Here is a 123391-nt window from a genome sequence, read left to right as displayed (position 1 = left end):
TGCATGACAAGTTGCACATATGGCTCATGTCAGCCTGTCTGAATATGGACGTTTGCATGGGTATATGGGCATGTTAGCATCCATATCATTATTGACGCAAACATGCACTGGAACATTTGAAATATAGATAAATCCCCTAACCTTCTGTGCAATCTTTTGATTTCAGCTGCAAAGCCCATTTGATCATATTGGGTTTCTTTAGATGTATAAAAAGAGCGCTTTACGATCACACTGCATTCTCCCAAACAGGTAAATATATAGATGGCTCCTGTCCTTTGACCCCCAGTTCGGATAAGGAAAAACTCCAGAGAAAAACCCTTCCAGGAAAAATGGGCGAAACCCCAGGTAGAGAATCGGAGGACACGTCTCTTTTTCCAGGATGGTGTGCAGTAGGTGCTGAGTGGGCAGTTTAGACAATGTGCAAAAACAGACTTATGCTATTATGTAGTGATGGCCAAAAAAAACAAAAAATAAAAGAAGCAAAATGCATGTATTGAGACGTCAAGCATACTGTCAAGTTTACTTCAGCTAAAAGCTATTTGACAAATACAGTAACTAAAAAATTCCTTCATGAACAAATGGTATTTCACGTACTATATAATACTGCATAAGACAGATAATCCAAGCATGGGATGTAAACAAGACAACACTGAACACGGACATATTTGTTTTTAAATGACTTTATTCAAAGCACTGAGTCGTGATCTTACTTTTGAACAGAAAAAAAGTTCCCACAAAAACATGAGACAGAGTCAGTATAATTTATTTTAATATAACATTGTCTTAAAAATGTATATGAAATGATTTAAGCCCTGAGGTCATGACATGGCCAAAATTAAAAACATTTACAATTACGCGCCTCTCTTTCTCTTTTTTTCCCCATCGTTTGGCTACAGGATAGATAAATGATAAACCAATGGAAGTAAATGTACATTTGCAATGTTGGGAGTATGCAGGAGAGGGATGAAGGAGTCCTTTGGCTGCTGCTGTGCAGTGCTGAGTAGGAATCACTGTCTCCCTCTTTGTGGTCTCCTAAATGAAGAAAGAGTAAAGAACAACATGCAAAATGACATATAATCAACGTCAAACAAAATGACACCCGTGTCTAAACTTACCACTTGATCATTATGTCTTAAATCATTTTTTTGAAAAAGTGGCTAAAAAGCATTATAAGAGCAAAAGTGTGAGACAAATAAAGAAAACCATCACCTGAGACAAAGCAGGGCCCGGCCAACAAGGGTCACGTGCTACTGCTTGTTGCCAGCAGCCGTATCAACATGTACCCTGGCTCTGCTGGATGACGGAAGCTAAGCAGGTGTGGGCTTGGCTAGTACTTGGATGGAAGACCTCCTGGGAAAAACTGAGTTGCTGCCGGAAGTGGCGTTGGTGGGCCAATAGGGGACAGTCTTTCCTCTGGTCCTAATATAAAGAACAAATATCAAATCCCAATGCCCCAGTGCAGTGATGGGGACACTGTGCTGTCGGGATGCCGTCCTTCGGATGAGATGTTAAACCGAGGTCCTGACTCACTGTGGTCATTAAAAATCCCATGGCACTTATCGCAAAGAGTACTGGCTGTCTCCATCTAGCCACCTAATCATCCCCCATGTATGCCGTGCATATCACAGGTGGGTGCTACACATTGGTGGTGGTTGAAGTGAGTTACCTCTTCAATATGAAGTGCATTGGGTGTCTAGAACAGCGCTATATCAATCTTATTATTATTATTATTATTATTAGTGGTCTTAGAAAACATGCAATTGGGCAAATACCACTTGCCCTTTCAAAAGGGAGTGAAAAGGGAATCTTAAACTTGCATTAAATGTTATGTCTGTGCGAAATTATTGTGTAACACTATATGCAGGTGGGCATTTAGATCAGATACATGCTATGTATGTCATTTGAAAGAAAGAAACTTTTTTAATGGGTGCCACCCTTCTGACTGTTATGAGTTTACCAATAAGCAACGTACCCAAAAACACTACAAATCAACATTTGAGTTATAATGTGTGGGGCCCATTTACTTTCTTAAATTAATCCATGTTGAAAGGTGCATTGTTCTACAGAAGCAGCTGCATTTGTGTGTTTTGATGAAAAAAATGTTTTTTTTGAAATCCGGTGCCCCTGCTGAACACAGCAGCTGTGGTTGGTTGTCAGACTCACAATCACAGATGTTAAAACAATACGGAATGTCGGCTTTATTACAGTAAAAATACTTTCGAGCCCAACTACTTAAACCTGTATGGACTCGACTTACTACAAAAAAAAAAGCTCCTATGAACTGAAGACCTCATAGAACCATTTTTAGCATCTTGACATTCCATCAATAAAAAGAGGAGTAAAATAATATAATTTATAGACCATGAAGAGTGACTAATAATATTCATGTGCTTGGCCAGGAAATGACTTTCTTCTTGTTGACCTTCTGAATAGCATGCAGCGATGACATCACTGCCATACCATCCAGCAGCTTATCGCCTTACTTGACCTTTCAACTCTTTGAAAAGTAAGTTTTCACAAAAACAAGGTTAAAATAACCAACAATTAAAACTACTTCTACTTTAGGTTGCCCCCGTTAGGGGTCGCCACAGCAGATCATCCATTTCCATTTCTTCCTGTCCTCTGTCACACCAGCCACCTGTATGTCCTCTCTCGCCACATCCATAAACCTCCACTTTGGCCTTCCTCTTTTCCTCTTTCCTGGCAGTTATGGAGCTGCCAGGAAAGCTGCCAGCTATTCAGCATCCTTCTCCCAATATACCCAGCATCTCTCCTCCACACATGTCCAAACCATCTCAATCTTGCTTTGTCTTGCTTTGCCTCTAATATGCTCGTTCCTAATCCTGTCCTTCTTCGTCACTCCCAATGAAAATCTCAGCATCTTCAACTCTGCCACCTCCAGCCCCACCTCCTGTCTTTTCGTCAGTGCCACTGTCTCAAAACCATATAACATCGAAAAATCTACAAGTGGCTATAATTCTAGGTGTATTTGTATTCTATAATAATTGTAATAATTATAAAAAAATAATAATAATTAAAATAATAATACATTTTATTTGTGGGTGTCTTTCAGAACACTCAAGGACACCTTACAGAACACAGTTAAAAACAAAAACAAGCAGCACTGTATCACACAGCATAAAATAAAACAAAGCAGGGTAGACAATAAAAAGTTAACACAACAATAAGTAGAAAATCATCATCAGCACAAAACTCAGAGAAGTGTGTATCAGACTGAATATGGCAGTTTGAAAAGGTATGTTTTGCAATGGGATTTGAAGTTTGAAAGAGAGTCAATGTTGTGAATTTCTTGTGGGAGAGAGGTCCATAGGCGGGGGGCAGAACGACTGAAGGCTCTAGACCCCATGGTAGTCAAGCAGGCCAATGGTGTAGTAAGTTGGAGAGTAGACAGGATCTGAGAGTGCGGGGGGGGGGAGGGCGTGTGGCTATGAAGGAGTTCAGAAAGATATGAAGGAGCTACAAGCTAGGTTATTAAGGGCCTTAAAGGTGAGAAACAGGATCTTGAAGTCAATATGGTATTTAACAGGGAGCCAGCCAATGGAGTTGCTGAAGAACAGGAGTTATATGATCTGGAAGGAGTTCTGGTAATGATATGGGCAGCTGAATTCTGAAATAATTAATTATGGGTGCAAAAATGTCTGACCTAAAGTTCTAATGCAATTACAACAAAACAACACTGTCACGGTTGTCACAGCTATATACCTGATCGCTCCAGAGTTGCCTACGTCAGTGGTTCTCAACCTTTTTGGGGTCCTGGACCCCCTGCGTATTTTTGATCTACCCTGAGGACCCCTCCACCTGATCTTGGGGGAGGGGGGTTGCAATTTGTAGAAACAGTAGAAACTGCATTTTAAATTGCATTATAGCATTTATTCACTCTTTGGGGCAAAAATAAGAGCTTTCAGTTGTAACTTAGATATGGTTAACAAAACAGAATTCTTATGCAGTAACTTTCAGATATATGTAACAAAACAGAATATGTATTCAGTAACTTTCAGATGTATGTAACAACAGAATTTTTATGCAGTAACTTTTAACAATGCAAACGGGAGCGAGATCTCTTACTAAAATACAATAAATTACACTTGTGAAACAGATGTAATTAGAGAAAAAAGTCCTGTTACCCTTTATAGTTTAGGTAGATAAAGGTCTCAGTCACATTTGAGTAAAATAATCCTATTTCTTTAAATGTCATAGTGTGGCAGGAATGAGGAAAAACACATGAGACCAAGGCGAGTTTGATGTTTATTCCTCAACTCCAAAAACCAACTGCAGCAGGAACAACCCTGCCCCGGCGAGCCCGGGAACGTAAACCACGGCCCCAGCTCACAGTCCTGCTGGGTGAGAGGCATAGCCTCTAGTGTCCGCCACACAGCCCCCGCCCCGAACACCCAGAAGGGACTCCTGGAAAGAAACTTAGCGTCTCACTGGAGGCTTAAGCAGCCTGCCATAACGGCTGTGCCGTCCCTCAGCCGAAACAGTAGGTGAAACACAGTCCAAATCCGGCTGAGAAGCAGAACGCTGAACCCGTGAAGACACTGCCGGGGTCCTGGAAGGAGGACGACCCCGACGGGGAACCTGGGCCGGAAACACAACTTCGCCTGCCACCCTGTGCGCCGGTTTAAGCCTATCAAGCGTGACACGCTCCCTACGCCCACCCATATCTAGCACAAAACCCTTAGGACCCGTCTCAAGAACCCGAAATGAGCCATCGTATGGGGGTTGGAGGGGCGAGCGGTGAGCATCATGCCGTACAAAAACAAAACGAACTGACATGAGCTCTGCAGGCACGAACGACCGCGGAAAACAGTGGTGAACGGGGCCTGGAACCCGAGTGCTGTCGGACAAAAAAGGATAAACGGCTGGACGGGGTCGAGGAAAGGAACTCCCAGGCAAAAATTCCCCAGGGACGCGGAGCGGCTGACCGAGCACCAGCTCAGCGGGTGACGCGTCGAGGTCCTCCTTAGGAGCCGAACGCAACCCGAGCATAACCCAAGGTAAACGATCCACCCAGTTACCATCCGAGCGACCGGTGAAAACGTTCACACAACCCGTTAGCCTGAGGGTGATACGCGGCAGTGCGGTGTACCTGCACACCCAAGGATCGCGCAAGTGCCGACCAGAGCTCTGACACCAACTGGGGGCCCCTGTCTGAGGTGATATCTGACGAGTGCCGAAACGGGCGACCCAGGAGGAAAGAAAAGCGCGTGCAACATCCGAGGATGTTGTGGAGGATAGAGGGACAGCCTCTGGCCACCTGGTGGTCCGATCTACCATTGTGAGCAGGTGCGTAAAACCCTGTGAAGAAGGTAGAGGGCCCACCAGGTCCACATGCACGTGGTCGAAACGTCTGGCCGGGATCGGAAACGGTTCGAGGGGCGATTTAGTGTGCTGGTGGACCTTAGCGCGCTTGCACGCTAAACATGCAGCTGCCCACCCCTTGACGTCCTTGCGGAGGCCAGGCCAGACGAACTTGGAACCGACCAACTTCACCGACGCTCGAACTCCAGGGTGCGAGAGGGAGTGAATCGAATCGAAAACTCGACGGCGCCAGGCCACTGGAACAACGGGGCAGGACTGCCTCCCTGCATCACAGCGTCCTCTAGCTTGAGACCGGTACGCGTTGACCTAAGGGCAAGGACGTCCGGGTCGCTGAGCTGGTCGGCAGCCATAGCGGAGAAATCCACACCGAGGTGCACAGGACACACAAGCACACGCGACAGACAATCAGCAACAGGGTTGGACTTCCCGGCCACATGCTGAATGTCCGTTGTGAACTCGGAGATCGCCGCTAGGTGGCGCTGTTGACGAGCAGACCACGGCTCAGTCACCTTGGACATGGCAAAAGTCAGCGGCTTATGATCCACATAAGCCGTGAATGGGCGACCCTCCAGCAGGAAGCGGAAATGCCGGGTTGCAAGGTGCAGTGCCAGCAACTCCCGGTCAAAAACGCTGTACTTGCGCTCGCTATCTCGCAGTTTGCGGCTAAAAAATGCGAGTGGCTGCCACGCATTCGCCACACGCTGTTCAACCACAGCCCCCACGGCTATGTCAGACGCATCGGTTGTTAAAGCTATGGACGCCGTGGGTGTGGGATGGGGGAGGAGGGCAGCGTTAGCCAGGGCGCACTTAGCTCCGTCAAAGGCCTGGACCTGTTCGGGAGTCCAGTCGACAGGGTCGTTAGCCTTCTTAAGCCGCAGGGCTTCGTAAAGTGGCTGAAGGAGGTGGGCAGCGCGAGGGAGGAAACGATTATAGAAATTCACCATTCCCAAGAATTCCTGCAATGCCTTAACAGAGACTGGGCGGGGAAATTCCGCCACCGCTTGCACCTTAGAAGGCAACGGGACCGCGCCTTGCGGCGAAATGCGGTGACCCAAGAAGTCAATCACCGGCAGTCCAAACTGGCACTTGGCCGGGTTGACTATCAGGCCGTGTTCGTCCAGACGACGGAAAACCTGTTTCGGGTGCGCCAGGTGACGGACTGGCCACTAATATGTCGTCGAGATAAACGAACACGAAATCAAGGGCACGCAACACCGAGTCCATCAGCCTCTGAAAGGTTTGCGCTGCCCCCTTCAAGCCAAAAGGCATGCGCATGAACTCAAAAAGCCCAAACGGGGTGATCACTGCGGTCTTGGGCACGTCCTCTGCGCGCACGGGAACCTGATGATAGCCGCGCACCAGGTCCACCTTAGAGAAAATAGTGGTACCTGCCAGGCGTATGGAAAAGTCCTGTATGTGTGGGATGGGATAGCGGTCATTGGCGGTGACGTTGTTCAGGCGGCGAAAGTCGCCGCAAGGCCGCCACGACCCATCCGCCTTGGGCACTATGTGAAGCGGCGAGGCCCACGGGCTATTGGAACGCCTCACTATACCCAGAGGCTCCATGATGGCGAACTCCTCCTTAGCTATAGCCAACTTTACCGCGTCGAGGCGCCGCGCACGCGCAAAAACTGGCTGTCCCAGAGTGGGAATTGTTGATTGATATTTAAGCACGACGCACGACGCGACGTCATGTGTGGGCGGAGTTATACTTCCGGTGCCTTGGGGAATCTCACTGCATTATTTTCCACTCAAAACAATATGTCTGAACCCGTAAATATATTTACATTAACGTCTTTTTTTAAAGACGAACCTCTCAGGGTGAAAAAGGTTCTCAATGCTTTCAATTCAGATAGAGTTGTGAACGTAAATGTTTCAGGGGGCATTATAAAAGGCAAGGTACAGGCTTCCATGAAACAGAAAGTTTATCAGGTTGAGGTGAGTGAGCTAACAGGGTTAGCTAGCGTTAGCTTGGTAATGTTGGGTATTCTGGCTTCTGATGTTATATCCCACGTTTACTGGCGATTCATAAGCCTTGGATAAAGACTGCCTGTTATGCTCGCGCACCAGAACCTGACCCGTGTGGCGAAACCCAAGACAGACAGACACGAGATGACTTCTAAGTCTACAAAGGGGGGTTTTATTGTGGGAGGGAAATGTATGGTGAAAAAAGGCGTTCTGTTAGTGGGATGTGTGAATAAACCATGTGTGGTGTCCCGTGGTTTGCGTGTATAACTATGTGTGAGTGTTTTTAGCCAATGTGTGGTGCGGTATGTAAATGACCAGGAGGTGTTGAAGAAATGTGCGTGCACCTGGCGAGAAAGTCCAGTCCGTGATCCAAGAGGGGTTGTCCGAGAAAGTCCAGGTCCGAGATCCGGGAAGTCGAGTCCGAAAGGAGGGGTCCAGGTAGAGGGACAAGGGGGGAGATCGCAGGAGAGGTCCGGGGAGAAACGTGAAGGTCGCTGGGGACGAGGGAGACGCGGGGAGCCGTGGAAATCGCGGAGGGAGAGTCTTGGGAGGAAACAGAGACACGAAGATAAGACACTGGGGAATAAACAGAAAGCAAGGAACGCTGGAGGGCTTATCAGAACTTCACCGCAGGGTTCAGTACGTCGAAGCACTGAGAGACGTTCTGGGAGGCTTTTTGTAGAAGGCTGCCTGATTGCCGCAGGTGTGCCTGATGGATGATGGCAAACACCTGGTGCAGTGCAGCGCTCGTCTCAGAGCGCGAGCCGAGCGCTCGGATGTTTCCGGCACGTCCGAGCTGGGGGAGTGGCTTGAACGTGCCGGGGAGGCAGCTCGGGGCGGTGTAACCACAACAGGACCCCCCCTCCTACGGGAGACACCGGGCGACCGTCCGATGGCGTTGGGGTGGGCCCGATAGAACTCCTCCAGGAGTGCGGGGTCGGCCAGGTAGGACCGGGGAACCCAGCTGCGGTCCTCGGGCCCATAGCCAACCCAGTCCACCAGGTATTGGTACCCACGCCCCCGGCGGCGTACGGTGAGCAGCTGGTCGACATCCCAGACCATGTCACCACCGTCGAGGACCCTGGGGGGTGGAGGAGCTTGGACAGGGGGAGACAGGGGGCTGGTGGCTACCGGTTTGAGGCGCGAGACATGGAAGACGGGATGGATCTTGAGTGAGGTAGGGAGATGGAGACGCACCGCCGAAGGGTTGACGATGCGGTCGATGGTGTAGGGACCGACGTAGCGGGGAGCCAGCTTCCGGTTGAGGGTAGGGAGGGGCAGGTCCCGGGCCAGGAGCCATACCCTCTGGCCAGGTCGATAAGCTGGGGCCGGCACTCTCCGCCGGTTGGCGCTGCGCCGGGCCCGCTCTGTAGCTCGCAACATAGCGGCCCGGGCGGTCTTCCAAACGCGCCGGCATCGGCGGAGATGGGCCCTCGTGGACGGGACCGCTACCTCCAACTCCTGATGGGGGAACAGAGGGGGTTGATAGCCCAGGGAACACTCGAAGGGGGACAAACCGGTAGCCGAACTCTCCATGGAGTTGAGCGAGTACTCCACCCAGGGCAGGTACTTGCTCCAGGAGGCGGGGTTGCTGGTGGTAACGCAACGCAAAGCCGCCTCCAGGGCTTGATTGGCCCGCTCTGCCTGCCCATTGGTCTGGGGGTGATACCCGGAGGAGAGGCTGACCGTGGCCCCAATCCCCTTACAGAAGGCCTGCCATACCTTCGAAGTGAACTGGGGACCACGGTCAGAGACAATGTCCAGGGGAATCCCATGAGGTCGGACGACGTGGGAGACGAGAAGGTCCGCCGTCTCAGCTGCAGAGGGGAGTTTGGTGAGGGCAACAAAATGGACGGCCTTGGAAAACCGGTCGACAATGGTCAGGATGGTGTCATTGCCTTGGGACACGGGGAGGCCAGTTACAAAGTCCAAGGCAATGTGGGACCAAGGTCGGCCGGGGACAGGAAGGGGGCGCAGGAGACCTGCTGGAGGGCGATGGAGAGCCTTGCTGCGGGCGCAGGTGGTGCAGGCTGCCACGAACTCTCTGGTGTCTGCCTCCATGGTGGGCCACCAGAAACCCCTGCAGATGAAGGCCGCCGTTCGGTAGACACCGGGGTGGCAGGCAAGATGGCTGGAGTGGCCCCACTCCAGCACCTGGGGCCGGACAGAGGGAGGCACAAATAGCCGGTTCCGGGGTCCATTGCCTGGGTCGGGATGGGCGCGCTGGGCCCTTCTCACCACTGATTCGATGGCCCAGGTGACGGCGCCCACCACCCGGGCCGGGGGAAGGATGGTGTCTGGGGCGTCAGGGGACCCCTCGGGAAACAGACGGGAGAGGGCGTCTGCCCTGACGTTCTTGGTGCCCGGGCGGAAGGTGAGGGTGAAGTCGAACCGGCTGAAGAAGAGAGCCCAGCGCGCCTGCCTGGGGTTGAGCCTCTTAGCCGTCCGTACGTAGGTCAGGTTTTTGTGATCGGACCATACGATGAACGGCTGCCCTGCTCCCTCCAGCCAGTGTCTCCACTCCTCTAGGGCGGCGTGGACGGCCAGCAACTCCCTGTTGCCGATGTCATAATTCTTCTCCGCAGGACTGAAACGCCGGGAGAAGAAGGCGCACGGGTGGATCTTCTGGTCCTCCTCCGACCGCTGGGAGAGGACGGCTCCGATGCCCGTGTCCGATGCATCCACCTCCACGATGAACTGTCTGCACGGGTCCGGGTGGGCGAGCACCGGAGCCGTTGTGAACAGCCTCTTCAGGGCCAAGAAGGCGGCTTCCGCCTCCGAGGTCCAGGAGAAGGGGCGGAGGTTGGAGGTGAGTGCAGTGAGGGGGGCGGCCACACGGCTGAACCCCCTGATGAAGCGCCGGTAGAAGTTTGCAAACCCCAGGAAGCGCTGGAGTTGCGTCCTGTTGGTGGGCCGTGCCCACTCCTCCACCGCTCGGGTCTTCCTGGGGTCAGTGCGGACGAGCCCCTTCTCCACGATGTGGCCAAGGAACTCCACGGAGGCGGCGTGGAACACGCACTTCTCGGCTTTCACGAAGAGCCTGTTCTCCAGCAGCCGTTGGAGGACCAGGCGGACATGCTGGTGGTGTTCCTCCTCAGTCCTGGAGAACACGAGTATGTCATCCAGGTACACCACCGCGAACGTGTTCAGCATGTCCCGGAGCACGTCGTTGACCAATGCCTGGAAGACGGCCAGGGCGTTGGTGAGGCCGAAGGGCATAACGAGGTACTCGAAATGCCCTAGGTGGGTGTTGAAGGCCGTCTTCCATTCATCCCCTTCCCGGATGCGCACCAGGTGGTACGCGCTGCGCAGGTCCAGCTTCGTGAACACCGTGGCGTGAGTGAGTGGCTCGAACGTGGAACTCATAAGGGGGAGTGGGTATTTATTTTTCACCGTGATATTATTTAACATTCGATAATCTATGCAAGGCCTCATGCTGCCCTCCTTCTTTGCCACAAAAAAGAAGCCCGCCGCCACCGGGGAAGACGAGGGCCTTATGATTCCTGAGGCCAGGGACTCTGTGATATAATTGCGCATAGCCTCCTTCTCTGCGACGGAGAGGTTGTACAACCGACCGGTGGGTAGGGCGGCCCCGGGAAAGAGATCTATGGCACAATCATAGGGACGGTGAGGGGGGAGGGAAAGTGCACTCTCTTTACTAAATACAGGGGCTAAATCGTGATAAATGGAAGGAACACCAGTGAGATCCGTGGGAGGAGGCACGGGTCTGAGGCCGCTGGAGTGGGCGGAGCGAAGGCAGTTGGCATGACACGCAACGCTCCAACCCAAAATCCGCCCAGTAGACCAAGAGATGTAGGGATCGTGCCGTTCCAACCACGGTCTTCCTAACACCAGGGGCGCTGTGGGGGCGTGCAAAACCAAGAAACGGATAGCTTCCACGTGATTACCCGAAAGAGTGAGGGTGAGGGAAGCAGTGCTGTGTGTGATTTTACCAAGTGAACGTCCATCTAGGGCTTGGGCTGTGAGGGGTGTGTCTAGGGGGACGAGTGGAATGCCGGCCTGCCGGGCCAGCGAGGTGTCCATCAAACACTCGTCCGCCCCCGAATCCAGGAGTGCACCAACAGACAGTGAGCGGTTACCCCAGGTGAGAGTGACCGGAAAAAGGTGGTTGTGCTCCTTCTTGGGCTGGGGCTGAGGAAGGGTCGTCAGACTCACTAGGACACCCCTCACTAGTGACCCGGGTCTTTTTGGGCGAGTCGGGCAGGCCTTGATATAGTGGCCCGACCTCCCGCAGTAGAGGCAGAGGTGGCCATGCATCCTCTGCTCCCTAACTTCCAGCGGGAGCCGTGACCGACCCAACTGCATGGGCTCCTCCTCCGGCCTGGATCCAGAAGCCACCCAGGGTTGCGAGGGGGAGTGTGAGGGTGGAGAGAGCCCATGGGACGCTGACCCAGGGAAGGCACCGGTAGGACGGACGGGGGTTGGTCTATGGGAGGGGCCAGCGCGCGGGGCGCGTTCCTGGCGCCGCTCCCGCAGCCATTCGTCCATCTGGAGGGCGAGGGTGACGAGCTCGTTGAAGGAGGCAGGGCGGTCCCGAACGATAAGATCTTTGATGGGCTCGCTCAGCCCCCTCCTGTACGCGCTCTTGAGCACAGTGTCATCCCACCCACTGTCTGCCGCGAGTATCCTTACCTCCAGGGAATACTCGGCCACCGACCTGGCTCCCTGTTGGATGGAATGGAGGCGGCCGGCAGCGTCCTGCCCGTCAGCTGGGTGGTCGAACACCAGATTGAACTCGCGGCGGAAGGCACCATAGTCCGAGGCGAGCTGCTCGGTATGGCCTACCGCCGCTATGGCCCAGCTGAGGGCTTTGCCGGTGAGGAGGGACATGACAAGGGCTACCTTGGTCTCTCCTGTCCTATACCTAGCTGGCTGGTGTTTGAACAGGAGCTCACACTGACCAAAGAAAACCCCTGCACAGCTCGAACTCCCCACCGAAGGCCTTGGGGCAGGGGAGGTTAGGCTCGCACCGGGGGTCCAGTGGGGGTTGACTCGGAGGGGGAACGTCGGGACCAGGAACGGGGAAACCGGAGGCCGAGCTGGGGGCAGAGACCGAGGCCAGGGCAGGGTGGTCGCTCATCTTGGAGACCGCTGTGGAGAGTGCAGCGATCTGCGCGGTGAGGGCATCTAACGTGCTCGTCGCGGCCTGGGAGCCAGACTGAAGATCGCTGATCTCTCCGGTGACACGGGTGAAGGCAGTAGTAAGCTCTGAGCAGAGAGAGGCAAGTTGGCAACTGTGACTTCTTCCTACTGCCTCTAGGGGGACGGGGCTCAGGGGCGTCACAGGGACCGTCTGCTCCTTGGGTTTGCCTGGGTCCATAATGGCTTCGACGTTCTGTTATGCTCGCGCACCAGAACCTGACCCGTGTGGCGAAACCCAAGACAGACAGACACGAGATGACTTCTAAGTCTACAAAGGGGGGTTTTATTGTGGGAGGGAAATGTATGGTGAAAAAAGGCGTTCTGTTAGTGGGATGTGTGAATAAACCATGTGTGGTGTCCCGTGGTTTGCGTGTATAACTATGTGTGAGTGTTTTTAGCCAATGTGTGGTGCGGTATGTAAATGACCAGGAGGTGTTGAAGAAATGTGCGTGCACCTGGCGAGAAAGTCCAGTCCGTGATCCAAGAGGGGTTGTCCGAGAAAGTCCAGGTCCGAGATCCGGGAAGTCGAGTCCGAAAGGAGGGGTCCAGGTAGAGGGACAAGGGGGGAGATCGCAGGAGAGGTCCGGGGAGAAACGTGAAGGTCGCTGGGGACGAGGGAGACGCGGGGAGCCGTGGAAATCGCGGAGGGAGAGTCTTGGGAGGAAACAGAGACACGAAGATAAGACACTGGGGAATAAACAGAAAGCAAGGAACGCTGGAGGGCTTATCAGAACTTCACCGCAGGGTTCAGTACGTCGAAGCACTGAGAGACGTTCTGGGAGGCTTTTTGTAGAAGGCTGCCTGATTGCCGCAGGTGTGCCTGATGGATGATGGCAAACACCTGGTGCAGTGCAGCGCTCGTCTCAGAGCGCGAGCCGAGCGCTCGGATGTTTCCGGCACGTCCGAGCTGGGGGAGTGGCTTGAACGTGCCGGGGAGGCAGCTCGGGGCGGTGTAACCACAACACTGCCAGTGCTTTATTTTGTCGGTAGATAATTGTTTTCCGACGTTTGACTTGTTAAAATAACTCTGACGTTCTTGGATCCAAGGCTAGCTTTTCATGTGTCTAGCTCCAGAATGGCTATGATCGTACATACTGTAACGCTGTAAAGGTTTAATGAATTTAAAATACATATTAGGAATTAATGAAATATAGACTTACATGTAAGATCACAGCCATTTTAGGGCTACCATGTGTGCTACGATCTGTTTCTTATTAACGTTATAGGCCACGTTGGATACAGGTCAGCTGGGCACCAGGAAATCTCTGGGCACCTTGATGTAAAATGTTCTATTTTGTCCAAAATGTTTGGAAACATGTAATATTAGAAGAATGGTCTTAACCACATGAACCCCAGCATTCATTTAGTCATCCTCAGACGAGTTTTCCAAGGGTTTTAATTAAATTTAATTAATCAAATTAATCAAATTTAAACCTTTGTGCGTATTTAAGGACTGTGGGGCACAACTCCTCACAGCTCTTGAACCATTCTTAGTCTGTTCCCTCCTAGACCAGTTTGCCATGTGTGACCCTACAGTAGCGCAAGGCTACAGACAACATAGCTCTCGGGATTCATGGGGTCACTCAAACCTCTCCACCACGTTAAGGTGATGGTTCGAGGAGAGCATAACATAATAACATAAAATACAAGACACTTAGTTAGAGCCCTGAAGGACTCTGTCCAACCATATGGGTTGGATAAGTGGTTAAGTAATGTAAAGTATACATGATGTGAACATGCACGGTACATCATTATCATTTAAATATGCAAATTTGCATATTTAAATGTTGTATTAATCATATGGTGATCCTCTTCTTTACGTTGACAGTAGTTTTTGCACTATGCATTTTGTTACCAATGTCGATGTTTTGCACTTTATACATTTTACGTTGACAGTAGTTTTTGCACTATGCATTTTGTTACCAATGTTGATGTTTTGCACTTTATACTTTTTACAGTGACATTAGTTTTTGCACTATGGATTTTGTTACAAATCTGTTTTGATTAAAAAAATCAAGCAGTGTTCTTGATTCAGTATTACTTTATTAAAAGTATAAATACATGAATCTGATTCTGCTTACATTTATTCAAGTCATTTCATGCTATTTCCCGAAGAATTGGTGTTTGTAGGTTGGTAAGACACACGCACACTTTCAGTATTTTGTTTATGTTTTTAGTGAACTGATATGGGATATTGTCCAAAATGTTGAACAATTTCAACCTCTGAATGGAGCGCTCCACATGGATCCTAGCACTGGATATGAGTTTGTTTTTCTTAACTTCTTCTTGTGTGAACTGTCCATTAACAAGGAAAGACGGGATGTTGAGTGAAACCCCTTCTGGCAAGATGTCCCGGATTGTGAAGCCTTTATCTGCCATCACCATGTCTCCTGGGCGTAGATGATTGAGAACTCCAGAATCTAATGTAATAGCCTTGTCTGAGGCACTTCCACCATAATAGTCACTGACAAATGTTATCACTCCATTAGGAGCCACACCTATTAAGGCTTTGTGTGTGGTCCGTTTTTTGTACTGGCTCCATAAATGATTCTGTTTGTCAAGCCTCTCTGCCCTGGAGACTGCTAACTCTGTGCAATCGAGCACAATCCTACAGTTAGGAAACGGACGGAAACACTCTGGCAACGATGCCTGGTTCTTCTCTATGGAGGGGATGTTGTTCTCAAGCATACCAACATATAAAATGTCATACAGGGCACTGACAATGGTGATAAAAATGTTGGTAACTGTGGCTGTACTGCAATTAAACCTGGTTGCAAGGTCTTCATGACCAGAATTAAGTTTGAGCTTCATCAAAGTCAGTAGCAACTGATCGACTAGTGGCATAGACTGGACTGTCCAATTCGAATGATATTGTAGCTCAAACTTAGATAAGAGTGCTTCCAAAACCAGGACGGTAGCAACATCTGGTAAGCCAGTGAAATATTTTACTTTGACACGATTGGAAGATATTTGGCTAAAGGAAAAGGTCTGTTTTTGTTTCTCCAATTCTCTTTTCAATTTTTCATTCTCTCTTCTCAACATGTCAACCTCTATCTCTAGCAGCGCAACACTGTTAAAAGGGTTGTCTGAAGTACGAGGGGTGTCTGCGGTTGGGTTGTCTGAAGTACTAGGGGTGTCTGCGGTTGGGTTGTCTGAAGTACCAGGGGTGTCTGCGGTTGGGTTGTCTGAAGTATTAGGGGTGTCTGCGGTTGGGTTGTCTGAAGTACTAGGGGTGTCTGCGGTTGGGTTGTCTGAAGTACCAGGGGTGTCTGCGGTTGGGTTGTCTGAAGTATTAGGGGTGTCTGCGGTTGGGTTGTCTGAAGTACTAGGGGTGTCTGCGGTTGGGTTGTCTGAAGTACTAGGGGTGTCTGCGGTTGGGTTGTCTGAAGTACTAGGGGTGTCTGCGGTTGGGTTGTCTGAAGTACTAGGGGGCTCTGCGGTTGCAATGTCAGAATTTTGTAATTCAAGTTCATTTGTCCCTTCTTCACCACTGGGAGGGAGTGGTACTGTTTTTCTCTTCTTGTGTGGAAGGCTGAGGTGGCCTGGGAAAGTCTTCCCCTCGTTCCAAGCAAAACGTGATGGGCCAGCAGCTTTGCCATTTGGAAAATGCCAACTGCACACCCTTGAGCAGGGGCTTGGTGTAAAGCCATCACGCCTGTAAAAAAAAAAAAGAATGAGAGATTTAGAAATGATTGGCAATGAAAACTTGAAGCTGCATTGTAACTTATCGTCTGCCCTGGATTTGAACAATTAAAGTGCCATTCTTTAACTTTTTTCGATAAAAAATAAAGTTGATTTTGGTCAAGATTTACCACTATCTTTCACTGAAGGAGGTAACACTGTACTAATTCAGCCTATTTCCCATTCATGAAATCTTCAGCATCTGCTAGAATGCCCATTTTTGTGTCTGTGTCTGGTTAGACACAGTCAGAAACATGGGCATTGTAACAGATGGTGAAGGATTTGTGAATGGGAAATAGGCTAAATCAGTCCTCTGTTACCTCCTTCAGTGAAAGTGGTAAATTGTGACCAAAATCAACTTTATTTTTTATCAAAAAAAGTTAAAGAATGCCACTTTAACCATCAATTATTTAAAACACAATTTCTATTGTGTTAACATACTCTACTGTAAAGATTGTATAATGATATTATACAAACAGTCTACCATACAGATTGGGCAAGTTATATTGTATTCACATACTATACAATACAGATTTTTTTTTGGGGGGGGGCAAATATTATAGCCTTTTCATAGCCTTTTCATAAAGGAAAGGTTACATAGTAAGGCTTTAGAATTAGATGTCAGTCTCCCTACAGAAACATTATTTTTTGTAGATATGAAGTTTCATTGTTTGATTTATATGGGAAAAGTCAGAAGTGAAACTACTGTAACAAAACAGGCAGAAACAGCACATTCACCTGGACTATCTAACGTTATGTACCCCTGCTTATTCATGCATTTACTCCAAGTCTCTTTAATGATAATCCCCTTGAGATGCATCATCTCGTTTTAGATAATCATGGGCTAACAATGCATAGAATAATGCAATTTTCCGAGTGTGTAGCTGACATAATGCTTGCTTACAGTAACTGTATGTCTTCACAGACAGGGTTGTAGTAGTAACAACATAAGTGGCTAACCGATGCTTGTTTACCCTCCACTACACTCTGATTAAAGCCTTATTGAGCAGAAAAACATATGGAAAAGCACATATATTGATCCTCGCTTGTTGAATTAGCTAAAAATCTAAATACCTGTCTAGTATGTAACGTGGATTTCGGTAACAAGAGGGTAGCTACCGGTAGTAGCTAGTCTGCAGTGCAGAGTAGCTAGTCTGCACTTAGCACAAAAGTTGGCGCCAAACTTCGATTTTCAATGCATTTCTTCAATAGCAACTTACCGTATTAACTGCAGCCACCTCTTCTTATCTTTGTCTTTCGGAGGAAAGCGATAGAAAGACAGTTTGGTCTCAGTTTTACTCTCTGATCGATTTAAACAAAGGGGGACACAGCAGTGAGGCATATTGTCAACAAGTCGATGGAGCCGGAAGCAAATTCGCGCGCGCGCCTACGCAACAGGGACATGCCTACGTCATAGCTTAAGACGCGAATTAAATAAAATCCGAGTGTATTTTGTATTACTCAGTATGTAACCAATGTATGTAACCAGAACAGAGGGTGAAGAAGACACATTCATGTAGACCAAGATATTACAGGTCTCCCACAAGAATGTGGGTAGGGGAGGGGGTTGCCCTCCCCTGGGGCCTTGGGAGAGACACCGTGTCTGGTACGAGGAGGACCCCCTGCTATGGTCAGTAGGTTACCAGAGGTGTCGTAAAGGAGAAGCAGGGGGGGTCTATATAACCCACCAGGACACACAAAGAAGTTAGACACACACGACGGATTGGCAGTGTGTCTCCAGATCTGTACTCAATAAAATTATTTTAATCTCCTAAAACGTGGTGGCTGTTTTCTTCACATCAACGGACCCGGGGACGAGGACCACGAAGGTGATTCTCAATAAATTGGGGGCTCGTCCGGGATGTGAAGAAGCGGTCCTAATTGGACAGTGTGGCTGCTCGCCGACACCTCCCGAGCTTGGGGTCGACCCACAATACGAATAAGGTAAGCAGAACCTGTTTTAACGAAATCTGCATGTTGGACTGAATTACTAAATTGTACTAGGCTCGGGAAGGAGAAGGCGGCCAGTTTAACAAAAGAGGAGGGGTTGGAGTCCCCTACGGTAAGAGTAAAAAGGAGATAATCGGTAGAAGAGGTTGGAGTCCTCTGTCTAAGATCCTAGGTAGTGGCGCACCCACTCACTCTCTGACGAGGGGGTGAGGTTAAGGCTGGGAAAACTCTCCCGGGGAATTGAGGACCCCCAAAGGAGGTACACGTCAAATAGAGTAAAGGGTTGGAGTCCCTAAACAATAGGTAAAGGGTTGGAGTCCCTAAACAATAGGTAAAGGGTTGGAGTCCCTAAACAATAGGTTAAATAGACTAAAGGGTTGGAGTCCCTAAACAATAGGTAAAGGGTTGGAGTCCCTAACAGATAGACAGGAGATGTAAAAGGTAGAATGGAAAAAGAAGAAGGAGAAAAAAGCGGGAGTGGACCGCAGTGGAAGTCCCTGCAGAAGCAGAGCGACATACTGATACAAATGATGACGAACCAAAAAAATGAGGGTCCCAAGGCAAAGGCGAGACGAAGGGAGGAAGAACAAAGGAGGTTAGAAGAAGCTATTATAAGGGGAGAGAGAAAGGCGGAGGATGCCGTTCCGTTGGGAAGGTATTTGTGGCGGGTGAAAAGGGTGAAGAGAAGCCCCGGTGGAAGTCCTTACGGGAACAAATAGATGTACTGGTCAGAATAATGTTGAATACTCGGAAAAGAAAGAGTGTGAAAGTAGGGAAAGAAAAAGCTACAGAGGACTATGACACGAAACCATTGGTACCAAACCGCGCCTTGACTGACCCTGACTGACTTTTGTGTTTGACATGACTTGTCTGTGTGTGTGTTCATAGTTTGTTCCGTGGTGTTTGTCCATCTGGCCATTTCGTGTTGTTTAGAAGTTGCAAGTCCTTGAGAGTGGCTTAAATGGGGATATAAAAGCTGGGGGAGGTTTTGTTTTGGCTTTTCCAAACCTTTTGTTTTCCTGACAATTGAGGTGTGAGAGGAGTCTTCAGAGACCACCTCGTTTAGCATCCTTATCAGACCCAACCCTGTTTTTGTTCCTGTTTGATTGGCAACTGGCTTTAGAAAGTCACCAACCTGAAGCATTAATTATTCAAATCCTTTCAAGAAATCTATTTCTTTTCTTTTTGAGGTACCTCATATAAAATGTGATAAATCCATTTGGTTTTGTTTTTTGTTTTTGTTGTATTGAAAGGTTTTTGTGGTGTATTTTTCACGTTAACTTGATCCTGTCCTCACTTCTTTTAGAATTCCCCGAAACCGAAGGATTTCCTGTCCCTGTTTTCATTTCCTGAACTGTTAAGCAGAACTCTGTTATGTCCAACGCCACAGTTGCAATATTTTTAATTTTACTTGTTCTGTTTTTCTTTCTGTTACTGGGATTTTTTTTTAAAGAATAACTGGCGGGAACCAACTGCCTACCCACTTCACACCTTGGGGGAATGGGGGGTTGCCTTGAGAGTAACAGGGACAGTGTAAACCACAGTTATGTTGTTTTAAGCTGTTGTTGTTTTTCTTTCCAGTAGAAGACACCCATTGGTTCAATTGTTTTTATGTTGACTTTCCTCTGTGTTAAATTGAACTTGTTTTGTTTTTCAACACTAAGGTGTGAATTTTATGATGTTCTTTTTTTTTAAAGAGGGTATTCATTTCTTTGACAATTTCTTGTGTGGAGGACGATTACATGTTATTTGAATATGAATGAAACCTACTGAGTCCTGCGTTTTAAAGGTCTATGCTATGGCTATGTTTATGTTATTTTTTAACATGAGTTTAAACCTCCTCATAAGACTCATTTTTGGGTTGATTTATTTGGTTTTAACTGATTACATCAATTTCTTTGTATTGTTAATTGAGCATTTATTTTCTTTGAAACCCCACCCCCCTCTTTTGGGGGCCTTGAAAGGGGCTTCTTGTTGTTTCATTTGGTTAAGGTGGGGGGCATTTGTTTTTTGTCTTCAAACAGCTCATTGTTTCAATGATTTACAAGATACCTTATGGTTTTATTCATTTAGGTTTATTTGAACGTTCAGGATCTGAGACAACAACTATCTTTATTATTCCTCGTCTGTTTTAGTTTTAAAGACAATTTATTTCAGATAAGTACAACATTACAGACTTCAGAACATTTGTAAACAGCTTGGATGAAATGAAAGTCCGACTCATTCGACTGCATGAAATTGTTTTTGGTTTACTAACAACTAACATACAAACTGATCATATCATACTTTCATTTTTTTTCTCTTCTCCTTCATGGTTAAATGGGTTGACACAATGTGTTCTGTTCTTGTGTAAAAAGAGGGGTAGTGGGAATGAGGAATTGAAATTTGGGAATGAGGAATTGAAATTTAGAATGGTTGTGAGCCTTCTTCTGTACAGTTTCTTTGATTTTTTTTACTTCATAAGAAACAAACGGATACAAACTTAGATCATAGCGGAAGTATCTGAAGAACACTGAATCAAGCTGACTACGAATCTTCAGAATCCTAGAATGACAGTGTTTTCAGTGTTGTGCAGTTTCTCTCTGAAAGTTTTCCCCTCCAGATATTGTCACCACCTGCTCCTCCCCCTCCTCCAGACGGGCTGAGTAACACCCCCACTCCCGTGGTACCGGGTCCAGGGGCCCGGGGTATGCTCCACGGGAAGACAACCTCCCGGCTGGACAGAACTAAGAGCAACCCGCCACATAACGTGGCTGTAGGAGCTGTGTCTGTGTAAGGGTGGTCTCCATGGTGTCCTGGTCAGCTGCCGGGTGAGAGAGGAGGTGAGGGTGGTCTGCTCCTGGCCCAGCCAATCCCCCACACATGAAGACCCCTCTGGTTGTCTAGATGAGACTAGCACCAACTCCCTAGCTCTGGAGACCATAGAATTGGGTTTGGCTTTGAGAGTCCGAAATCGCCTTGCTTCTGTGGAGTCTGTAACCAGTGACAACTTTGAACGTTTAACTGCAGCTGAGTCCACCATCAAAATGGTCCGAACCCAAAACCTGTCTCTGCAGGACCGAATCGACGACCTCGAGAACCGTTCTCGGAGGGCCAATCTCCATGTACTGAACATTTTTGAAGGCAGTGAGGCCAGTAGAGATCCGGTGCAGTTCATGTCGGAGATGCTGATGCAAATAATGGGTCCTGATGTCTTTTACTCGCCTAGCCGAAGCAGCATCACTTTTCCTGGGTGTCCAGCTACTCCTCACCTGCTGCATTGCGCCCATAGTTCGGCGTTTGATACACGGCCTCGTTGCTACTCAGTTCGTGTATTATCACCTCCTTGCCCAGCAGGACGGGGACCTTGTTTCGTCTTCCCCCTCTTCACCACTGATTTTCCTCGCCCCCCCACAAGGACTTCGGTTCTGAATCCTCCTCACACCCTCCGTTCCCGTGCCAAATCCATATACAGCCCTTGGAGCGCTAGACCCCACCCACAAATGGTTTTCCTGTATAGACTTGGCTAACGCCTTTTTCTGCCTTCCCCTGGCACACCATCTACGTGACGTCTTTTCCTTCACCTTTCGTGGCCGCCAACTTCGATACACCCGTCTGGCACAGGGCTTTGCGAACTCCCCCGATCTTTTCAATCAGGTCTTGCAGAAAATTTTGTATCACACCCTACCCTTTTATTTGGATGTTTCTGAAAGAGACGGCACAATAAATGGCATTCTGTTTCAGAAAAAAGGGGGGGGAAGAAGGATTTTGATGTATGTTAGCATACTGTTGGACGCCACCGAGAAGCGACACCCGCCGTGTACACAACATGCAGCAGGCATAGCAAAATTTTACAAAAAACAGCACACATTGTGATGGGTCACCCACTGACGGTATAGAATGGGAACGGGGGAACCACACGAATGTGAAAGACGGGTAGAACAAGAAGAAAAAATAAGACCAGATTTGGAAGCTCAGGCTATACCAGGGACTATAGTGTTGTACACGGATGGCTGTTGCTATCGGGACGAGCAAATGGGCCTCCAGGCAGGATATGCGGTGGTAAGACAGACAGAGACAGGACTCCAAACTGTAGTAGCAGAAAAACTGGAGGGACAAATGTCAGCACAGAGGGCTGAAATAAGAGGGCTGATTGCGGCCCTGGAGTGGGGAAAAGGAAAAAGGGTAACCATATACTAAGACTCGGCATACGCAGTAGGGGTGGTGCATTTAGAGATTCCCCAATGGCAGCGAGTGGGGTTTATCACCGCAGGAGGGAAGCCCATTAAACACGAGTCAGATATCAAGAGACTAATTGAGGTCATTCACCTACCAGAACAGGTAGCAGTGGTAAAATGTAAAGGGCACGATGTGGGAGATACTCTGGTAGCCAAGGAAAATCAGGAAGCAGATAGGGTGGCGAAGCAAGTGACAGGATACTCGACGCCTCGTCAAATGATGACAACAGAACAGGAGGAAGTTAGTGACATATGGGACCAGGCGACCATAAAATATTTTCAAGGGAAGACAGGGATACACGAGCAAGCAGTGTGGGTACAGCGCGGAGCAACGGAATGTGGGGGGTTGTGGAGAGGACCCGATGGCTGAATAGTCCTGCCACCAGGGATTAGAAGGAAGGCCCTTCAGGAGGCCCATGGAATAGGGCATGTAGGGGCTGTTCAGATGAATCGAAATCTTTGCCATTGGTGGCATCCTTTTTTGACCGACATGACTAAATACCACGTCAAGAGTTGCCCCATTTGCACTCAGTATAATCCTCGCCCCACCATAAAACCTGAGATGGGGGGATTTCCCCTGATCTCTTGTCCAGGACAAGAGGTGGTATTGGATTTTATGGATATGGGGGAAGCCAAGAGGGTGAAAAGACACCAGTATTTGTTGGTGTGTGTGGATCAATTGACAGGGTGGCCAGAGGCATGGCCGGCAAAAAAGGAAGATAGCGCCACTGTTATAAAATGCTTGATTAACCACTACATACCTCGACATGGATCCCCCTCCAAAATCCGCTTCGACAACGGATCTCATTTAAAGGGGGCCGACCTCAGAAAGGTCGAGAGCCTATTAGGACTGAAACATGCCTTTGGGACCGTATACCAGCCACAGTCCCAGGGCAAGGTAGAAAGAATGAATCACAACCTCAAACAAAAACTGGCTAAAATTTGTGCTCAAACTAAAATGAATTGGGTTGAGGCCCTTCCCTTGGCATTAATGACGATTAGGTCATTAGTCAATCAGGGGTTCACCCCATATGAATTAATGACGGGGCGACAGTTTCCGGGGCCAGGGGCGGCCTCAACGGAGGGACTAGAGTCAATGGGGGGAACTAAAAGCGCATGTTTTAAAGAATTACAGGCTTTGGTTTCAGATTTCTCCCGACAGGTTGACGAAAGACGCATGCCAGCACCGGAATCCACACTTCCCCAGGCGCGGTGGATCCTGTTGCAAGCCATTAAGCGGAAGTGGGCGGAGTCCGGCTGAAAGGGAAAGGAGAAGTCTGGTACCACTGGAGCGGAGGAGCCCGGACGGACCTTAGACGCTATACCAGAGGGCCTACAGGAGGCAACGTCCCCCCAGGAAGAGAGACCAGATTCCAGCGAAACACTAAAACACACTGTTAGCTTGGAACAGGGTGAAAGTGCTGGTAACCTCTCCCCTAGGTCATAGGGGAACCCGGCCGGACGATCACATACCCGGCTAGAAGAAGCTGATTCGGGAGGAACGGTCCAGCAGATCGGCGACCCAGCAGCCTGCGCCATGACGGTCAAAAGAATTCACCATCATGTAGAAACTAGATTTGCGGTTGGGGCTTTGGCCGTGGTGATGTGGCTGACCGTGTGCGTCTGGGCTTTTGATTTAACCCAGAGCCGGGCAAAGAGGGACGGGGTAAAAAGGGGGTGTTTGGGGACCAGTGTTGTACTTTCATTCCCAATAACACCGCCCCAGATGGATCTGTTACACGAGCCCTCGGGTGTCTGAGGGCATTATCACAAACCATGCATGAGCACTCTGGGATTGCCAACCCGTTTGAAAGATGGCTCTTTTCCCTATTTGGCAAGTGGAAGGGTGTTGTAATATCCTTCCTCATTTCCCTCGCCATATTCCTGGCTATACTAGTAACTTGCGGTTGCTGCTTCATACCCTGCCTGCGTTCCCTGGTAAATCGGCTCATCATCACGGCTGTCGAGCGTAAAGACGGGGAACTACCGCCCCCTATGATGCCCCTGTTTGTCCTGAACCCCTTAGATCAGGAGTTAGAAGCCTTTTAGTGATCTCCTTAGAGGAGATCAAAAGGGGGAATTGTTTATTGATATTAAATATAATCCGAGTGTATTTTGTATTACTCTGTATGTAACCAATGTATTACTCTGTATGTAACCAATGTATGTAACCAGAACAGAGGGTGAAGAAGACACATTCATGTAGACAAATATATTGCAGGTCTCCCACAAGAATGTGGGTAGGGGAGGGGGTTGCCCTCCCCTGGGGCCTTGGGAGAGACACCGTGTCTGGTACGAGGAGGACCCCCTGCTAAACTCAGTAGGGTAGAACAGGATGAGCACTTCTTAAAGCTCAACCACCAAAAGGTTCTATTGATAGGATAGTCAAGACCAGAGGTGTCGTAAAGGAGAAGCAGGGGGGTCTATATAACCCACCAGGACACAAAAAGGAGTCAGACACACACGACGGATTGGCAGTGTGTCTCCAGATCTGTACTCAATAACATTATTTTAATCTCCTAAGACGTGGTCGCTGTTTTCTTCACATCAACGGACCCGGGGACGAGGAACACGAAGGTGATTCTCAACACTCGCCTTGCCGCCGAACCGCTGGTGGAAGAAACAGAGGCCTCTCCCGTGCCGTCTCCGGGCAGTCACTCCAGCCACCACTGCCGGGTCCGCGTCCTCCGACGTCGGCTGCCACACTCTGCACAGAGAACCGTCTGGTAGCCAGCAGGACCCGATCGGCCTCCTCAGCCAAACCTCGGCAGTCACCAGCGGTCAGACACGGGGAGTTAGCCAAAGTCGCGCGCACAGGAGACGGGAGCTGGCGCAGGAAAACGTGCGGGAAAAGGAACCCACCTTCGTCTGAGCCTAGCAGCGACAGCATATTGTCCATGAGATCCACAGCCGTCCCGTCGCCCAAACCGGATAGGGAAAGGATTCTATCTGCCCTCTCTGCGGTAGATAGACTGTACCTCCGGAGCAGAAGATGTTTGAGGGCGACGTATTTATCGTGTTGCGGAGGGGAGCGCAACAGCTGCATGGCCCGGCGTGTGGACTGCTGGTCCAGCGCAGCGACGACCAGATAGTATCTGGAGTCGTCCGCGGAGATTCCACGCGGGTAGAACAGCGCCTCAACATGCTGGAACCACGAGGCCGGGTCGCTCTGCCAGAACTCTGGGAGTTTCACAGCCGCGGCGAGAACGGCCGGCTGTGAGAGTTGGGGCGGCGTGGGCGAAGTGGATTCACACACATCTTCCGCTCCAAACATGTTCAATTTGGGGTCACCAATGTGGCAGGAATGAGGAAAAACACATGAGACCAAGGAGAGTTTGATGTTTATTCCTCAACTCCAAAAACCAACTGCAGCAGGAACAACCCTGCCCCGGCGAGCCCGGGAACGTAAACCACGCCCCCAGCTCACAGTCCTGCTGGGTGAGAGGCATAGCCCCTAGTGTCCGCCACAATAGGATATTTTTTTAAAGATATTTTATTTTCACGGACCCCTTGCAATTACACCACGGACCACTAGGGGTCCGCGGCCCCCCGGTTGAGAAACACTGGCCTACGTCATCACTCTCCTGGATGGGACAGCGAGGGAGTGGGGGATGTCAGTTTGGGAAGCCACTTCACCTGTCTATGCCTCCCTGGATAGCTTCACTCAGGAAATGAGGAAGGTGTTTGACAGGTCCATCAGTGGCAGAGAGGCAGCACCAGTCTTGTTGCAGGCACGCCAAGGGAGGAGGTCAGTCTCTGATTATGCCATTGACTTTCGCACATTGGCTGCTACCCAGCAAGCGTAACCACATTGGCCCCATGTGAGCTTTTTGTGGACAACGAGGGCATGGGCTAGCCCACATGAAACCAGCCTTGGCTCCACTTAGACAAACCCATACTGGGCACTTGACATACGCCTCACATTGGAATGTAGAGGCTCAGTACGATGCCTTTCTGAATGGACTCTCTGAAGCTATAAAGGATGAGCTAGCCACCCGTGAAGTACCTGCTACGCTAGACTCACCCATTGATCTAGCCATTCACATTGATACCAGGCTAACACAGAGGCAGAAAGAGAGGCTAGCCGGGTCCCCTCAGTTTTCCCTCCGTAGATCACCAGCAGCAGAGCCAGCCCTGAGCCCTTCGGATCCTGAGCCTGTGCAGGTGGACGGCACATCACCACGGGCTCCTGCCTTTACTGTGGCCACCCGGGACACTACATCGCTTCCTGCTCATTAAAAGGCCATGCTCACCAGTAAAGCGAGAGTTACTGGTGAGCATCCTCCCCTTCTCCGAATCTTCCGTCAAAAGCTCTCTACTAACTGCCACCCTTCAATGGAGAGATCAATGACTGGAGGTTACCACGCTGCTGGACACTGGTGCAGATGAAAGCATGATTGACACAGCATTGGTCAGGCAACTGGGAATCCCCACCCAAGAACTACCCCAAATCATACAAGCCAATGCTCTCAACGGTCTGCCTCTCACTAAGGTAAAATATGTAACTGAACCTGTAACATTCCTACTTTCTGGTAATCACTGTGAAGAGATTCCCTTGCACATGATAGACACTCCTCTGGTCCCCCTAATATTGGGGTATCCCTAGCTGGTCAAGCACAATCCCCAAATTGATTGGGCTACTAACACCATTTTGAGTTGGAGCGCTTCCTGTTTGTCACAGTGTCTTTTGTCAGCCTTGCCACCAGGTGGTGTCATGGAGCCACTGGAGGAGTTTCCAGACCTGTCTGCAGGCCAGCTGAATAGTTGGACTTAAAACCTGTATTCAGCAAGTCACGTGCCACTACTCTTCCTCCGCACCAGCCATATGACTGCGCTATTAATCTGCTGCCCGGAACATCACCACCTAAGGGTAGGCTTTACTCTCTGACAACCCCTGAAATGGAGGCCATGAACAGATATATTAGTGACGCTTTGTCTGCAGGCATTATCCGGCCATCCTCTTCTCCACCAGGCGCAGGCTTCTTTGTTGTGCAGAAGAAAGACCATTCCCTCCGGCCTTGCATTGACTGCCGGGGCCTCAGTGACATCACAATTAAGAACCGGTATCCATTGCCACTTATCTCCTCTGCTTTTGAGAACTTGTAGGGAGCGACCATCTTCACCAAACTGGACCTCCGCAACGCTTATCACCTAGTGCACATTCGTGAGGGAGACGAGTGGAAGATGGGAATATCTGATAATGCCTTTTGGTTTGACGAACGCCCCCACTGTCTTCCAAGTCCTTGTTAATGACGTGTTGCGGGACATGGTTAATCAGTTTGTCTATGTGTACCTGGATAATATTCTATCTCCTCAGGAGCATGTGCAGCATGTGTGCAATGCTTACTGGAGAACCAGCTATACGTGAAGGCTGAGAAGTGAGAATTTTTTCAGGACACTGTCTTTCTTGGGGTTTGTAGTGTCTGCTGGGAGGTTGGAGATGAACCCGGCCAAAGTCAAGGTGGTGCTAGAATGGCCCCATCCCGCCACCTGGGAGGAGCTTCAAAGGTTTCTGAGATTCACAAATGTCTATAGGAGGTTTATACACAGTTACAGTTCCATTGCTGCCCCACTAACCGCTCTTACCACACCCGAGGTTCCCTTTCCCTGGTCACCTGCTGCAGAGAAGGCTTTTTCTAAGCTGAAGAAAGCCTTCACCTCTGCTCCTATCCTCATCACACCTGATATTCAGCTCCAGTTTGTAGTTGAAATGGACACCTCCAATGTGGGAGTGGGGGCTGTCCTGTCTCAGCAGTCCCCCAAGGATAATAAGCTGCACCCCTGTGCTCTCTTCCTTCACCGTTTGTCTTCCACAAAAATAAATTATGACATCATCAATTGGGAGCTCTTGACTGTCAAGATTGCATTTGAGGAGTGGAGACAGTGGTTGGAGGGGGCGGAGAAACCATTCCTGGTTTGGACGGACCACAAGAACCTGGAGTATATTAAGACAGTGAAGCGTCTCAACTCCAGGCAGGCAATGTGGGCACCTTTCTTCACATGTTTCAACTTCATCCTCTCCTACCGTCCAGGGTCCAGAAATGTGAAGCCGGATGCCCTGTCATGCTGGTTTATCAAGGAGGAGCAACCCTCCGAACCAGACACAATCCTGCCCAGCAAGTGTGTCTTCGCTACTGCCCGGTTCTCTGTTGAGCAAAAGGTACTGGAGGTCTTCCGTCAACATCCGTCCCCAGGTAATGAACCAAGAGGGAGGCTGTCTGTTCCTGTGTACGTCCACTCCCAGATTCTCCAGTGGGCTCATGCGTCCAGACTGGCCTGTCCCCCAGGGGTCTCATGCACTTTGGCTAGTCTCCACCAGATGTTTTGGTGGCCCCACATGCAGAAGGATGTGTTGGAGTATGTAGCTGCCTGTCTCAACTGTGCCCAGGGGAAGCCGTCCAATCGTCCTTCAGCAGAACTGCTAAACCATGACGACCCTGGTCACACATAGCCCAGCTTCGGTCCAGCTGTCATCAGGTTTCCATCCACAGACCAATGGGCAGACTGAGAGGGCCAATCGGCACCTAGAGAGCACTCTCCGCTGCATGGTCAGCCAGAACTCATCCTCCTGGAGTCAGCTCCTCCTATGGGTTGAGTATGCGCAGAAGTCACTGCCTGTCACCTCCAAGGGGCTCTCTCCATGTCTGTCCCTCTCACAAGAGGAGGAAAGACTTGTGTGCTCTGCCCAGGCTTTTGTCTGCAGATGTCACTGGACCTGGCAACGAGCCCGTGCCCGACTCCTGTGGTTCTCAGCCCGTCAAAAGGAACAGGCTGACCACCATCGCTCCGCCGCTCCTTGATGCTGGAAAGGACAAAGGGTTTGGTTGTCGTCCAGAGACCTGTCCCTGCGGACTGCCTCCAGAAAGTTGACTCCCAGGTTCATGGGCCCCTTTCCGGTGTCTAAAATTATTAATCCCTCTGCTGTCTGTTTACAGTTGCCCAGGACCCTTCGGAGAATCCATCCCACCGTTCATGTCTCCTGTATCAAGCCAGTAAGCACCTGTGTACTTGCCCCACCCGCCAACTCTCCTCCTCCTCGCTGGCACATCGAAGACGAAGAAGTCTACACTGTCAAGAAATTCCTCATGTCTTGACCTGAGAGGGCTACGGCCCTGAGGAAAGAGCTTGGGTTCCTGCCAGGGACATCTACGACCGCACCCCCATCAGGGATTTCCACCATCTGAACCCTGACCAGCCCAATAGGACGCCCGGGGACGTCCGTGGGGGGAGGGGGTACTGTCATGGACTCTGCTGGAGCTTCCTGCTCCTCTTAACCCCCTCCCTCCTGCTGCTTCTCCTGCTCACACCCCTCTGCTCATTCTCCAATCAGCACCTGCCAGCTGTTTCCACCAGTACACTGTCTCCACCCACTGGCACTTCCCCTGCATTATCTGTCAGCCTATCAGTTTGCTCATTCTGCCCCACGTGGTGCTTGTCTGTTCATCACCCTGTATATATTCTGGTCCGTTGGCCCTTGTTGTTTGCCAGATCATAGTTTGTGCCCACTGCCTGCTTCTTATCCCACCTGATTGAATTTATTGCCTTTTTATCAGCAAAGTCACTCTTTTGCCTAACTCTTGCCTCTGCTCGGTGATTCTGCGTGTGGGTCGTCTCTGATTTATGACAAACACATATCAGATTTCCAAAGACATGTAGGTCAGGTGAATCGGCCATACTAAATTGTCCCTAGGTATGAATGTGTGTGTGTGTGTGTGTGTGTGTGTGTGTGTGTGTGTGTGTGTGTGTGTGTGTGTGTGTGTGTGTGTGTGTGTGTGTGTGTGTGTGTGTGTGTGTGTGTGTGTGTGTGTGTGTGTGTGTTTGTGTGTGTGCATGTTGGCTCTGTGTGATGGCCTGGCGGCCTGTCCAGGGTGTCTCACCACCTGCCACCCAATGACTGCTGGGATAGGCTCCAGAATCCCTGCAACCCTGAGAGCAGGATAAACGGTTCAGACAATGGATGAATGGATGGATTTGTGTAATTCAATAATAACCAACATGTCATTTCATTTCCATAGTTTTATCACACAAAAAAGAAGATATTATAATGACTGGGGCTACCGTCCGGGTGGCATGGCGAGCTTTTCCATTGCCTACCAACACGGGGATCGAATCTCCGTGTTACCTCCTTCCCTACAGTCACAACTGGACTGGCCATGTCTGTGGGTGGGAAGCCGGATATGGGTGTGTCCTGGTCACTGCACTAGTGCCTTCTCTGGTCGGTCGGGCACCTGTTCCAGGAGGGGGGGGACTGGGGGAATAGTATGATCCTCCCACGTGCTACGTCTCCCTGGTGAAACTCCTCACTGTCAGGTGAAAAGAAGTGGCTGGCGACTCCACATGTATCGGAGGAGACATGTGGTAGTCTGCAGGCAGCCCTCCCTGGATTGGCAGAGGGGGTGGAGCTGTGACTGGGATGGCTCAGAAGAGTGGGGTAATTGGCCAAATTCATCTGGGGAAAAAAAAGGGAGCGGGGCGGGGCGGGGGGGGGTGAGAGAGAAGTAAAACAATGAAAACATTTAACGTGCGCTACTTAGTCCTGCAGCCTTTGAAGGTACGCAAATTAAATTGGAAAGAATCAAATTCACACTTTACTAGGCCTGAGTAGGGGCCAAAACCCATTCAGACATTTTGGGCACACCCTGTTTGAGCAGCTCTTAATGTAATCCATATGTTATTTGAATGCTACTATTGTCCCCGTCAACATGAACCTAGATACAAAGCTTCACAATGTTTGTGCCTTGATAATTTCCTACCTTAACCCTTTAATATGCAGGATGATTTTTTACTGTATCACTTTTTGTTGCACACTATATCACTTTGTAAGTATTTACAGCCTTAGCAAATGTTTCTCCTACGCATTTCAAAGCTGTCATGTTTATCCAAGAATTTAGAAAAAGAAATGCTTCTATCCGATATCCTTTTTGAATAGCAATAGCCTCTTTGAAAATTCTGGCTTGGTTTCTTTTCCTGTCACAGCACTGAAACAGATTAAGTCATTGCAACTTCATTGATTTATTGCAAGCAGCTATTTCTGGTTTTAATTCTACTTGATCTGAGCTCTGTGTGGAGTGAAATCAGTCCCAGCAGAAGTTGAATTTAAGAAGCTACTGAATTTATGATTCTTGATAAAAACTAAGCTATTCAGAATCAGAATCATGTTTATTGGCCATGTAGGTTGTACAAACATGGGATTTGACTCTGGTTTCGTGGCTCTCTCAGTGTACTTAGCATAGAATAACAACACTACAACACAACAATCTTCAGATATATATACACAACGATTGACTTTATACGGGCGAAATAAAAGTGATAAGGTGCAATGCTGCGGAGACTATATCAGAGATGCTGAAATAGATGTCAGCAGGTTACTTACATACATGCCTGGGGTAGATGGACATGGCTCTCTCCATCTGGCGACCTAATCACCCCCCCCCCATGTAATTGGCTCAATGATTCCCCCCTCTTCACCTCAAGCTGATGTGTTCTGATTGTTATGGTGCAAAATGGCTGCTGTGCATCACCTAGGTGGGTGCGACACATTGGTGGTGGTTGAGGTGAGTTTCCCCCTTCAATGTGAAGCGCTTTGCGTGTCTAGAGAAGCTCTATATAAATGTAATGATTACCATTATTATTATTATTATTGTTATGACAGAGAGTACGAGTATACGTAAAATGTACAGTACAATATATAAATTGTATTTATTGACAGTGTTAAGTGTTCATTTGAATGACAGCCCACAGAAAGAAACTTTTTATGCCTGATTGTTTTCGGGGTACAGTGCTCTGTAGCACCTACCGGAGGGGAGAAGTTGGAACAGGTTGTGACTGGGGTGTGATGGGTCTGCAGTGATGTTGCCTGCCTGTTTCCTGAGTCTGGAGGAATGGAGTGCAGGTTGGAACCAATGATTTGGTGCCAAAGCATATTGTTTTGATATCATTGATATAGATATTATATTTGTCAAAAGCGGTGCAGGAATTGAAGATCCAAAATGTAGAGGTGGTAACATGTGAAACAAAAAGTTTAGTGGTAGGAAACACGAGGGTATCAGGATCACACAAGGACACATATCAATACGTTCCGACAGGCAACAAACTAAACAGCCAAAAAATACACAGAAGAATAATTAAAAACTCAACAACGGCTTTGGGTAAAATGGGTAACCAAGGAAAACTGGATGGGACTAAGGACTGGGATGGTGTCAGAGCAGGACAGGAGATGCAGGAAGCAGGGCTGAATTGGTCGGACGCAGGAGCGACCATGACAATGGGAACGCATCTTCACATCTGTTCACTGGTGACCTTCGTGTTTTAGAAGTGATTTCAGGAATTTGCTGATAACATTCCAGGTTGCATTTAAGATTCTGGTCCTTTATGAACCACAGTGCAGCCTAAGATCCTCATGCAGCGGTTTCCTGGTCGTTCCTGCCTCTGCTCTAATTACTAGGTCTGAGATTTTTCAGTCACTGCAGGAAATTCTCAGGCAAGCAAAATCAGTGTCAGATTAAATCACTCATTAAAACTCATTTCTACATGACGGCCTTCTTTTAGATTTACTCTTGTTTCTCTTTTATTTGTATCTACACCCTTTGCCTGTTTTATCTTTGTTTTTATATTTTTTTCTGCTTTAACTATTTTTTCCTTTTTATACTTTATTGTGTGTTTTACTCCCTCGTTAGTCCTTACTGTAATCGTGTTCTTGTTTTAGAAGTGCTACATAAATAAGGCTTACTATAGTTGTTGTTATTACTATGACGACAGGTTTTTCACTGGGGATTGAATAAAATGGTCATCTGATTTAGAAGGCGGGCAAAAAGACCTAGTATGTAAGGACCAGGTTTGTGTCCCTTATTTTGGGTGGGCCTTGTAACAACAGGGTTAAAATCCAAATTGTCTAAAACATTTGAAAACTCACAGGCTAGTTCATCATTGGGGCAGCAGAAATTGATACTAAAGTCATCCAGTATTAAAATTATGTTGTACCTGGTGACATCAATGATAGTAGCTCTGAGAATACAGTATTGAATCCAGTGGTTGATAGCCAGGATTTGTTAACGCCACTGTCTCAACAAACAACAGGAAAGAACAGTTACTGATCACTAGCTGATATTAAAAAGTTCGTGGCGCACACTAAATAAGCTGAAATTCCCCAGAAAAGCATTTAAATCTGTTTTCCCAAAAAGAATCTGTGATATCAGAAATCTTATTTGTTGGTGATGCACATACCCAAATCCTTTCCATGTACATTAACAGGTGTCAGTGACTTCTTGCTTAGTTCAACGTCCACTATTGTACCACAAAACAAAGCTCTTCACCTGGTTGCTTTTCCTCTCATTTTTTATATCACTGATACATCCCACAGTTGGGTAGTCAAGTTTCAAGTCAAGTCAAATTTATTTGCATAGGCCAAAATCAAAAAGTAGTCCCTTCACTATCAGAGCAATCTATGACATACAGGTTGTCATATAAGGACTTCTTGATGTGTGTAATGGAACGGTTTCCTTTATTTTTAGAGCCTCCCTGCCACTAGGGGCATCGTTCCATTATCTTGAGTATTTTGCCTTCTAGTGGCATAGATAAGTACCGCGGTTTCAGCTACTTCCTTTTCCTCCTTTTCCTTTTCCTGCGACAACAAGAAAATTGTATGACAACACAGCGATATTCATGCTCCATCATTAGCCATCACCTAGTTTCTACCCCTTTGAGTGGCAATATCTGTAAGTAAAGCTATTATCCATCATTGCTAGAATCTTTATTTTGAAGTATTTTTTACGTATTTGCTACAGTTTGTATAATTTTGGTAACATGTATGACAGCACATTTTAATGATGGCATTCAGGCTATACGTTTGATGCTAGCGTAAATAGTGTTCAGTGCTATACCTGATTAGTTACAACTTACATTTTATTCCTGCAAAGAAAATGTTAGTTTTGTACTTACCTTTGTTTCCTGAAAAATAGAGGATTAGTTATCCTAACTGTAACTCTAGATTGAGTAAGCTATTTTGTATTGTATACTGATGTATGCTTTTCTGTATTTTTATTTTCAGTTTCACACTTCCTTGTTATTAAATCCCGTCCATATACAAAACTGATCTGTTCCTTGGAGGATATGATGCAAGGGAGAGTTTAGCTGGCTGTAAAACCTAATATAGGACAAGAGTTACATTAGGTGTAGCAGTACAATGTGATATGACCCAATTTCAACCCTGAAATTTGAGATGTCCAGAATAAAGACTACATGTGGTAAAAGTGTCTTCTATAGCAAACACCCAGCGCATGAGATGAGCAAAGGTGTGCACCAAGTAAATAAACTGGAGGGTGTTTATTCAACCCATCATCGAACTGATTTGCTGCAGGGTAAACCTCGCAATAGTCGAGTCAAAGCAAATTTTATTTGTATAGCCCATTATCACAAATTACAAATTTGCTTCAGGTGGCTTTACAGCAACACAACATCCTGTCCTTAGATCTTCGCATCAGATAAGGAACAATGCCCTAAAAAAACACAAAAAACAAACAACAACAAAAAAACCTTTAACAGGGAGAAAAAAAATAGGAAAAAAACGCAGGGAGCGCAACAGTGGAGGGATCTCTCCCAAGACAGACAACGTGCTATGGATGTTGTGTAGACACAATTTACAGAATACATGACAGACATCTCACTTCACTTGCTTTCAAACCCCAAAACACGCTGCGCCAGAAGTTGGTCCACCCCAAGGATCGGGTCCCCTGACACAAACAACAATATAGTGTACGCTGTTAAGTGCTGGGAGGATTGCAGTGACTTGTATATTGGGAAAACCAAACTGACGCTGGCCAAAAGAATGGTACAACACAGGAGAGCTAACATGCCAGGCCAGTACTCTGCAGTCTACACCCATCTACAGGCCAGTGGCCACTCTTTCAAGGATGAGGATGTTCACATCCTTGATAGGGAAGAACGCTGGTTTGAACGGGGTGTCAAAGAGACCATCTATGTGAAGAGGGAACAACCATCAATGACCATCCCTGAACCGAGGGGGAAACGTAAGAGTACATCTGTCACCATCTTACAATGCTATGATTGCAAACATTCCCAAATCCTCTGTGAATAGTACACATGGCCATTGAAACTCCAGTTTATGGTCGCACCCATAGTTGCATGTGAAACTGGTCGTTGGTTTCGGTCGCTATGCCACTGTATTGTTTATAAGGGTGGGGATACCGACAGTCAGATTAGACGGAAGTGGTCACTTAGATGAGTGATGAAACGTATATGTCAATAAACGCTGTACTGATTCAACCTTCTTTGAATCTCTTGAATATCTTAGAATCACTTTGGATGAAATGATAAGCGAATGAACAAATGTAAACCAATCCATATCAGAAACTAGTATGCTATGAACAGTATGGTATATAGTGTGATCAGCCCTTTGTTATTTTTCCATCATGATCAATGTTTTTTTTTCCAAAACAGATGTAGGCTTAGAGAGGTCACTACTCGCCAATGACAGGGCTCAATGAGGAAATAATGGAGGAAATAAAGGAGGAGGAACTAAAGGTTATGCTTTATGAAAAGTATAAAAAGAAAGTATAAAATAAGAGGGAGCAGTGGGTGTGTATATATATATATACACACACACACACACACACACACACACACACACACACACACACACACACACACACACACATACTATATAGTTATCCTTCAGTTCAAGAAAATGTATAAGGAAAGAATAATTAGACAATATGGAGTTGTCAGGTAATGGGTTTTCAGTTGATGGTGAATTATTGTGTATGACTTTTTGATTCTTTTTCATTTCTCATGTTGCTGTAAGTATTAGTTGTTGGGTAACTGACTGACAGACCATCTATTCTGTTGTTTATTTAGGTTTGAGAAAGGGGCAGGTAAAATAAGATTTTCTTCGCCCTGCTCCTTTTCAATCATGGAATGTGTAAATTTATTTGTGTTTGATTATGAATTGCTTGTTTCTGTCTGGAGCTGTGCATTACCATGAGTGGAATAAATAATAATGAAACGAAAATGAAATACATATATATGTTTTCTGGTAAATAATACACTTTTTTCTCAACATAGAATCTAAAAGCCCTATCACACACACACACACACTCACTCACACACACACACACACACACACACACACACACACACACACACACACACACACACACACACACACATACTATATAATAGGACTTATAGGTTCTGCGTTGAGAAAAGGCATTAATAAGATCTGTATTTGTTTAAGACAATGTGATATATGGCTCAGTTGCTAAGACTCATTGGGAGCTTGATGCACTTCAAGCACTGATATGCAATGGGGTTTTAAAACCTGTTTGCGATAGAGGAAGAGAAGACAGAGATGCCATTGCACATCAGATGGAAGCAGCTGCTTATTTCCTTTCATCGTTCCAGCAGGAAGAATGAAAGGTCTTGCAGTTTAAATTTCGGGTGGGTGTGCAATGTCTTTGCAGATGTGATGGGAACATATGGGTCAAAAACAAGCCTTACTCTAGTGATTCCTGGAGTGTTGTTTTGTGTTTCTCACATCTTCAGACACTGATCTGTATTTTCTTAAACTAAAAATATAAGCGAAGGATGAAGTGCACCTAATATGCTTTCAGTTGTAAAATGGGACCAAAATATGTAAAGATTTTACAAATATTTACAGATGGATTCAAGTATTCTGGATCATAAACGTCATAATTTAGTTCAGTAGTCCCACACAAGAAATTTTAGATTTGAAAATGCCTGTCCAACCTGCTGTGAGTTTTCATGGTGAAGATGTTGGTAAGAAAATTGCAGAAAGTTGAGTCAGTTCAACTGGAAACAACGTTTATTGAGAGAAACAATTCATCACTCATCCAAGTGACCCCTTCAGTCTCAACTGACTGCAGGTATCCTCACCCTTATAAACAATACAGTGGCATAACGACCTACAGTCAGTTTCATATGCAAATAGACGTGACCATTAACAAGTGTTTCTATGGCAATGTGTACTATTCACAGTGGATATGGGAACGTTTGCAACCACAACACTGTAAGATGGCAACAGAGATACTCTTAGTCAAGTCAAGTCAAGTTTATTTATATAGCACATTTAAAACAACCACAGTTGAACCAAAGTGCTGCACAAGCTTAAAATACAATATAAAATAAGTGACACATATGATTATAAAAATATATGCAAAAAAGACATAATAAAATAAAGAAATTAAAATGCAAACAATAAAACAAGAGTAAAAGTATATTTCCACAATAAAATCATGGTGTCAAGCTCAATGAATTGAATGCCAGCGAGAAGAGGTAGGTCTTTAACAAAGATTTGGAAGTCTCTAGGGTCTGAGCAGATCTTATGTGTACTGGTAAGTTCTTCCAGAGATCAGGGGCAGCCACTGCAAAGGCTCTGTCGCCCCTATTCTTTAGCCTGGATCTGGGAACATGTAAGAGCATCTGGTTTGCTGACCTGAGGGCTCTGACTGGTGTATGATGATGTATTAGCTCAGATAAATAAGATGGTGCCAGCCCATTTAAAGACTTAAAAACAAGTAATAAAATCTTAAACTGGATCCTAAAACAGACAGGAAGCCAGTGAAGGGAGGCCAGTCCAGGCATATCAAAAATCACAACAAGATTCCTAAGAGAAGAGGGACTGGAGGAAGCTGAAGGGCCAAGAGCGCTATCATAACCATCCAGAAGATCAGGTTGTCCATATACAATAATTTCAGTCTTATTTTGATTTAGTTTCAGGAAATTTAACTTCATCCATGTTTTGACATCCTTTAAACCAGTGTTTCTCAACCGGGGGTCCGCGGACCCCTAGTGGTCCGTGGTGTAATTGCAAGGGGTCCGTGAAAATAAAATATCTTTAAAAAAAAGATCCTATGACATTTATAGAAATAGGATTATTTTACTCAAATGTGACTGAGACCTTTATCTACCTAAACTATAAAGGGTAACAGGACTTTTTTCTCTAATTACATCTGTTTCACAAGTGTAATTGATTGTATTTTAATAAGAGATCTCGCTCCCGTTTGCATTGTTAAAAGTTACTGCATAAAAATTCTGTTGTTACATATATCTGAAAGTTACTGCATAAGAATTCTGTTTTGTTAACTATATCTAAGTTACAACTGAAAGCTCTTATTTTTGCCCCAAAGAGTGAATAAATGCTATAATGCAATTTAAAATGCAGTTTCTACTGTTTCTATCAAATTGCAACCCCCCTCCCCCAAGATCAGGTGGAGGGGTCCTCAGGGTAGATCAAAAAATACGCAGGGGGGTCCAGGACCCCAAAAAGGTTGCGAACCACTGCTTTAAACAACTCAGCAAAGCCTGTATGGAATCTCTGCTGCTATCTCTGCAGATAGATTTGCAAATCTTCAGCAAAACAATGAAAAGACATATTATGTTTTTTAAAAACGGACCCCAAGGGCAGCATATACAATGAGAAGAGAATGGGGCCCAAAATGGAGCCTTGGGGGACCCCACATTTAAGTGGAGCCACGGCTGAAGAGAATTGGTCTATATGGACACAATATCTTCTATTTGACAGGTAAGACTTGAACCATTCTAGGGCAGTGCCTTTAATGCCTACACATACTAACTCAAGACGTGAGAAAGCCCACCCCCCCCCTTCGGTTCAGGGATGGTTGTTCCCTCCTCACAGTAGTTTAGCCTGCCTCAGCAATGTGAAGGCGCCGCCATCCAACATCAGTAGAGACGAGAGGAATGCTCTCATGACTCTCAGTAAGGAAAATAACATCATCATCTTTCCAGCAGACAAAGGCAGATGCACTGTTGTATTAAACCAGACAGATCATGCGAAAATTAAGATGTTACTTAGCAACATAAATACTTATGAGCCCCTGAAACGAGATCCAGGCAGTAGTTACTGCCTGTCAGTTTATCCTCCTTTTCTTGTATATGAGAAAAAGGTGATTGATTCCCTGAAGCTGTTAGAACAAGACAATGCTCTTCGCAGAATTTTGTACTACAGATTATATCCAGAGGAAACTACACCTAGTCTGTATGGTTTACCTAAAATACATAAACAGGATGTGCCTGTCCTCTTACGGTAGTTAATGACATTTTCCGTGTCATTTCAATTGTTTTCTGTGACAAGTAGTGGTTCCTTTAAGAAACACAGGAAGTTAGCCTCCCATGTGACTTTAGTCAAGAAGTGAAGATGCATTAGAGAAAGAACAGCTATTTTTTTTTCAAATATTCTCGAAATCCAAATAAATCAAGAGCTTTGAACATAATCTGATGCTCTATAGAGTCACAGGCCTTGTGGAAATCTAGAAAGAGAATGAAACTATTGTCTAGTATTAAATCTGAATAGTCTAAGATATTATGGGTGAGCCTTATATTATCAATTATATATCTACCAGACATAAAGCCATATTGGAAATCATCAATATTGCAATTTATGACTTTCTTTAATTTATTGGCTACACATAATGCATCATTTTATAATCATTGTTTAGCAATGAAATGGGATGCCAGTTATCCATTATTAAGACATCTTTCTGGGGCTTTGGAATTAAAGTAATTAAACCTTGGCATAGTGAAGGAGGGGATTCTTCGTCGTTTATACTCTTGATAGAAACATTAAGTAGAAAGGGGGCAAGCTCTGCAGAAAACACTTTATAAAATTCACAAGTCAACCCATCTAATCCAGGGAATTTGTTCAATTTAAGTTTCTTAATAACGCCCTTAATTTCCTCAGTAGTGATTGGGGCATCACATATTGTTTTGTGAACGTCTCCAATTGACTTAACCTCACCTAAAGAATCATTTGCAGTGTTCACAATTGTGCTCTTTGAATCTCAGACATTTTTTCAGGCAACACACAAGATAAAGACATTATTTCAACAATCAATTATTTTCTTATTTTTTCTCACCTTTTTGATATTTGCACCCATTTCCATTTAAAAGTTTCCTTAATTAACAATTTAGAAGCTCCCAATATTTCCTGCAAGCCTTTTCATTTTCTGCCATTGTCAGGTACTCAGTTATCTTATTTTTAATAAGTAAATTTCGAGATTCAGTAAGTAATAGTGAATTATTAAGCTTCTAATAAGCAGGAGCCTTTTTATTTACGCAATTTGATGACATATTCAAATTCATTAGAATGGCTTTATGGTCTGTTAGATGTGTCGGAATAATTTTAGCTCTACAATGTGAGTTGGATTTTTTTTTGAGAGAGAGAGACGATTTTTTTTTAGGAGTAGTGGGTGAGCAACCTTCACTTTTGCGTTTACATTACTTCAAATAAGGACAATAAGTCTCTGATGCTACTTTTCTGTGTAAATTGGAGGACCGTTCCGTAAAAGCATCTACCCCTCGCCGCTATCTTGGCCGACCCCAGTTTGGATTTGGAGAACATTTTTAAAAAATCAATACGCACTTTAGCCTCTGTGCTTTTGGGAATAATTCGATTAAGTTACCTCATGGAACTACAAAAAGATTCAGAATAGAATGGGGGATCTGTCAGGGATGTCCCATCTCTGCATATTTATTTTTACTTCCCATGCAAATTTAGCCTATTACATTAAAAAGAGTAGTTTAAAAGGAACCTCGATCGCAGGAAGGATAATCTCTCTGAATCAGCAAGCGGATGATGCAGCTCTATTTCTACAGGATAAATCTCAAGTTGATATTGCAGTTAAACTCAGATAAATTTTCTGCAGCTTCTGGTCTCAAGCTTAACTTATCCAAATGTGAATTGTTCCCATCAAGGCCTGCAGTGATGCAGAAGTTTCAGGAATTACTGTAAATATAAAGTTAAATACCGTGGGGTTACCATTGTTAAAGACCAAACTGCAAGAATGAGTGAACATTTTAATCCACTTATTTCTTCACTACAGCTGAGATTTAATTTATGGCTTCAGAGAGACTTAAACATAACTGGGTGAGTCTTGCTCCCCAAAGCTGAGGGTCTGTCTATGCCAGCTCAGCTCTTGATGTCTCAAAATATATATGTGCGAAAATTGATAAGACCTTGTTTGATTTTGTATGGAAAAGGAAATCTCATTTCATTCGTAAAAATGTAATGATTAACAACCTCAGTAATGGTGGTTTCGATGTTTTAGACTTTCATACTCTACTACTTGACAAATCCAAATTCGTTATGGAACTTTATATCAACATATGTATTTGAAGCGTTATGAGGATTACATTTTATATTAAGCTGTAATATAGAAAAGTTTCTTGCAAAACTCTTCAATTTTCATAAACAGTTACTATCATGCTGGGCCTTGGTATACAAACATATTTTTTCCTCTCACAAATACTACATTTGGAATAACTGGGATATATGTTTCAAAACACAAATCAGTCATTGTTTTGTTTAGTTTTGTTTTGGGGGTTTTTGTGTTTTTTTTTTGAAGAAATTGGTTGATAATAGCATACTACTTGTCTGTCAATTGTTTAACAAGGAAGGTCATATGTTAACTTATTTGAATTCTTATTAGAATATAACATTCTTGTATTTCCTAGAGAATTCGCAATTGTCTTCGATGCTATTCCATCAGGTGTTCAATCTCTGTTGTCATCTTCAACCAGAGATATTATCATTCAAACTACTAACCAGAATTATACATAGGGAATCCACATCCTTTTTTTGAGTAGAAAAACTAATAATAAATATATAAGGGAAATAATCCAGAGGGGCACAATTAGTAAACCTGCTTTCTGTTTTTGTTTGGAATCATTTGTATATTGTTATAGACTAGGGGGGGGGCATGGTTATTGCCCAGGAACTATTTTGTTTCAAATAAGGTGCGAGAGGTGTCATTGAAAATATTGCATAGGTGTTATCCAGTTAATTCCGTTCTTGTAAAATGTTGGCTAAATGTTGATCCTCATTGTTCATTCTGTCACCACCCAGATGAAACGATATCACATCTTTTTTGAGACTGTACTTTTAGTCAAACTTTTTGGCATGACCTTAATCTGTTGTTAAACAAAAAATTAGATACTCAACTCAAACTCACAATTGAATTCATTTTATCTGGTCTCTTTGATAATGAAATGCCTGTCAGGAAAATCTTGTTTCTCTATTAGCAAAATTCCACATACATGCCTCAAATTTGCAAAACAGAAACCCAACCTTACTGTTTTCATGTCTTACTTAAAATCCTACCGGGACACACTAAAACGCTGCACATACTCTAAAGCTGTGAAAACTAGAGCCTAATGTAATGAATTTGATTTGTAATTTATTTTAATTTAATTTTGTTTATGTCTGCATTTATTTTATTTCTTTATCATTTTATGTATTATTTTTATATATTATGATTTATCAATACCTCGAGCATGCATTACCTTGTTGAAATTGTGAACATTTTATAAGTTCAACTGTGAAAATAAAGTTTATTAAAAAAAAAACAAGAATATCTTTTTTTAGGATATCTCTTTCCATCAGCAAACGTCTGCACACATCTTATGCCATTCGTAGCATCGTTGGTATGTAATTTGATCTTTTATCATTATCTACTATTGTAATTTCATAATTTGGTATTAAAAAACGTTTTGTGTAGTTTGATGTAAAAAAGCAACCAAGCTATTTTAGGTCGATTCCTCGTATAACCAATGCCATGTTTATAGTCACTAGGAGTTATAGTAAAACACAATGATTGACACCATCTTAAAATAAGATTTTTATGGGTCATTTGATTGATAATTTCTTAAATATGTAATATAAAAATGTAAGAGTTGAAAAGGGGTAATTTATCTCATAATAGAAGTGTGTTTGCAGTGTATTTACGTAGTATTTACAGTAAGCATAGTTTTGTTTTGTTTTTTATCTGTTCTCAGTTTCACCCGTTTGCTATTCAATAAACCTGCGGACAACTGATTCTGTCTCCAGAGTTTTGATGAGTGGAAGGTGTTTAACTTACTACCAAGTTGTAAGTACATAACAAGGGCGGCATGCTGACATTACGGCCCATTGTTAGTGTGATTAACTCAGTGACCTATAACATCTCTTCGTTTCTTGCATCTATTCTTAACCCGTTGGTAGGCAGTAATGAACATCACATTCAGAACACTATGGATTTTGTGGATAAGGTGAGGGAACTCATTATGGAGGGGGATGAAACAATGGTCTCTTATGATGTTAAGTCTCTCTTCACGTGCATTCCTAATGATGAAGCAGTGGAGGTAGTCTGTATAAAATTACAAAACAACCCCACCCTTAGCAATAGGACCACCCTTAACACTGACCAATTGTGTCTGCTCCTGAAGCTGTGTCTTCAGTTCACGTACTTCACATACAAGGGGCAGTACTATAGGCAGAAGCAGGGGTGTGCTATGGGTTCCCCAGTCTCACCTAGTGGCCAACTTGTATATGGAGGAAGTGGAAGAGATGGCTCTGATGTCCTATCCAGGACACCACCTAGCCACTGGTTCCGATTTGTGGGCGACACCTGGGTTAAAATTAAATCTCAGGATGTATCACATTTCACTGATCACATTAACTCTGTGAACAACCACATCAAATTCACCAGGGAGGAGGGGGAAAATGACAAGTTAGCCTTCTTGGACTGTGAAACTGTAATTGGTGATTGGGGACATTTGATTGTTGATGTTTACCGTAAACCTACACATACTGTTCAGTACAGTAAGGTTTGACTCTCATCATCCACTGGAGCACAAGCTAGGAGTCATCAGGACGCTGTGCCACCGAGCTGACAACGTCAGATTTCCCACATTAAACAGGCCTTTGTCAAGTGTGGTTATCCTAACTGTGCATTTGTCAAAGCCAGTGAGGTGCCCAAACAGTGCACCAGCCACTCCAAGAGAGGAGAAGGACCACAGCTAAGCGTAAACCAGTGGTGATTCTGTATGTGGCGGAAGTTTTGGAAAAGTTGAGATGCGTATTTTCCAAACACATTATCTCAGTTCCGTTCAAATCCCAAAACACGCTGTGCCAGAAGTTGGTCCACCCCAAGGCACAAACAGAGTCTACACCCATCTACAGGCCAGAGGCCAAGGATGGGGATGTGCACATCCTTGATAGGGAGGAACGCTGGTTTGAACGGGGAGTCAAAGAGGCCATCTATGTTAAGAGGGAACGACAAGAGTACATCTGTCGCCATCTTACAATCTTCTGTGAATAATACACATGGCCATTGAAACTCTGGTTATGGTCACGCCTATTTGCATATAGAACTGCTCGTTGGTTTCTGTCGTGATGCAACTGTATTGTTTATAAGGGTGGGGATACCTGCAGTCAGTTGAGACTGAAGAGGTCACTTAGATGAGTGATGAAACGTTTCTGTCAATAAACGTTGTATCCAGATGAACTGATTCAACTTTCTGTGATTTGTCACTGGTGAAATGCAGGAAATATGAGACACGGAGAACTGATGATGATGATGATGAGGGCAGAATTAAATGAAAATAATTTGTGGGAGTCGACATGGAGCAGATATGTCATGGGTTGCACATACCACCGTTTTGGTTTGTGCCACTTCATTTAGAAAAGATAGGTAGGGGGTTATTTGTTATTCAAAGCTCTGATTTATACACCGGGGCAGCAGGTGGCAGTATTGCATCTTAACGTTGGACGTCCGTCGCCGTGAGAGTACGGGAAGAAGACGATGTTGCGTTTGTGACAGTACCCTGCGTCCTGACCCGGTAAGTGGCGGTGTGGCGGAAAAAGCCTTCATTCGCTTGTTTGATGTGTGTATACAGGCGATGTATTTCCCGGAGGGTCGCTGTTGAAGCATGCATGTTTGCCGGCGGGGACTGGGGGTGTGTTTCTTGGGCTCGGATGTGTTCTGTTGGTGTCAATCAAAACTTGCTGGAACTCAGTAAATCCGTTCGATAGTCACATTCGCCTATGCCCACGAAGCCTACCTTTGGACTTGGTTTTTAAGTCCAAGGTCATGCATGCATTCACCTCTTGTGTAAAATACGCGTAATAGCCAAAAAAATAAAAATAAGAATAAAGACCCACAGAATTCAGATCTGTTTTTTTCACGCATTGCTTTACTGATTTGCAGTGGATGTTGTGTTTACACAGTTTACAGAATACAACATTGAAAGAGGATAATGGAATTATAATGGAATTGTGAAATATATGAAGAATATGATGAGGAGTATGCCAAGCAATGTCCAGATGCAGTGTCCTTATGCAGTGCACGAGGAAATCAAGACAGCAAATCCACATTTGACAAGCACTGAGGATTTACATAAACATTATTACTTGAATCACTGGATTATTTTGCTCCTAGTTTGTTGAGCATTAATGTGTGTGTGTGTGTGTGTGTGTGTGTGTGTGTGTGTGTGTGTGTGTGTGTGTGTGTGTGTGTGTGTGTGTGTGTGTGTGTGTGTGTGTGTTGTCCAACCATATCAGCCCTCTGTGCAGGAGAGTGGGGGTCACACCTTTTAAAAAATGGGAGTGTTTTGGTTCAGAAAAAGTCATTACGTCCATTGATATAGTGAAAAACCTTTACATAGCTGATTAGGTTATCAGTTGCAACCTTAATTTCACTGGCTGCGTCAAGTTGCTGGATATTGGCAGTAAAATACGCCTAACTGCCTAGCTCATGAAACTGGGAACCAAACCTCCACAGCAAATTTATGTTTCTGATAGCTGAAGTATACAAAGTTATCAGTATGTTCAGTTTTTAATGGACAAAATAACTAAAACTTTTGTGTCATCCCAATTTGTTTTCAGTTTGTGGCTTAATGGATAAAACATATCCAAGGCAACAAAGACGTTATGCTATTAAGACTTTATAGCATTGTTTTATTTTCTAAAGGTCTGTCCTGTCTCTCGGCTGTTCTACCTGTCCATCCTGCAATGGCACTTGCCGGAGTGAAAGTCATTGAGCTGGCTGGACTTGCACCTGCTCCGTTCTGCGGCATGATTCTGGCAGACTTTGGTGCCAAGGTGATCCGTGTGGACAGGACCCAGGTTGCAATGTCAGTTGATACACAAGCTCGGGGGAAGCGCTCAGTGGCCCTCAACCTGAAGACGGCCGAGGGCGTGGCTGTGCTGAAAAAGCTCTGTCTTGGATCAGATGTGGTCCTTGAGCCATATCGCAAAGGTCAGATGTCAGAATTGGTTTGTTCTCTTTGTGCATGACAAAACTTCGACCTAAACAGGAAATACATTTGGGACAATGTTCAAGCTAAGGTTTTAGGGCCATCACGTTTTATTAGCTCCTCTATTGAGACATTTAATGTAGTAAATTTAACCTACTACACATGCCAGGTATGCTTCCCGGTGGTTTTATTCCACTCCAAGGCATTTAGCCCAACAGTATTGAGCTTCTACACTGAGGCTCTAAACAATACACTCCTCAGATCCGATCGGCCTGTCAGCAAATTGCAGAAAATTGCAGCAAATTGTTCTTGTTAGGACAGTTTGAATCAAACTAGATCCGCGCCTGTGAGGGGGAGTGGGATTCTAAATCGGCGACTTCTGTTTGAGATGAGCTTGGTGCGGGTCTCATTGACCTTCGCCATGCATGTACATAAAATATACTTTAAAAACATATTATCTGATTTATAAATGGGGTGGCAACAGGGGTGGCAAGACTGTGTCCCAGAGGTGGCAGCTGCCACCCCTTGCCACCCTGTAGATCCGCGCCTGGGCATGCCAAAGAAAAGTGTTTTTTCAATAAAGAATCGGATAAAACTTTTGGATGGAATCAAGTTAGATGCACTTTGCAGTGACAGACAATCTTTGAAGCAACAAGTTTGAAGTAGACTACGGATACCATCACGGTCTAGGGGTGAATATGCCCAGGAACACTTGCAGAGGGGAGAGGAAACGCGTGTGATAACTTTGAAAAATATATGAAGTTAACAAGTTCACAGGGCTAATGTGCAAAACAAACCATGTACACATTGAGAAGTAATAACACAGTCCCTTTTAATTCTTTATGATAATAATAATAATAATAATAATAATACATTTTATTTTTTGGGCGCCTTTCAGTGCACTCAAGGACAACTTACAGAACACAGTTAAAAAACAAAACAAGCAGCACTGTATCAGATGGCATAAAATCAAAACAAAACAGGGTAGACAATAAAAAGTTAATACAACAGATAAGTATAAAATCATCATCTGCACAAAACTCAATGAAGTGTGGATCAGACTAGATCAGATTAGAACATTAATCAGTTGAAAAAATGAATTAGGAGCTTGTTTTTTTTTTTTTTTTTTTTGCTTTGGCCGCCATCGATACAGGAATGGGAGGTGTGAGGAGTGACTTTTTGGAATCTCTAGCACTACCGCGTCACATCTAGCTGTCAGAAAATCAATTAATGCAAGTTTAATCAAAGTAAATGCCCCATTGAGTAAATAAGCAGATAAACAATTGTATCTTAAAGATTGAATAGGTCAGTTTTTGCAAATGTTTAATTATGAATAATTTGACATGATGATTGCCTTTACATTTCACGTTATTTTTCAATTTTTGAAGACCCAAAACATTTTATTTACTCCTTTTCATTGTCAGTGTGTGTATACACTGAGTTTGTGTCTATGCATTTTACCCACATTCAGAAAAGTGGGTAAACCTGATGATCAAGATGTGGGGAAAAAAACTTTTTTTTCCCCCAGGGAAACCCGTTAAAAATCAATAAATGACTTGTTTAAAATCTCCTTGGAATTATAAACACCCTACTTTGCTGCTAATCAGTCAGTGTATGCTTTTTAAACGTATTTAGAGACCCCCTACAGTTATATTAAGCTCAACTGTTTAGATTGTTAATTTGAGTAATAAATACAAGCCATGGAAGTCATTTACAATGCCTAATGCAATTGAAGTTAGAGAGTGAAACCAATTGCTGTCATCTGCCACCCTGCTGTGTTCAGTTCCAATTAAACTCTCCTTTTCTATTAATGAGTCTAATTCTCTGCCTAGAAGCTTGAGCTGTAAACTTTCCTTAGGTCTCCTGGTATATTACTGCTGCCTAGAGTCAGATTCTATCAATTACAAAAGCGTTTGATCTGGCCTGTTGAGTGCACTTAATAACTTCCTTTCATTGTAGTGGGGGGGGGGGCACAGGAACATGTGAAGTATCCTGGAGATTGGGACACAGGCCTACGTTAATTAAATCTGGTGTCTGTGTTAGATGGTTGTTATGTATTCAAGTCTTAAGTGAAGAGAAAAAAGAACGTTATGTCCTATTTCACTGCCCCCAAAAATAAAAATGACAATGATGAGGCAGCGGCACGGTGGCGCAGTGGTTAGCGCGGTCACTTCACAGCAAGAAGGTCCCGGGTTTGAGCCCCGGGGTAGTCCAACCTTGGCGGTCATTCCGGTTGGAATTTGCATGTTCTCCCCGTGTCTGCATGGGTTTCCTCTGGGTGCTCCGGTTTCCTCCCACAGTCCAAAGACATGCAGGTCAGGTGAATCGGCCGCACTAAAAATTGTCCCTTGGTGTGAAAATGTGTGTGTGTGTGTGTCAGCCCTGTGATGGACTGGCTACCTGTCCAGGGTGTCTCCCGCCTGCTGCCCAATGATTGCTCGGATAGGCTCCAGCATCTCCGTGACCCTGAGAGCAGGATAAGCGATTTGGATAATGGATGGATGGATGGATAGTTTTATAAATATATATATATATACACTACCGTTCAAAAGTTTGGGATCACCCAAACAATTTTGTGTTTTCCATGAAAAGTCACACTTATTCACCACCATATGTTGTGAAATGAATAGAAAATAGAGTCAAGACATTGACAAGGTTAGAAATGATGATTTGTATTTGAAATAAGATTTTTTTTACATCAAACTTTGCTTTCGTCAAAGAATCCTCCATTTGCAGCAATTACAGCATTGCAGACCTTTGGCATTCTAGCTGTTAATTTGTTGAGGTAATCTGGAGAAATTGCACCCCACGCTTCCAGAAGCAGCTCCCACAAGTTGGATTGGTTGGATGGGCACTTCTTTGAGCAGATTGAGTTTCTGGAGCATCACATTTGTGGGGTCAATTAAACGCTCAAAATGGCCAGAAAAAGAGAACTTTCATCTGAAACTCGACAGTCTATTCTTGTTCTTAGAAATGAAGGCTATTCCATGCGAGAAATTGCTAAGAAATTGAAGATTTCCTACACCGGTGTGTACTACTCCCTTCAGAGGACAGCACAAACAGGCTCTAACCAGAGTAGAAAAAGAAGTGGGAGGCCGCGTTGCACAACTGAGCAAGAAGATAAGTACATTAGAGTCTCTAGTTTGAGAAACAGACGCCTCACAGGTCCCCAACTGGCATCTTCATTAAATAGTACCTGTTAGAGCCTGTTTGTGCTGTCCTCTGAAGGGAGTAGTACACACCGGTGTAGGAAATCTTCAATTTCTTAGCAATTTCTCGCATGGAATAGCCTTCATTTCTAAGAACAAGAATAGACTGTCGAGTTTCAGATGAAAGTTCTCTTTTTCTGGCCATTTTGAGCGTTTAATTGACCCCACAAATGTGATGCTCCAGAAACTCAATCTGCTCAAAGAAGTGCCCATCCAACCAATCCAACTTGTGGGAGCTGCTTCTGGAAGTGTGGGGTGCAATTTCTCCAGATTACCTCAACAAATTAACAGCTAGAATGCCAAAGGTCTGCAATGCTGTAATTGCTGCAAATGGAGGATTCTTTGACGAAAGCAAAGTTTGATGTAAAAAAAATCTTATTTCAAATACAAATCATTATTTCTAACCTTGTCAATGTCTTGACTCTATTTTCTATTCATTTCACAACATATGGTGGTGAATAAGTGTGACTTTTCATGGAAAACACGAAATTGTTTGGGTGATCCCAAACTTTTGAACGGTAGTGTATATATATATATATATATATATATATATATATATATATACAAACCCCAATTCTAGTGAAGTTGGGACGTTGTGTAAAACGTGAATAAAAACAGAATACAATGATTTGCAAATCCTTTTCGACCTATATTCAATTGAATACACTACAAATACAAGATATTTAATGTTCAAACTGTTAAACTTTATTGTTTTTTGCAAATATTCACTCATTTTGAATTTGATGCCTGCAGCACGTTCCAAAGAAGCTGGGACAGGGGCAACAACAGACTGGGAAAGTTGAGGAATGCTCAAAAAACACCTGTTTGGAACATTCAACAGGTGAACAGGTTAATTGGAAACAGGTGAGTGTCATGATTGGGTATAAAAGGAGCATCCCCGAAAGGCTCAGTCGTTCACAACCAAGGATGGGGCGAGGTTCACCACGTTGTGGACAACTGCGTGAGCAAATAGTCCAACAGTTTAAGAACAGTGTTTCTCAACGTACAATTGCAAGGAATTTAGGGATTTCATCATCTACAGTCCATAATATCATCAAAAGATTCAGAGAATCCGGAGAAATCTCTGCACGTGAGCGGCAAGGCCAAAAACCAACATTGAATGCCCGTGACCTTTGACCCCTCAGGCGGCACTGCATTAAAAACCGACATCATTCTGTAAAGGATATTACCACGTGGGCTCAGGAGCACTTCGGAAAACCATCATCAGTTAACACAGTTTGTCGCTACATCTACAAGTGCAAGTTAAAACTACCATGCAAAACGAAAGCCATATATCAACAACACCCAGAAACGCCGCCGGCTTCTCTGGGCCCGAGCTCATCTGAGATGGACTGACGCAAAATTACGTCTTTTTCAGGGACGTCCCTGCTTATTTCAGCAAGACAATGCCAAGCCACATTCTGCACATGTTACACCAGCGTGACTTCGTAGTAAAAGAGTGCGGGTACTAGACTGGCCTGCCTGCAGTCCAGACCTGTCTCCCATTGCAAATGTGTGGTGCATTATGAAGCGCAAAATACGACAACGGAGACCCCGGACTGTTGAGCAACTGAAGTCGTACATCAAGAAAGAATGGGAAAGAATTCCACCTACAAAGCTTCAGCAATTAGTGTCCTCAGTTCCGAAACGCTTATTGAGTGTTGTTAAAAGGAAAGGTGATGTAACACAGTGGTAAACATGCCCCTGTCCCAGCTTTTTTGAAACTTGTTGCAGGCATCAAATTCAAATTGAGTGAATATTTGCAAAAAAAACAATAAAGTTTATCAGTTTGAACATTAAATATCTTGTCTTTGTAGTGAATTCAATTGAATATAGGTCGAAAAGGATTTGCAAATCATTGTATTCTGTTTTTATTTACGTTTTACACAACGTCCAAACTTCATTGGAATTGGGGTTTGTATATATTTATACGTATATGTATGTGAGCTTCTGTTTAGACATATGCAGTAGGCAAACTGGTAACACATAGTCAGCTTTTCACTTCAGGTTTTGGGTAGGCCGTGTTTGAGCAGAGTGATGGAGCAGAAGGGAGAATTGACCTTTTGTTGGCTAGCTATCACTAAGTTAGGTATCTCTGGCTCAGGCTAAGCTGGTTATGTTCATAAGGTACCTTGATAATATTATTTTGTTAGTCAATAATATGTTGATTTATTGGTAATAGTAATAGGTAATCATTGTGTGGGTAAAAGTAACTGTAATAATAAATTGATACAATGATATTACACCCCCCCACAAAACTTTTCAAATACCTAGTATCCAATTTGCAGTTCCCATACATAGGCGCACCATTTCGGCATTTTGCTGTCTGTTGAAAGCTTGATGGACCTCCCTCACATAGAAACTGTTGCTAAGGTAGGATTGGATAAGAACCATTCTGGGGTGGGACTCTGCAGAAGGTCGGTTGATGGGCCTGAATATTCTATGTTGTGTGTGTGTGTTGTTTTTTAGGTGTGGTGAGAAAAAAGTAGAAATGGGAATTACAACTCAGTGTCCTTGCTTGGTGGACTTGCACAGGTAGACTCGCAGGTCTTCACCCAATTCGGTCTGAACACAATAAGGGCTGACATACAAGGGGTGATGCTTTCACTGACGCTACAGCGCAGCTGTGTATTTAAATGCCAGGGAGTACTACAGCTGAACCCAACCCCATCTTATTTTCACAAAAGAAACAATAGAGGGCGCGACCCGCATCAGCTGCCTCACCTATTGAGGCTCAGAGAGTAAAACTAGCAAGTGCTCAGCCCAACAAAGCCTGATAACGGCCTAAATCTGAATCAAAACTCAAAACAAGTAGATCGTCCAGGTAGCGTGGCAGTCTATTCCGTTGCCTACCAACACAGGAATCGCCAGTTCAAATCCCTGTTAGCTCCAGCCTGGTCGGGCGTCCCTACAGTCACAATTGGGCATGTCTGCGAGTGGGAAGCTGGATGTGGGTATGTGTCCTGATCACTGCACTAGCGCCTCCTCTGGTCAGTTGGGGCGCCTGTTCAGGGGGGAGGGGAACTGGGGGGAATAGCGTGATCCTCTCACATGCTATGTCCCCCTGGCGAAACTCCTCACTGTCAGGTGAATAGGAGCAGCTGGCAACTCCACATATATCGGAGGAGGCATGTGGTAGTCTGCAGCCCTTCCCGGATCAGCAGAGGGGGTGGAGAAGAAACTGGGACAGGTCAGAAGAGTGGGGTAATTGGCCAAGTACAATTTGGAAAAAAGGGGAACCCCCCCCCAAAAAAAATTAAAACAAGTTTTTAATCACTTACCAACTGACTAAAACAGGGGTCAGGAACCTTTTTGACTGGGAGAGCCATAAAAGCCAAATATTTCTAAATATATTTAATTGAGAGCCATATAGTATTTCTAACGTATAATAAATTAAATATGTCTTACTTTTAATGCGACTTCTGGTGCTGCATGGTTTTGCTGATGGCCTTGTAGTCTGGTTCATACGTGGTGAGGTTGAGCTTCATGCAGGCGTTGAGGCTTCCATCAGTTAAACGTGAGCGTAGGTTGGTCTTAATGTTCCTCACATGCGAGAATGACTGCTCACATGCATATGTAGAGCCAAACATGGTCAATACTCACACGCTGCATTGTGTGGTGTGTCACAGGAAGCTCGTTCCAAGTTTTAAGAATCAGCTGGTCTTCAGGTTGAAGATTTTTTCATTTCTGTCCATTTGTGTCCCCTCGCCAGCTCTGCTCGCAGTCGCGCAAGACTTTCCAACCCTCCATTAAGTGACTTGAATTTACTCATCCACATGTCTGATGCCTTCAGGTCAGCAACTTCCAGCTCAAAGTCTCCGATAGAGACCCCGGGGATGCATGTCAGGTCGATTTTGTCCACTGCACACTCATGTGGATGAGTGATGAACTTGAAAAGACCAGTGCGCGCACGAAATTCTCCAAAACGTGCTTTGAATGACTGCAGGAGATTGGACGTAAAGCCAGCTAGCTGCTGGAGATCCAGATGTTGAGTGGAGTCACTTGCTAAGCATGCATCTCTAAATTGTTGCAGTCTTTCAAAGTGCAGAAGACGACCTGTTTCAATGTCCCTGAGAAAGACTTCCAGCTTGCTTTCAAATGCAAACACTGCTTGTTGAAGGGATGAGATTGTATTTCCAATACCTTGCATTTTCACTTGAGCTGGTTCAGATGACCAGTTATGTCCACGAGATAGTGAAACTGCAGGAGCCAGTCAGTGTTGTCTAGCTCAGGATGCTTGACGCCTTTCATTTCAAGAAAAGTCCGGATTTCACTCAGGCAAGCTGCAAAACGGCTGAGCACCTTCCCCCTTGACAACCAACGCACGTTGCTGTGTAAAAGCAGACCGGGATAATGATTCCCAACTTCTTCTAACAGAGCTTTAAACTGGCGATCATTTAAAGCTCGGGCAACAATAAAGTTGACCACTCGAATGACCAGCGACATCACCTCACCAAGCTCCTGGCCACACGTCTGAGCGCAAAGCGCCTCCTGGTGCAGGATGCAATGAAAACTTAGGATGGCTCTCTTTTCATGTTCACGGAGAAGCGCTACAAATCCTTTGTTCTTCCCCAACATACAGGGTGCACCGTCAGTACAGACAGAAATAAGTTTATCCATCGGTAGTTTTTTTTTCTTTAGCAAACTCCATGAAAGACATGAATAAATCCTCTCCTCTTGTTGTCCCTTTCATTGGCAAAACAGCCAAGCTTTCCTCACGCAGTGTGTCACCTGCAGCATACCTGGCAATGATACTGCACTGAGATAGATGGCTAACGTCTGTTGACTCATCTAACGCGAGAGAAAAGTATGTCCCGGCGTTTATGTCCTTAATTTGTGTTTCCTCGACTTGATTTGCCATCATGATGCTACGATCGTGCACAGTTCTTGCTGACAGGGGCATGTCTTTTATTCGTTTGATTATCTTGTCTTTATTTGGGAAGTCATCAAACAGTTCATTGGCCACATCAAGCATGAATGTTTTGGCATACTCGCCATCTGTGAATGACTTTCCATTCCTTACTATTGCCAAAGCACCCGCAAAGCTAGCGGAATTCCCGTCACCTTGCTTGGTCCACACACGTAGTTGCTGCTGACTCGTCTGCACTCTCCGCTGTAGCTCCTCGCATGCCCTTTTCCTGCTGTCCCCCGCTGGATATTTCCATGCAAATGAAGCATGGTGCGTATCGAAGTGCCGCTTTATATTTGACCGTTTCATCGATGCAATTTTATCATTGCATATTAGACATACCGCAGATCCTGCTCTCTCCACAAATGCAAATTCCTCTGTCCACGCAGCCTGGAACGCACGGTAATCATCGTCTTTTTTTCTTTTCGCCATCTTTTCCGTTACAAGGGTTGAAGCGCATAAACTAGTTGGCTATCTGATAAAATTGATTTCTTCACCTTTACAATGACCCGGACATGCTCGCGAGCCATTGGTTCCCGACCCGACCCACGGGTAACCCGTGACCCGTGAAATTTATCTTCAAAACTAATTTCTGTTTACTTTAAAATGACACAGTATTATTAAGAAATATCACAAGTATTTTAAAATCAGTTCCAAACTGATTTAAAAAAAAAAATTTTTCAACTCAAAATTGTCTGGGAGCCATATGCCATCACCGGAAGAGCCATATATGGCTCGCGAGCCATAGGTTCCCGACCGCTGGACTAAAATCTCCTATATTTAAGGTTAGAACTTGTTCTGCTGGGTTTGGTTCGATCGCTCTTCTAAGCTTTTAGTGAAAATCCCGCCCTCATCTGATTTTCACAACAAAGGAAGCAATAGAGGATGCGACGCACGTCAGCTGACCCACCTATTGAAGGTCAGAGAGTGAAACTAGCAATTGCTCAGCCCAACAAAGCCTGATAATGGCCTAAATCCAAATCAAAACTCAAAACAAGTTTCAAATCACTTACCAACTGACTGCAATCTCCTATCTTCAAGATCAGAGCTAGTTCTGCTGGGTTCAGTTCAATCTCTCTTATAAGCTTTTAGTGAAAATCCTGCCCCTGTCTGATTTTCACAACAAATGAAACAATCGAGGGTGCGACCTGCATCGGCTGACCCACCTATTGAAGCTCAGAGAGTGAGTCTAGCAAGTGCTCAGCCCAACAAAGCCTGATAACGGTCTAAATCCAAATCAAAACTCAAACCAAATTTCAAATCACTTACCAACTGGCTGCAATCTCCTATGTTCAAGATAAGAGCTTGTTCTCTTAGTAATTCTAGATTTCTTGTTGATAGCATTGATTTGATTTTTGCGATGTTCTGGAGTTGGAAAAATTAAGTTTTGCACAAGCCTGTTTATGTGTGGGTCAAAAGTCTAATTTTGGTCAGAGTACACCCAGACTTCTTGAGGAGAGTTTAACATTGGTGGCCAGAGGGCCGATACAAGGTTTCACTTCTGAGACAAACTTAATAGGGTCAATAAGGGTAACCTCAATTTTGTCTAAATTGAGCTAAAGGAAATTAGGTAACATCAATTCCTTAATAGCAGTCAGGCAGTCATGAAGGGTATGAGTATTGCCCATATCATTTAGCTTAACTGATAAATACAGATGTATGTCATCAGCGGAGCAGTGGTGAGAGATACACTTGAACTGGCTAACCAGATTGCCTGGAGTTAACATGTAGATTGAGAAAAGGATGTGACCAAGGATTGAACTCTGTGGAGCTCCACAGAGTATAGGCAAGTCAAGTCAATTTTATTTGTATAGCCCATTATCACAAATTACAAATTTGTTTCAGTGGGCTTTACAGCAATACAACATCCTGTCCTTAGACACTCGCACTGGCTAAGGAAGAACTCTCTAAAAAAACTCTTTAACAGGGAGAAAACCTCAAGGAGAGCAACAGAGGAGGGATCTCTCTCCCAAGATGGACGGGTGTGCAATGAATGTTGTGTATACACAATTTACAGAATACAAAATTGAAAGAGGTTAACAGAATTATAATGGAATTGTAAGATAAATGAAGACCATAATGAGGAGTAGGGCTGAACAATGTGAGAAAATAATCTAATTGGGATTTTTTTTTGACCAATATTGTGATTGCGAGTTAGTGTGCGATTTTTTTCAAAGTTCATTATCTTCTGTGTTATTCACTAAACACAGCATTAAGTCATTCTATAGTATGACCAACACAACAGTCAGCATATAAACTGCTCTTTCCTGTAGGCCAGGCCTACGTGTTATGATGAAATGAGATGAATTGATGCATGAATTGATATGAATAACATCTCCATTTAGCTAATTGTAAAATGAAAAACCTTTAACCACAGTAGAATATTGAATGGTTGGTTTAACGTTAAGCCATGTAAACATGTAATATAATTATCATGACAATTTTTTAATAAAATCTGAAAAAGGAACAACAAATCACTGCAGAACAACAGGCCTGGTGTGAACATTAATATGAAAATAAATATAAATCTTACTGCTCTCCAGTCAGTAACAGTGACAGAACACACAAACTAAAGTGCAGAAATATAAAAAATGAAAAAATCCGTGGCTCTACCACTCTAAAAATATATTATTCAGAGTTAAGTTAACAAACAGCAAGCATTGCTATATCCTCAAACCAAAACTCTGGAAAAGTCATTGGTGATCCTGTTTTATCACCGGAAATATTGAAATGCCTGGTGATTATTGTTTGTCAAAACAAACTCCCTCCCCTCCCAAAGTCCTTCCTGTCTGTTTTGTTTCATTCTGATATGTCTGTTCACAGATGTTTGATCTAAAGCTGCCATTTCATGGGACCTTTGAGTCCCAGAACCGAGGGTTTGATTCCCACTAAAAAAGAACTGGGTTTGTGTTACATAGGTGGCAGGATCACTAACCTCAGATAAGTGAATCGTCTAACTGAGAACATCTGTTTGGCCTGATGTTTTTATTTTAATCCATCTGTTTTTTGCTATCTACTTTTATTCTGTGCACTTTCACTTAATGTAACGTGCATTGCATGTAGAAAATGTGATATATGAGTAAAATTTTATTGAATGTTTTGATAAAAGTATAAGTTATAAGGTACTTGTTTGTATACTATATACTTTGGATTTGGATATGGATTTCTCTTGGAATGGATCCTCAAACATGAGAGATGCCAAACGACGACTTTGGATTTATAATTTTCTGTACTTATTTAAGTTACTTTATCTCTCAATGTTTCCAAGGTGTGATGGAGAAGCTTGGCCTTGGTCCACAGGTGTTGTTTAAGGAGAATCCTCGTCTGATCTATGCTCGGTTGACTGGCTATGGACAGAGTGGATCATATGCTACCAGTGCCGGACATGATATCAACTATCTAGCCATGTCAGGTATAACACTGTGTTTGAAACATTTATTGTATATGTTTTTAAGTGTTCTTTTGCTCTTGGTGGTCAGCCAGAAAAGCATTAAAGGGTGGTGAAACCTCTCAGTTGTATCACCTCTCCACCCATTACACCATTTAAAAAATTGCTGTGAAATACAGGCACCCAGGTAGCGTAGCGGTCCATTCCGTTGTCTACCTAACCCTAACCCTAACCTAATTCTGTTCTCACTCCTTCCATCTAAAAAACACTACCAGAGCATCAAATCACACACCAACCATCTCAGTAATAGTTTCTGTCCACAGGCAGTCAGGTTGCTAAACAGCTGACGTACCCATATGCACCTTACATTATTGTGTTATTGTGTACTGTATATTTTTATGGTTGGTGTGTCCTTTGTGTCTTTTGTCCTTGTGTCTTTTGTGTTACAGCAGAGAGAGCCAGAGCACAATAATTTCATTGTACTCTGCATATGACAATGAAGTTGAACTTGGAACTTGATTTTTTGCATGACTGATGCACATTTCTTCCTTTATTTTAGTTTTCACTCTGTGTGTTGCTCGTCATGTGGAAAAAAGTTCATGAAGGAGAACTACTCTCGTGTGTCATCAATGGAAGTTATCTATCTTCATAGCTGCATTGGGGAAACAGTGAATGTAGAATAGTGAAAAAGACTACTCAGTGAGGACCATACAGAGATTCCAGACAGTATCATATCAGAGACCTTTGCAGCAGCACAATGCAGCAAGGGGGAGATGATAACCTTGACATCAGGTGGGTCTGCTCCAATTCATCATCAGGATTATGCAAGTCTAACAAGTCATCAGCCAGCATGGCAGCAGTCAAAGTGTGTGCCAGAGCAGAGGTGGCTTGTCCCAGGGCAGCATTTGCATGCAAAAAAATTGAGGTCAGAGTAAGGCAAGCACAACTGAAAGTTGAAGAAACACAGTTGATCGCCACACTAGATGCTCTTAGAGGAAAAAGAAGCAGAAGCTGTACTTGCTGAAGCTAATGCGTTTGAAGCTGCCGTAGCCAATGAATAGGTAAAAAATGAGAGACAGTTAATCTCTTCTTATCTAGAAACCTGTCAGATCATTCACCTTTAACCCTGTCTATCTTGATGCCAGAAAAACCAATTAATTCATATAGATGGCGTTTGAATCTTACCCTTCTTCAAAAACCAGATTTCTTCAAGGTTATTAGGGACCAGATAGAGCTATTCTGTCAGACAAACTGTGCCTCGTCTCCCAATAATTTTATATTATGGGACATGCTAAAAGCTTATTCGAGGGGGCAAATAATGTATACAAAAGGTATTGAAATTAAAAAAAAATAAAAATTTCAGTAAAAGAAGAACTGGAAGCAGAAATTTTGAAATTAGAAAAGGAGTTCCAACAGTCTGGGTCCAATGAATTATACCAATCACTGGTAAACAAAAAGCTCAAATACAATACATTACATACTTATAGAATCAGAAAAAAAGAACTAAACAATGATTATCACTTGGGAGAGAAGGCACACAATATTTTGTGCTGGCAGCTGAGAACAGAGGAAAGCTCAAGGATAAATAATGCAATTCAAACTGAAACAAGTTCAGTCTCACATAATCCAGTAGAAATTAATGACACATTTAAGCAGTTTTATACAAATTTATATACATCGGAAACTCCAGAAGACCTGACTAAAATTGATGAATTTCTGTCCACCATTGAATCGGCCAAACTTGTCCAAGAAGACCAAATGGATCTTGACATTCCCTTAACACAGAAAGAAATTGAAAGGCCGAAGGGCTCATTACAATCTAACATGTCTTTCACACTGGCCAAAAAACCCACTAACATCCGCCTTTGGTGGTCAATGTAAAAGGGTACAATCGGCAATCACTCCCAGGTCAAATGACTCTGCAGTAGACATGGGTATTTATCGGCTCCATCTCCGATCGACACCGATGTAAACGCAACATAATAGATCACCAGAAGAAGACCGTTTCCCTCCTGAATGTTACAGAGAATTTAAGGATCTACTCATCCCCCTCATCATGGATGCAATTAACTTAGCATCTAAAACTCAAACTCTACCCGAATCATTTCTACTGCCATAATCACTGTGATTCACAAAAAAATAAATAAAATAAAATAGAAAATAGAAACCTATTAAAGTGCCCTTTATTTTTGCCTATTTCATTATTAAATTCAGACTATAAATTGATCTCTAAGCCCCTAGTTAACAAGTTTGGCCAATATTTGCCACAATTAATAAATCCAGACTGAGTGGCTTTATTTTGAAACACTTGTCAGCTAACAATTTATGTAGGCTCTTGTTATTACAACCTTGTTATTGCCACCTTATTATTATTATTATCCACCATATAAAATCTAAAACTGAGCCTTGTATAGCTGTAACTCTAGATGCTGAAAAGGCCTTCGATAGGCTGGAGTGGTCATATTTATTTAAAGTCTTGGCCAAGTTTGGGTTTGGCCAATTGTTTATTAATTGGGTAAAAAACCTTTATCATGAACCCGGGCCAAAATTACCACTAACGGACAGATCTCGACAGCTTTTTCCTTGAGTAGATCGAGTCGCCAGGGTTGCCCTTTGTCTCCAGGACTCTTTGTCTTGGCTATTGAGCCCCTAGCCGAAGCAATTAGACAGGATCCTGATATATAAAAGTTTCAAAGTAGATGTTACATCCCTCAGTCTGGTGAGGGATGACAACTAGTGCACTGGGTAATAGTGAGGTGAGGGTGCAACACAGTGAGACAGGAAAACATATAAATAACAAAACATAAATATTTATTAACACCATGACAGTACAAGGGAACTGAATGTTTGCCAAAACAACAGACTACTAATAAAAGTAACACCCCCCCCCCTTGACAGTGCTCAAAAGCACCAAACCTAAATACATACAGAGGGTGGCAACCGCTCCTAACCTAGTGTGTATAACAGGAGGTAAGCTACGTGATGCGGTGTTTGCCCATGGGCATCTTACCTTGATCCCCTTGCCCAAAGAACTAAACAAACTAAAGGCTAAACATAACTCAAAATACTCCAGATTGAAACAATGCAAAACTTAACTGAAAACTGGCCAGACTTTACAAACACAAAGTAGCTACAGAGACAAAGACATCAACACAAAGTAGCTACAGAACACTAACTATAATCACACAAATTAAACTAGCTGGCCAGGGAACTGAAGACATGTGGGGGTTTAAATAGTAGACTGCACAGCTGATGGAAATTGGTTGACTGGTTGACTAGGTGATGAGGAAAACCTGGCAGATACCTGAATTTAAAATGAGAGTGAGGGTTAGATACAGGAGTGAACACAAAACAACTATATGGACACAGACACACTCGTGGTCATAACAGTAGAGCAAACAAATCATAAAATTTATCTCTTGGCAGATGACCTAAATTTGTAATTTTTCCCTCACCAAATTACAGACTATTAAACTCTTATGGTGTTATTTCAGGACATAAGATGAGCTGGGAAAAACAGTTGAATTATTCCACAAACAAATTTTGACTGAGTATCAGCAAACAAGCCCATTCAAGTGGCTTCCAAATGGTATAAAATATCTTGGAATAACTAGTTAATGACCTTAAACATTTGTACAAACTTAATTACATCCCATTGCTCAGTTGAATTGAAGATGATCTACACAGTTGGAAGAGTTTACCCATTACTCTAATTGGTCAACTGTGTGAAAATTAATATATTACCGAGGTTATAGTATCTTTTTCAGTCCTTGCCCATTCTACTACCCAAAACGTTCTTTAAAACCCTCAACAAACATGTTAGACAAATTATACGGAATTGGAAAGTGCCCAGGGTATCTAGAAAAATTAACATGGGATTATAGATTAAGGGGCCTACGATTACCCAGTTTTAAAAAAGTTTAATTTGGCAGCTCAAATGTGATTTATTTCATCCTTTTTGAGGGTGACAGTGGCCCCTCCTGGATACAAATTGGATTACACTCCCTAAAAGTAAAGGTATCCAGTGATTTTATTTATAAGTGGAACTCTAGAATTATATTCAACAGGACAGACAATCCTATTTTAAAGCATTTGATTAAAATATGGTGTAAAACTCATGGAAGTCTTGGACTGAAAATAGAACTATCACCAAAAACACCTCTGAGACAAAATGAACTCATACCCATGACTAAACAACAAGATTATGGAGACTTGGCATCATAAAGGGATCCAGCATTTGGAGGACTACTACAAAAAAGGACTTCTCATGTCCTCTCAACAATTGAAGAGGAAATACGACTTGTCCAAAAAGACTTTCCTCTGCTATCTTCAGTTAAGATCTTTTCTTAGAACCAACCTGGGCCCTGGAATGACTTTACCTGTACTTAGTGATGTGGAGAAACTGCTTCATGAGGGACATGTATACAAATGAGTTTCTAAAATTTACTCCTTACTGCTGAATGAGGGTCCAAAGCCAGGTCTGAACAAATCTAGAGCGAGATGGGAGTCAGATCTGAACATTGCAATTGATGAACAACTCTGGTCAAATTTATGTCAAGGCAGTTTGTCAGCTACCATGAATGTCCAGTACAGACCGGTTCACTATAATTTCCTCCATCAATTGTACCTCATCCCACAGAAACTACATAAATCTAAACCTGAATTGTCAGAAATGCGCTTCAGATGTAGTATAGAGGTCGGCTCCTTCCTGCACTGTACCTGGCATTGTACAAAGGTGAGGCCCTTTTGGTACAACATCTGTGACACCTTGACCAAGATCACAGGAGTTACCTTCCCACTAGATCCTGAGCTTTGCTCACTGGGGAATTTCTCAAGTGTCAGTAGATCCTCAACCAATTCCCAAATTAAATTTATGGAAATCGCTTTATGTGTAGCACAGTGACATGTAAATTTGATGGTCTTCACGAATGAACATATGAATATATTCCTATTGAAAAGATCCCATATAGTCTTAGAAAAGGATGCAACACCTATTTTTTTGTATGTGTTTTGTATTCTCTGGTTCTCAAAGTGGGTTTGAAAATGAAAAATGAAAATGCCCCCCCCCAAAAAAAAAACAGTTCATCAGCATCAACAACTGTACCTCCTTCACCATTCCTCTGTCCCAAGGCATCCCTCAGAGTTCAGTGCTTGGTCCTCTCTTGTTCATCCTTTACATGCTCCCTCTTGAAACAATATGTTATTCAGAATAAAGTACAGGACTAGTGTATTCTAAGTTGGACTTTAAGAGTTGAATTATTGTATGATTTATCATATTTGACTTTCTGGTCTGTGAATGATGATGCATCTTTTACTCTTCATGGGGTTGGCTCATTTATCTTATCCTGGTACAGACTGCTCTTTTATTTTTATTTTCTTGTCTTTTTGTTTGTGTGATAGGTCTTCTATCCAAACTAGGTCGCAGTGATGATAAGCCCTTTGCGCCATCGAACTTGGTAGCAGACTTTGCAGGTGGTGGTCTGTCCTGTGCTCTTGGTATAGTCCTAGCATTGCTAGAAAGAACGACATCAGGAAAAGGACAGATCATTGATGCTAGCATGGTAAGCACACAGCCTATATACATAAACATAAACCATATATGTTTATGCACATGTGAACACCCAATATATTTTTAGTCTATTTGAAATCCCATTCCAGTAAAAACCACATTTTGAATTTTCTAGTTTTCTGGTTTGTTTGGATTCTGTGTATATTTTAATGTGATTAAAAGTAAAAACTTGGGGTCACAAATATTTTTTAAATGTTGCACAAAAAATGTCCACCATACAGAAGCAGATCAATGTTGTCTAAAATGGGTAAAATCTGGTGTTTTTTACATCTTAAATTTCAATAAAAATCATTGATTTAATTTGTTTCATCCCACCTGTCATGTACCCCTCTCTCAAGTAGCGCTCAGGCTGTGTATCACCTGCTCGTCTCTGATAAATAGTACAAATAGCTCAGATATAACAAATGCCCACCTTTGTGCAATACGTGGGTGTTAACCTATTTCAAAATTAAGTTTATACAAATTCCCTAAATAGAAAAATTTCTGAATGTGTGGGTGTCTTCTCACCTGTCGCCCAATGACTGCTGGGATAGGCCCCAGCATCCCCGCGATCGTGAGAGCAGGATAAGCGGTTTAGATAATGGATGGATGGAAGGGTGTGTTTTATTAGTAAACACTGAACTACCCAATTTCAGTCAGATACCGAATCCCTAAACAGACGCTGGCACAACACAGAAGAGCTAACATGTCAGGTCAGGACTTGGTGGTCTACACCCATCTACAGGCCAGTGGCCACTCTTTCAAGGATGAGGGTGTGCACATCTTTTATAGGGAGGAACGCTGGTTTGAACAGGGAGTCAAAGAAGCCATCTTTGTGAAGAGGGAAAGACCATCCCTGAGCCAAGGGGGGAGGGGGCTAAGAGTACATCTGTCACCATCTTATAATGCTCTGATTGCAACTATTCCCCGATCCTTTGTGAATAGTACACTTTGCCATTGTAACTCTACTTAAATGGCCACTTCAGTTTGCATATGAAACCGATCGTTGGTTTGATCGTTTTACAACTGTGCTCTTTATAAGGTTGGGGGATACCTGCAGTCAGTTGAGACCGAAGAAGTCACTTAGATGTGTGATGAAACGTTTCACCCACTAAAAGTAGTGTCCAGATGACATGATTCAACCTTCTGTGATTTCCTTACATCGATTATTGAGCATGCATAAAAACAATACATCTAAGCAATATAACCACATCAGAAATTGCACACATAGCTACATGGGCAGTTCTATCAACAGTAAAGCCACAGAGAGAGAAGGGGTGTGCATTTCACTCACCCTGTTTGAAGAGGAAGGCCATTATCCTGTCTTGTCAAAAAGAAGGCAGGACCAGCAAAACAGCTGGTGAAGTTTAGTGCTACCAACTAGCCACTCCGTGAAGACATCATTTGTTTTCTTCACTGAAAGTCCTAATCCTTCCTCTTTTCCTCTCCGTACAGAGCTCTAGTTTTGGCCTTCTAGTTTTAATTTTAAATTTTTGCTGCAGTGGTAGTTTGGTAAAGTTGATTTTTACTGAAAACTCAAAATTTCCGCCCTCCATAACTGTATGGTACTATTTGCTATTGGTAATAGCAGTACAAAAAAAATAGCTAACGGTTAAATCTCTCATTTTTTAATTTTCACTGATTTTTTCAATGACATTGATAACATGCTGTGATTTGTTTGGTGTGAGACCAAAGGGCAACTGGCTTTCCTTGGCTTCCCATGTCATAGGTCCAATCCGTCTTGACTAATCCCAGTTTGACAGTGGCATGGTACTAGCCTCAGCTGATTGGTTAATCCTTCAATTCTTTTTTTCACTAAGGGAAGCCAACTCCGGCATGGCCTCCCTGCGGACATGAATACATCTACAGTAGGAATGCAATATGGTGGTTCACCACACGTTGACTGATGTTCAACATGTAAGAGATGCGCTGTTTCTCTCATTGTAAAATGCTCAGTGAGAAATGGGGTAGAGATGGCAGCAACAGCACAGATGAATTACCGAAATGGTTAACGAAGTGTTTTATTAAAATGACATCTACAGTCTGAAAAAACGGGGGAAGCCTGGCTTCCCGTGGCCTCCGGGGGAAAACACCACTGTTAATTAGATTTCTTTCCCCAAACAAAGTGTATTCTTTGAGTATTATTTCCCCTAAAATGATTACAACTGTATGCTAATACTTGTTGACTGTATGCTAATACTTGTGTTACTTGAGTATATAATAGCTTATTATTTTTCTTTCACACGTTTCTCTTTTAAGTATTCTTTTATTTGTATTCTTCTTTTAGGAAAATAAGTATGCAGTTCACATGAGCTGAGAACTTGAATTATACATTAGCGCTTGTATTTCTCTCCTTGTTCTCTTTGTTCTCTTTGTAGGTAGAAGGAGCAGCATATGTGGGTTCATTCATATGGAAATCTCGTCGCATTGGAATGTGGGACCGTTGTCGGGGCAAGAATATGTTAGATGGTGGAGCGCCATTCTATGATACATATCAGACCTCTGATGGAAAATACATGGCTGTAGGAGCCGTAGAACAACAATTTTACAAAAAGCTCCTCAAAGGTTAGTATTATATGTACTAAATGAAATATAAGAGGAATTGTGAGCCTTATTTTTTCAAATCTTCAAGGAATCACCTGTAGTCTATAACTTAAAAGTTTTTGTCACTTATGTTTTACAACAGATTTCTCTCCATGGATTACATTACTTAAATGCAATATAGCCTTATGGAATGATGAACTTGCTTTTTGCTCTTCAGGTTTGGGGTTGGACACTGCAGACTTGCCTCCTCAGATGAGTTTCAATGATTGGCCAGAGCTCAGGCATGCCTTCACGAAGTGTTTTGCCTCTAAAACCCAGGAAGAGTGGTCAAGGATTTTTGAAGGAACTGATGCCTGTGTTACACCGGTATTATCTTTTGACGAAGTGAGCTCCCATCCTCATAACCACGAAAGAGGCTCATTCATCAAGGACCTCCAAGGCGAGGAAAGCCCTCGGCCAGCCCCAGTCCTGTCTCGCACCCCAGCAGAACCATGCCTGTCTCTTGATCCTATTATTGGGGAGCATACACAGCTAGTGCTGGAAGAGCATGGGTTTACAAAAGCAGAGATAGACCAGATGCGAGCAGCAGGCGTTATAGAGTGTAATGCTGCTAAGGCGAAGCTGTAGAGGACAGTTGATAAAATTTCTAACTCGAAGGTGGTACAAGTGGAAAAATATTTGGGGTTGAGGTTCTTAATAAGTCAGTACCAGGACCACCAACAATAACTGGTTTAGACAACAGTACGCAAAAGGTAAAGCCTGATGATATGTATGTTTGAGCTCCTACAGCAGTTAAGGAATAGTCTAAGTCTGTCTTTGGAACAAACAGCTATTGCTTGTTATGGTCTATTTTGCTCGGTGGTAATTGTATTTAATTTGTTTTCTGTATCAACATCAATGACGTTTGTGTTAAAGTAGATCTAATTTTACTTTTTACTCCTCGATGTGAATCCATGCAAGCATGCTCTTTCTAAACCTGTGCCGTTAGCAGGCTTGGCATGGAACACAGGGAATTTGTATGCTAATGTGTCATGGACAGAGTTAATCTGCAGGTGAAGTTAAGGTTCTCCACCTACAAAGGCAATAAGTCCGACCATGCAAGCATTCCAAATTACACCCTGAAAATAGTATCAAAGTTATTATATTTTCTCTGTGTAAAAGTAACAATCAAATGTATTATCAGAGGAGACAGGTTGCTGTTATTTTTACATCTGTGATCTTATTTTGGGCATTGTGATTTTTGATAATCTATAATCTGCTTTGTTTTTTTTATTTCATCCATTTCCAGCAACCTAGTAAGGGCTTCTTTTGGATTTTTTCAAATATTGGATCTCTTGGGCTGCTGACATGAGACCCCTAGTTATTATCAATAAACTTTATTGGTTTTAATCTGAAATTTTTATGTATTTACAGTAAAGCTTTGACAGTCCATTCATTTTCAAGCTGTTTTTCTGGGTCTCGGTTTGCTGTCCATCTGGGAGATGTAATCCTTTTTCTGTCCTGGGTCTATCCTGGGGTCTTCAAGGTCACCATGCCCTGTATACCTCCAAACAGGGGCCCCTGAGAGGCAACCTTACAGAACATAAGGCATCACATCTAGTTCCCCACTATTTTGAGGAGCAGTATCCCCTTAATTCAGGTTTCTTCCTAGTGATCTCCACACCGTATTATAAAGGGTGGGGAGGTTGAAATGAAACAAATTGGACAGGTGCATGTGGACACAAACCCCATTCTAAGCTTAACCTTTTTTACTGGCTCATAAGAAGGGAGCTAGCAGCTCAGATGTCAGTATCCCTTCGCCCTGGTATACTTCTGAGTAGGAAAGACACCACAATCTATCCAAAAGTTTGGCACCAAACCTAACACTATGTTCAGTTAACAATTCCCATCCCTTTCCGTAGGGTCCAGTTTCTTCTTCCCGGAAACGTTTATCATCGGTGTTTCAAGGTCTACCATTCCCAGATATTCTAGGTGTAGTCTCCTCCTACCCGTTGCCTGGCAGGCGTGACAGCAGTCCTTTTCCACAGTCCTTGCAGGTGGCAAGCCTGAAAAGCGGTGACCCATCTCTTATTTGGACTGTGCCCAGCTGACCTATAATGACATTTACTTGAATATAGGTCCTTAAGCACTTTCAAAAAACTTTGAAAATATGTGTGGATACATAATCCCACCTCCACCTTGAACTCATCTGTCATTCTACACCTCACCACTGTCACACTGCCCTCATACATATCCTGCACCACTCCTACATACTTCTCTGTCAGTCCCTACTTCCTCGTACAATACTATACCTCCTCTCTCAGCACCCTGTCATATGCTTTCTCTAAATCCACAAGACATAATGTAACTCCTTCTGACCTTCTCCATCAACATTCTCAAAGCAAACATCACATCTGTGGTGCTCTTTCGTGGCATGCAACCATGCTGCTGCTTGCTAATCGTCACCTCTCCTCTTAACCTAGCTTCTATTACTCTTTCCCATATCTTCATGCTGTGGCTGATCAACTTTATACCTCTGTAGTTGCTACAGTTCTGCACATTGCCCTTATTCTTGAAAATAAGTACCAGAATGCTTCTTCTCCACTCCTCGGGCATCCTCTCACTTTCCAAGATTGTGTTAAACAATCTAGATAAAAACTCCACTGCTATCTCTCCTAAACACCACCATGCCTCCACAGGTATATCATCTGGACTAATCGCCTTTCCACTCTTCATCCTCTTCATAGCTGCCCTCACTTCGTCCTTGCTAATCCACCACACTTCCTGAATCAGTATCCCCACATCATCCAACCTTCTCACTCTCATTTTCTTCATTCATCAGCCCCTCAGAGTACTCCTTCCACCTTCTCAGCTCACTCTCCTCGCTTGTCAGCCTATTTCCATCTTTGTCCTTGGTCGCCCTAACCTGCTGTACATCCTTCCCAGCTCGGTCCCTCTGTCTAGCCAATCGGTACAAGCAGTCCATTCAAACTGATGGACGTTTTTTGCAATACACTAGGCACTAGGAATAGTTTTTGGTTGAAATAGTCAACCTGTGAACTGGAGGTTTGAGATTAATCAACAGGCCATACCAAAGACCGCTGTTTGACACTTAGCATCAAGAAGGGTAAAGCCCCATTAAGATTACCATTCTATTAATAATTAATTAATTTTCATGTGCTGAAAAGTCAGGAAACAAACCTCTGATGTGTGAGCCTGTTTGCACAACAGCTCTTCTTTACAATGTTTACAATGGTGTCATTTTCAGGGTCTGGATTGAACATAGCCACATTTGTTTTTCTAGACACCTTTTAGCTGTTTCTGATTAGCTTTAACATTCACACACTTGTGGTTCAAAACTATAAGGAATGCAGCTATGTGTGGAATGTCTGTGGCGTGACTCCAAACATCTGACTCTGACCAAGCAGGCCAAATACAGATTAATGATCTGTAAGGATTAAGCATGGGGTTGATGGATTTTATTTATTTATTTATTTTTGGGGGGGGGGGTCAAAAAGAAGTTGTAATTGATACAATATGAAATGTGAATGTGAAAACCTGTTTAATTTAGTCTCAATATAAAGATTTAGATGAAGAGGAAACATTAAACAAGCCATGTTGTGAAGACAGAATTAAGATCCATATTAATTTTTTTTAACTGGTGAAAACAACCACCTCATCTGCCCTGTAACATTAAGGAAATTGTGATAATTTAATTTGATAAGTCCATCCATCCATCCATCCATCCATCCATCCATTATCCAAGCTGCTTATCCTAATTAGGGTCGCGGGGAAGCTGGGGCCTATTCCAGCAGTCATTGGGAAGCATACCATATGATAAATGATAATTTAATATGAAATTAAAAATTTGCAATTATAGTTGTTAATTCCGTATATTATAGATAGCAAGGAGGTCAGTGAAATACCAAATACCAAATAACTCCAGAGAGTGGGCAGTCCTGAGAAGCCTGCTCATTGGTAAGTATAAGATCCAAGCCATCAACATGTACACCCTACCAGTCATCAGATACCCAGCTGGGATAATAAGATGGCCACTGGAGGAAATAGAGGCTACAGATGTCAAGACACAAAAACCTCACAATTCACAGAGGATTCCACCCAAAGTCCAGCACCTTGAGATTGTATATACACTCACTGGCCACTTTATTAGGTACACCTTGCTAGTACCGGGTTGGACCCCCTTTTGCCTTCAGAACTGCCTTAATCCTTCGGGGCATAGATTCAACAAGGTACTGGAAACATTCCTCAGAGAGTTTGGTCCATATTGACATGATAGCATCACGCAGTTGCTGCAGATTTGTCGGCTGCACATCCATGATGCGAATCTCCCGGTCCACCACATCCCAAAGGTGCTCTATTGGATTGAGATCTGGTGACTGTGGAGGCCTTTTGAGTACAGTGAACTCATTGTCATGTTCAAGAAACCAGTCTGAGATGATTCGAGCTTTATGACATGGCGCGTTATCCTGCTGGAAGTAGCCATCAGAAGATGGGAACACTGTGGTCATAAAGGGATAGACATGGTCAGCAACAATACTCAGGTAGGCTGTGGCGTTGACACGATGCTCAATTGGTACTAAGGGGCCCAAAGTGTGCCAAGGAAATATTCCCCACACCATTACACCACCACCAGCAGCCTGAACCATTGATACAAGGCAGGATGGATCCATGCTTTCATGTTGCTGACGCCAAATTCTGACCCTACCATCCAAATGTCGCAGCAGAAATCGAGACTCATCAGACCAGGCAATGTTTTTCCAATCTTCTATTGTCCAATTTTTGGTGAGCCTGTGCAAATTGTAGCCTCAGTTTCCTGTTCTTAGCTGACAGGAGTGGCACCCGGTGTGGTCTTCTGCTGCTGTAGCCCATCTGCCTCAAGGTTCGATGTGTTGTGCGTTCAGAGAGGCTCTTCTGCATACCTCGGTTGTAATGAGTGGTTATTTGAGTTACTGTTGCCTTTCTATCAGCTCGAACCAGTCTGGCCATTCTCCTCTGACCTCTGGCATCAACAAGGCATTTTCGCCCACAGAACTGCCGCTCACTGGATATTTTCTCTTTCTCGGACCATTCTCTGTAAACCCTAGAGATGGTTGTGTGTGAAAATCCCAGTAGATCAGCAGTTTCTGAAATACTCAGACCAGCCCGTCTGGCACCAACAACCATGCCACGTTCAAAGTCACTTAAATCACCTTTCTTCCCCATTCTGATGCTCGGTTTGAACTGCAGCAGATCGTCTTGACCATGTCTACATGCCTAAATGCATTGAGTTGCTGCCATGTGATTGGCTGATTGGAAATTTGCGTTAACGAGCAGTTGGACAGGTGTGCCTAATAAAGTGGCCGGTGAGTGTATATACTATATGTGTGTGTGTGTGTGTGTGTGTGTGTGTGTGTGTGTGTGTGTGTGTGTGTGTGTGTGTATTTAATAAATCTCCCTCTCACCCTTTTTTGGGTGGTGTGTGTCTTCCTCAAGCTCGGGTCCTCTACCAGGGGCCTGGGAGTTCTGGACAGAGGCCTCAGATGTTTTTCCTGGAATCTGCTGGAGCCACTCTCCCAGTTAGGGGGTCACAGCCACTAGTGCTGCTATTACCACTGGGACTACTGTGGATTTCACCTTCCACGTCCGATCTAGTTCTTTCCTTAGCCCTTGGTAGTCCCCTACCTTCTCATGCTCTTTCTTCCTGATGTTGCCATCGCTCGGGATTGCTGCATCGATCACTACTGCTGTTTTCTGTTCCTTGTCAACTACCACAGTGGCTGGTTGGTTAGCCAGGACCTGCTTGTGAGCCTGGAGCTTGAAGTCCCACAGGATCTTAGTTCTGCCATTCTCAACCACCTTTGGCGGTGTCTCCCATTTGGACTTGGGGACTTCCAGTCTGTATTCAATACAGATATTCCTATACACTATCCCAGCCACTTGTGTACACTTTCCCAGCTAGCATTTTACATCCTGCTATTAAGTGCTTGACTGTCTCAGGGGTGTCTTTGCACAGCCTGCATCTTGGGTCTTGTCTGGTGTGGTAGACCCCTGTCTCAACCAGTCTGGTCCTGAGTGCCTGTTCTTGTGCTGCTATGATCAAAGCCTCTGTGCTGTCCTTTAGCCCTTCTTTTTTTAGCCACTGGTAGGATTTCTCGGTATCATCTGTGTCTTCTTTCTGTTGATAGTACATCCCATGGAGGGGCTTGATCTTCCATAATACCACTTCCTCTTCTTCCTCTGCACTTGCTGTCTTCTGTTGCCTGAGGTACTCACTCAGCAGTTCATCCTGGGGGGGGGGGGGGCTCTTTCTGATATACTCAGGAATGTTCCTTGTTTCTTCCTGGACAGTGGCACTGACACTCACTAACCCTTGACCCCCATCTTTTCACATATTGTACAGGCAATCACTGCTGGACTTTGGGTGGAACCCTCCGTGCATTGTGAAGAGTTTCCGTGTCCTAATATCTGTGGCCTTTCTTTCCTCCTTTGGCCAGCTTATTATTCCAGCTGGGTATCTGATGACTAGTAGAGCATATGTGTTGATGGCCTGGATCTCATTCTTCCCACTGAGCTGGCTCATCGGGACCTGCCTCACTCTCTGGAGGTATTTGGCTGTAGCTGACCTTGTAGCCTCCTCATGGTTTCCATTTGCCTGTGGAATATCCAAATACTTTTAACTGCCCTGTATGGCTGTTATCTTGCCATCTGGTAATTCAACCCCTTCAGTGCACACCACCATTCCTCTTTTTGCTACCATTCGACTGCACTTGCCCAGTCCGTATAACATCCTGATGTCGTCACTGTAGAGCCTGGTTTTGTGGATCAGTGAGTCAATGTCTCACTCATTCCTGGCATACAGCTTGATGTCATCCATGTATAGGAGGTGGCTGATGGTAACTCCACTTCTGAACCTGTATCCATATCAACACTTTGTGATGATCTGACTGAGGGGGCTCAGGTCTATGCAGAACAGCAGCAGGGATAGTGCGTCACCTTGGTATATGCCACATTTTATGGTTATCTGTGTGATTGTCTTTGAGCAGCGACCGGGACGGCTCGGAAGAATGGGGTAATTGGCTGGATACAACTGGGGAGAAAAAAGGGGGAAAAGCCCCCCCCCCCCAAAAAAAGAGAATATCCTACGTAGATACGTATGTGCTTGATGATGGATTTACGAGAGCACACAGTGAAACAAATCTGTGCATGCATGTGTGATTGTCAGACACAAGCACTGAATGGCAGAAAGCATTTAAAAGTAGTTGAAAACTTCTCTCGGTCATCTCAGAAAGCTGTGATGAGAGTATCACTGAGCATAACGTAAACAGTGAAAACTGACCTTTCCTTCCCTCCTTATCCCCTTGCTGCTTTTTCTCCTTGTATCCTTGATCAGTGCACTCTCCCAGGAATCACATGTTTCATCACTTGATCAGCTTAAAGTGCAGCCACAAAAGAGCCCTTGTGAGCAAGATGAAGGGCTCGTCCAACAGAACCTCAGGATGGGGGATCAGTTGCTTGCATTGTTACTGATGATTGTTGTTGTTTTTTTTTATTGTACGTGGTTTTCAGCACCCAATACATGTAGTATAAGTTGTGTGTGTGATTAGATCACAACGGGAAATGTATGCCTCACTAGAAAGGCTGGATTTGCAGAATTAGGTAGAGGAGTGCAAATTTAGTGCAGTCAGACAAGCTAACAAAAAGTGAACAATAAATACCTGAACAACTTAGTGCATATATTATTGTCAATATCAATATTTAGTGTTTGCATGTATGCACTTCTGGCTGAGTACTAATGAACTACTAAAATTGGTTAACTAATAAACTTGCATTTAAATACAATGTAGTATAAAATCGTTTTCCATTCCCGGTATGACTAATGAATGCCAGTCTTGTTCTGGATAACACCATGGCCAATGCTTAAAGACATTTCTTAAGAATGTTTTATTCCTCTGACCCTCCTGTTTGGTCCAGAGGCAATGTGCAAACTTCTCAAACTAGCACATGATCATCTGATGACATGTTCCCATGTAATGAGTAAGAAGAGTAATGAGCAAGGCTGCGTCACCTTTCCTTTTTGTGGTTTTTTTTATTCTTCTAGTGCACCGGCTGTCCTCCCTGGAGTCTTAAAAGTTCAGGCCTACACACGACTGATTGTTTTCCTTTCTTGAAGCACATGAGAAGAGAGGAAAATATGTTAATGCTTATATGCAGAAACACACAGTGTGTTACATACTTCAGGAACTGCACTTACAATTTAATAAAGGAAGAAGGGAGTGGATAAGAGCGCTTGTTAATCTCTTAAATACACACACCCCTTTCTCTCCGCCCCTCTCATTCTCTCTCCGCTGCTGTCTGACTCTACTCTCTTCAGACCAAACAGACAGATCCAGAGATGTGTTACTGTGTGTTTTGGACTCATTGCTCAGCTATGCAGTAGAGAGGAGGATTAGCGCGAGTGGAGGGGGCACTGAGCCATCTGTCCATCAGCAGGCCAACTGAGAAAGAAACTGCTCTACCGTCTCTCTCTCTCTCTCTCTCTCTCTCTCTCTCTCTCTCTCTCTCTCTCTCTCTCTCTCTCTCTCTCTCTCTCTCTCTCTCTCTCTCTCTCTCTCTCTCTTTGTTTCTTTTCCTCTACCCCAAACTCCCTCTTTCAACAATGACGGTCTTATCAGAAGACCAGTCCACAACGTCCAATCCCTGCAGGCTCCTGGAGCCTGGCAAACATCTCGGAACATCTTTGGACCACTGCTCAACAGACTACGGGGGCTCCAAAGAGGAATACATGGACGGTGGGGAGACCAGTGTGTTCGGGGTAGTGGAGCCGCCGAGGCGTTCGCGGGGACGGCTTATTCTCCATGGCTTGGTCATGTTTGGAAGGGAATTCTGCTACGCAGTGGAGGCAGCATTTGTCACACCTGTGCTCCTTAGCGTCGGTCTCCCCCGCAGTATGTACAGTCTGGTGTGGCTGATCAGCCCCATCTTGGGTTTTCTGCTCCAGCCCATCATCGGTTCAGCCAGTGACTATTGCCACTCGCCATGGGGCCGAAGGAGGCCTTACATCCTGACCCTAGGCATCCTCATGCTGCTTGGAATTACCCTCTTCCTCAATGGAGATGCTGTCATCTCAGGTGAGTCTGTAGAGAGATGAGGAAGGGCTTCTCCCTTAGAAAGAGAGACAGACAAAATAATATATTTTGCATTATAATGACTGGAAGGGTATTGGTTTTGGCTGTTTGTTTTTTTTCCCCCAAGTGTTATGGACTTCATTTTTGTGATAATTTGAACTAAAAAATATGCCTATCTTGCAATGCACTGACTGGATGGGTACTGATTTTGAAGGAAGGCCTTTTAAGTGGTCAGTACTATGCACTTTATATGTGTCCATACTTTAAGTGACACAAGAGTACCTAGCACATAACACTAAACAACTCTCAACTCAACAGACTGTCAGGAAAATGTTTAAAGCGTTCTCAGATAAGGTGCTCTCACCTGACCCTGTGAACAGCACCAAGCAAGGAAAATCCAAAGGCTATAGACATAACATAAGAGTAACTCTTACAACACCACAAGAAGAAATATCGTCTTACAAATGTACAAATTCTTGTGAAATGTTTTGGTTTTATATTTTCCTTTTCAGATTTGAATGGAAAATGTTTACATAACCCATACCACGTATCTATTTGATAACATATATATATATATATATATATATATATATATATATTCTTTAATTGGATCTCTGTTATCTTCCCTTTTATACCAATAGTTATAGAATGGACTACTTCAACTCCTTGGACTACTTTCCCTCTCTTTTAAGTACGGAGGCAGAAAGACAAGTTCTAAATAGTAATTATCAGTTTACAAAGCCCTTGCTGTTGTATGTCAGGTTATGTTCTCTAATATGTCAAATCAAGCGGCCTTTTTTTTAGATTCTGGTGAAGCTTTCAGGTAAAATCCGTTATGTCGGGGCGTCCGGGTAGCGTAGCGGTCTATTCTGTTGCCTACCAACACGGAGATCACCGGTTCGTATCCCCGTGTTACCTCCGGCTTGCTCGGGCATCCCTACAGACACAATTGGCCGTGTCTGCGGGTGGAAAGCCGGCAGTGTTGTAGTCAAATCACTAAACCTCGAGTCCGAATCGAGTCTCGAGTCCCCAGTGTTCGAGTCCGAGTCCCCAAAGAAGAGTCCAAGTCGAGTCCGAGTCAAGAACCAGTTATCCGAGTCCGAGTCCGAGTCATCAAGGGTGAGTCTGAGTCGAGTTTCAAGATGGGCTCCAGTGCTCCACTCTGGCACTGTACAAAAGCTGACATACAAATAAAAACGGTCTACATGAAACAAGAATGACACAGCTGTCACCATTTCAAAGGGAGTTTATTTACCGTGTCACACAACAGCCAAACAAAAAAACTAACAAACACAAAGAACAGTCTTTATCAATTAACAAGTCCGAGTCCTCATTTCCAACTTCCGAGTCCGAATGCAGTCAATGCTTGAGTCCAAGTCGAAGTCCGAGTCATCAGTGCTCAGGTCCAAGTCAAGTCACGAGTCCTGAAAATCAGGTCTCAAGTCGAACTCGAGTCCGAGTCCTGGGCTCGAGTACTACAACACTGGAAGCCGGATGTGGGTATGTGTCCTGGTCGCTGCAATAGGGCCTCCTCTAGCCGGTCGGGGTGCCCTTTCAGGGGGGAGGCGGAACTGGGGGGAATAGCGTGATCCTCCCACGTGCTATACGTCCCCCTGGCAAAACTCCTCACAGTCAGGTGAAAAGAAGCGGCTGGCGACTCCACGTGTATCAGAGGAGGCATGTGGTAGTCTGCAGCCCTGCCCGGATCGGCAGAGGGGGTAGAGCAGCAACCGGGACGGCTCAGAAGAGTTGGGTAATTGGCCGGGTGTAATTGGACGGGGGGGGGGGGATCCAAAATAAATAAATAAATAAAAGCAATTATGTCACTGGTGTTAGTGAGAATGAAAAAAAATGGTAAGGTGGTTAAAAACAGATCCAAAACATCTTTGCAGGAAAGGATTTGAGAGTAAATCTCCAATTGTAATTGTAATAATGTTCTGGATAAATCAATAAACCACTGGGTGTTTGAGCACAGTGATCTTTAGTATCACCTGGTTTTACAGGAGATCTTTTTTTGAATACCTTTCTATTTACAGACTTTCTTTTGTGATACATTTTAAGGAAAATTGATTCTCGTTATTAATTCAGACAGCAAAATTGCTCATCATGATATAACAATATCCAAACGTTATCCACATACAATATCACTCACATCAAAGAAGGTTGAATCAGTTCATGAAACGTTTCTGTCAATAAACGTTGTATCCAGATGAACTGATTCAACCTTCTTTGATTTTCTTACCTGGCTTATGGGGCATGCATCAAGACAATATCACTCACAGACGATACATGATATTGCCCATCTCTATTTTGTATATCATACAAGGGCAACAAACTTATATCAACTCAACAGAAGGCTTTGGGAACAAGGTATACCAGCTGCTGCAATTTACACATCATAGCTTTTTGTGCAGGAGTCATCCATCTGTCTTTTTTTTCAAATCTCTTTATTGGTTTTGCACAGAAATTAATAAAAAAATGTAATTTTAATCGCAGTTATGTGTTCCATTTCTTGTACGTATTATCAAGCACATGGCACATCATATCTGAAGTATCGATCAATCAATCAGACTTTATTTTTATAGCACTTTTCATACAAAAAAAATAACACAAAGTGATTCACACAATAAAACAATAAAATCTCCCACCCCTCACAAAAAAAAAACAAAAAAAAAAACAGCGATCAGGTCAGAAACCAAAAAATAAAAATTGGAAAGCAAGTTTAAAACTGAGTTTGTAACATAAATAAAAGCGCCATAAAAACTGATTAATTAAAAGTAACAACAATAGGAGCAGAATATATAAAAACAGCGAAATATACAAAACACACTCATACACACACACACACACACACACACACACACACACACACACACACACACACACACATACACACACCAAGAACTTAGCTGTAGACTGTTTTGAAAAGTAAGGTTTTCAACCTGCTTTTAAGTATGTCCAGATTAACACTGGCATGGACATCATTAAATAATAAATGACTTTTATTTTATGTTTATCAGAAAGCAGGAATCCGTTATTGCTGGAAACCAGTATTACTGTGGTATCGTACACTAGTAGAACAAAATATCATAGGGCTGCAGAGATCACCATGAGAGGAGCTTCATTTTCAGAAAACAGCCTTGATAGAGAGGACTTGTGGATTATTTTTCACCATTTGGTAAATTTGGGCTCAAGTGCCGTGGTGCCCTCCAAGGTGCTTTACCAAATTCCTTTGCTATTAGCTGGCTCTTGTATGTTCTTATGATCAGGATTGGAATACCTCTTGCCCAACCACACCATTTGGTTGAACCACGAAGGCAAGTAATGTTATAATACTTGAGACGGGGATTTTTAAAAACCTACAATATTCAGGCTAGCATAGTACATCACTGTGCGTTCTTATTGATGCTCTACAATTATGAACAGTAACTATTCAAATGTATGACCATGTATTTTATGAGGCTCTTTTTTATTTTATTTTTCTTTTGTAGTATTTTTTGTGTGAAATTGTTTACGGTGATCCATTACCTACCTGGTGGGATGTAAGAAATTGTGTGATTATGATTTTAAAAACAGCAAATTTTAGTAAACTAATTCATTTTAGACACACGTTTTCTGCAAATCCTTGGAACTGTAGACCCTTTATTGCATTTCAAATCTGGGATTTAGGGCAGAACATAATCAGAGATCTGATCCTTTGAAATGTGCTTTCCCTTTGATGAATGCTGTGATTGTTGGTTAGGGGTCCTTTTCACAAGTGCTCTGGACTTTGTTATTGTGATAGTTTGAACTGCAAAGTATTCATGCCCTCTTACTTTGCTCAGGATAAGATGATTATGTTTCCCTTTCCCCGGAGGTTGTAGTATGTTCGGCTGCAGTCCTGTGACGTAATGCACTGAGAAGGGAATCAACTTAACCAGCCATTGATATATCTTGTGCTATAGACGTAAACCTTTTCAGGTACATATGACATTTTTCTCAACATGTTAAAAAGGATGGTTCCTTGGTGAGAAGAAGCAGGCCTCGTTTTGTTTAGACTGACTGGAAGCACAGTTCTTGAGAGCATGTCACAGTGGAGAATGCCAGACCACACATAAAGAATGGAATATCCAAATTTGCTCTTCCACATCAAACGTATACTGATCCACTGTACTTCTTTTAAACTTCTCTTCCTAAAATGTGCCCATATTTCTTACGATCACACAGTCCTGCACAGACCAAATTTGCTTCACGCTGCTTAATCACTGCATTCCCACCAAATGGACTCCAAAAATTAAATTTTTGCATTAATCACAGTTACACTGCATAACTATATGCATGTCCATAGGGTTAGTGGTTGTGTCAGGGAGGGCATCCGACGGAAAATTTTGTCAAATCATTATGCGGATTGACAAGACCATACCGGATTGGTCAAGGCCCGGGTTAACAACGACCGCCATTGGTGCTGTGCCCTCACGGGGTACCGATGGAAACTATAAAAATCCGCTGTGGCGACCCCTGAGAAACGGGGAACAAGCCGAAAAACGAAGAACATATTTAACTTTCCTGATCATCTCCATTGTGTTGCGGCATCATCTTGTTTTGCACTTCAAGATATTACTTTAGATATTGTTCCAAATTGCTCATGATAGGGAAATTTGAAGAGGCTCTTACAAACTACCAGATCTGGACGGAATGGAATAGATTTGGATTCAGAGTGGGGTAATCTGCCGGATACCATTGGGAGAAAAATGGCGGGGGGGGGGGGGGGGGATGAAAAATAAATAAAAGACAGGATTATCTAGATTAATGGAGTCTTGTGCTGTATTTGATTCTGAAGTATTGTGTTTGACAGCGTGTGCGTGTGGGCACGTGGGTGGAGCAGCCACCCGGGACAGGTCGCTAGAGTGGTGTAATTGGCTGGGTACACCTGGGAAGAAAAAGGGGGGAAAAAATGTTTTTTTCTCCAAGACATGTTTGTTTTATGTTTGTTTTATATACCATTAAGGGTATATTTTTGTTTATACATATTAGGTTGTAAGCAAAGGATAATATGTGTATATACAGTGCATCCGGAAAGTATTCACACCCCTTCACTTTCCCCACATTTTGTTATGTTACAGCCTTATTCCAAATGGATTAAATTCCTTTTTTTCTTCTCATCAATCTACACACAATACCCCATAAGACAAAGTGAAAAAGGTTTTGTGAAATTTTTGCAAATTTATTAAAAATAAAAAACTGAAATATTACATGTACATAAGTATTCACATCCTTTGCTATGACACTCAAAATTGAGCTCAGGTTCATCCTGTTTCCACTGATCATCCTTGAGATGTTTCTACATCTTGATTGGAGTCCACCCGTAGTAAATTCAATTGATTGGACATGATTTGGAAAGGCACACACCTGTCTTTATAAGGTCCCACTGTTGACAGTGCATGTCAGAGCAGAAACCAAGCCATGAAGTCAAAGGAATTGTCTGTGGACCTCCGAAACAGGATTGTATCGAGGCCAGATCTGGGGAAGGGTACAAAAAAATGTCTACAGCTTTGAAGGTCCCGAAGAGCACAGTGGTCTCCATCATTCGTAAATGGAAGACGTTTGGATCCACCAGGACTCTTCCTAGAGCTGGCGGCCCAGCCAAACTGAGCAATAGGGGGAGAAGAGCCTTGGTCAGGGAGGTGACCAAGAACCCGATGGTCACTCTGACAGAGCTCCAGCATTCCTCTGTGGAGATGGGAGAACCTTCCAGAAGGACAACCATCTCTGCAGCACTCCACCAATCAGGCCTTTTTGGTAGAGTGGCCAGACGGAAGCCTCTGCTCAGTAAAAGGCACATGACAGCCTGCTTAGAAAGCACCTAAAGGACTCTCAGACCATGAGAAACAAGATTCTCTGGTCTGATGAAACCAAGATTGAACTCTTTGGCCTGAATGCTAAACGTCACGTCTGGAGGAAACCAGGCACCTCTCATCACCTTGCTAATACCATCCTTACAGTGAAGCATGGTGGTGGCAGCATCATGCTGTGGGTATGCTTTTCAGCGGCAGGAACTGGGAGACTAGTCAGGGTCGAGGGAAAGATGAATGGAGCAAAATACAGAGAGATCCTTGATGAAAACCTGCTCCAGAGCGCTCAGGACCTCAGACTGGGGCGAAGGTTTACCTTTCAACACGACAACGACCCTAAGCACACAGCCAAGACAATGAAGGAGTGGCTTCGGGACAAGTCTGTGAATGTCCTTGAGTGACCCAGCCAGAGCCCAGACTTGAACCCCATTGAACATCTCTGGAAAGACCTGAAAATAGCTGTGCAGCGATGCTCCCCATCTAACCTTACAGAGCTCGAGAGGATCTGCAGAGAAGAATGGGAGAAATACCCCAAATATAGGTGTGCCAAGCTTGTAGCTTCATACCCAAGAAGACTTGAGGCTGTAATCGCTGCCAAGGGTGCCTCAACCAAGTATTGAGTAAAGGGTGTGAATACTTATGTACATGCAATATTTCAGTTTTTTATTTTTAATAAATTTGCAAAAATTTCTACAAAACCTTTTTCGCTTTGTCATTATGGGGTATTGTATGTAGATTGGTGAGAAAAAAAGGAATTTAACCAATTTTGGAGTAAGGCTGTAACATAACAAAATGTGGGGAAAGTGAAGGGGTGTGAATACTTTCCGGATGCACTGTATGTGTATAATAAAATGCCAAACCATAGTTTGTTTTGTCAGCATGTATTTCTGCTATACTGAACTAAACATTTTAGGACATTCTGAACACTAACTAAAAGCATAAGCTTTCTAATAGGAGAACTGACATTTATCAATTTGTATGTCCTAAATCCTCCATATCATGAAGGTTCTGGAAAAAATGCTCTTCCACATGAACCACAAATGAATATGGGGAGCTTATGCATCATGTCCTATAAATAACGGTTCACCTCTACTGCTTGTGATGCTTGAAATTATTTTAGTGTGGTAATATTTGTGTGTGTTGTTTTTTTTTCTCCTTTGCAGCAATTATCAGTGACAGGCAATCGAGGACAATATGGGCTATTGTGATGGTGATGTTCGGGGTAGTACTGTTTGACTTTGCTGCAGACTTCATCGATGGCCCAATCAAGGCCTACCTGTTTGACGTGTGCTCCTATCAGGACAAGGAAAGAGGTCTACACTACCATGCATTACTCACAGGTAAGTAATTCTATGAAGATGTGCACAAACATTTGTGCACAACCCCCCCCCTCCAAACACCCAAGCCTATGTATGCCCCAACCCTCATGAGTAATCAAAGCAACCATTGTGTGTCCAATGTGGTTTTTTGAATCCGTTCTAGACTAACAGAAGACTTTGTTCGAGAATTGATTGGTGATATGTGTGGTAAGCCGTGAAATATTGTTTTATGACAACTTTACACTCATAGGAAGGCCACCATTTCGTTTAAGACATACTGTGCACTGCTTCTGCAATTTTCCCCGCCAGAATCTCATAGCGGACACAAAACGCTTTCCTCCTCCATTCTTTTTCAAAGGCGTCTTGTTGTGTCCAGATGGGACTCATCTGCTGCGCAGTGTGAGATATCAGTAGACACGTGTGTGCCATCTTGTCGTTGGCTGCATAACACTATGTTTGCCGATTTGAGCGGAAACAGTGGCTGGACTGCATAATGCTGCGTTCACCTCAGCACAATTTCTATTGTCTGCAAATTACAGGGCGAATTAATGCAAATGAATGGGTAGCGTAGCGGTCTACTTTGTTGCCTTCCAACACAGGGATCGCCTGTTCGAATCCCCGTGTGTCACCTCGGCCATCCCTACAGATACAATTGGCCGTGTCTGCGGGTGGGAAGCTGGATGTGGGTATCTGTCCTGGTCGCTTCACTAGCGCGTCCTCTGGTTGGTCGGGGCGCCTGTTCAGGGGGGAGGGGGAACTGGGGGGAATAGCGTGATCCTTTCACGCGCTACGTCCCCCGGGCGAAACTCCTCACTGTCAGGTGAAAAGATGCGGCTGGCGACTCAACATGTATCGGAGGAGGCATGTGGTAGTCTGCAGCCCTCCCCGGATCGGCAGAGGGGGTGAAACAGCGACCGGGGGGACGCCAGGGGGACGTAGCGCGTGGGAGGATCACGCTATTCCTCCCAGCTCCCCCTCCTCTCCGAACCGGGGCCCCGACCGACCAGAGGAGGCGCTAGTGCAGCGACCAGGACACATACCTACATCCGGATTCCCGCCTGCAGACTCGGCCAGTTGTGTCTGTAGGGATGCCTGACCAAGCCGGAGGTAACACGGGGACTCGAATAGGCGACCCCCATGTTAGTAGGCAATGGAATATTATAATATTTAAATGTTGTAACATCAGCAAAAATATGTTATGATATAGCAACGACAATAACAATGTTATAACAGTATACTATATATATATATATATATATATATATACATATATATATTCATACATACACACACACATATATATACATACACATACACATATACATATATACACACACACACACACACACACACACACACATATATATATATATATATATATATATATATATATATATATATATATATATATATATATATACACTACCGTTCAAAAGTTTGGGATCACCCAAACAATTTTGTGTTTTCCATGAAAAGTCACACTTATTCACCACCATATGTTGTGAAATGAATAGAAAATAGAGTCAAGACACTGACAAGGTTAGAAATAATGATTTGTATTTGAAATAAGATTTTTTTTACATCAAACTTTGCTTTCGTCAAAGAATCCTCCATTTGCAGCAATTACAGCATTGCAGACCTTTGGCATTCTAGCTGTTAATTTGTTGAGGTAATCTGGAGAAATTGCACCCCACGCTTCCAGAAGCAGCTCCCACAAGTTGGATTGGTTGGATGGGCACTTCTTGCATACCATACGGTCAAGCTGCTCCCACAACAGCTCAATGGGGTTCAGATCTGGTGACTGCGCTGGCCACTCCATTACCGATAGAATACCAGCTGCCTGCTTCTGCTCTAAATAGTTCTTGCACAATTTGGAGGTGTGTTTAGGGCCATTGTCCTGTTGTAGGATGAAATTGGCTCCAATCAAGCGCTGTCCACTGGGTATGGCATGGCGTTGCAAAATGGAGTGATAGCCTTCCTTATTCAGAATCCCTTTTACCCTGTACAAATCTCCCACCTTACCAGCACCAAAGCAACCCCAGACCATCACATTACCTCCACCATGCTTAACAGATGGCGTCAGGCATTCTTCCAGCATCTTTTCATTTGTTCTGCGTCTCACAAACGTTCTTCTTTGTGATCCAAACACCTCAAACTTGGATTCATCCGTCCACAACACTTTTTTCCAGTCTTCCTCTGTCCAATGTCTGTGTTCTTTTGCCCATCTTAATCTTTTTCTTTTATTGGTCAGTCTCAGATATGGCTTTTTCTTTGCCACTCTGCCCTGAAGCCCAGAATCCCGCAGCCGCCTCTTCACTGTAGATGTTGACACTGGTGTTTTGCGGGTACTATTTAATGAAGATGCCAGTTGGGGACCTGTGAGGCGTCTGTTTCTCAAACTAGAGACTCTAATGTACTTATCTTCTTGCTCAGTTGTGCAACGCGGCCTCCCACTTCTTTTTCTACTCTGGTTAGAGCCTGTTTGTGCTGTCCTCTGAAGGGAGTAGTACACACCGGTGTAGGAAATCTTCAATTTCTTAGCAATTTCTCGCATGGAATAGCCTTCATTTCTAAGAACAAGAATAGACTGTCGAGTTTCAGATGAAAGTTCTCTTTTTCTGGCCATTTTGAGCGTTTAATTGACCCCACAAATGTGATGCTCCAGAAACTCAATCTGCTCAAAGGAAGGTCAGTTTTGTAGCTTCTGTAACGAGCTGAACTGTTTTCAGATGTGTGAACATGATTGCACAAGGGTTTTCTAATCATCAATTAGCCTTCTGAGCCAATGAGCAAACACATTGTACCATTAGAACACTGGAGTGATAGTTGCTTGAAATGGGCCTCTATACACCTATGTAGATATTGCACCAAAAACCAGACATTTGCAGCTAGAATAGTCATTTACCACATTAGCAATGTATAGAGTGTATTTCTTTAAAGTTAAGACTAGTTTAAAGTTATCTTCATTGAAAAGTACAGTGCTTTTCCTTCAAAAATATGGACATTTCAATGTGATCCCAAACTTTTGAACGGTAGTGTATATATATATATATATATATATATATATATATATATATATATATATATATATATATATACATACATACATACATACACACACACACACACACACACACACACACATACATACACATATACATACACACTCACACACACACACACATATATACATACATACATACATACATACATACATACATACATACATACATACATACATACACGCATACACACACATATATATATATATATACATACACATACACATATACATACACATACACACACACATATACATACACACACACATATATATACATACACACACACACACACACACACACACTCACACACACACACACACACACACACACACACACACACACACACACACACACACACACACACACACACACACACACACACACACATATATGTTAATTTCAGTGAACTTAACCACTTTTGAATGGTATTTAATATTTTGTCTGCTAAACCGAAATGTGCCAAAATAGTGAACTGCTGTGGGCTGAGATGAGGTTCACTGTGACTGGAGTGTAAGCCCAGTGGGTTTCTCAGCTGACAGGCAGGTACAGGGTGGTGTGTGAGCATACTATCGTGGCGGTAATCCCTCCCAGCTCGGGTCATGTGCTGTAGTCATGAGTATGGGCTGAAAGGGAGAGCGAGACAGAGACAGAGACGGAGATGGAGACAGAGACGGAGACAGAGGGCGAGGGCCAGGCACATGACTTGTTTTCAGTGCTACCTCTCTTTTTGACTTCTTTTCAGTGTTAGCGCTGCCATGTGAGATTGTGTTTGCAGACCTTGGGGGGGGGGGCAAGCTTTCTGGGAATACTTGTGCATGTGTGTTTTATGTGGTTTGGGGGTGGAGTGAAGTTGGAGGTAACTAGACATGATTAAACAAAATACATTGTTTTGTATTTCTGTGTGGCTGAAGGTGTTTGTTTAAACTTACGTGAATACTACTACAAAAGATTGTGTACTAATACTGCAACATCTTATGTGTTAGTTTCCGTTATGACTTCCCCTGAACCTCACGGAGCGTGAAAACCATTACAAAATGCTGTACACCTCTCTGATTCTCAGCTCCACAGCTAAATTGGGGTGGGGTGAGGGGTGGTGCACTTTGGGGAACTTTTGGTTTTCTGTTCTCTTTCTACAAACGCTCCTCACCTACGTCATTGCTGGGATTGAAACAACTCATTGCAACAAAACCAAACAACAAATTTGTGCAACACTTTCAAAGGAGAACAATGAATCTTTATTATTGCAGTCTTGCTCATAGTTGTTTTTAAACTCCTCATAGCCTATTCAAATCAAAGTTTAATTTTCCATCCATTCATCCATTACCCCAACTGGGATTGCGGGAAGCTGGAGCCTATCCCAGCAGGCAATGGGCGGCAGGCAGGGAGATACCCTGGACAGGCCGCCAGGCCATCACAGGGCCGACACACACACACACTCAGGGACAATTTAGTACGACCGATTCACCTGACCTACATGTCTTTGGACTGTGGGAGGAAACCCGCGTAGACACAGGAAACTCTACACAGAGGACGACCTGGAATGACCCACAAGGTTGGACAACCCCGGAGTTCGAACCCAGGACCGTCTTGCTGTGAGGCGACCGCGCTAACCACCGCTCCGCTGTGCCGCCCAAGATTAACTTTCCAATTTCAAACCTTCATCCTCTTTCCTCTTCATCAGTATGCTTCTCTTGACCTCATTTTTGCACATGTCCATCCATCCATCCATCCATCCATCCATCCATCCATCCATCCATCCATCCATCCATCCATCCATCCATCCATCCATCCATCCATCCATCCATCCATCCATCCATCCATCCATCCATCCATTATCCACACCACTCATCCTGCTCTCAGGGTCGCGGGGATGCTGGAGCCTATCCCAACAGTCATTTGGCAGCAGGCGGGGAGACACCCTGGACAGGTCGGAAGGCCATCAAAGCCCCCCCCCCACACACACACACACACATATTCACACCTAGGGACATTTTAGGGATGATTCATCTGACCCACATGTCTTTGGACTGTGGGAGGGAACCGGAGCACCCGGAGGAAACCCACACAGACACGGGGAGAACATGCAAACTCCACACAGAGGACGACCCGGGACGACCACCAAGGCTGGACTACCCAGGAGCTCGGACGCAGGACCTTCTTGCTGTGAGGCGACCGCGCTAACCACTGTGCCACCGTGCTGCCCAAGATTAACTTTCCAATTTCAAATTTTCATCCTTTCCTCTTAATCAGTATGCTTCCCTTGACCTAATTTTTGCACATGTTGACATTTCCAAATGATCCCTGAACGAGCACATGGTGGAGTTTCGTGACAGAGAAGCAGAGTAGGGCCGCAGAATTTGTGCGATACTGCCCGTGTAAATAGCCATAGTCTCTATGGAAAATCCATCTTTCATTAACTTCTACAGAATAAGTCTGTCCTTGTTTTCATAATTGGATAAGGTTTACCAGGCGTTTTCTTAACTTGGAAAGGGAAAGGGAAAATTGGGGATAGGGTGGTTGCAGCATTTGTAGCAGTCTGAAAGAAAGAAGTGGAGGGATGGTTCCTTGAAAGGCGCTTTACAAACCTAAGTTGTTGTTGTTGGTTATACTTGCGATGCACCGTAGCGCCAATTTCAAGGCTGATTTCACAGACTTGAAAGTGACACTACATCGGGCAGTTACTCAAGCAAAATAATGGTAGTTTGACAGGCTTCACGCTGTTGCTTCAGGCCCTATTAATAACCATTTAACCTTCCTCACATGCCTTAATGTAACCCAAACAAACTGAAGCTGCTTGTCTTTATGCACACTGTTACCCTGAGACTATAACACCCATCTGTTTTATGTTTTTGCACATTCCCCATAAGAAATGTAACTGGTCTGAAAAAGACCAAAGTTGAAAGATAAAAAGCAAATCAAAAGAAGACTTGATAATCCTTTAGATTATTAAAAAAAACATCTTAAATTTACCTTAAGGTGGTTTAATTTGTGCATGTTTCATAATCCTGGAAAGTGATTTATCTGATGTGTCTCTTCCCCTGTTAATGTTTTCATATTGTAACAGTGTAACGACTACGGAGGAGGGGTGTATTGTGACAGTGTTACAACCATTGGCTAGCGAGTCTATACATCCATGGTTGTTACACTGTTACAATACCACCACTTTCATGCCCTAAGATCAATTAAGCAAATCAAATTCTTTGAAAACTGACAAAGGAAATAAAACATGTAAGCTTTTACTATTCCTTAGTAAATCAGTACCATGACCCAACTCTGTAAAAGTCTCCTGCTCTTCTTTCTTTGCCATTCTGAGCTAGCTTGTTTCAAAAGTTAACACTGTTAACACTGCTTTATTTGTTAGGTGTATTGGCGTGAGTGCTGTAATGTTCAACACAGCACAGAGTGCATTTTGTGTTGCAACAGAGATCCCTACTAACTGCAGCAGCTTAAAGGTTCATATCAGTTGGATGAATCAATATATGGCCAGACATGGCCTTTTAAATAAGTGCATCCATCTTTAACCTATCTTTACATATTATTATTATTATTATTATTGTTGCTGTTGTTGTTGTTGTTATTATTATTACAAATTTCCTTAAATGTCATGCCATAATCCAACATAATAACGGGGCCCATTCCTTGGGCCTAGGGTTAGAATGAGGTAGAAGTCTATTTGATGGATAGTGCCTTTCTTAGGACATGAGATGTTCCAAGTAGTGCGATCTTCTGCAGTTCTTGTATTCTGATGTTACCCGGGATCCGTTGGGTGTATTTCTCCATCCCTTTTTTTACAAGTCCCAGGGCTCCTATCACTACTGGTATTGTTGTGGTTTTCATTCCCCACATTCGTTCAATCTCAATTTCAAGGTCTTTACATTGCAACGGTTTTTCAGTTACATTTACTGAGGCGCTCCTTTGTTCTTGAAAGAACAAAAAAGAAAATTATTATCATTATTATTATTATTATAGTAGATATACTTTCCACATTGGATTGTCTTTGCCCAAGTGTCTCTAAGAGTTAAACAGAGAAAATAGTGTTCTGACCTTGCCCTTGTATTTTCCAGGCCTGGGTGGAGCATGTGGCTACCTTGTGGGAGCTATGGACTGGGGTCATTCTTTTCTTGGCCAGCTACTGGGCTCTGAGTACCAGGTCATCTACTTCTTTTCTGCATTGACCTGGAGTATCTTCCTTACCGTACACCTTGTCAGTATTCCTGAACAACCCCTGGAGAGGGTCAGAACAAGCTCGGACTCAGCTCCTCCCAGTGCCCTGCTCCTACTGGGATCTCACAGCAATGTGTATGGGGCTCTGTCTAAGGAACCCACCCACCCTGTAGTCCAGACTATGATCCCAGATATCAGGCCCAGATCCTTCTCAGCCTTGGGGGAGGCCAATTCGGTAACCTCCAGCGCTAAGCAGCCAAACAAAGAGGTATGTGAAAAGTTTTTTTTTTTTATGAGATGCTCAGGAAATGAACATTCAAGGATTTAAATTTGGGGGGCACAGTGGCCCAAAAGTTAGCAAGAAGGTCCTGGGTTCAAACCCCAGGGTTTTCCAACCTTGGGGGTCATCACAGGTCATCCTCTGTGTGAACTTTGTTCTTCCCGTGTCTGCGGTGGGTTTTCTCCAGGTGCTCGAGTTTCCCCCACCATCAAAAAGACATGCATGTTAGGGTTAATACTCCTGTCTGTGCCCCTGACCAAGGCATGGCAAGACGAACTGGAGCTGGTCCACGGGTGCTGCACGGCAGCTGCCCACTGCTCCCAGCTACACAGCTAGGATGAGTTAAATGCAGAGAAAGAATTTCCCCCCACGGGGATAAATAAAGTAGTACAGCGTTTTTTGCAAACCTCCTACTTTGTATTACTCCGTACACAGTAGGAGGCTTGTACAAAATCCACATTGAGGATGAAATTGATTAAAGTGAAGCTAACATCACAAGCAAGAAATCAGTCAACACAGTTTGTGTTGAAGGACAACCCATAGTGATAATGCCACAGTGACTCTAGCCATTACAATTGTTTTACTTTTTTTCTGAAGTTTAAAGAAAATGTAAATACAGCTGATTACATACATGACATCAAAACTAAAATACTGACTTGAACAAGTGGACCTATATTATCACCTATATTCCTGCTCACACTCTTCCTAACCCAGGTGGGCAACTATTTGTGCCTGCTACAAAAGCAACACGCTCTGGATCCAGACTTTTCTCTCATTAGTGCTACCCTTAAATTGTCTCTAAACAAAACTTGTAAACTGTGGCACTTTGCAGCCAGTCAACTAATACTACTATTGATGTTGACTGATGTATTGGCTGCACGGTGGCCCAGTGGTTAGCACTGTCGCCTCACAGCAAGAAGGTCCTTGGTTCGAACCCCGGGGTTGTCCAACCTTGGAGGTCATCCCAGGTCGTCCTCTATGTTGACTTTGCATCTTCTCCCCTTGTCTGCATGTTAGGGTTTATACTCCTGTCTGTGCCCCTGACCGAGGCAATGGGAAAAGAACTGGAGTTGGTCCCCGGACGCTGCATGATGGCAGCAGCCCACTGCTCCTAGCTACACAGATCACAGCTAGGATGGGTTAATTAGCAGTAACTGAATTTCCCCAAGGGGATTGATAAAGGAAACTTAATTAATAATGCTGGCTATTGCTGTTGTACCCCCACTTACTTAAAAACATTATTATTAGCGCTAACTATTGTGCACTCCTTCTACCTGCACTTGATATGTTATGCTCCTATGGCAATGGCATATATCTGTTATACTGATATGCCGCAACATAAATGTCTTTTTTATTTTAGCTTTCCTGTTTTCCAGCTCTTGCTGATCTAAAGTACTTACTCTATATGCATGACATACACTCTTGGCTATAATATGAGTATTATGTAGCGCTCCATGATGCCCGTTGGTAACACCACCAGTGGTAACAGAAACTTCTAGCACTGCTAATTGCAGACTCTCTTGTAAGTTGCTTCTGATATAAGCATTTTGCTAAATGTACATGTAAATGTACTAACACTATAACCAGTAATATTCATGTTTTTTTATCACATTACTATATAAACTTCATGTAGCACTTCATAGAGAAATGAGTAGAAGGACAAAAGCGCAAAGTAAGAAGCTCTGTGACAAGTACACTGTTGGTATGATTTGTAGAACTTGTTCAAACCATCCCCTACTAGTATGGCACCGGCAGTACATCTGTTTTGACTAAGGTCTCTGCCAAATCCGTCAAAACTGTCATCACTTGATCTTCTTACGCCAAAGGAAAAGATAAGCGACTGTGCCAAATTTACTAAAATACATTCTCTATAGTATGCCTAGCGACAGGCATGGGTGCAAGTCCATGAATACAGGGATGGCGACTCACTTTGGTTATACAAGGACCGGATGGCTTGTAGCAACTGCCCCGGTACCCCATACTCCCGCAGTACCCCCACACATAGTGCCCCGGGGTACACAGTCATAAGCCTTCTCCAAGTCCACAAAACACATGTAGACTGGCTGGTCAAACCCCCATGTCCCCCTCAGCACTTCCGCAAGGGTAAAGAGTTGGTCCGTTGTTCCACAGCCAGGATGGGATCCATATTCTTCTTTGAACAATCCTGTATATACGTATTATTAAAGTCCAAAACTTCAGCTGTGACACTTGATTTTGCGCGCGTGTGTATGTGTGTGTGTGCAGATCCAGAAACGGATGACCTTCAGGTCACTGATGAAGGCTATGATCAGCATGCCAGGCCACTACCGCTGTCTCTGTATCAGTCACCTACTCGGATGGACAGCCTTCCTCTGCAACATGCTCTTCTTTACTGACTTCATGGGACAGGTATACCTGTGTGTTTATGCATGCATGTTGATTATGCACATCTGCAATGAATTGTAGCGAATTCAAGGGGGCAGCCGGGGAACCATCGCCACAGCCGGGACGTGAACCCGTGTCTCCTGCACCACAGGTGACAATGTTAACCAGTCGACTAAAGGGTCCGAACCGTTAGCCAAGGGCTACCGTGTCTACTTATCCGTGTATGCTACAGTATGCTTAAGTTGCACAAGGTGACGATTCATGACGTTAATGAGGGAAACAGAAAGGAGCAAAGAGAAACTGAAGACAAAATGACACATGGTTATGGATCTATTGTCTTTTTTTAGCGTAAGCATGAATGCCTGCATTTGTGCATATATTGATATGCATGCATACATTTTTAATGCATGCATGTGTTGAGTGCACATGTATGTAAACAGGCACATGCACTGCTGCTAAAGCCAACATGTGTAACATTAATCACAAGTTCTGCCCTGGTTTCTTTCTGTTGATGATATACACGTTTTCAGATCAAAATGCTTTTTTTCCCCTTGATTTGATTTATTTAAGAGTATTTAAGCTTCATAGAGTCCACAGGTGGGAGTAAAAGGTATTTTATGTTCAACAGAAAAATAAACGAAATATGTCGTTCATGTTATTATCTGAGCTCCTTTTCTCTTCTTTATTGATAGATTGTCTTTAAGGGGAACCCATATGGTGACCATAACACTACAGCTTACGCCACCTATGAAAGAGGGGTGGAGGTGGGGTGCTGGGGACTGTGCATTAACGCGGTGTCTTCTGCTCTCTACTCCTGTAAGTATCACTGTGCGTGTGTGTGTATGTGTGTGCATGCCTGTGTAGGTGTGAGAGAATGAAAACCGCTATTCACATTTGGCATTATCACATTATTTCTTAACCTGAAAATTAGTGGCCAATCGATCCCTATTCTAGTTCAAACACCCACCCTCGTACTGCATGCGCTCGCCAACTGCAGCTCTCCGGCCGGCAGTCTCGAAGGAGACGCCTCGCCACTTCCGTGACAATGCGACTCCAGGCCGAACCACTGCTTTTTCCCGACACACACAGAGACGCATTCACGTGACGAACACAAGCCGACTCCGCCCCCCTCCCGAATACAGCGTTGCCAGTTATTGCTGCTTCGCGAGTCCGGCCATAGTCGGATCTGACGAGACCGGGGCGCGAACCCCGGTCCCCAATGGGCAACTGCATCGACACAAAGCCGATGCTTAGACCGCTACACCACCTCGGACGGAACATGGATCCTTTTTTTTGACTGAGCAAATTCCCTATACTTACATAAAGTGCACTGGGTCCAGGTAGCCTAGTGGTCTAGGCCATTCCCTACCAACACGGAGATCGCAGGTTCGAATCCCCGGCTTGGCCGGCGTCCCTACAGACACAATTGGCCGTGTCTGCGGGTGGGAAGCCGGAAGTGGGTATGTGTCCTGGTCGCACCTCTGCTGGTCGGTCGGACGCCTGTTCGGGGACTGGAGGGAATAGTGTGATTCTCCCACGTGATACGCCCCCCTGGCGTAGCGACTGGCGACTCCACATGTATTGGAGGAGGCATGTGGTAGTCTGCAATCTTCCCCGGATCATCAGAGGGGGTGGAGCAACGACCGGTACTGCTCGGAAGAGTGGGGCAATTGGCCGGATAACTGAGGAGAAAAGGGGGGGGGGCAAAAAAAGAAAGAGCACCGGTTTTAATGCAGCAAGTGTTGTTTAAAGGCAGAGGTGTAAAAACCCGGTCCTGAAAGTAAAAACCCTAACCGTGTCTTTACTCCATCCATGTATTCAACCAGCTGATTTGGGAAATTAGTCAGTGCAATCTGATGGTTTAGTACATGGATGGAGTAAAGACACAGTTAGAGTTTTTACTTTCTGGACCGGGTTTTTACACCTCTGTTTAAAGGTGACATTTTGAGGATTTATCAGAAAATAGAGATAACATGCATCCAACATAAACATATCAGCTGACATTTCTATGACCTGAACCAACTGCTCCCAACTTTGCTTCAAATAAAAATTAAAAATAAAAAAAGGACCGGAAGGCTGCATTAAACTAGTCATTTGATAAAAGAATGAACTCTGCACAGGTAAATAATCACAACTACAAATTGAACCCCGTTTTATTCAAAGGCCACGCGGCTCAAGGGCATATTGAACCAGAGAATCAATCCACTCGATTTAGAAAATGTATTTCTGACAGTGCCCAATCAACTTTAATATGAGGTGAGGAAGAAGGGGGCTGTTGCTGTGAGGATGCGAGGCTTGGTGCATTGCCAAACACTCCAAACAATCTGTCTTCAAGTGAGAAATGGATTATGCATGCTGTGGTTGCTGGTCCTTGGAAGTTGTTTACGTGCTATATGATGTAAAAAAAATACACCGGGGAAAGATGAGAGCGTTTCTTCCACCTTGGATTAAAACGTTTGCTCATTTTTCAAAGAGTTTTCATCACCCTTTCCAAACGTGGCGGGCACGCTTGGCAGACATAACTCCATTGAAAATACTTTTCAGAACAGAAGGGGTGTGTGTGGGGGGGGGTAGTGACTGAAACAGGGATACACACATTAGCTGGTCTTACCTTATGATGCACCTTTTGGGGGGGGGGGGAAACAATGCTGCGCGCAATCTAATCGCAATCGCGATGTCAGCCTGTGCTATTACACAACCGCCGGATGTTGCGATTTAATTAGATAATAAAATGTGCGCGTGTCAACGTCTGTTTGTCTGCAGTCTGCGTATCTACGCCCATGATTAAGAGATGACCAATCAGTCTCTGTTTAGGCAGTGAAGCGCGTGCAGTCTACGGTCACATGACTTATCCTGTGTGCTGCGTGCAGACCAGGAATACGGAAAAATGTGTCCTGGTCGCTGCACTAGCGCCTCCTCTGGTCGGTGGGGCGCCCCCCCCCCCCCCGGATCGGCAGAGAGGGGGTGGAGAAGCGACTGGGACGGCTCAAAAACAGCGGGGTAATTGGCCTGATACAACTGGGGAGGAAAGAGGGGGAAAGTTGGGGGAAAAATGGATACCGATGACAATGAGCAGGTTAATGCTGATGAACTGATGGCAGGAAAAAAAAGGTCTCTTTATGGCGATATTTTGGACTCCAGCTCAGCGACAGTGAGCAGAAAGAGGTGCTGTGTGAAACATGCAGAATGAAAGTCACTACATGTCGCAGCAACACGACAGATTTGTAGTACTTGTATATGCATAAATGTGTTTATTATATCGCAGTTGCAAATCGCGATATTGTCCACAATAATCGCAGTATGACGTTTCACCAAATCGTGCACTAGTCTTTGATGACAAGACCATCTATGGAAAAGCTTTCAAATAAAGCATCTGTCGAGGGGCAAATACAGCTTACACAAGGAGAGTGCAATGATAGATATTCTGGACTTCCCCGACCTCACTAGAAACTATCCACACTGTACCAAATACATCACTGGATCATGTTAATATGGCAGAGATCTGAACTGTGACATTAATGACACAACATGATGATGGAGCCTTTCCAAAAATGGAAAGTTTAATCAGTATAAAATACACGCAGATATCATCACACACCCACGTGGCTCAATAAAATGGCTGTAATAGAGGACAACTCGGGCTGAACGTGTGAAAAAAAAGGTTAAGAAACATATTTATAAACACTTTGGGATCTGCCCAATGGCTCTCCCATTCAGCACCCGAGGAGGAGGGGGGGCAGAGATAAGATGGCGGGACTAGCGTCCGGGTGGTGTGGTGGTCTATTCCGTTATCTACCGACACGGGGATCGCCGGTTCGAATCCCCATGTTACCTCCGGCGTCCCTACAGACGCAATTAGCCGTGTCTGCGGATGGGAAGCTGGATGTGGGTATTTGTCCTGGTCGATGCACTAGCGCCTCCTCTGGTCGGTCGGGGTAACTGCTCGGGGGGATGGGGAACTGGGGGAAATAGCGTGATCCTCCCACGTGCTACGTCCGCCTGGCGAAACTCCTCACTGTCAGGTGAAAAGAAGCGGCTGGCGACTCCACATGTATCAGAGGAGGCATGTGGTAGTCTGCAGCCCTCCCCGGATCAGCAGAAGGGCGCTTGGAGAGTGGGGTGATTGGGCAGGTATAATTGGGGAGAAAGGAGGGGGGGGGGCTGAATTTTGATCTTGGCTGCAGTTAATGGTTGAAAATGCAGCCTATGAAAAAAAGTTGGTGCCGCGGTCTGGGAAGACAGGAAGACGCAGGGAGATGATGTTTGTTCACAACATATCCAAGGAGCAGGAAAGTTGTCATCTTGGTGTAGAATTTCAAAATATGGTGAAAAGGTTTACTTGATGTCAAGCATGGCATTTGTTTTACACTAACGTACATACCTAATATGGGAGCTCTGAATATCACATTACTTTTTGAATTTAGCACAGGTTGTACTGTATGAATGTCCTCTAATGATGAAAAGTAAAGTAGTGCTGCACGATTTGGTGAAAAAGTCATATTGCAATTACTGTGGACAATATTGCGAGTTGCAACTGCGATATAATAAACAAATTTATACATATACAAATAATACAAATGTGTCATGTTGCTGACATGCAGCGACTTTCATTTTGCATGTTTTACACAGCACCTCTTTCTGCTCAATATCGCCGAGCTTGAATCCAAAATATCGCCATATAACAGAGGTCGTGTTTTTTTTTTTTTGCCACCAGTTCATCAGCGTTAACCTGCTCGTTGTCATCGGGGTCCATTTTTACCTTCTTCCTGGGCTGCACGCGCCTCACTGCCTAAACAGAGACTGATTGGTCCTCTCTTAATTATGGGCGAAGATATGCAGACTGCATGCACGCACATTGTATTATTTACTTTAATCGCAGCCTTTTGCGGTTATATGATTGCACAGGCTGCCATCGCGATTGCGATTGTGATTAGATTGATCTTGCAGCACTAATGAAAAACTATACATGCTAATAAAAACGTTCATAACAAAATAAATCTTCAAATTAGATGCGGCTTAAGGCGATCACATAAAAATGCTGGAACACCCAGTTCAATATCTCTTTATTTCTGCAGTTTTGTTTACCTTTCTTTACTGTACATATGTAAGGAATATTTTTAGGTGTGTGTGCAGGTATACGTCAGCGTGCGCATTTGTGTGTGTGTGTGTGTGTGTGTGTGTGTGTGTGTGTGTGTGTGTGTGTGTGTGTGTGTGTGTGTGTGTACAAACGTTTACGTGTGTGTGTGTGTGTGTGTGTGTCAGGGGCGCCGGAACGGGGGTGGGGGGCCAGGGGCCCATTGCCCCCCCCCCACACACACACTTTTACCCTCTTTCCACATTTTTTTAAAGTCAGGAACGTATACCCGCTAATGCCCCTATATTGCAACACTTACGGTAAAAACACGTTTCACTCATTCCCGTCCACTCTAAGAAATTAGGTCAAATAAAGCGTGCGGACATAAATCAGGAAGGATAATCCCCTTTTCAATCCAGTCAAAGGGTTCATTACAACACAAATCAAATGCACTGTAGCCTACATAGCAACCAATACAATGATGTGTGTTTGCGTTGTTTGTCTGTTTGAGCCGTTAACTTAGCAACTGCTTGCTTGCTACTACAGTGTTGCTGTCTTGTAAACTCGTGGTTTAGGCTAACTGAACAAGAAATGTTCGTATCTAACCCCACATGCCCTAGCTGTCTTATGTCTGAATTATACCGCTACTCCGCGGGCAAGCAGCAGAAAGAGCGGGATTTCCAAACTGAATACAATGTATCACTTAAGCGCTCGAGCTCAGCACAGAACGCTACATTGTGATTACCCAACTGCAACAAAGTAAAAAGATGGGGCGGACACGTGTCTTCAATAACGCGCTGTATTGTATTAAAACCGCAAATACAGGCATACGGAGCTGCGCTCTTATAGCACTATACAGTACACCCCTGCACACGCATATATATCATTGTTGCCCCCCTCCCCACTTCTGAAACGCGCCTGGCGTGTGTGTAGTAATTCATGCCTTTTAACGTCTGTATCCCCAGATGTGCAGCGTCTCCTATTGCCCTACATCGGTCTGAAGGGACTGTACTTTGTGGGTTACTTCATGTTTGGGATGGGCACCAGCCTTATCGGCCTCTTTCCCAACCTCATCGCCAGTCTCATCCTTTGTAGTGTGTTTGGGGTCATGTCCAGCACACTCTACACCATCCCATTCAATCTAATAGCAGAGTATCAGCGTGAAGAGGAGGTGACACACTCACACACATACATACACTCACATTGCACACAAACCAAATGAAGGGGGGGGAAACTACACATATAGTGGAGGGGGGGTAGACTGACATCATGGATGCAACCACAGACCTGTATCCAAGTATGCATCCAAACACATTTGATGAGACACATTTGTAAGCACACTTTAAAATGTCCCTTTGCTCCAGGCTGTGTTGCTAGAAAAATCCAGTGGCAATATTACACACTGGACGTGAACAGCTCCACAGAGGTGTATTTACATCATTACAGCGCTCTCGGACATGGTGAAAATTGTTATACGAGTGCAAAATTAGAGAAGTGAAGGGTGTCTTTCCACAGATACATGGGTTTGTGGGGGAAACTCCTTTACAAGCGGCAGCAATGTGGATTTAAAGGGAACTGTAGTTAGCAGTCCTGTTGATCATAGTCACCTTCATCTACTGATTTCTGTTTCCTTTTCTCCCTCTCCAACCCCATCTCCCCCCATTCCCTCTCTTGTTTTCTCACCCCCACACCGACTGATCTTCCCTCTTACCCTTTTGTTTGCGTCACATCTCTGCTCCCCCTCCTACGTTTCTTCTCCCTTCTCCTCCATCCACATGTGCCTACAGGAAAACCTTAAGTTGCGCGGAAGCAGTAAAGTGCTGCGGGGCACCGGGATGGACTGTGCGGCGCTCACCTGCATGGTCCAGCTGGCTCAGATCATTGTGGGAGCAGGTCTTGGCGCACTGGTCAACCTGGCTGGAAGTGTAATTGTGGTGGTCCTTTCGGCTTCGGCCATGTCCTTAGTTGGCTGCCTCTTCATTGCACTCTTCATCAGATATGTGGAATGATTATGCTGATATCTCTATTGTAACATTTTAATAAAATATTCTTTATTATGACCTTTAACTGTTTGGGTATCTCTTGTTTTCATTACTATTATATTGACTATAACTGGGGCGGCACGGTGGCGCAGTGGTTAGCAAGGTCGCCTCACAGCAAGAAGGTCCTGGGTTCAAGCCCCAGGGTAGTCCAACCTTGGGGGTCATCCAGGTCATCCTCTGTGTGGAGTTTGCATGTTCTCCCTGTGTCTGTGTGGGTTTCCTCCGGGCGATCCGGTTTCCTCCCACAGTCCAAAGACATGTAGGTCAGGTGAACCGGCCATACTAAATTGTCCCAAAGTGTGGACGTGTTGGCCCTGTGATGGCCTGGTGGCCTGTCCAGGGTGTCTCTCTGCCTGCCGCCCAATAATTGCTGGGATAGGCTCCAGCATCCCATGACCCCGATTGGGATAAGCGGCTTGGGTAATGGATGGATGGATGGATGATTACAACTGTAATTTGGAAGTAAGACACTAAATTGGGTGGCGTGTCAGCCATTTTAATGTTCTGCTGCCTCACAGCTGAGTTCTGAGTTACTTTCCTCGAAGCCCTGCCGTTTCATTATTTTCACTCCCTCACTAAAATAAACTCGGGCCTACCAGATTTGGACGCTTGTTCATAAGCTTGTTATGCATTTACACACCCTCAGATTCCCCCACCCCACCCACCCACCCACCTTGGTGCACGCTGGCTCCTTTCGAGCCGTGAAATTGCCAAATGGACGCTGGTGGGGAAAATTCCCTTTGCGCTCAAGGAAATTGCAAATGCGTCACAGCTGCCTCCACGCCAGCATGAACTAGAGCCGTATGTGGTGTTCCTCTGAACTGACCATTCGTCAGGAGGAATAAGGGGATCTGATCGTACCTCTGGTTTAGTTGCAGTTTCCTTGCAATTCAGCTGAACCCGTGCTGATTTTGGCGGAACAATCACGTTCAAACCCAACACGCAGCCGAGGGCCAAACTCCTGAAGGACCAGTTTAGCCGAACCCATTCTGCACCCCAGCTAAGTTAGTCAGATGCAGGGTGACAGAGCAAAAGACCCCATGTGTTATAACAACAAGACATGGGGTCATGATTGTACAAATACTCACTGTGTCATGTGAGATGGGTACAATCTCACCTGTCCCAAGACAACTACACACACACACACACACACACACACACACACACACACACACACACACACACACACACACACACACACACACACACACACACTCTGTCATGATGGCGCTGCTGATTGGCGTCATCTTCTGAACCACTCCCATTTGTTCGCTGATTGGTCTGGCTTCCCGCCGCCAGGCACAATGAATTTTCAACATGCTTTACAAACTATGTCTCAAATAGAGTACCATAGATTCACAGAAAAATAACAGTGCCTGGAATGAGCAGAATATCTTAAAACCTCGTGTAATGCCTTGGATGGCCTGCTCTGGCAGTTACTCTGGATGCAGGCAGGGTACAGGTTGGCTCAGTGTCTTTCAGCATAACTTCTTCTGTCTGCTGTGTAAATATCAGAAGTGACACGTTTGATTCTGTATGGTTGTGCAACCTCAGTAAGTAATTTTCAGATGAGTAGTCGTTATAGTATTACTTGTAGTCAGTGGAACAAATCCAGGCTGTATGGTAGTCCTCATCCGCCATCAAAAAAAATCACTGTGCACGGCGTTCGGGTGGCGTGGCGGTCTATTACCAACATGGGGATTGCCGGTTCGAATCCCCGTGTTAACTCCGGCCTGGTCGGGCGTCCCTACAGACTTCCCATCCGTGTCTGCGGATGGGAAGCCGGATGGGGGTATGTGTCCTGGTCGCTGCACTAGCGCCTCCTAGGCGCCTCGGGGCGCTTGTTTGGGGGGGGGGCAGGGGGGAATAGCGTGATCCTCCCACGTGCTACGTCCCCCTGGTGAAACTCGTCACTGTCAGGTGGTGGCTCCACATGTATAGGAGGAGGCATGTGGTAGTCTGCAGCCCTCCCCGGATTGGCAGAGGGGATGGAGTAGCGACCGGGACGCCTCGGAAGAGTGGGGTATTTGGCCGGATACGACTGGGGAGAAAAAAATGCGGGGGGGGGATCAATGTAATGACCTTATGATTTCCAGCATGAGGTGGGTGTTTGTGATAATAATCCATGATTGGACAGCACAATGTCACTTGGATAACTCTCCAAACCAACTACCAAAATTATTTTGAAGAAACTATGTTGAATACCCTGTGTTTATCATCTATGGCACTTTAAAAGTCTTGTGATATGCTGACCTCCCGTGGCATTTATGCACACTACATAAACTGCGCACGAATGGATCATGAAAAGTGAGACATGAATAAAAACAGACTGCCCATTTCAGCCTCTTCTGTTTACTACCAAAACCCATTCCTTGTTCCTGTTGCTCCTCCGTAGCGACGGGACAGCTGTTGCAGACACATACCAAAGGAGAACAGATGGAGCTATTAGCAGCCTGTGTGACAAGCATTATGTATATGCCAACAGTCCTACATCCTTACATTCCCCTTCTCCAGAACTGCAATTGTATTTAATAGAAGTTTCTATTTGTGGTAATACATTGTATCTGAAACGTATCTTTAAGTGCTGGAAAGACGTTACACTATTGCCACATCAAACACACCACATCAAACAGTTTGTATCTTTCCTTCTTATGAGTTTGATTCCTAACTCCAAAGACACGCCCCTTTATTAGTAACTATGTTATTCTGCAGCTGACACACTGTGTCGTAGCCGCGTAGCGTTCAAGAGCTAGGATTGGCCAGATTGACCAATACTCGTTGCATCGGTTGGGCTGGTTAAGGTTCGGGTTGGGGCGGGGTTAGGGTTAAGGTTAGCTGATCAGAGGCGGAGTAGGGGCGGGTCCCTAGCGCCTGGATGCTACGCGGGGCGTATCTTGCCTAGAAGTGCCGTGGGATTCATCATAACGCTAGTATGAAATATGCGTAACCGGAAATGAGGTCAAAGATACTAAAAATAAAGCATACCAGAAATAGATTTCCCGTTTAATTATTAATTCAGCCTGCCGCCAGTGGTTATCATAACTCTCAGCTGAGATATTTGATTCCATGATTCTCATGACAGTATCTGTAAGTTGAAATTGAGTTACCCAAATTAAATCTCTCAATTCCTCAAAAATATCCAAAACAGGCCCCCCGCGGACAAAACCTCTCAGTTTTGTTTTGTTTTTCCTTTTCTCCCCAATTGCATCTGACCAATTACCCCACTCATTCGAGCTCCACCCCCTCTGCTGGTGCGGGGAGGGCTGCAGACTACCACATGCCACCTTGATACATGTGGAGTCGCCAGCCGCTTCTTTTCCCCTGACACTGAGGAGTTTCGCCAGGGGGGTGTAGCGCGTGGGAGGATCATGCTATTCCCTCCACTTCCCACCCCCCTCCCCCCGAACAGCCGCCCCGACCGACCATAGGAGGCGCTAGTGCAGCGACCAGGACACATACACACAACCGCCTTCCCACCCGCAGACACGGCCAACTGTGTCTGTAGGGACGCCTGACCAAACCGGAGGTAACGCGGAGATTCGAACCGGTGATCCCCGTGTTGTAGACAACGGACCTCTACGCTACCCGGGTGCAACCCCCCCCCCCCCCCTAATGGTGCCATTTTATCGAAGCAATGCATGTCAGTGGACGGTAAGCACCATGCAAACCAAAACTGCCGGTTACTCCCGTGTCTTCTTCTGGTAGCTACTGGGGCTGTAAACAAATTCAAGTTGGCGTCTTCCAAATGATATGTGACATAGGGCTCATCTACAGCAGTCACCCATCTGTGGATTCCTGCAGGAGTTGTAGATTAACCTTTGCATGGCATTTGTGCCTGGCAAAGAAAGCTGTGAAGACAGGCACAACCCAAAACTAAAACCCTGACGAGCAAGCTAATGGCAGCTCTTAGCAGCAGGCATTTAAATAAGTAAACAGACGAACACGATGAGGTGAGAAACAATTGTTATGACACCGTCGTGCACATGAAATTCTTTCTAACACCTTACTTGCACTTGCCTCCCATTAAGGTGTCCCGAGAGTGACGTCACCAGCGTCTTTTAAGGACACAAGCGGAAAGTTATGTCTGTGGGGAAGTAGAGAAAGGATTGAGAAAGAAAGTGAAGCAAATACTTCCTCCCGAAACTCGTCATTCTTCAGCCCCTGCTGATCAGTCAAAAATGTCTTTCTTGGTCATTTAAGAGTTCAAGTGACCTTTACCATCCTTACATTGATTCAGTTCTTTGAAACAATGCCAGTATTTTGGGGGAAAGTAAGTGACTATTATATATAATGTGTGAGGTAAGCTGTAAGGTCCAGAGTTCATCAGAATACCAGGACATAGTGAGCGACCAGGTGATAAATGTGCATCCAGAAACTGACTTACATTTTAGCAATTAATTTAGATGATCAATTAAGCACTATCAAGGCTATAAGCTTGCTCTTGTATTCTCCTTGACTGGCATCTGCCTTTAGCTTGAATGACCCTGATGACAGCAGGGGCAAAAATCTGATCTCAGCTTTGGAGGTGACAATTACATGACATTTTCTCAAGCGCAATTCCTGAGGGGGACACCAAAAGTAGTGCTGTACATCAGGGCCGAGATATTGGGGGGGATATATCATATTTTTCCCAGGATGGGGGGAGAGACTCGTGTCCTCCCCCCCATCCTGGGGATCCGCTTATGGATGACAGCAAACAAAGGTGAAAAAAGATTATTACGGTAGAGTCGCGAGATGGTGGAGCCTATCCAAGCCATCACTGAGCAGCAGGCAGGGAGACACCCTGGACAGGCCGCCAGTCCATCGCAGGGCCGACCCATTCAGACCTAGGGACAATTTAGCATGGCCGATTCACCTGACCTTCATGTCCTTGGACTGGGGGAGGAAACTGGAGCACCCGGAGGAAATCCACGCAGATACGGGGAGAACATGCAAACTCCATACAGAAGATGACCTGGGATGACCCCCAAGGTTAGACTACAGAGGGATTTGAACCCAGAACCTTCTTGCTGTGAGGCGACCGTGCTAACCACTGCGCCACTGTGCCATCCCAATGATTCCAGTGGAGGCTAATCTCTCTAGGAGGATGTTATATGAGATGGTATCAAAGGCTGCACTCAGATCAAGAAGGATGAGTATGGTTAAGAACCCAGAGTCAACTGCCATCAACAGATCATCAGTGATTTTCACCAAGGCCGTCTCCGTGCTGTGAACTTTTTACCATTTTTACCATTTTTTTGTTACTTCTTACTTTTGTGTTACTTTTATATTTGTTGTATTTTGAGAATACCTTATTGTAAACCAGACATCCCGGCAGAAAGGCTAGAGTTTCAAATGTGAACTTCTAGATCATCTAGATCCCGGCAGCATTTATCTGGGCATGAAGGCCGGACAATCAGTAGCTTTGTAGACTTGAGGTGACTCTGGAACAGTGTATAGATTGAGGAGGTGAGCCATATCTGTTATCAAGCACTATGCATGGGTCCCATTGCAATGGAGAACAACTTTCTGATAGTTTGCCCCACCACCAAAAAAAAATGTTTTGAAAAAATAATTCTAACTTTAAATGATAAAGCACACATTGAATCTTTTATTGAAATGACTGAACATTTAAAATAGCAGGAGCAGAAAATTGCTGACTCTGCTGACTTTGTCCTCACCCTCTTCATTCCTCTTTTAGAGTGGGGAGTTAATACACATACATATAGAGATACACATTACACCTTGTGAAAGGCTGGTAGTCTGGAAAGTGTCTCGGACAGTGGAGCACTTTCACCTTAGTTCAGTTTGTGCACACAGGCCCGGCTGTTCTGGCTCTGCAGCCCAGAGGTTGCATGGCTCCAAATATACAGATCAAAAAGCCGGCAGTACAAGTTCACCTTGTCCTGCTCCTCGATGGTTGGTCATCCTCCAACCCCAAATCCCAGAACAGCAACGCTGGTACATAGAAAGTTCTCGTTGCTTCGCTGATGATAACCAGTAACAATATTTTGTGAGTGTCTACATTAATATAATTTTGGTCAAAGCAAATAATGTTGAGGGTTGTTAATTTCACTTCTTGTAGGAAATGTTTTCTGGAATTTCTTCATGCATATGTGAAAATAAACTGATCCAAAAAATACTGTGCTTGATACATTAGCGAGAAGACAGATATAAATACTATATACTGAAACAACATGGCATTTATTTTCATGACATAATGTTGTATATTGTCTGTACCATCTATGCAAAGTCAACTTAATAGCAGTCCATCAAACATAACCGGAACTAAACTATCTTCTCATGGTCTCTAAGTTTCTTTGTTTTTTATTTATTAATTTATTTAGTTTCGTCTCATCTATCATTGAGATAGTCCCACCTGCACGGTGCTTTCTTACATTTAGTCCAAAGGTGATTGATAACCTGATCAACCATTTCCTTGGGCTACTTGTGTCACTCGGCATCACAATCCAGTCAGTAATTGCAGCATTTCAGGTCACAGAGACATTTATTCGTGCTGTGCAGCCAGCTGGATGAAAGGCGTCAGGCCTGCTGGGGCGTGTTACACCTCAATAGTGAAATAAAAAGCTTTGTCCATTGAATTCCCACCAGTGAGGCCATTGTGTTAGTCATTAATCCAGGAGAGACTCCTTCCTTGTCTTGGAAACTTTGGTTTTGAGGTTTTGGAGCGGGATCCTTATCGTCATTGAGGTGACTGCCCCCACTCCTCTTGTGATTGGTTTCAGCTCTGATACGCCCAGCTTCGAGCTTTGAGTCCCCGAGTGATGCCCCCAGAGGATGTTCTCTCCTCTTCAGCTGGTCTCGAGTCCTGTCCGGCAGAGAGGGACCCCGTATAGTACCTCATGTCACTGCAAGACATAAAGCAACTGCTGTTACATGGAGAGCAAATTCCCCTCATATCTAAACAGTTTCCAGGCGGATAAGTGCGCACACACACACAGACACACACAGATAGACACACACCCACACCCCCCCCACACACACACACAGAGGTGGGTATTTGCCCTAGCAGCACTATATAGGGTGTGGAAACAGTTAGGAATGCCCTGTGTGTGGGGTGAATTATGAGACAATCAGAGGATTTTATGCAGCTCTTTATTTGGATCCCAGTCAAAGTGGACTGTTTTAGGAACACGTGCTTGCGCACGCGCACACGCACACGCAAATACTTGGTCATACTGCATTCGTGTGTGGCGTCTCTGTTGAATCTGGTGTCAAGGCTCGGTGGGCTCCACTGGTGTCGATCATGTTGAGCTTTTCCGTCCCGTTCCTCGGTTCCTCCCTCCGCCTGCCTCTCCGCCGACAGAGTCTGTACCTTCGACTGACGGAGATGCAATCATGTCATTGGAAGGTTTTATTCACACTATTCATTGCACCACTGCGGTTAAACTCTTTTATTTTCAGTAATTAGTCATTAAGACAGTGATTTCTTACCGGCTTGACACCCATTGATCTTTTTATTATTATTATTATCCCCCTTTTTCTCCAGAATTGTACTTGGCAAATTCATCTACTCATCCGAGTCGTCCTGGTCGCTGCTCCACCCCCTCTGACGATCCGGGGAGGGCTGCAGACTACCACATGACTCCTCCGATACATGTGGAGTCGCCAGCCGCTTCTTTTCACCTGACAGGGAGAAGTTTCGCCAGGAGGGATGTAGCGCGTGGGAGGATCACGCTATTCCCCCCAGTTCCCCCCGGACAGCCGACCCGACCGACCAGAGGAGGCGCTAGTGCAGCGAACAAGACATATACCCACACCCGGCTTCCCACCCGCAGACACGACCAATTGTGTCTGTAGGGACGCCCGACCAACCCGGAGGTAACACGGGGATTCGAACCGGCGATCTCCGTGTCGGTAGGCAACGGAATAGACCACTACGCTAACTTAAATAAATTTGAATAATCTCTGTTTTTTCTCTCTCACACAAGAGCTCACTGTGAACAGATGCAGATGAAGACAATGAGGAGGATGAGGAAAACAAGCCCTGTGATGACACAAACGATGATGATTTGTCGCTGCTCTCCAATCTGCCACCCCAGGTCAACATATTCACATCTGGAACCAATGAAACCTCGGTCACACCTGGAAAGAGACAAACAAGCAAACATTTCAAATCGAGTCTTCTCAGTATTTCTTGACGGTATGGTTGTTGTAATTTCACTTAATGTAACAACAGTATTGCAGCGAATTGGGGAGGGGGCAGCCCGGGAACCGCCACAGCCGGGACGCGAACCTGGGGCTCACGCATCGCAAGCGACACGTTAACCAGTCGACTAAAGGCTCGGACCCGTTAGCCAAGGACCACTGAGCCTATTCATCCGTGATCGTTACATTGCCCCCTTCCTTCGGGAAGGGTGTCCCCGGCCGGACCGTCACAGCCGGGGCGCGAACTCGTGTATTCCGCACCGCGGGCGACAACGTTAACCGGTCGACTAAAGGGTCCGACCCGTTAGCCAAGGGCTACCGAGCCTATTCATCCGTGATCGTTACAGTATATTGTAGTTTATATCCTGCCTCCTATTCCCTGTTCTTGGTTCTGCTTCAGCTTTCCTTCTTCACCTGCCCTTGTCATCAGTTTTCCCTCCTTCATCAAGCTTCTCCTAACTTCTTCTTTTCTTTTGCTTTTTCTCCCCAATTGTACCCGGCCAATTACCCCACACTTCCGAGCCGTCGCAATCTCTGCTCCACCTCCTCTGCTGATCCGGGGAGGGCTGCAGACTACCACATGCCTCCTGCGATACATGTGGCGTTGCCAGCCGTTTCTTTTCACCTGACAGTGAGGAGTTTCTCCTGGGGGAATGTGGGAGGATCACGCTATTCCCCCCCAGTTCCCCCTGAACAGGCGCCCTGACCGACCAGAAGAGGTGCTAGTGCAGCGACCAGGACACATCCCCACACCCGGGATCCCCGGGATCCCCGTATTGGTAGGTAACGGAATAGACCGCCACGCCACCCGGATGCCCTTCCCCTGTGCCTTTCCAACCAACATTGTCTCCTTACGTCAAATCCCCATATCCATATCTTTAACAGAGGCATCCCACCTGCATGAGGGTATCTTCTGTTCCTTAATATAGCGACACGCCCCGTGGATGCAGTAGTGTTTCAGGTCCTTGGGACATTTTGTGAAATGGCCATTCCACTCCCCTGTCTCCTTAAAGTCTTCAGAGTCTGCTATTGGCAGGAAATAAGAACAGTGAATAATCATCCTGGTATATGAGATATGTCAGTGTTCAGGATTTTTCATATATATCCAAAAACTACTTTTGATAACATTCCCAATGATGGTTTACAACCGAACTAAATCCAGCCATTTGCTTGACTGAACGTTTGCTAGAGCCCAACAGCGACTTGGGTTAAAGACTGTTAGACGTCTGAGATATCAAGTGTACATAAATCAATAAAAAAAAAACTTCCTGCTAACGCACGCTTATTTCAGCCGCGTCCAGTCCTACGGTGGCCATAATGTGCTACTACTCCCTGCAACCTGCAAAGCTGGCTTGCGTTTGACCTACAGCCGCCGTATGCTCTGGTATGGCAGCACATAAAAATAGACTTGCAGGCAATACGATCCAGAGAGGAAGCCAAGTGAATCACCGCCGGGAGAAAGTCTTGTGTCATTGCAGTGTAATTCAATACACGAGTTTTGTTTGAAAAAATAATAACAATAATAATCACTCGATCAAAGACACACTTGGCTGTGAAACATCCTCTCTATATCCTCTCTCACGAGACATGTCTGTACGCATAAAAAGTTGCCTAGCTTTCTGAATGACCGGCCATCTTTTCGTGACCACCTTCAGCCTGCTAGAGTTGAAGACCGACACCGCGCAGCGCCGATTCGCAGGGGGACGTGAGAGCGTGAGAGAACCCGTCTGTGTAGCGCGCTTCAAAGAGAGCGCCGCCATTGTAGAGCTGAAACATGAGCACGACCTTTATGGGGTGACCTTACAGCTGAAAGAAAAATATCTGGTTTCCATTAAAAAAGTGGGGGAAACAAATCAGCAACATCATCCCCTAGACTTGCGCTCAGTGCATTAAAGCGCATTACTACGATTATAATTTATTTTTCCATCTCCTTGACAGGAAGCTGAACATAAACATGAAATACAAAGGAGGAGTTTGGATAATTAGCGATGAAGCCCACAGATAGAGTCACCTGGTCACAGCTGGCCACACAAAGAGCTGGTGTTGTATTTCTCAGCAACACAGGGAAGCAACTAACAGCCAGGCAAGGCCCATGAGTGGTATGGCCATGTTAATTACTCCTTCACTCTCTGGACCAGATGGAATATGACACCTCTGCAGCTTCTACTATGGATTGTTTTTAACCCATCTTTCTCTGTCTGCCCACCCCGCACACACACACACACACACACACACACACACACACACACACACACACACACACACACACACACACACACACACACACACACACACACACACACACACAATTCCCTTTATTCCGTTTTGGTGTGTGTGTATTATTTTCTATCTCTCTTTTTTGTATACCTGTGTTTGTGTGGGGGGGGGTTAATTTCATGCATATCGGAGCATCATCCATTAGTCATTAAAGATATGGCCAGAGAACAAGGAAACTGTACCGCCTATGCCACACATAAACTGTACCGCCTACGCCACACATATCTTACCTGTGCAATTGTTTTGGTTGCCGTGGTGATGACAGGAGGACACAGTTCGATTGGCAGAGTCCTCGGTGGCATTCCATTCTGCCAGAGAGTATTTGCATAAGGCCAGGGCTGCAGCCAGAAACACAAACAAAGCTGATTACATGCACACACACACACACACACACACACACACACAAAAATGCACATATGCACACACAGATATATACACAATAAACATACACACACAATGGGGGAAGACCCACAAATGCCAACACGTTGATACACTATATGCTACATTATATGACTAATGGCCACAGTCTAAGTTACAGGTTACCTAAATTACCTGCTGACTCATGATGCTGGCCTTATTGGGAAGAAATATTTGTGACCATCCCCTCCTTCCGTGTCCCATCATATATATGTGCACACACGCACGCACGCACGCACGCACGCACACACACACACACGCACACACACACACACTACCAAACGTGCACATATGTAAACATGGTACAGTCTGTGGTCATCTACAAAGCAGTTTATCTATCCAGTTTGTTTGCCTTGTGCTATTAAAAATGTGTGTTTGACAATGATTACTCATCATGAGAAATACATATCGCAGGTGTGTGGACTCCTCATTTAATCATTAACCAGCAGTGAGCACCGCACTCTATAAACATGGCCAAATGATAACTTCACTTTGTGGAGACTATCACACTGAAAGCCCATTGCCTAAGAAGGATGTGTCTTAAAAACCTTGCTAGCGATCCAAACAAAAATGAGGATATTAATTGATGCATACATTTAAATTTAACAAACACATTGTCTATGTTTTTGTGAGGCCAAATACCACAAGCATGTGCCATGAGGTGACCTCCTGAATGAATTTCTTTGCAGAGGAACATTTCTTTTTCTTTTCTTTTTTTTTGTGAACTTAATTCCAATAACTCTTTCATGATCTGCCAAACTCTGCTGTGATAACAAAAACAACGACATGCCTTCTGTTTACAGACAGCAGTTAGCCGAGCTGAGTTTTCAATCTAATTGGAGAGTGAAACAACGAAACTTACCTGTTACAATTCCAACATAAACTCTGTATGTCATCTCCTCACTAATTCAAGCCACTGGTCAAAGCAGTGAAGTTCGAGTCCGTGCTAGTGACAAACAGAACTTAAACCGGTATCAACTGTTTCCTTAGAGGCCACAGACCAGATCCATTTGTCCAAGTCATGGGAGGTCTCCGGTGGTGGGTGACATTGTGGTCCTTCGTAGGCAGTAAATGAGTTCATAGTCAGTCAGGAAAGCTCAGGGGCCTCTCAAGGCAGATATACAGTCCTAGGTGCCTGCCCTGGACTGAAACCGCACTGCTCTTGTGCTCGAGCTGAAGCGAAAGGGGTGGGACCGAAATCCGACCCAACCTCACTCCCTGCGCTCCGCCCACAGCCTTAAAAGAGCATGAATAACTGCTTCTCAATTCAAGAATTCACATGTGTTATTCCTTAGGTCAAGGACAACCTAGTTATTATAACTGAGCATGAATAAATCTATTATTGCTAAAATCACGGGACCACGATGGTCGTTAACAATAAAATTACTTTATGGAACAATTAATTCTACCATGACATGACACAGATTTGTTTAACCCATTGTACTTATCCTTTTTGTTAACCACTTTGTGTTGCCTTGATTTGTTTGTCCCAGCTAGTTCCTTCACTCATCACAGAGTTCATGAACTCCTCCTTCAGCTCTGACTCAGTCCCCCATACACTCAAACAGGCTGCGGTCATCCCCACCCTCAAAAAACCCAGACTCAACCCCGTTATCGTGAGCAACTTCCGGCCCATCACCAGTCTCCCCTGTCTGTCAAAAATACAGGAATATGGTGTAATATGTTTTGAACTGTTATCCGTGTAATATGTTTGATGCACTTTAGTGAGTTGTTGGTGAATTTTATGAGAGTTGACTGAGCTTCAACTGTGTTTGGCTTATAAGTATATGAGAAAAATTGAAAATCATCTCAGGTAAATACTGTGAATGTTATTGTGGCTTAAATACGGTGTGTGTACTGTCTACTTCTCTACTTACCTATAGATATGTTATTTTCTAAATTGTCATATATTTGTGACGAACTGATTCCAGTAAAATACTCATTGAGAAAACACCCGTCTTATCACTGTTGTGAGTATTTCGCCCCTTTTTCAGGGGCGTAACATTTGACTTTGTCTCATTGTGTGATGCTGGATGCTGTATTAAATACTTTATTCCACAGTAAAAGTGCTAAACCAACAGGTTGCTGCTTCAGTAGGGTGAGGGAAAACATCAGCTTTAGCAGCATTAACAAACACAAACGCCACAAAGTCAAACATGTGGCCCGCTGTCTAATGTAGGTTGATTCCAACAGACTATATTATGTCAAAGCTCCTGGATTGTGAACTGTTTTTGACCCCTGTTAAGATGCAATTATCCACGTGTCCCTAACTTGTATTTCTGCCTTCATACACATACTGCTTGTCATCTTGGCCAATAAAAGAAGTCATTATCAAGATTTATAGATATGCTTTCTGACACAATATGTTAAAAATTGCTGGACCTACATCACAATGTTGTTGGAGGACATTATTAAACCAAGAAGTTTAATTGAAGGATGGAGGATAATTAAGCAAAAAATGTTTTATAAAAGGTAAAAGCGACATAATGAAGGACAGCAGGCTTGGAAGAGATTAATTTGGCAAATTAATAAAATAATAGATAAATACTAAATAAATAAATACATTTATTTAAATAAATTTAAATAAAATTATTGAGATAAATTTAAGATAAATTTAAATTCATATTGAATAAATCAGATAAATAAATATAATTTGATAAATTTATATTTAATAAATAAAATAAATTTATGAATAAACGAAGTTGGGATCAATTTGGGGTGAGTAGCTTGAGGGATGCAAGTAACCCTGAAATGTCAAAAATCATGCCCCAAAGCCCATTGTTCACATCAGAAACTTAAGATGTAACCCCGCATCACAGATGCATGCACATAAAACCCCACAAAATCAACCTGCCCCCCCCCCAAATTGTCTAAAGTTCTACCTATGAGACCATTACAGGTTACCAATACAAATAATATAAAATTATAATCACTTTCAACATAATCCTAGCGAAGGCCATACACCTAAACCCAGTTTAGATGTATTAGTGGCCTCCATCTCACTGGTGCAAGACTGCTTCATAATACTGTACAGGAAAGGCTGTTTTGAAAATATCAACCATTGTAAACCATTTGCTGATCATATATGCCTGAACTAAAATCTAATCTGCAGCTCTATATGGGTAAAATTAAGGAATACAACGACAGTGGACTTCCAACTGAGCAAGCAGTGACTTAGCACCTTTCACTCAACAGTGTGTGGAAGTGGAGGTGGTCAAGGTACAAGGTTTCAGAGGAACATATCAACACCACTGATCACGACTCTTGTATGACATGGAGGCAATGCAGAAGAGAGGGTGGTGTTTTGCTAGAGACAGCTCAGGTACGCACCAGTTTCCTTCATTGATTCTCCCAATCAGGTCTGCGCTCATCTTTGTGGCGGTGTGCTTGAGAGACTTGGCTTAAACAGGGGATAATTTTAAGGCTTAACACCAAAAGGCTAGCTCTATCATAGAGTGAAGCTTGGATTTCTTAGAAGCAGTGGCAGAGCATAACATAAAAGTGCTTACACAATTGTCCATCATGCACATATATTGCACCAGTGGGAACATGTACACCATGAATTGATTGGATAATGAACCACATGACACATCTTCTACATCATCACTTCTTTCTATTGCACATAAATGGACATTTGCAAAATACATGCATGCAACGTGTACCATTGCATCGATATTTTCAATTTGCTAATACCCTCACCGGCCACTCTATTAGGCACACCTGTCCAACTGCTCGTCAACGCAAATTTCTAATAAGCCAATCACATGGCAGCAACTCAATGCATTTATGCATGTAGACATGGTTTGCTGCAGTTCAAACCGAGCATCAGAATGGGGGAGAAAGGTGATTTAAGTGACTTTGAACGTGGCATGGTTGTTGGTGCCAGGCGGGCTGGTCTGAGTATTTCAGAAACTGCTGATCTACTGGGATTTTCACGCACAACCATCTCTAGGGTTTACAGAGAATGGTCCGAAAAAGAGAAAATATCCAGTGAGCGGCAGTTCTGTGGGCGAAAATGCCTTGTTGATGCCAGAGGTCAGAGGAGAATGGCCAGACTGGTTCGAGCTGATAGAAAGGCAACAGTAACTCAAATAACCACTCATTACAACCGAGGTATGCAGAAGAGCATCTCTGAACGCACAACACGTCGAACCTTGAGGCAGATGGGCTACAGCAGCAGAAGACCACACCGGGTGCCACTCCTGTCAGCTAAGAACAGGAAACTGAGGCTACAATTCGCACAGGCTCACCAGAATTGGACAATAGAAGATTGGAAAAAAGTTGCCTGGTCTGATGAGTCTCGATTTCTGCTGCGACATTCGGATGGTAGGGTCAGAATTTGGCGTCAACAACATGAAAGCATGGATCCATCCTGCCTTGTATCAACGGTTCAGGCTGGTGGTGGTGGTGTAATGGTGTGGGGGATATTTTCTTGGCACACTTTGGGCCCCTTAGTACCAATGGAGCATCGTGTCAATGCCACAGCCTACCTGAGTATTGTTGCTGACCATGTCCATCCCTTTATGACCACAGTCTTCCCATCTTCTGATGGCTACTTCCAGCAGGATAACACGCCATGTCATAAAGCTCGAATCATCTCAGACTGGTTTCTTGAACATGACAATGAGTTCACTGTACTCAAATGGCCTCCACAGTCACCAGATCTCAATCCAATAGACCACCTTTGGGATGTGGTGGACCGGGAGATTCACATCATGGATGTGCAGCCGACAAATCTGCAGCAACTGCGTGATGCTATCATGTCAATATGGACCAAACTCTCTGAGGAATGTTTCCAGTACCTTGTTGAATCTATGCCACGAAGGATTAAGGCAGTTCTGAAGGCAAAAGGGGGTCCAACCCGGTACTAGCAAGGTGTACCTAATAAAGTGGCCAGTAAGTGTATATCCACTTTATCAAAGTTGTTACATTCATATTATCTACTACAGAAAAGTGGCTATTTACACATTGATCTGTAAATGCTGTAAAATAATTCTTTTTATTAATGCTGTTATTGTCTTTAAATATAGGAAGGTTTTACTCCAAGGATTTACGCATCTGCATATAAGATGCTATTCCTTATATTTCAGTCTTATTTAACCCCAAATCTTGTTTAGTATGTTCTTTTCTCCTGATGTTGATTGGTTTTGCTGCTGTGTTTGCTCTATTCATATCCATTCATATATATATATATATATATATATATATATATGCAATCCATCTAACATTGTTCTTATTATTTAACATGTTTCTAATGTTTGTTGTGTGACATTTTATGCATTATTTGTGCTATTTCTAGTTATATTATGCAGTCTTATCCAGTGAATATACAAACTTGATCTAATTTCCCCACAGGTATTATTAATGTTTCATCTAATCAAATTTTATCCAATCTAATCATTGTAGGGCTCGAGACCCGTCTGGCAAGTTTCACACTTTTTGTTGTTGTTTTGTTTTGTTTTTTTGGTGAAACTGCTGTTTCCACTGCATTTTGTGTTGACATAATTAAACAGTAGAAGGAGTGATGTATACGTGTGGCTATGATGCAGAGGCAGCTCAACCTTTTTACCATTTTTTGTCCACATTGATTCCGGTTTTTCCTGTAAATGTCAGCAGTAGTTAGGTTGAAATCTCACTTTTCACTCCTTGTGAATTGATTCACAATAAATTGCTGATTTGGGCTGACGAGGCCTAAAATCTATTTTATTAGATATCGTTTTCAAACACAACACTACTTAACAAGTTATCACAGCGGGGAAAAAACTCCTTCTCCATAGTAGTAATGCTGCACATATCGCTGAAACCTTTGGTGACAGATGCTTGATTGACGGATTGATTTACCATGCATCTAATGAAATACATATCTAATCTCATTGGGATACTGTTACAGCTACTGTGCCATTATTAAATGCCATTATTTAAAACACGATAGGTCATTTTTATTAATATATCATTGAATCACACGGTCAGCACAGTAGAATATTTAGGTAATACCTTAAAGATGTATCCTAAAAACTGATCTGAATCTGTAAGCACTGTGTAAAAGTTAAAAAAAAAAAGAATTAAGAAGAAGGAAAAAAATGTAATTCTAATAATGGAAAGTCTGGGAAAGTCTACCCTAGTCTCTACACAGTAAAAAACTGAGTGTTAATTTAACTCCGAGAGTGTACAAATGGATCCTTTCGGGTCCATTTGTACACTCTCAGAGTTACGTTACCGGGCACACCCAACTGGGAGGATACCCCGGAGTAGACCCAGAACTCGCTGGAGGGACTACATGTCCAATCTGGCCTGAGAACGCCTTGGGATCCCCCAGGAGGAGCTGGAGGGCGTTGCTGGGGAGAGGGACGTCTGGGGTGCCCTACTTAACTTGCTGCCACCGCGACCTGACCCCGGAGAAGCGGTTGATTATGAATGGATGAATGTTGTACTGCTGTGGACTGGGGGGAACGATATTTAATTTAATTTAATTTAATTTCATCTGCACAGGTGCATGGAATGAAATCACAAGTAAATGTTCCTGATTCCTGATTCCTGAGTTGATACAGTGAGGATCTTTTCGTGGGTTTAACCTCCAACAAGGCTTAAGAGACTTTGTATACTGAAATCTTAATGGTGTTAAAACGAGGGAATTTTGTAGGGGGAAAAAAGTACAAATAGGATATGAGTCACACATGAAACAAGTTACATAATTCACCCTCATTTCACAGTCAAATAATTGGACTGCAATGAGCTTTCTTTTATCATTTTGCCAAAAGAACATTATAATTAGCCTCTACTTAAAGTGGGAAGGAAATGACAAGTGAAGTGCAGAAATTATTCCACTAAGCGTAGTATTTTTCTTAACTTAGCTATCACACCAAAGTCTCAAAAACATTTTGAACATGATAAATGGAACATATTTCAGGCCAAAACACTGTCAATATGTATAAAATCACTAAAACAAACAAGTCCTTTGGTTATGGTTACAAAGACGGTATCCTGGCCACGTTGTGGCTCAGCAGAAAACAATGGACACAATATGTGATTTTTTTTTTATTTCTTATCTTACAATATTCTTTTTTTTTCTCCTTTATACACGCTCTGTGTTTAATTTCAGCTCCTCTTTCCCTTTCTTATGTCATGCAGAATATATCCTGCTCATGGCCAAGCTCAGGGCTGGGTCAGAGAGAGGTCTCTGGTATTTGAGCGAGGATGCGAGCATAGGAGGCACCAAAATAGGATAGCTATTGAGACTTGTCCACAGATGGTGAACCAAGGGGAAAGGGAAGTGACCAAGCACAGAATTGTCTCATGACTGGCTAGAGGTTTAGTGGGCTGACATAGGATGTTTTGTTTCCTTGGCAATCTCTAACCTCTTAAACACAAACTCAGACTTTTGGGCTAAATAAATCACAAAAAGTGACAGTGATAACTGAATAATAATCATATTTAAGTAAAATGAGAAACATTCTTTCCCAAAATCCAGTTGACATACCACCACGTAAATTATATCATGGCAAATCATATTTTATTCCCAGTGTAGCACAAACGTTTACGAGTGGCCCACCAGGTTAGGGAAATTCTGTCTGCTTGAATGTGTGATGGTATTCTGAACAGGAAGACCTAGTTTCCTCTCTCTGGCTCGGCTCCTAACATAGTCTCAACATCAGGAAGCTCTGGCTTTCTAAGACTCCAAGTGGCAAATTACAGCCCTGCCGTAAACATCCACCCTGCACAATCCATAGATATCCGCACTACGGCCCCGTCACACGTTTCTGCTGAAATGGAGAGCTGGTCGGGACTGAGACGTGTATGCGTCCTGAAAATGATTTAAGAATGAAAGATTTGTGCAACTTTCAGCATTGGGTGGAAAGTTCACAAAATTCCCTTTTATTATGGGAGCACCCCTCGAACAATATACAAGTAAACAATGGACTTGTACGGTAATTACATAACCGTATAAACATTTTTGTAGATAAGATACATTTGCCATATCGCACATTTTCATATTTCCTTCAATAACATTAAGAAGGAAGTAGTTCAACACCCAATAGAAAAAAGTATATGTTTAGAACAAATATAACATTTTTTAAAAAAAGCAAATGAAAGTGACACAAATTAAACCAAATTCTTAAAAAAAAGAAGCTTTATTTGGTAAGTTGCCTCTGCTGGATGTGTCCACTCAGTCTTGGCCTGGAAGCAAAAAAGAAAAAAAAAAGAAAAAAAAAGTTTTGAATAAAAAAAAAAATCTCGAAATGCAACAAATTTTCACAACCTAACATTTTTCTACGATAAGTGTCGTGTGCACAAAAAATTAAAGAAAAAAAAGAAAAAGTGGCCCACCTTATAGACTTGGCTTGTCTGGGCCTCAGAGCACAGCACAGGATCGGGGTTCTCTGAAGGGGTTGCTGCCTGCTGGCACCCCAACCAGCAGGGCATCCTTCCCTGCATTCTGCAGACAGTACTGCTGGAGCTCTGCCGCAGCTTGGGATACCTGACCAAAGAAACCCAAGAAGAGCCCTGATACCAAACAGCCCCTCATATAGTATTACCAGTTCAGGCGGCGTTACATAACAAAAGAATGCAGATGTCTAATTTAAAATACGTTTCACCTTTCAGAACAACGAGCGCAGCCTACGATCCCATATTCTCCAGATATCGAGATCTGAAATACAACATGTCTTGCTGTCTCACAGCAAAGTTCACAGGTTAACTTATCCCCTCTCTGGTCGTGTTTTCACTAAATGTGCGTTACACATGTAAACGTAAAAGTAGGCCAGCACTTTTCAATTTTTTGCTGTCCTTGCTTAATAAGATGTAATTACACAGATTGAAACATTCAGCAGATTTTCTTTCAGCCCCCCCCCCCCTGTTTTTCAGGGGTCGCCACAGCAGATTTTACGGTTTCCATCAGGGCCCTGTGAGGGCACACTGATTTGGCAACATTTTACGTCGGATGGCCTTCTTGACACAACCACTGCCCCTATGGACGGGTATACCCCCCCCCCTCCACCCCAAAAAAAAACCAAAAACAAAACAAAAACAGATGAAAATAACTCTGACTTTGTTACAATTAAGCGTCTTTGAGTATCTTGAAAAGCACTCTATAAATAAACCCTGCTGTCTGTTATTGATTCGTGCGGATATTAATTATCTCGCTGTGTTTTCTGATCGTTCCGTTTACCTTGATTCGCTCCACGCTGGCCTCGAGCTTCAGTTGTTCGACGAGCCGCCGCATGTTGGACAGATTTGAATTAGAGGTCATGTTTGGAGGAACTTCTTTTCGCAGAGAAGAACTTGATGCAACTGCCCCACTTTTTTAAAAGGCACTTTTTTTTTTACTTCACTAGTGGGCAGTAAGTCTGCACAGATTGGCTGGGTTTCTTTCCAAACAGCGTTGGCCTAGCCCACTCAGCTCTCGTGGTTTTAGAAACTAGCAGATGTAATGAATAAAATACGGGGGATTTTAAGAATAATTTGATGATAACATGTTGGGAATCTTTTGTTATTAGTGTGTTTTTAATGTGTTTCTCCGCGACTTTAAATATAGAATACAAATTAGTGTCAGTCACGGTGATAAATCTATTTTTACTTGACGACAAGCGGATTGAGACATTTTCTGTACAGGGTCCCAGCAAGTTCCCAAATGGGTTTGTACACATCAGTATTGTATGTATATTTCAATAGATTTGTCTGTATTTCAGCTGTGGTTCACAGACATTCCTCATAAGTTAGGAAATGGTTTTGGGTTACACCTACTAATTTAATGTTATTTTCAGAGTTTATGAATATTATTGTGTATGACAAATGTAGCATTATTGCCAAGCCTATGGTCTATTCTGGTTTCTCTTGGATCACAATGTGTTGTAGCGCTCAGTCTTGACTTACGGACAATTTAAACTACCAGTGTCTCCCCTCAAAAGTAAAAACCTAGGCATGCCTGTAGGTGATGTAAGCTATGTGTGAAACTCTGAAAGATCGCCTTCGTGATTTCTGGAATAATATACTTAGCACAAAAAGTAAGGACATTTGTGTTTGGTATTTTATTTCTTTGTTGTAACAATGCCTCTCGGCAAAAAAATTGGAAAGCCTGTTTATTCCCCTTTTAAATGGTGCCACATTGGTAAGGAACATGCATTTGTGGGATGAGCAGCAGAGCTGAGTATATGAGTTGTGCCCATGAAAAATTTGCCAAATCTTCTCTGCCAATGGCAAACAGCTTATTTTGCTGTTGCTATTGACTCTTGTTTTGAGCTTCTGGTACCCCAGGTGCTGCCAATCGGGTGCCTGATATAAGATTTATTGCCAAGAAGCATTGATACAACAAAGAAATAATCTACCAAACACACATTTCCTTACTTTTTGTGCTAAGTTTAGTTGCCACCATCAGCAGTATGGGAAACCTGGATGTCTGACACACTATCGAATAGTAAGTCGGACATCTCCTTGGTGAAGACGGCTCCTCTCAGAGAAGTCCCAGATGAACCAGCCCAGCAAACATGCCTCTTTGGGGCCCATGTGGGGCCACTGCGGGCAGGAACAGAGGGCCCACTGTGGGCACGTGTGGGCCCCACACTAAAGGCCCCTGGTGGGGCCCCAATGGGCAGCCTCAGCCCAGAGTGTGGGCTGAGTGTGGGCTGCCCACACTAAGCAGAGTGGGCCCTCAGTGGGACCCATTGTGGGCCCGCAGCATGCCCATAGTATGCCCACACTTTGGGCTGGGAGCAGTGGTCCCACACGGGCCCAAAGTGCCCCATGTGTACCTGGTATGCTAGTGACATTTATTGACAGCCAGCTCAAACAAAAAAATGAAGAAAATATAAATTATACGAAGAAAGAGTTTGTTGAAAATTGGAAACAATTGGAATTGAAAAACAAAACTGAACTCCAAATTAAATGCTTTTATAAAACAGAACAACAAACATAGAACCACATTTGAACACAATAAGAACATTAAATCGAAAAAAACCCCCAAACATTAAATCTATTTATTTTTTGTTCCTTCTGCTCCTTCCCCCGTCTCTATCCCTGGCATTTCTGAGCCACATTTTGATGGCAGCTTCCACCTCGGATGCTGTGGCCCGGCTGCTTTTTGTCACAGCATCTGAAGAAAACAACAATTGAAATGTAAGTGCACAGTATGAGTTAGCCACAGGTGGAGCATTTAATCTAGCCTGGGATTCCATTCACCTGTTGGGGTAGAGGCAAATCTCCAACAGAGATGTCTCGAAACCTGGGCAAGTAAAGCCAAAATTATCTGTATGTGACCATGTTTTTTTATTTAGGTAAACTGACACTTTGATTGTTCCGTGGACTCAGGTGGGGCAAAATTCAAATTAAACTACCCAAATCCAACTTCTTGGAGTATTTAAAGTAATGAGGTTGGCACCACCTCGTGACCAAGCCCAAACTGAACCAGGGCTATAGGCTATATTTACTTGTGTACTGCTAGAGTGACGGAGTGTGTCAAGTTTATTACTGCACACATGCACAACATGTCAGATGTATTGCAGACTATATGAGACTACAATAAGCTGCTGCGTGTGTATGTTCGCTAAATTTCTGATGGTTCAAAATTATTAAAATTGTAAAGTTATGAGTAATAGTTCATCTGTACTTAAGTTGGTTAAAAAACCCATCCTGAGCTGCTCTATGGGAACATTTAAGGGGCAAAAACTTAACAAAAAAACTAGTGTTCTTTCTCTTAACTATGATATGAAACAGCTGCGACAAACCAAAAAGTTGAGACAGTACTTGTCTTGTTGAATGGGCAGTTTTAGTTAAGTATGGGATGGACCGGTTATACCTTGGACAACTTGTTTACATTTTACTGTCATTTTTGCAGAGGTCTGACTATATGCAGCTTTGGGCATGGGTGGTAAATAAAAAGTTTGAGTACTGCTTACCCTAAAGCAGTTGTAATCTTAAAACGTTTTAACTGTACTGTCAACAGGGGGTTGACCTCAAAGGTCAAAACTGCTGTGGGCCCCGCATGGGCTAACCCACAGGGGGCCCATGTGGGCTTACTGTGGGCAAGACCACAGTGGGTTGCCCACAGTAAACCTTCATGGGGGCCTCAAAGGGCAAAACTGCTGTGGGTCCCACATGGGCTGACCTACATGGGGTCCATGTGGGTTTATTGTGGGCAAGAGCACAGTTGGGCTTGCCCACAATAAGCCCACATAGGGGCCTCAAAGGGCAAAACTACTGTGGGCCCCGCATGAGCTAACCACATGGGGCCCATGTGGGATTAGTGCGGGTTTGCCCCTGCCCACATTGCCCCACGGTAAACCCACACCTACCCACAGTGGGCCCGCACGGGCATGTTTGCTAGGAGGGGACACGAAGCCGGGTCCAAAAAACATTTGGTCATAAACTTAAATCCTGGTAAATGTTTGTTATATTTGCCATTCCATAGAAGATACAAAACTGAAGTAAAGTTAAAGCTGCTGGAACGTTCGGGTAGTGTAGCGGTCTATTGCGTTGCCTACCAACACGGATAGCGTGATCCTCCCACGTGCTACGTCCACCTGGCGAAACTCCTCACTAGCAGGGGAAAAGAAGCGGCTGGCGACTCCACATGTATCAGAGGAGGCATATGGTAGTCTGCAGCCTTCCCGGGGTCGGCAGAGGGGGTGGAGCACAGACCGGGACGGCTCGGAAGAGTGGGGTAATTGGACGGGTACAACTGGAGAGAAAAAGGGGGGGGGGAGCTGCTAGGGGTTCTTGATGATTTTTGTATTTTTGTTGTCTTTGCACGCCCCTGTGGACAACAGCGTTGCTGTTTTGTGGAAGAACGAAGTCTTATGCATACGCGTCGCCTCCTATTCTGGTAGCTTCAGCAAGAGAGAAGCGTGAGATGTAGTGTTTTGGGGGAAAATGTGTTTATAATTTCTACAGTGATAAGGTAATGTGTTTCTAATTGTGGCTATATATCCCGTCTGTGTGCTGCAAATCATTTAGCCAGATTTCACAGGGTATCTGACCTGATTGGTGGTAACATTTACTTATGTTGGTCACACAGAGGCATCAAAATCAGATTGAGACTGTGAGGAAGTCCGTGTAGCAGCTTCCATGACAGGTTTTGAGGGCATCTGCACGCCAGCAGGTAACAGCTTTTTAATTTCGCATCTCGCTCAACATTTTGCAGATTAAAGTGCTTCTGATGGGATGGGTCGGATGTGTTTGCCTGTTGTTTGTTTACCTGTCTGAACTCCTTAGACCCTAAAATACAGGGCTCCTGTGTGTACCTAAATCTAAAATAAAGAAGTCAGCTGGTGGCAGGACCTTTTCCTATCGGTTCCCGTTCATATGGAATAGCCTGCCTGCTGCCGTCAG

At 44.1% G+C, this 123391-nt stretch overlaps 4 protein-coding genes across 6 annotated transcripts; 2 read left to right on the top strand and 2 right to left on the bottom strand.

Annotated features, from left to right (window-relative positions):
- Window positions 1-44946: 44946 nt before the first annotated feature.
- amacr (alpha-methylacyl-CoA racemase) lies at window positions 44947-67405 on the top strand. The gene is made up of 6 exons (XM_056290992.1): window positions 44947-44972; window positions 46103-46390; window positions 57775-57918; window positions 63295-63455; window positions 65821-66007; window positions 66204-67405. Exons 2-6 carry the CDS (start codon window positions 46144-46146, stop codon window positions 66611-66613), a joined length of 1149 nt encoding a protein of 382 aa, XP_056146967.1. The 5' UTR covers window positions 44947-44972; window positions 46103-46143; the 3' UTR covers window positions 66614-67405.
- A 6911-nt stretch (window positions 67406-74316) lies between these two features.
- Window positions 74317-99248, top strand: slc45a2 (solute carrier family 45 member 2). The gene is made up of 7 exons (XM_056290949.1): window positions 74317-75093; window positions 82085-82261; window positions 89370-89737; window positions 91994-92137; window positions 92806-92929; window positions 98153-98358; window positions 98975-99248. Exons 1-7 carry the CDS (start codon window positions 74622-74624, stop codon window positions 99194-99196), a joined length of 1713 nt encoding a protein of 570 aa, XP_056146924.1. The 5' UTR covers window positions 74317-74621; the 3' UTR covers window positions 99197-99248.
- A 6419-nt stretch (window positions 99249-105667) lies between these two features.
- On the bottom strand, window positions 105668-111211 carry btc (betacellulin, epidermal growth factor family member). Of its 3 annotated transcripts, XM_056290888.1 has the most exons (6): window positions 110934-111211; window positions 109885-109992; window positions 108274-108403; window positions 107168-107314; window positions 106409-106550; window positions 105668-106077 (listed from the first exon to the last, which is right to left on the bottom strand). In XM_056290888.1, exons 1-6 carry the CDS (start codon window positions 110965-110967, stop codon window positions 106075-106077), a joined length of 564 nt encoding a protein of 187 aa, XP_056146863.1. In that variant the 5' UTR covers window positions 110968-111211; the 3' UTR covers window positions 105668-106074. The 3 variants fall into 3 exon arrangements, with proteins under 3 accessions (XP_056146863.1, XP_056146862.1, XP_056146864.1); XM_056290887.1 differs by lacking the exon at window positions 105668-106077 and having other exon boundaries at window positions 106190-106550; XM_056290889.1 differs by lacking the exon at window positions 105668-106077 and having other exon boundaries at window positions 106190-106550; window positions 108274-108400.
- Window positions 111212-117091: 5880 nt separating this feature from the next.
- Window positions 117092-119394, bottom strand: gng10 (guanine nucleotide binding protein (G protein), gamma 10). Its single transcript, XM_056290639.1, has 3 exons — window positions 119238-119394; window positions 118397-118547; window positions 117092-118246 (listed from the first exon to the last, which is right to left on the bottom strand). The coding sequence occupies exons 1-2, from the start codon at window positions 119316-119318 to the stop codon at window positions 118422-118424; spliced, it is 207 nt and encodes a 68-aa protein (XP_056146614.1). The 5' UTR covers window positions 119319-119394; the 3' UTR covers window positions 117092-118246; window positions 118397-118421.
- Between the last annotated feature and the right edge of the window lie 3997 nt (window positions 119395-123391).

Source organism: Lampris incognitus, chromosome 12 (assembly GCF_029633865.1).
Source record: "Lampris incognitus isolate fLamInc1 chromosome 12, fLamInc1.hap2, whole genome shotgun sequence".
Taxonomy (NCBI): Eukaryota; Metazoa; Chordata; class Actinopteri; order Lampriformes; family Lampridae; genus Lampris; species Lampris incognitus.
This window is presented reverse-complemented; position numbering and strand designations above follow the sequence as displayed.

What these genes read in the sequence shown, in the direction of transcription:
- amacr (XM_056290992.1), top strand. Translation starts at nt 46,144, where the DNA reads ATGGCACTTGCCGGAGTGAAAGTCATTGAGCTGGCTGGACTTGCACCT. An exon ending in CCTTGAGCCATATCGCAAAG is followed by an intron (nt 46,391 to 57,774) that starts GTCAGATGTCAG and finishes AATGTTTCCAAG; the next exon opens with GTGTGATGGAGAAGCTTGGC. An exon ending in AGATCATTGATGCTAGCATG is followed by an intron (nt 63,456 to 65,820) that starts GTAAGCACACAG and finishes TTCTCTTTGTAG; the next exon opens with GTAGAAGGAGCAGCATATGT.
- slc45a2 (XM_056290949.1), top strand. Translation starts at nt 74,622, where the DNA reads ATGACGGTCTTATCAGAAGACCAGTCCACAACGTCCAATCCCTGCAGG. An exon ending in CTACCATGCATTACTCACAG is followed by an intron (nt 82,262 to 89,369) that starts GTAAGTAATTCT and finishes TGTATTTTCCAG; the next exon opens with GCCTGGGTGGAGCATGTGGC. An exon ending in GTCTTCTGCTCTCTACTCCT is followed by an intron (nt 92,930 to 98,152) that starts GTAAGTATCACT and finishes CTGTATCCCCAG; the next exon opens with ATGTGCAGCGTCTCCTATTG.
- btc (XM_056290887.1), bottom strand. Translation starts at nt 110,967, where the DNA reads ATGACATACAGAGTTTATGTTGGAATTGTAACAG. An exon ending in CAACCAAAACAATTGCACAG is followed by an intron (nt 108,404 to 109,884) that starts GTAAGATATGTG and finishes TCCTGCCAATAG; the next exon opens with CAGACTCTGAAGACTTTAAG. An exon ending in CAGAAGATACCCTCATGCAG is followed by an intron (nt 107,315 to 108,273) that starts GTGGGATGCCTC and finishes GTCTCTTTCCAG; the next exon opens with GTGTGACCGAGGTTTCATTG.
- gng10 (XM_056290639.1), bottom strand. Translation starts at nt 119,318, where the DNA reads ATGACCTCTAATTCAAATCTGTCCAACATGCGGCGGCTCGTCGAACAA. An exon ending in CCAGCGTGGAGCGAATCAAG is followed by an intron (nt 118,548 to 119,237) that starts GTAAACGGAACG and finishes TTCTTTGGTCAG; the next exon opens with GTATCCCAAGCTGCGGCAGA.